At 41.7% G+C, this 108,690-nt stretch overlaps 3 protein-coding genes and 1 non-coding gene across 14 annotated transcripts; 1 reads left to right on the top strand and 3 right to left on the bottom strand.

Moving 5' to 3' along the window:
* Positions 1-1,090: 1,090 nt before the first annotated feature.
* On the bottom strand, positions 1,091-77,261 carry PUS7 (pseudouridine synthase 7). Of its 10 annotated transcripts, XM_042964653.1 has the most exons (21): positions 77,177-77,249; positions 66,692-66,952; positions 63,992-64,087; positions 61,555-61,628; positions 59,873-60,013; positions 58,152-58,519; positions 43,750-44,182; positions 41,718-41,802; positions 41,440-41,541; positions 39,117-39,261; positions 32,758-32,869; positions 31,137-31,214; positions 19,988-20,116; positions 18,979-19,104; positions 10,114-10,175; positions 8,851-9,011; positions 7,740-7,866; positions 6,389-6,490; positions 3,563-3,692; positions 2,194-2,285; positions 1,091-1,649 (listed from the first exon to the last, which is right to left on the bottom strand). In XM_042964653.1, exons 7-21 carry the CDS (start codon positions 44,148-44,150, stop codon positions 1,513-1,515), a joined length of 1,989 nt encoding a protein of 662 aa, XP_042820587.1. In that variant the 5' UTR covers positions 44,151-44,182; positions 58,152-58,519; positions 59,873-60,013; positions 61,555-61,628; positions 63,992-64,087; positions 66,692-66,952; positions 77,177-77,249; the 3' UTR covers positions 1,091-1,512. The 10 variants fall into 10 exon arrangements, with proteins under 10 accessions (XP_042820587.1, XP_042820605.1, XP_042820562.1 ...); XM_042964671.1 differs by lacking the exon at positions 66,692-66,952 and having other exon boundaries at positions 77,188-77,261; XM_042964628.1 differs by lacking the exon at positions 66,692-66,952 and having other exon boundaries at positions 61,555-61,667; positions 77,177-77,255.
* On the top strand, positions 60,422-89,668 carry RINT1 (RAD50 interactor 1). The gene is made up of 15 exons (XM_007083940.3): positions 60,422-60,608; positions 61,058-61,103; positions 65,345-65,529; positions 69,669-69,910; positions 73,111-73,284; positions 73,384-73,533; positions 74,117-74,273; positions 76,991-77,101; positions 77,201-77,426; positions 77,947-78,084; positions 79,778-79,977; positions 84,217-84,431; positions 88,155-88,335; positions 88,410-88,528; positions 89,460-89,668. The coding sequence occupies exons 1-15, from the start codon at positions 60,567-60,569 to the stop codon at positions 89,650-89,652; spliced, it is 2,379 nt and encodes a 792-aa protein (XP_007084002.1). The 5' UTR covers positions 60,422-60,566; the 3' UTR covers positions 89,653-89,668.
* An 86-nt stretch (positions 89,669-89,754) lies between these two features.
* Positions 89,755-100,172, bottom strand: EFCAB10 (EF-hand calcium binding domain 10). Of its 2 annotated transcripts, XM_007083939.3 has the most exons (4): positions 100,010-100,164; positions 91,623-91,787; positions 91,423-91,510; positions 89,755-89,834 (listed from the first exon to the last, which is right to left on the bottom strand). In XM_007083939.3, exons 1-4 carry the CDS (start codon positions 100,116-100,118, stop codon positions 89,798-89,800), a joined length of 399 nt encoding a protein of 132 aa, XP_007084001.1. In that variant the 5' UTR covers positions 100,119-100,164; the 3' UTR covers positions 89,755-89,797. The 2 variants fall into 2 exon arrangements, with proteins under 2 accessions (XP_007084001.1, XP_042820625.1); XM_042964691.1 differs by lacking the exon at positions 91,623-91,787 and having other exon boundaries at positions 100,010-100,172.
* A 4,481-nt stretch (positions 100,173-104,653) lies between these two features.
* LOC122236770 lies at positions 104,654-104,759 on the bottom strand. Its single transcript, XR_006215022.1, has one exon. It is a non-coding gene; the product is annotated as a U6 spliceosomal RNA (small nuclear RNA).
* Between the last annotated feature and the right edge of the window lie 3,931 nt (positions 104,760-108,690).

The following is a 108,690-nucleotide window of genomic DNA, read 5'->3' as shown; positions in this document are numbered from 1 at the left end:
TGTCACCCACCCAGCTATGGCGTGATGCTCCCTGGTACAGAAGGTCTTCTCCATTCTTCTCTCCAGAAAGCACACTGGAAAGCAAGTGAGGGGTGTTATTGTAAGAATAACCTTGAATCCAGTCCATTGTCCAAGAGTCGTACAGTCGGACACTCAACTGTACGATTTTCATGACATCTCACACCTGATCATGACACACACCTTTGTGTCGACACCATCTCTGAGGATCCCTCAATCACTTATTGCCTTGCCCTCAGTCTGGGCCAAGGTTCTCATCTGCACTCAGTTTTAGATAACTTATTTAACTTATTAACATGACTAATACAGGGAGCGCCTCGGTGGCTCAGTCGGTTAAGCATCCGACTTTGGCTCAGGTCATGATCTCACAGTTCATGAGTTTGAGCCCTGCGTTGGGCTCTGTGCTGACAGTGTGGAGCCTGCTCAGAATTCTTTCTCTCTCTCTGCCCCTCACCTGCTTGTGCTTTCTCTCTCTCTCTCAAAATAAATAAATAAACTTAAAAAAAAAACCACCCATAACTAGAAAGGAGTTTTAAAAAATATTTATTATATTTTGTTCTAGAAATGGTAGAAAATAAAAACTGGTGCAATTATGTCACACATCCTTGGCAAGGCATAGTCAGCCTTTCACACCAGAGAAAAGTTTTACACAATGCCAGAAACGGAAATACCCAAGCCGAAGGTGACAAAGGGTGAGGCTGCTGATCGGAGGAGCCCTTTTGTAAAGGTTTAAAGTTTTCTTCTCTGCTGTCATTTACTTGTGGACAAATACCAGTCCAGTGGAAAGCATTCTGAACATAAAAGGCACCTAGAGTAAAAATCACACCTTGACTAATAAAAATAGCGACACATGTTTACACTGAGAAAAAAGGTCCTATCACGCAACTGTCCTACAAGGCAACGATAATATAAATGCAAAAGCTACTGCAACTAAAAGATCTATCCACACTTACCTAAACCTGGCATGGGAGTTAGATGATGACAGCCACTTTTGCATCTATAACCTGGACATGTTTTATCATCATTTAAATAAGCATGAGTACTGTACTTATAGGCGGGGTGGGGGCAGTCTATTTATCCATAGTCAAGATTTGCTTTGCTGCATTTTCTCTTAAAATGCATTGCTGCATACTCCATTCATGGCTACATGAAAAATTCATGTCGTCCTTTAAGAATGAAGCGAAACTTAAAATTGCAAGTTTAAACCGAAAGTCCTTTTAAATTATCATAAAGCCAAATAAAGCTGATGTTTTACTATGATTTAAGCACCTGAAATATATTCTGATCAATTTATATTCTCTGAGCTAGAATTAGGATCCTCAGGATTTGTATTATGTGTACAAATATTGCAAATTAAGCTAATAAAAACTTGAAAAAATACAAATAATCTTTAGCTACAAAGATCTAAAATACACCTATGGTCTGTACTAAGACAAAAATGAACAAGAAGCCAGCAAACACCCGTCTGCATGTTCTCGTCTGGGGAAAAAGGACTCAGCGGAGCCAGGTGGTGTTCAGCTGGGTCTGGTTCTTGATGCTGGTATCCATTTTTAGCACTTCGCGAATGGCCATGGTAGCGTAGGTAGAAGGAGGAAGAGAAAAATCCATCTTCAGAGCTCTGTATTTGCCTTCTGCCAGGCAAGAAAGAAGAGAACGGTCAGAAAAGGAAGGCAGCTGCAGAGAGACTGGGGCGAGTCATATAATCGCTACAGAGAGGAAAGAACTGGGCTCTTCTGCAGGCACCACCTCCCGTGGGGCCTCAGAGAATAAAATGTAGAAGTGAGATCAGAAGTATATGATCCAGCCGAATCCCGACAGTAATTCTACTTGGAACCTTCAAGAAGGGCACAGGGTAGAAACAGACGAGGGAATGGCAGCCAGAAGTTGACAATGACAATGCAGATTTCATGTTTTAGACTCTGTTCCTGGATATTCCCTCACCTTTGTTCACTCAGTGGGGGAGGAAATATTCAACCACCTAATACCATAATGTTCATTCATTTTCAGTGAAATCTATTGTTCTAATCACCTGACATCAAGCTATAACCACAAAACCAAGATGACAAAACACAAAATAGCAATCACTGGGCAGGTGGAAGGTGGCGGTTTAATTTATGTTTTCGTCTGAGAAAACGTTTCAAAGTTGACACAGGGCTGACGGCTGAGTAAACTTACCAGAAGCAAACACCGGTGGTGGTTTCCCTTCTAGGTTGTCCACATCTGTGTTGAAGAGTGGAATTTTGGGATCATCATATGCAACGACTTCCCTTCAAAACACACAAATAAAGTGTGAATGCAAACTTCTATGAAAGGAACTAAACCTGCTCATCACCATTTTCTTAGAAAGGAAAAAACACACAGGCCTGTGTAAGGAATTCTAAGGGGAAGTTGTTCAATAACAGAACAGGGCCAAATTTTACATGTAAGTATTGCTTTTGTATGATCATACAACAAGATGAGAAATGATGCCAGACTACGTTAAAAAAAATATAAAATGCTTCCTTAGGATGGAAATTCTTTTTCTACGTAGGTGGAAACTTCACTTGGTGAAGATGTGAATTAATAATGGCGTTTGTATCTTCTCCACGGTGGTCATCACTTCTAACAGCACCGTGTTACTCACCAGAAACAGCTCTCTGGGGTGGGGAAGACGAAATCCAACCTGGGCAACCTCATCCCACAACCCAGAGATGGAGACAGGGAAGAGAGAGAATCTCCCGGCAATGGACAACTAATTCAGGATTTAGTGTTTAAAATTATCAAACAGAACTGAGTTTTAGAAAATTATCAAATAAATATACTGAAATATTTTAAATGAGTTAATACATGTATGTGTTTTTCTTCAGAACATATTAAAACAAACAGATCAGTGTTTGAAACTCACAGCTAATTCGGAATAAAGGTAGCTTGCTCAGGGATAGCTTTATAAGCAATTCTTAGTTTTTTCAAAGTAGGGAAAAAGTTTAAATGTTTCTTCCTTTTTTTTTTTTTTTTTAAAGCCTGACGCGGGCTCAAACTCACGAACCATGAGATCATGACCTGAGCTGAAGTCAGACACTTAATTGACTCAGCCACCCAGGTGCCCCTTCTTCCTTTTTATTAACGTTTATTTTTATTTTTGAGAGAGAGAGAGAGAGATCTCACAAGCGCGTGCATGTGTGCAAGCAGGGGAGGGGCAGAGAGAGAGGGAGACATAGAATCTGAAGCAGGCTCTAGGCTCTGAGCCTGACGCCGGGTTTAAACCCACGGAACGCGTGATCATGACCTGAGCCAAGGTCAAACACTTAACCCACTGAGCCACCCAGGCGCCCCACTCTGCATAGATCTTCAATAATTTAGCGAGGTCTATAAAATATAAACTTAACCACTTACACTCGTTTGTTTCCTGATGATCAAAAAATGCAAGTAGAAGTAATAATGATAATAGTAACAACAAGTAATGCTTCTATGCCAGGTTGTCAACACTGGACAATAAACATGTGATGCAAAAGCTTTAAATCTCACATTCTAATTCAGTTCTACTTCCTTCCAGACTATCACTCACCAACTGACATTCTGAGGACGAATAATGATCTTTCGGTAGGCTCCTGATAAGGAATAATCTCGAATTTTGTGTCTCATGTTGTCAATATCCAGATTGTCTGCTGTGAGCATTTCCCTGTAGGCTTCGCTAACTGTAAGATACAAAAAGTTAGCTGGAATGCAGCATGTGAGCAAGCCACCTTCTGCCAGACCACAAATAAATTCATAGCATCCTAACAAAATTAGTCCCTCTCATTTATAATCCAGCCTGTTCTCTAGAATCAAAATTTAGGGATTAACTACTAGGGCTAGATGTCTCCAGCTTAGATTTGAGCAACTTGTAAGTTATCTCTCATAAGCAGCCACAGTATCTGGGGTGTCAGGTTCTCAAGCTAACTATAAAAGGCCATTTCAAGAGAAGTTATTAACCTATAATTTATACATGCTCAGAGTTGGAAGAGAGCATGTACAGAGGCCTCCAATTCCTGAAGAAGGCAGTTATAAATAAATGTATAAAAATAAGAGACCTGGGAAAACAATCTGGCTCACCCTCGCCCCTGATGTGGAATCTTTTTTATAACACCTGAGAGAGACAGTCACCCGGCCTTTGCTTGCAGGTTGCCATTTACGGTAACGTCTTTGTGAGGCTCCCCAATTGTTAGAAAGTTCCTTATTCCAAGCTGAAATCTGTCTTTTTATAACTTCTGTTCACTGCTTTGCAACACAGCAGGTTAACTGCCCTTTTTCACATGTTCACACAAGTGCTGGACCTTTAAGCCGTATCTTCTTTAGGCCACACACACGTTCTTTCAACTGTCCCTCTTCTGACATTGCTGTATTCTCCACAAAACCCTTCATCTGCCTCAGGGTAGCAGAATGATGTTCAATAAGAACTCCAGATACTTTTTATATAGACTACTATCAAGCTGGACCTTTACAGAAGTAAGAATTTATATTTAACTCTATTAAATGCCTTCTGTAGTTCTTTTAAAAAATTTACTTTTTATACAATTAGTATTGACAGTTTTGGGTAACATAACTTGCAAACATGATAAGCAGATTTTTAAAAAATGTTTATTTATATTTGAGACAGAGAGAGAGAGTGCACGAGCAGGGAAGGGGCAGAGAGAGAGGGAGACACAGAACCTGAAGCAGCCTATAGGCTCTGAGCTGTCAGCACAGAGCCCGACGCGGGGCTCGAACCCATGAACTGTGAGATCATGATCTGAGTTGAAGTTGGACACTTAACCTACCGAGCCACCCAGGCGCCCTGCAGATTTCTTATTCAAGTTATTCATAAAAAATATTGGGTAGACCAGGGTCAAGGAAAGACTCCCTCACAACGTATCTATAAGACAAGAGGGATCCCTAAATTGAGCACTGCTGGATGCCAAGCGCGCATATGTAACCGATCCACATGCCCATCCAGTCTACGAGCCCCTGTCTTCGCCACAAGGATTCCAGGAACAGACTTTGTCAAAAGCTGTATTGAATTTATGGCTTAAATGGCATTACCCTGTGCCATAGGGTAGGCAGACTGTTCCCCTCCCCCTCCCCCCTCCTATTCATTCCCCCCTCCTTTTCTCTGCTTTCTCTCAGTGAAGTCAACCTCACATAAGAATTAGAAGCGCAGCAATCCGATTATATTAATATGTAAGTGGCAGATGACTAACTTTTGTCAGTATTTGCAGTATCAAAGAAGGGTGTTAATTCCTAAGCATTCTGTAACTTGTATGGTTACAAGGAATATAACATTGATAAGCAAAATAATCATTCTGACCCCTCGAGAGAAAAGATGTCTTTTTTTTGTTTTTTTAAGTTTTTACTCATTTGAAAGAGACAAAGGCAGTGTGAATAGGGAGGGGCAGAGAGAGAGAGAGGTGGGGGGGGCGGGGAGAGAGAGAATCACAAGCAGGCTGCGTGCTGCCAGCACACAGAGTCTGACACGGAGCTCTAACTCCCAAAACCTCAAGATAATAACCTGAGCAGAAGTCAGCCCCTTAGCTGAAGGAGCCACCCAGGAGCCCCTCCACCATTTTGTTTCTTAATTTATTTTTTTTTTCAACGTTTTTTATTTATTTTTGGCACAGAGAGAGACAGAGCATGAACGGGGGAGGGGCAGAGAGAGAGGGAGACACAGAATCGGAAACAGGCTCCAGGCTCCGAGCCATCAGTCCAGAGCCTGACGCGGGGCTCGAACTCACGGACCGCGAGATCGTGACCTGGCTGAAGTCGGACGCTTAGCCGACTGCGCCACCCAGGCGCCCCTGTTTCTTAATTTAAATTACCCAGGGGCGCCTGACTGACTTAGTGGAACATACAACTCTTGAACTTGGGGTACTTAAGTTCGAACCCTACGTTGGGTGTAGAGATTACCTAAAAATAAAAATTTTTTAAAAATTATCCATTTGAGGGGCGCCTGCCTGGGTGGCTCAGTTGGTTAAGCGTCCGACTTCGGGTCAGGTCATGATCTCATGGTTCGTGGGTTTGAGCCCCGCATCAGGCTTTGTGCTGACAGCTCAGAGCCTGGAGCCTGCTTTGGATTCTGTGTCTCCCTCTGTCTCTGCCCCTCCCCCACTCGTGCTCTGTCTCCCTCTGTCTCAAAAATAAACATTAAAAAAAATAAAAAAAAATTATCCACTTGAATACCTTTCAGGGAGACTTTATATATGTAAACATAGTTTATAAATGTTTGAAATCTAAACATTTTCAAGTCTGACAGAAATGAAAGTCCTAAAATTATATTTAAAGTACTGATTTTTTCCCCTCTCTCTATTCTTGGTGGCTGGTAAGTGGTTTAAACATGTCAGGCTTTGTTTTATCTACTTTCCCCTGACAGGGAACTTACTTTTATGCTTTGGGTAGATAACATCAAAACCAGGCAAAGGCATTACCACATCATGGATGGAGTAATTATTAACATCTTCTTCATCAACATAGGTGGCTGTAGCTGCAAATTGACACACAGATAAATTGAGAAAAACTACGAAAATAGGTGATATTTTCATGAGCTTGATCTTCAAAAATTATATGCAAGCTGACACAGGATGAGTGGCCTACAAAATTTAAGGAAATTAAGTTAGGTACCTTACTGTCTTTTCTGCTCTACCCAAGAAATAAAATCATGGATTCATAACAAGTGGAAAGTCAAAAAAACAAAAAACAAAAAAACAAACAACATTTATTTCTCAGCTGCACCCTTATGTTTTTAGAATGCTTTAAAAAAACAAGCTGCTTTCTCCTTTTTAAACAACCCTACAAAATACTATCTAGAAAGCTATCGCCATTGGATGCATTTTAATAAAAGAATAATTTTAAATCAGTCTGCGTTTAGAGGATGAAATGTGATGGCATATGGGACATTAAAACACACTGGATGTAATCAACATTGGAGGAGATTAAAAACTATTAATCCAGGATAATCAAAATTTCTCAATAGGACCCTTAGTGGATTTATTGGGTATACATGTAGATGAACAGGCTATGTCTTCAGACAGGAGAAGGGCGGCTGGGTGTGCCAGAAGAACATTGACTTTGGAAACAGGCCGACTTTGATTCTGAATCTCTGCCTTTTCTTTTTTTAACCAGATGTGGAATCTTGTGAATCTTGTCTGAAGAACACAGGGAACACTTCACAGAATACTGCAAGCTTTAAACCAGAAGAGGTAGGCAAAGGGCTTAACACAGGCCTGACACAAGGTGGGGGCTCAGCATCAGAGGGGATCAGCTGTGTGTTTTATGAACATTGCCGGCACAGAGTACGCACTAAGTGTCTGTTACGTCACGGCCCGCGTGTGAAGTGAGCTCTGGTCGAGCGCTGACTTACAGAAACTCTTTAAAACTGGCGGAAAACAGCTGAGGCGCCAAGGCAAGTCCAGAAGTGTAGAGGAGTATTTGCTGGACCCAGATTAAAGTTTAGAAAAAGACTTAAAGACAACATCTCATTCAAATCTTCTTCTAGCCAAGAAAATGAAGGCCCAGAGACCCAGAAGAGAGTCAGGCGCTTACTCAAATCGTATGCATATTTTGACTAGAGATACAGATGCAAAGTGTTCCGTCTGAGCTTACAATGCCTTTCCATTTAACCTTACTAGACACCTCCCACCCTCCCCAAGCAGTGGCCAGGCTGGATTTTAAGCACTAGTGTCAAATGGCTGAACCCTAGTTTGGTGGAGTCAGGAGGATATCTGCCTTTTTACCTCCTTTGAGAACGAGGTCCCCTGGGACGGGTCTCAGTCCGTACTCCTCTATCCTCTTGCTTACCATGTTATTCCACACATAGCTTTGGTAGCTATGAATATACATTAAGCGATTATTTCTTGGTATCTGGAGGGAAGGATAAAAAACAGGCAAGGAAAAAAATACATATTCTGAATATTAAAAGTACTGTACTTTCCCAGGCCTCCCACTTGCTCAGTGGTGACCCTAGAACAAGAAGCTTGTAGCTCAAATCTCATCTCTCTAAAGGCTTATAGCAACAGCGACTGATGCACGGCAACCAATTTTAGAGACAGAACTCCTCCGACTACGGGGTGCTCATGGTCAGCTTCCATGGCGGCAGCTCCCACATGTTCATGCAAATAAAGCAAGTCCTGTGGAGCTCACACCCTAAACCAAAGACACCGCCCTCGAACTCTAGAAATTCACACATTGGTTAGTTACACAGCAAACAGTGCTTCCTTCCTGCTAATGGCCGTGGAGGGAGAAAATCTGAATGACGGAACTGACAACTGACTTCATGCAGTAAAAATTCTTTCTCGTTTACCAGGGGAAGAGTAAATGAGACGTTAAGTTTAAGAGTTAACCTTTAGTCCACTAGGGATCACAGCCATCTGAACACTGGCAGAGGCCACACTTGCCAAGATGGTACCCACTCCTGAACAACCACGAAGAAACCAAACTAAAATGTAATCACTGGGCGCTTCCCGTGCAACCTCTTACTGAGGCAGGTTACAGTCCCGATGCTGGACAATGATCAAGAAGTGCACTCTAAGATGGATTCTGAATTTCTCAAGTAGCAAGATACTGGATTTAAATTAAATTTCCTTGTAGGCAGTATTTACCACTTTCATGCTTTTCTCGGCCCTCCATGTGAATAACTGTTGCCAACGCCACCCACACCCACCACCCTCCCTCGTCACCATTCAGGGTACACACAAGGATCACTCAGGTAACACACGTCTCCGAGATCACCAAAGGATCCTTATTTACCTTCCGCTCTTCTAAAATTTAGTAAAATATTTAAAGGTAAAATTTAAAAAGCATTAAGCCACCTCAAGTCATTTGCCTGACTTCACAAATAGCACTCACTATGCCAAATGCAGAGACTATATTCTTCATTCCATATTTTGAAAGTCCTCGCAGCAGCTGCCCTTCCACACACCTTTTGACAGGTAGTTTTCTGAGGGCAGCAGCTGGGTCTTTGGTCTTCGCCCACTCTTCCCTGCACTTAACCAAGTAGCCCTTTTCAGCTGGGGGGAAAAAAAAGTTGTGTTAAAACAATTTATGAAATGGACGCATTTCCGTAACTTTAACGCACTTCCTAGAGAACACAAAATTAGAAAATGCTCTTTGTAACACAGGTACCCTGAACAGATTCTGCTCATTGAGAATACCTGTCAGGAGGTGAGAAGGTGGGACGGGGAGAATGTACAGAACGAAAACAGCTTCGTTGATATTAGCCCCCCCACCACCTCCAGTATTGAAAGTCCATTACTGTCCCCTTATCACGGCTGATTTAACAGAAGACAAAACCCAGGGAGCCTTTTCTCCTTTCTCTTTTTCTACTGTGTTGGCAAATTTGATAGGAACTCTCCTTAAAAGTAGGCAACTTTATCTCTTTAATTTGGAAATGAATAATTACCCAAAGGGACTAAATATTTTGATAATTTGTAAAGTAGTATTTAAATCATTTTTTAGATGATATGAATTTAGACGTACTTTCTGGAAAGTAACTAACAAACTAAAATCTTCAACACTTTTTGCCCAGTTTTTAATTTCTACTACACTATGCTTTAACAAATTAACCACAAGTGAGATGTGTTTGGATTCCTGCATGTTCAGGGATTTAGTAGTGTATGGGGCAAAGGAAATATATTTGTTTATGAATTAATATATTAGATGAACTAAAGAGCTAAATAAACACAGGATACAAATTATAAATCTCAAATATATACATAAAATTTGTGAAAAAATAAACTATCCTTTTAATTTTACTGTAAAAACAATTTAAAAAAAATTTTTTAACGTTTATTTATTTTTGAGACAGAGAGAGACAGAGCATGAATGGGGGAGGGACAGAGAGAGAGGGAGACACAGAATCTGAAGCAGGCTCCAGGCTCTGAGCTGTCAGCACAGAGCCTGACGCGGGGCTGGAACTCACAGAGTGGGAGATCATGACCTGAGCTCAGGTCAGATGCCCAACTGACTGAGCCACCCAGGCGCCCCAAAAACAATTTTTAAAATTTCTGAAATACCTACCTAATATACACAGATATTTCTTATTCAAAGCAATTCCACAAATACCTAACAAGATATTCTATTTTTTTTCATTAACATGAATTTTATTCTTACCTCCAGAACGGGGTTTCAATATTAAATCCATGACTTCAGTCCAGGAATTCTGTAATATAGCTCTAAAATTAAACAGCATTTATTTTACTTTAATTTTTTTTTACTTAATTTTACATTATTTTAATTTTGCATTAAGATAAATTTTATATGCTGAAATTTGTGGAGTAAAAAATTGTGTTAATTCTATATATTTTATTAAACTTAAAAATAAGCTGAAAAACTAATGATATAGGTTTCAAATGTAAATGAGAAAAGAACTCGAGAGAAGAAAATTAAGAATGTTTACTTATTAACATTTAACATCACATCAACTTTTATTTTTATTTATTTATTTAAATGTTTGTTTATTTTGAGGGAGCGAGAGAGAGGGAGGGTGGGTGCAGAGAGAGGGTGAGGAGAGAATCCCAAGCAGTCTCCACACTGTCATCACACAGCCTGATGCGGGGCTCGATCCCATGAACCACAAGATCATGATTTGAGCCAAAACCAAGAGTTGGTCGCTTAACCAGTTGAGCCACCCAGATGCCCCTTATGTCACAGGTTTTAAAAGCTATAATAGTAAATACTACCAAGTCATTAAGCTGTTAAACATGGTATCTGTACAAATCTGTACTAAAACTTATTTGAAGCCTCTCAAGAAATTTCTCCCCTGTGTTAAATACCTTCTTGCCTAGACAAAGAGTAACACTTTATCCTTCCCTATTATTCTGGCCCAAATGGAAACATCTTTACTTTTGTTGATTATAAGTTATACATGCTTCTTAAAAATTAAACAGTACATAAGAAAGGTTACCTGTAATCTAATTTAACACTTTATTATTTTTTAATGTTCATTTATTTTTAGAGATAGAGTGTGAGTGGGGGAGGGGAAGAGAGAGAGGGAGATACAGGATCAGAAGCAGGCTCCAGGCTCCTAGCTGTCAGCACAGAGCCTGACGCGGGGCTTGAACTCACAGACCGCGAGATCATGATCTGAGCCGAAGTCGGACACTTAACTGACTGAGCCACTCAGGTGCCCCTAAATTAACACTTTAGAATGTATTTTTCATGACTTTTTAAAAAAAGATTTTTAAGTAATCTCTATATCCAACATGAGGACTGAACTCACAGCCCTGAAATTTAAGAGTCATGTGCTACACCGACTGAGCCAGCCAGACACCCCCATGACTTTTCTTGATCCATCTATAAGTGTACACAATTTTTTCTTTAACTTTTATTGTACTATCTTTTGCCTTGCAAAAATTCTATTTTGCCTATCATATCTGCAATTTTTTTCTGTTAAGATATTTGGTCTTGGGAGTTATGCTTAGAGAGGCCTTCCTGACCATAAGAATATAGAAATACCTATTAGTTTTAGTTAACTAGGGTTTTAATTTTTCATATTTAAGTTAACCTATACAGGATACTTTTGTATATTAAAGTGTATAAAATGCTGTTTGGTATCCAATGATGTGCTCATATGGATTATTTATCCACTAATGTGATTAATTACATAACAGATTTTCTACTACTGGCCATCCTTGCATTCCTGGAACAAGCCATGCTCTATCAGTCTTTAAAGATTCTCCTGGGTGACACATGTAGCTGGCTAGGCTATCTGCAACACCTCCCAAGAGAAGAGAGTTCTAACTCAGGACTAGGCATTGGTCTGCCAGATATCATAGAAGGAGCTGTCTTTATTCAAAAACCTTTGTTATCTGGCTGGCCACTTGATTTTGTAAATACTTTTATTGTAAAACAGCTGTGCTCAGCCATTTACACACTGTGTATGACTGGTTCACACTGTTTTAACAGTGGAGGTGAGTCGTTCTATGAACACTCCACGGCCCACAAAGCCTAAAACATTTACTATGTGGCCCTTGGCAGAACAAGTCTGCCAACAAGTGGTACAATATATGGCAAAGTTTAAGATGCCACCATATACATGCAAGTTTCATATACACTGCCATATTAAATATTCGCAGATTTGGTTACAATAGGCCATTCTATCTGGCCCACTACACATTAAGATGTTTTCTACTTTTCCTATGTTCTCTTTCTTTACCTTCTTTTTAAAAATTTTTAAATCTTTATTTATTATTTTTGAGAGAGAGAAACAGCACGAGGAGGGGAAGAACGGAGAGAGAGGGAAACACAGAATCCGAAGCAAGCTCCAGGGGCTCAAACCTATGAACCGTGAGATCATGACCTGAGCCGAAGTTGGACACTTAACCGACTGAGCTACCCAGCCGCCCTATTATTTACCTTCCTTTTTTAAAAAATTGTATAAAATACATATAACATCGAACTCGTCATTTTAGCCACTTTGAAGTGTACAGTTCTATGGCACGAAGTACGTTCATATTGCCGTGAACAGGACTACCTGCCTCCAGAACTTTTACATCTTCCTCAACTGAAACTCTGCACACATTAAACATTAATTCCCATCTCTTCCTCCTCCCAGCTCCTGGCAACCAGCACTCCATCTTGCGTATACGTCTAACCATTCTAGGTCCTCATGTAAGAGGAATTAGTTATTTGTCCTTTTGTGACTGGCTAATTTAGCATAAAGGTCTTATAATCTTGTAGCATGTGTCACAAATTCCTTCCTGTCAAGGCTGAATGATATTCCATTGTATCTATGTACCATGTTTTGTTTATGCATTCACTTGTTAATGGAAAGTTGGTTGCTTCCTTCTTCTGGCTATTGTGAACAGTGCTCAAAAACATAGGCATATAAATATCTGTTGAGTGTTTGCTTTCACTTCTTTTGGGCATATACTCATAAATGGAATTTATGGACCATACGCTAATTCTACATTTAATTTTTGAAGAGACACCGTATCATTTTCCATAGAGACTGTACCACTTATATTCCTACCAGCAGCGCACAAGGGTTCCCATTTCCCCACATGTTCAACACTTGTTTTATTGTCTTTTTTTTTAACTAATGGCATTTCTAATGGGTATATAGTATCTCATTGTGATTTTGATTTGCATTTCCTTAATGATTGGTAATACTGAGCATCTTTTCATTATTAGCTTATTAGTCATTAATGTATCTTCTTGGAAGAGGGGCACCTGGGTGGCTCGGTTGGGTGTCTCGCTTCAGCTCAGGTCATGATCTCACGGTCTGTGAGTTCAAGTCCCCCGTCAGTCTCTCTGCTGACAGCTCAGAGTCTGGAGCCTGCTTCGGATTTTCTGTCTCCCTCTCTATCTGCCTCTCCCCTGCTCACATTGTCTCTCTCAAAAATAAACGTTACAGGGGCACCTGGGTGGCTCAGTCGGTTAAGCGGCCGACTTCGGCTCAGGTCATGATCTCGCGGTCCGTGAGTTCGAGCCCCGCGTCAGGCTCTGTGCTGATAGCTCAGAGCCTGGAGCCTGTTTCAGATTCTGTGTCTCCCTCTCTCTGACCCTCTCCCGTTCATGCTCTGTCTCTCTCTGTCTCAAAAATAAATAAATGTTAAAAAAAAAAATTAAAAAAAAATAAAAATAAAAATAAACGTTACAAAAATTTAAAAAAATATATCTTCTTAGAAGAAAGGTCGAGTTCTTTGCCCATTTTAAATCAGGTTATTTTGTTGTTGTGTTGTAGGAACTCTATATATTTTGGATATTAACCCCTCTTCAGATATATAATTTGCAAACATTTTCTCCCCTTCTGTGGGGTTGCTTTTTCATTCTGTTGATAGTGTCCTTTGGACACAAAAACTCTTTATTTTCTTAAATTTAAGTTTTATTTAAGTTCTAGTTAACATACTGTGAAATACTGGTTTAAGGAGAATTCAGTGATTCATCACTTCCATACAACACCCAGTGCTCATCACAAGTGCTCTCCTTAGAACCCATCACCCATCTATCTCATCTCCCACGGAGCTCCCTCGATCAACCCTGTTTGTTCTCTATCATTAAGAGTTTCTTGTGGTTTATTTGCCTCTCTTCCCTTCCCCCCACCCCTTCCATACATTCATCTATTTTGTTTCTTAAATTTCACATATGTGTGAAATCATATAGTATTTGTCTTTCTCTGACTTATTTTGCTTAGCATGATATGTGCTAGCTTCATCCACATCATTGCAAATGGTGAGATTTCATTCTTTGTGAAGGCTGAATAATATTCCATTGTACATATATATACACCACATCTTCTTTATCCATTCATCAGTCAATGGACATTTGGGCTCTCTCCATAGTTTGGCTATTGTTGATAATGCTGCTATGAACACTGGGGTGCAGGTACCCCTTTGAATTTTATTTTTGTATTCCTTGGGGAAATACCTAATAGTGCAATTGCTGGATCATAGGGTAGTTCTTTTTTTTTTTTTTTTTAATTTTTTTTAACGTTTATTTATTTTTGAGACAGAGAGAGACACAGCATGAACGGGGGAGGGGCAGAGAGAGAGGGAGACACAGAATCAGAAGCAAGCTCCAGGCTCTGAGCCGTCAGCCCAGAGCCCGACGCGGGGCTCGAACTCGCGGACCGCAAGATCGTGACCTGAGCTTGAAGTCGGACGCTTAACCGACTGAGCCACCCAGGCGCCCCAGGGTAGTTCTATCTTTAGTTTTGAGGAACCTCCACACTGTTCTCCAGAGTGGCTGCACCAGTTTTCATTCCCACCAACAATGCAAGAGGGTTCCTGTTTTTCTTCACACCCTTGCCAATATCTGTTGCTTCTTGTGTAATTCTAGCCATTCTGGTAGGTGTGAGGTGGTATCCCATCATGTTTTTGATTTGTATTTCTGTCTGTATTTTGATTTGTATTTTGATGATGAGTGATGTTGAGCATCTTTTCATGTGTCTGTTAGCCATCTGGATATTATACACAAATATCTTAAATTTTATGGAGTCCAACCTATTTTTTTCTTTTGGTGTTATAACCAAGAAATTGGCAACCAAATGTCATGAGGTTTCCCCGTTTTCTTCTAATTTTATAGTTGTAGCTCTTATGTTTAGGTCTTTGATCTATATTAATTCTGGTAAATGGTGTACGATAAGGGTCCAACTTCATTTTTTAATGTTTATACCCAATTTCCCCGACACAACTTATTGAAAAGACAGTCCTTTACCATTGAATGGTCTTGTCATCCTTGTTATTTGACCATATATGCAAAGATTTATTACACCTTTAAAGAAAAATGTTTTACTTAGGTGTAATTCATGTATCCATATAATTCATCCATTTAAGTACACAATATAATGGCTTATGGTATACTCACAGAATTGTGCAACGTTACACAATCAATTCTGGAACATTTTTATCACCCAAAAAGAAATCCTGCACCCATGAGCAGTCACTATTACTCATCCCCCAGACCTAGGCACCACTAATCAACCTCCTTTCTCTATGGATTTGTGTAATCTGGATAACTCATATAAATGCATCCTACAGTATTTTGCCTTTTGTGACTAGCTTCTTTCACTTAGCATGTTTTCAAGGTTTATCCATGTCGTAGCAAGTATCAGTACTCCATTCTCTTATTGTCCCTTTGTTTTAAGGGGGTTCGGGGAGGGATAGAGGAGGAGAGAGAGAATCTTAAGCAGGCTCCATAGCCAGCCTGGAGCCCAGCTCAGGGCTCGATCTCATGAATCATGAGATCATGACCTGAGCCAAAATCAAGAGTCAGAGGCTTGGGGCACCTGGGTGGCTCAGTCAGCTGAACTTCTGACTCTTGGTTTTGGCTCAGGTCATGGTCTCACAGTTGGTGGATTTGAGTTCCATGTGGTGGTCACAGTATAGAGCCTGCTTGGGATTCTCTCTCCCTTTGCAAATAAATAAAACTTAAAAAAAAAAAAAAGAGCTGGAGGCTTAACCAACTGAGCCACCCAGGTGCTCATCATTTATTTTTATTGTTGAATAGTATTCCATTGTATGGATACATCACATTTTGTTTATCCATTTATCAGTTGATGGACATCTGGGTCGTTTCCCTTTTTTTGGCTGCTATAAACATTGGTGTAAACTTTTGTATGACGCACGTTTTCAAATTCTTGAGTATATACCTAGAAGTGCAATAGCTGAGTTATATGGTACTTGGTGTAGAGGACTAGCCAGGCTGTTATCCAAAATAGGTGTACTATTTTACATTTTTACCAGCAGGGCATGCAGGTTCCAATTTCTTCACATCCTCACCAACACTTTTTATTGTAAGTCTTTTTGACTTTAGCCATCATAGTGGATGTGAAGTGATAGCTCATTGGGGTTTTAAATTGCTTTTCCCTAATGATTAGTGATTCCCTAATGATGTTGAACATCTTTCCGTGTGCTTTCTGGCCATTAATCTATGTTCTTTGGAGAAATGTCTACTCAGATCACCTGTTTTTATTTTACTTATTTTTTTTTGGAGACAGAGTGTGCACGTGTATGTGAGTGGGGGAGGGGCAAAAGCAGAGAGAGAGAGAGAGAGAGAGAGAGAGAAAATATCTTAAGCAGGCTCCATGTGGGCTTGTCACAGACCCTGGGATCATGACCTGAGCCAAAATCAAGAGTCAGACACTCAAAAGACTGAGCCACCGAGGTGCCTCTCACTTGCCCGTTTTTAGACTGTCATTTGTCCTTGTATCTTTGCTTTGTAAGAGTTCTTTAAAAATCCTGGATGGAAGTCACCCTTCCAAAACTCGAAACTAAGGGTTTTGTTTTTTGTTTTTGTTTTCCTATGATGGTAACAGTGGGCTTCTTTGAAGCTAGGAAATATTCTTATGTTGTGGAAGCTGTTGATTTGGGATTCTAAATGCACTGTATACTCATACTGTATACTTAAGGCATGCAATTTTTGCTCCTTTATATTTTTGATAAATCTGACCTCATTTTCATTAATCATTTTACACTACCTTTGGAGTACAAAATTTGCAGGGTCCCACCGCTGTTCTTCTGCCAAATTCATTACAAATTCAAAAGTTGATACAGTTTTTCCTTAAATATTCTGTCCCATAATACAATTAACATCTTCACTATCTTTATCAATGTCCTTTGGCCATTTAGCAAGATTGAAAACATCATCATTTATTATCTAATAATAATGATTACCAGTTACTTTAGTTTTCTTCTTGGCAAAAATTCTTTCTGTGCTTAGGATGCTTTAGTTTTAAAATATTACTTTCTGGGGATGCTTGGATGGCTCAGTTGTTTGAGCTTTTGACTTCTGATTTTGACTCAGGTCATGATCCCAGGGTCATGGGATGGAGCCCTGCATCAGACTCCACAGTGAGCATGGAGCCTGCTCAAGATTCTCTCTCTCTCTCTCTCTCTCTCTCCCTCTCCCTCTCTCTCTCTCTCTCTCTCTCTCTCTCAAATAAAATATTATTTCTGCTTATTGAGCACTTACTGTATTTAAGGCATAGAAATAGATGCTGCATAGACACCATGTCATTTCCATTTCACCACCCTGTGGGGTTAGTATTATGACCTCCATTTTACAGATGAGTAGTCTGAGGCTCAAAACCCAAGTCTGACTTTACTGCCTGAGCTTTTAACTTTTACAACACTGCCTAAAGAGGTAGAGGAATACTACATCACAGATTTTTATCATGTTGTGTTTTTAAAAACACATGAACAGATGCAACTTCGTGTAGTCGGCTACTGCAACCATGCACTGGAAGTCCAGAAAAGTCCTCTGTTCCTAGGACTACGGAGGAAAACTGGTGAGCTCCAGCAAACCCCAAGCCTAAATTTCACCTTTGCTACAACAGGGGTTTGAAACCCAAGGAAGAATGCAAACTATGTAAGCTCTCAGATTACCACCAACTCATAACCTCTACAATCCTAACTCCCATGAGAATGATTACTTTATGTAACACAGTCTACAGGACAGCAGGGCAGCATATACAGGTTTAGGTTTATGAAACCAAGTATTTAGTTATTTTTCAGGTTAATTTACTTACTTATTAAGTAACCTCTACACCCAACATGGAGCTCGAATAACGCCGAGAGTCTAAGTGTTTATTGATGGGATCCCCACCCTACCTTACCCTAGAGGGATTCCCTATTTACTGCCTTAAAGAGAATCAGATTTCTTTTTAATTTTTAAATATTTATTTTTGAGATAAGGAGTATAACCAGGGGAGGGGCAGAGAGAGAAGGGGACAGAGGATCTGGAGCGGGCTCTGCGCTGACAGCAGTGAGCCTGATGTGGGCTCGACCTCATGAACAGTGAGATCATGACCTATGCTCAAATGACTGAGCCACCCAGGCGCCCCAAGAGAATCAGATTTCTTAAAATAAATTTTACCACGCAATTTATATCCTATGCCACTGTCTTTAAAGGTGGGAGAGTGGAGATGTAAGTTTAATAAACTGGGAAGTGCTTGTTAACAGAGATCACAAACTACACCATCTCTGTCAGGCTACTCTGGGTCGCAGTCACCCAACTGCTTATTGTACTGAGCCAAGATTTACCTATAAAAAAAGAAACTAAAAACACAATCCCCGATGGGAGAAAAACTTACTTTTTGGGTTATACCCTTCTGAACACTGATGTATTTTTATTTTTTCCATGTACATGTATTATCTTAAAACACAAAAAAATTAGAAGGATATTATGGATCAGTTGATGAGATACACTGGTTCATTTGGCCCAGACATGAATAGTTATAAATGACAGCAACAGGGCACCTGGGTGGCTCAGTTGGTGAAGTGTGACTTCAGCTCAGGTCATCATCTCATGGTTTATAAGTTTGAGTCCTGTGTCGGGCTCTGTGCTGACAGTTCAGAGCCTGGAGCCTGCTTTGGATCCTGTGTTTCCCTCTCTCTCTGCCCCTACCCTACTCACGGTCTCTCTCTCAAAAATAAATAAACATTAAAATAAATTTAAAAATCACAGCAACAAAAAATCTATCTTCTTTTTTTATGAGAGCTCTTTCAGACAAAAGTTAAGGAATGAAATACAAACCTTCCAACTTGATATGTGGGGACAGCGGTAGTTCCAAATCTTTGCATTCCATAGTAGTTAATAAATCCAATCTCCTTGAGAGAGTTCATGGCTTGCTGAACTTGTTCATCAGTTCCTGTTATATTTCTGTTAAGGGCCCAAATTTCCCAGAAAAAAATTTAGTGAAACACATTCATGGATACATAATATGGATAAATGATATGGCTTAGCTTCCATGCCTTTCCCCTTTTTTTAAAAAAGGTTTTAGGGCTGCCCTGGGTGGCTCAGTCGGTTAAGCGTCTGACTTCAGCTCAGGTCATGATCTCCCGGTTCACAGGTTCAAGCCTGGCATCAGGCTCTATGCTGACAGAACCTAGAGCCTGCTTCAGATTTTATGTCCCTCTCTCTCTCTGCCCCTCCCCCATTCAAACTGTCACTCAAAAATAAAGAAACATTAAAAATTTTTTTTTAAGTTTTATTTAAGTAATCTCTACACCCCACGTGGAGCTCGAACTCATGACTCTGATATCAGGAGTCACATGCTCTTCCTACTGAGCCAGCCAGGTGCTCCTCCCTGCCTTTCCCTTATCCCCAGTAGCCTTCTCTCTACCTCCTGAGGACTCTTTTCTTTTTTTAAATTGTAAATGGAAGCTCTGTACCCACTAAACAACAGCTCTCCTTTCCCCCTCCTATGCCAGGCCCCAGGTAACCTCTACTCTATTTCTTGTGTCTGTGAGTGCGCCCAGCCAGGTACTGCATGTAGGTGGAAGCACAGCCTCTTGATCTTTAAACCCTGTGTTGGAAGCAGACAGCTTCTCTCCAAAGGAAGGGCTGAGATCTGAGAGGTGAGGGGGCGTTGGTACAAATACTCCAGCAGTACTTGCTCTCCCGGCCCTATGGGGCTCTGCTCTGCCTTCCTTTCCTGCCACACCTGTTAGTGCCAGCTCACCTGGGTTGATCACTGGTGCAAACAGACGTGAGGTGCTCCAGCAAGACCCTCTAGTCTGCATTCCTACCTGCAGTTCTTTACCTGAGGACAACAGTGAAGTGGTTCCCTTGAAGCTCTCCCAATTTCAGAGGGTTTTTCTGATAGCTGAAATTCCCTAGCTTAAAGTTCATCAAGCACTTGTTCAAGTGGGCAAGTCTTTGAGCAGTTATTCTAAAAAATATAAAATAAAAAAAGGAGCACAAAGAGATCATGAAATACTGCCTCACTGAAAAATAGTCCAGGACGCTTGTTACTTGTTTCTACTTGAAACCAGACTGCAGCACGCTATGAAGAGTGAAAAAGGCACCCCAGCAGCTAGGGTGAGCGTTACTTTCCATTTTCCTCTGGACTGTTCCTCCAGCAAAATGATACTGGTTCATTCTTATTGTACAGATGTAACCTGGGCCATATTTATACTCATAAAGCCTCAAGTTATTTATAATGAGTAATGGGACAATTATATAGGCGCAATCTGCTACTTTTTGTGACGAGGGGAAGGGTGCGGCAAGGGGATAAGAGCAGAGAGCAATCCCATACAACTGCAGAGATTGTTATTAAACATTTTAAAGAGTCAGTCCCATTTTCAGAAAAATATTGTAATCTTGCTACAGGAAACTTGGAAAAGTACAAAGAAAGGCAATTTATAGTTTCGTTACCTGAAAACAATGTTAATATCTAACTTTGTAATTCCTCCCATTCTTTTTTTTTTCATTCTTTTCTTTTTCTTTTTTTTAAAGTTTATTTTGAGAGAGAGAGGGAGAGAGAAGGGGAGGGGCAAAGAGAGAGAGAGAGAGACTGAGAGAGAATCTGAAGCATGCTTTTTCACTGTAAGCGCTGAGCCTGATGTGGGGCTCAAACCCACAAACCATGAGATCATGACCTGAGCTGAAATCAAGAGTCAGACACTTAACCAACTGAACCACCCAGGTACCCCTCCAGTCTTTTCTTCTTAAACACATGATAGATATAGACAGACAGATAGATAGACAGACAGATAGAGATGGAATCTTACCACGAATGTGTACCTTGCTATAATTTAAAAGGTATTAGAAAGTGTTCATGAAAAATCCCTAAGTAGCAATACATGTAGAAAAACAAATAGAGGACTGAAAAACTTTTGTCCTTTCTCCAGCCCTTAACAACTCTCCCCACCAGTAGCCAATGTTAATAGCTTCTCATGTTTCCTTCCAGAAACACTTTCTGTATATAGAAGCATGTAAGTACCTACTGTCTCCTCTCTTTTAAGTATTTTTTGGGAACCTTTTAACATAAATGTCATATATATGGAAAAATACACAACTCATAAGTGTTCTGCTTGATGAATTTTCACAAAGTAAACACGACCATGTAACTAATACCCAGATCCTCCCTTTTAGAAAACAAATTTCATTACATTATAAATTGTTCAGCATCTTGCTTTTTTTCACTTAAAAATGAATATCTGATGGGGTGCCTGGATGGCTCAGTCGGTTAATCGTCTGACTTTGGCTCAGGTCATGATATCGTAGCTTGTGGGTCTGAGCCCTGTGTTGGAATCTGCACTGATAGCCTGCTTGGAATGCTCTCTCCTTTTCTCTGCCCCTCCCCCCCCTGCACTTTCTCTCTCAAAATAAACTTCAAAAAAAAAAACAATGAAAATCCGAGGTTTACTTTATTCACGCAGTACTTCTGAAGCTGCCTCGTTCTTTGGCCAGCGGCACAAGGATGGCTGCTGTCCTACATGGATATTCAATCCTTTACGTGACCAGTCTCCTTTGAAGGGCATTTAAATTGCTACCTATCTTTTGCTATCACACACAATTCTATAGCAAATAACCTTACACATACTTCTTTGTGCATCTATATAGGTACATGACTGGAATAAATCCCTAGATGTGGATTTAAAATTTTAATCCCTATTGCCCTCCAAAAATGTTTTATCAGGGCGCCTGGGTGGCTCAGTCGGTTAAACGTCCGACTTCAGCTCAGGTCATGATCTCATGGTCCGTGAGTTCGAGCCCTGTGTCGGGCTCTGTGCTGACTGCTCAGAGCCTGGAGCCTGTTTCGGATTCTGTGTCTCCCTCTCTCTCTGACCCTCCCCCATTCATGCTCTGTCTCTCTCTGTCTCAAAAATAAACGGTAAAAAAAAAAATTTTTTTAATTAAAAAAAAAATGTTTTATCAATTTATGTTCACACTATTAATATGTAAGTGCTTGCTGCCTCATCCCTGTGTCTCCTCCCATAGCATAGTATAAACCTTTTTGAGCTCTGCCAGTCTGTTAAGAATGGTATTTTATCTTGGTTTTTACCTACATACTTCCTACTGCAAGGGACATTTAAACATTTCTACATATGTTGACTGCGAACTGCCTGTTCTGTTACCTATTTTTTTAACCTATTTCTAAGATGTGTTTACTTATTTAGAGAGAGCGAGAGCTCAAGCGTGTACATGAACAAGGGGTGGGCAGAGAGGAAAGATACAGAATCTCAAGCAGGGTCTGCGCTGTTAGCGCAGAGCCTGATGCCGGGCTTGATCTCATGAACCACGAGACCGTGACCTGAGCCGAAATCAAGAGCTAGGATGCTCAACCAAGTAAGTCATCCAGGTGCCGCTGCCACCCGCCCCCCCCCCCCCCCGCCTCTGCCTTTTTTAAACCTATTTTTGATATTATTTTTCTTGCTGTTTTTATATAGTAAGGTAATCTCTTTACCACACGTTTTGCAAATAGTAACTCCCATTTTGTGAATTTAGAGTAGTTTATACTTCAGAAAATTTCCTGATTGTTAAATTATAAAAATTCAAATGACAGAAAAGTGGCAACAATGTAATGGACCTTATACTTTGCAGGGAGATTGACCAAATGTTAACTTTTCCCAAGATTTACTTTACATCTCTTTCTAGATCTATAAACACCCACAAAGTAAATGCTTGACTGACCCATGTGAGTTAGTTGCAGACATCACACCTTACTCCTAGAGAGCTGTGTGTGTGTCTCCTAGAACAGGCAGTTGCCTGCCTAACCAAGCGGGTCATGCTCAGGAAGCCTAACATGAAATTCCACACTACCAACAAGCAATCCATATCCAAACTCACTCAATTACCCAGTAACACAATTTCGATTTTTTTTAAGCTCCTAAAATTCAAGATCTAACCGAGGACCACATACTCCCATTGGGACATCCAGTTATTCGCCATTAAGGTATCTGGATCTGCCCAGCCTTTTGCATTACGTTGGTATCGGGCTTTTAGCAGAATCCAGGCCAGCTGTTTTACACCATGCCTTTACATTTGGATTTGCCTGATTGACGCCTCGTGATTAGACTTAGGTACACATATTACGTAGGTGATACTGTGGTTTTGGTGTATCACAGCAAAAGGCAATAATGTTCAGTCTGTCCATCACTGATGGTATAAACTTAATCACTGGGTTATGATGGTACTTGCTAGGTTTTTCTACTGTAATGGGACCTTTCTCTCTTTTCCCCTACCATCCATCCATCCATCCACTCATCCATCCATCCATCCACTTAAAAATGTTTATTAGTTTTGAGAGAAAGAAAGAGAACATCAGCAGGAGAGAGGCAGAGAGAGGGGGACAGAGGATTAAAGCGGGCTCTACAGTGACAGCAGAGAGCCTGATGTGGGGATCAAACTCAGGAACTGTGAGATCCTGACCTGAACTGAGATGCTTAACCGACTGAACCACCCCAGGCGCCCCTTCCTTTCTTTGTAATTAGTAAACTGAAGGGTGGTATTTTAAAAACTGGGCAACTACCCTGTTCTCCCACAGTCTTGCATCAGCTTGTTCAGGTATCTGAGAATTCATATTGCCTGAAGCAAATACTACTGGATTGATGTGTTTTTCTGTACTACCACTCCTGCTTTAGCTGGCATTCTTCCGTAAATAAGGACTATATAGTAAAACTGTAGTTATGTTCATGAATATTTTTTTAGTAGGTCTGGGATTTAAGTCATCCTTAGAAAGAGTATTCCTAGTTGGAGATTATTAAAGTACGTTAAGTAGAGTACGTTTACAGTTGTTTTCCTAGTAAGAAGGGCACTTCTGTTTTGTTTTGGCTTAGAGTAGTGATTACTTTTTATCATGGCTCATTTAGAGCAGAGTCGGCCTCCATGGGTTCACTAACCCACTAATTTTCACTACTGGGTTTTTACAAGTTTCCACTGGTTGTGGAGAAAAACAGAACTCTGGGCACTGTTGTTCCAGGGGCTGAGGGGGAGCTTCCGTTTCTCGCTCCCCAGCCCACCTCTGATGCAAAAAGTGGATGGTTTAGGAAGGAGCAGGATAGGTGATGCTCACTCAGGTTTTCCTGTTCTCGCCACCTGCTTTACACCATGCAGCTCGTCGTGCTAAGCAACAAGGAGGTCAAGGGAAGAAAAGGGCAAGTGTTTTTCACACACAGACTGGCAACCAGGTCAGCTGCAGCTCAGTGGCTTGGACTCCACATTTTAAAATAACAGCATCACATGTGCCATTTTGATTTATGTCCTTTTAAAAAGGTACATTGTGGGGGCACCTGTGTGGCTCAGTCAGCTAAGTGTCCAACTTTGGTTCAGTTAATGATCTCACAATTCACGGGTTCGGGCTCCGCATTGGGCTCTGTGCTGACAGCTCAGAGCCTGGAGCCTGCTTCGGATTCTGGGTCTCCTTCTTTCTCTGCCCCTCCCCTGCTTGCACTGTCTCTCTCCCTCTCAAAAATAAACAAACATCAAAAAACTTTTTTTTAAATAATAAAAATAAATTTTTTAAATGTTTATTTTTGAGAGAAAGAGAAAGAACGGGAGCAGGGGAGGGGCAGAGAGAGAGGGAGATACAGAATCTAGAGCAGGCTCCAGGCTCTGACCTCTGAGCACACAGCCTGATGTGGGGCTCAAACTCAAAGAACTGTGAGATCATGACCTGAGTTGAAGTCGGACACTCAACCAACTGAGCCACCAAGGTGCCCCAGGGATCTGACTCATGATCCTGGCTCAGGTCATGACCTTACCATTTGTGGGATTGAGCCCTGAGTCAGGCTCTGTGCTGACAGTGTGGAACCTGTGTGGGATTCTCTTTGCCCCTCCCGCGCTCTCTCAAGCAGAAAATAAACTTTAAAAAAAATAAGACAATGGCTTTTCATTTGAAATTGATTTTTAATGTTTATTCATTTTTGAGAGACAGAGCACGAGTGGGAGTAGGGCAGAGAGAGAGAAACACACACATGCAGAATCTGAAGCAGGCTCCAGGCTCTGAGCCATCAGCACAGAGCCCGATGCGGGGCTCAAACCCATGAACTGTGAGATCATGACCTGAGTTAAAGTTGGACAGTCAACCAACTGAGCCACCCAGGAGCCCCTCATTTGAGATTTTCAAATTTTGTCATGTTAAAATATTTTTATATTGTTATGACAACATTCATCTCTACTTTGGTAAAGAGGTTTTTTAAAATTAGAAATAATCTGGCGTGCCTAGGTGTTTTAGTTGGTTAATTGTACAACATGGGCTTAGGTCACGATCTCTTGGTTCACAAGTTCGAGCCCCACGTCAGGCCCTGTGCTGACAGCTCAGAGCGTGGAGCCTGCTTTGGATTCTGTATCCGTCTCTCTCTGCGCCTCTCCTGCTTGTGCTGTCTCTGTCTCTCAAAAATAAACATTAAAAAAGAAAATTAAAATAAATAAAATAAAATTAGGAATAATCCAATATGCTTGAAAATAATTCATCAATTGAAATTTACTTTTTTACTTAAGATTCCCCAATTTGTGCCATTTGGGTTGTTCACAAGTTCTCAAAATTATAAATAATGCTGCATAGTATATCATTGCACATAAGAAAACAGTTTTAAGTTTTTCTAAATTCAGATTTCCTCTGAAAAGATAGCTACTCTGAGAACTACTAGAATGAAGAGCGTTTGTGCTTCACTTTGTTGAATAATATACTTTACGCTCTAGACTGGTTTTCAGCACTGGTCCCTGAGCTCATTCCTGCTAGCGGGAGACATGGTCCAGCTATGGCCTGAAATACAAGAGTTGGAAGTGTGGGTGTGTGTCTGAAAGTGGATTCTGGGCCTCGGGCCTGTATAAAAGGCTGAGCTCTGCCCCAAAGTGCCTGGTCTATACACCCAAAGTAGCAGATCGTGGACGCAGCCCCACAAAGGAGTGAACCGTGCCCTGCAGTGTCTGAAGTCCCAGTGTTACGTGAAAAATTCTTGGGTAAGTTTTATCTTACTCCTTAGTTAAAAATATGCTGCTACTGAGTTAAATAAATTGCTTAAAATGCACCTATATAACCCTACCTTGCCATTTCATCTCACAGAATTCTCTTTTTCTTTGCTGAAAATTTCCCTATACTTTCTGAGGACAATCAATTCTTTGATGCATATCAATCAGCTTATTTGTTTCCTAGTTCAATATGTGCAGAAGCAGGCTGACCAAATTTGAGAAAAAAAATCTGTCATTGCCCCATTAATTAACACAAAATGTAGGAAGCTAACCAGAAGTTGGGAAACGGGCAGAGCTCATACTCCATCCCCTCCCCACCACCAACACCTTGTCCAACCTGAGAACCACATAGCACAGAGCAGGTCAGGTCCAGCCTTGGACCAGCTGCTCAGAGCAGCTCCGTGAGCAAAGGGGCACCAGGCATTGACTGCATATAGAGGGGGACACTGGCGGAACCAACAAGGCATAAATTCATTCAGGAACTATATCCCAAAGAATTCAGGAGGCAGAGGGATTATGATGCACAGAGTGAGGAAGACGAGGACAGAACTCCTCTTTGGTCAGTAACAACTACACAGAAACAAAATATTTAAGGCAACCTGGCAGCTCTGGGGAGATCCTGGAGGGTACTCTGAGAGAGCCATGGAGGTGCCTGCTCTGTTGTTTTCCTTCTTTTTAAAGCTGAGATAGAATTAACATAACCTAAAATTGGTAATTTTAACTGTTACAAAGTTCAGTGCTTTTAGTATATTCACAATGTTGTGCAACAGTTATGGCTATCTAATCCCAGAACGTTTCCATGATCCCAAAAAACCCTACACCTACTTACCCCTTTCCCGCTGGCTGCAGCCCCTGGCAAGCACTCACCTACTCTCTGTCTCTACACATTTCCCTGCTGTGGACATTGCATATAAATGTAATCAGATCATATGTGGCCTTTGGTGCCTGACTTCTTTTACTCCGCATCACATTTTAAAGATTCACCCATGCTGTAGTATGCATCAGTACTCCATTCCTTCTTATGGATGGATCACATTCTGTTGCCAATCCCTTTAAAGTTTTTTAATTCTTTATTTCTTTTTGAGAGAGAGAGAGAGAGAGAGAGAGAGAGGAAGTCACAGAATCCGAAGCAGGCTCCAGGCTCTGAGCTGTCAACACAGAGCCTGATGCAGGGCTTGAACACACGAATCATGAGATCATGACCTGAGCCGAAGTCAGACATTTAACCAACTGAGCCACCCAGGTGCCCCTCTATTGTCTATTCTTGAACATACAACAGACACGTATTTCTGAATCCCACTGGCACAGGAGAAAGCAGGAGCTATATTCATTCTGAAGGATGGGTATTCCCTGATAAGAGATGAAGTGGTATAGACAGTATCTTCATGATACTGTTCACAGTTGTAATTTTGACGACCTCAGATGGAGCTCTCTGGTTTGTAAATTCATAGTGAATTCTGTGAATAACTTGGGAATACTAAAAATCTCACTCTCAAACATAAGGAGCCAACGTAAGCAACAGGTTGCATAACAGCCCTTATTAACAAAGGCACTGAAACTGGCCCAGGTTCAAAAAGGAGACTGGCAGGAAGAGGCAAGAAAAGAAACAAATCATTCTGAATGAGGCTGTTCCTGCCTGAGATCCTGTGAAAATGACGAGGTGGCTGGAGAGTTACATGAAGCTGGAAAGCAATGCTGCTTACCCCTAGGATTGAGCGATTCAGCAATAATTAAAACGCCTGTGTGGCAGAGAGGGTTTATCCTGTCTACCAGTTCTCACGGGAAAGGCCGCCTGCCTGGCCCCGGGTATCCATTAAGCAAACGAAGGGTGTAGCCTGCATCCGCGAGATAAGTGCTATGTGCTTTCCAAAGGCCAACGCTGAGGTGTCTAATATGGTTTCTTACTAAGTCAACAGGAAGATGATAAAAGCAGCAAAGGGCTATGGAGACAGAGCGCAGTGTGATCAAGTAGGACACCTGGTGGCTGACCAAGAAGAGAGATAAATATCTTCATTCCAAATATTCAAAGATTTCATATCATATAATGCAATCTAAAATAAGGAGATGCCATGTTCTGACCTCAAATTAGCAAATGATTTATTTTATTAAAAAACAATTTTAACATTTATTTATTGTTGAGCAACAGAGTGTGAGCAGGGAAGGGGCAGAGAGAGAGGGAGACACAGAATCTGAAGCAAGTTCCAGGCTCTGGGCTGTCAGCATAGAGCCTGATGTGGGGCTCGAACCCGCAAACCGTGAGATCATGACCTGACCTGAAGTCAGACGTTTAACCGACTGAGCCACCCAAACATCCCTGTTTTTTTTCTTTTTTTAAATCACAAGTTGTGTTAGGGAGGATTCTGGGGAAGCAGAATAGAGGTGGTAAGTTGGTACTGCCTTTCCATAGGGTAATTAGGCCTTGGTATCAAAAACCCAAAACCTGAGTTTCACATTCTCTTTAAGTCAGAATTCCACTGCTAAGTTTATCTTAATGGAGTTTTCACAGATGTGCCCAAGATTTAGCTACCGATATGTCTATCATGGAATTGCTTATAATAGCAAGAAATGGGAAACAATGTCAACATCCCCAAATAGAGTAACAGTTCATAAATTAGGATTCGCCATATATCTAAATATCTTTTGCTATGTACTAAAAGGGAAAGAGGTACACCATTTACTGTTCACGAGAACACATTCTATATAAATATTTTGGTTCAAAGGAAAAGAGTCGCTCACAAAAAACACACCGAGCTGTGCATAAGGCAACTAGGAGGAAGGACAATTATGGCTAAATTTCACTTTCTACCTCGTTCTTTCTGTGATGAAAACAAAACTAACTTATTTTTTAAAAGATTTTGTTTTTAAGTCACCTCCACACCCAACATGGGGCTCGAACTCACAACCCTGAGATCAAGAGTTGCATGACTGCCAGCCAGGCGATGAATTTATTTTTTTTTTTTTTTTACTTATTTTTTAATTTATGTGAAAAAAATTCACAGAGCCAGCCAGAAAGCACAGGAATTGTCTACAATGATATTTTAGCTCCCAAAGGGAAGGCAAGAACCTTCTGTGTCCCACATCCATGGAGGATGGAAAACCTGAGCCCTCAAATCACTGCTGTTCCCCACTTCTGACTAGCCCCCACCGACCCACTCCCCCTGGAGGCGATTTCAAATCCTCACACTCTTTTCAAGTTCCCCTCCCCCCTCCTGCCCCCTCCACTCTCAGCAGAGGACTCCACATTCTATGTGTCATGGGAAGAAAAAGAACAGGCCACCAAGTAGAACTTCTTCAGGTATCTTGTGCTGCTCTCTTTCAAACACATCAGCATTTGCACACACAGTAAAGTCACAGAGAGCAGACATTCTTACTCTGCTTTCACTACTACATTCTGCCTCCATCCCAAGGTCAAGGAGGAAAAGGACTGGAAAATGCAGCAGGGTGCAACCGGACGCTTAACCCCAACACCACTGCAAGTGAATCCAAACAGTGGGAAAGCAGCGGACTACAGGGGATTGTGGGGCAGAGGAGATGCCACCTCAACTCTATGAAAAAATATGGGAATTACAAATAAATATATGTATTTACTTTAAGCGAGAACAGCAAGTATAAATGACTTTTCATGACAGCATAATTAACCTGTGGTAAGCTGTACATATTCAAAACGTACACGTTTTATCGTGTGAATAGGCCCAGGAAACCATCGCCACATTCAAGATAACGAACATACACAGAACCCTCAGAAGTTTCCTCCTGTCCCTTTATTTCTCCCTCCCACCACTCCTTACCTTGGGGGGAGGAGGGGGCATAGATGAAAGCCTAAATTTGACATCACAGAGCTACAAATACATCTTTTCCCCTTCCTTTCACTAAGCTGGCTGGGTTCAGAGCTCCGTTCTCCCACCCCCAGGACATTGCAATGGCCCTGATCTCCAGGGTTACCCACCTGCTCCAGTCACAACCCCTACTCCTGCCCCTACACACAATCCCTCTGTTTATTATATCACGGTCAAGTCCAAGATCCTCACCGAGTCCTATGGCCCCTCAGGATCTGGATCCTGCCATTCCCTTGAGCCTTATTTTTGCTAGCTCCCCAAGACTCAAATGCCTGCCAGGTACCCCACGTGCTGCGCTCCCCAACTCGTTTCCAGCGTCTTTTCACAAGCTGTTTTCTTGATTCAAACCAGCAACCCCAGACCCTCACGGCCCGAGGAAACTCCAACTTGTCCTTCTAGAATCTGGACCAGTGGTTCTCAACCAAGGCGATTTTGCCCTTTAGGGAACATTTGGCAAAATCTGGAGACATTTTTGGTTGTCACAGCTGGGGAGCAGGGGAATGGGTTGGGGGAGAATGCTGCTGGCATCTAGTGGGTAGTGACAAGGGCCACTGCTAAACGTGCACAGGACAGCCCCCAGCAAAGAATTACCCACTTCAAAAGGTGATGGCACAGGCCAAGAAGCCCTGATTAGATGAAAACTCGCACATCCCAATTTCTGTGCAAGCCTCCCTGGCCTGCCCCCCAAAGCAAGCCCCACGCTTTGTTGTCAGGTCTGTCCCAACAACCCCCCATTTTAGCTTTTATCGAACTGTGTGATAAGTTCTGATTTACTTGTCTGCCTGCTCCATTAAATTATAATTGCTTCTAATGCAGAGACCATCTTTTCATCTGTATATCCCTGGTGTGTAACAAAAGGGCTCATTCACTGTTTTGTAATTAAATTTTAAATAACTCGTATTAATAATGAATGAACAACAGAGAGGAAGGAGAGAAAGAAGCACTTATTCTCCTGGCTCTACCACAAAAATCCTTTAAAAACCACACAAATAATACCTGTTTGCTGTAAAAATGTTACAAAATACAGATAAGAAGAAAAAAAAGAAAAATGTGTTTTTCAATAGGCAGAAGCAACCGTTTCAAGGGGGGAGCGGAGGACTCTGGAAGGTGGCGCTAGGGTTTCTGCAGAACGAGTCCCAGTATGTACTCTATACTTACTTGAGAACAGCAATCTCTTGAACGGTTATGGCCCGTTTATCTTTGGTTCCCATGTAGGAGAATATGTTTGGTTTGACTCTGGTAAAACAAAAACAAACGTATGAACTTGCACACCATTAGGAAACTGTATTTCTCGTAATTTAAGATTCAAAATAAATATAAGAAAGTAAACGCCACCCAAATAACTCCTTTCTTAGCAGGGCCCGACTTAGAACATTTGTGGTGAGTGAGTAGCATGTCATTCAAAGACTGGCTAGCCAGTAACCACAAAGGAAACAATGCATTTCCTACTGATTGCAGGCTGTTCATTAGATTACACACCTGTGAAGGTAAAGAGAAACTCATTTCTGACAACATACCACTCTGAAAATTTTACATCTTCAGTTTTTAAAAAGTTAATAATAATGTGAAGTTTCCAAAAACACATGCTATTTCTTTGCATTAAGAAAGCCAAATGCTAAAATAGGGGTAGGAATAGTTTTGATGTAAAAGTGTAAGTAACTACGTTAACTAAGAAGTATTCTACAGAAACCGTTCCACGTGAGAAGGAAAACCACAGGAAAAATTTCTTGAACTCTGTGCACTCCCCAACTGCAGATCTGAGAGGAACTCCCTCCCCAGTGGTCTATTCTCCCAGGCTCAGGTACAGATAGGTACCACTGACTCTCTCCCAGACAGCTAACAACTGGAGTAAAATAAAATGTTACTTACAGAGTACTGCGTCCTACAGGCTGAATGATCTTTCCCCCCAAATCCATATGTGGAAGCCCTGACCCCCACTACCTTAGAACAGTAACTGTATTTGGAGATAGGGCCTTTCAAGAGGGGGTTAAGTTAAAATGAGGCCAGTTTAGGGTGGGCCTTCCGAGCTGACTGGTGTTCTAAAAAGAAGGGAAAATTTGACCACATAGATGCCAGGGACACATGCACACAGAGGGAAGACCATGGCAGGACATGGAGAGCCGGTGGCCATCTGTAGGCCAAGAAGAGGCCTCAGAAAAAAAACAAGTCTTGGGACTTCTAGTCTCCAGAGCTGTGAGAAAATTTGTTTGTTACTTAAGCCACCAGTCTGTGATATTTTGTTATGGCAGCCACAGCAAAGTATCACACTGTGTACCATGTTTAAACTGGGTTTACTATATATCAGAAAGTAAATTTCCATTGCACACAGATTTGCTGCAGTGTCTGTATCCATGATGGAAGAAAAATTCTTCGGCACCGGGCCCATCCTCAGAGACTCCATCTCTGCTATATTTGCACTCCTATGAGAAAATCTGACTGGTCTCAGGTTTTCAATCTAGTCAATCTCCAAGAATTAAGAGTTTACAGTCTAGTAAAGCAAATCCCAGCAAACACATTGAAGCATGGGCTTCCGGGGGAGCAGGTTAATTTTTACTTTCAGCTGGACAGACTGGTAACTCTCAGCTCTACGTGAACTACTTACTTAAAGAATTTCCACCTCGGATCATTGGCAATAAGCAAGGAAGTTAGAACAATTCACCTACTATCTAAGGAAACTATAATTGGGAGACACATTTGCTATCCACTTGCCTGTTTTCCCACTCCTTTTTCATTAGCGTGCAAAGAGGATTTTGTATGGGCACAAGAACAAGATACTAACCGTAAATATTTAGACAGTACGTTAATAGCATCCATGGTGTCTTTGTTTTCCTTGTAGAGTACAAAGTGGCAGTAACTTCCCCTAGATTTTGGCCAAGAATGTTTTCTTGGATCTTAAAAACAAAAAAATTAAATGTTATATATACCATAATAAAAGAATCTAAGTTTTTTCTTATGAAACCTACAAGCTCATTTTTCACCAGAGAACCTCTGAGTGAGAAATCAGATCTAGTCTGACAAGAAATACGGGTTAAATGGTTACAGTTGTGCAGACTATAGGAATTATACTTCCTGTGATTGGGTACGCAACATTGTCCATATTTACACTCAAAAGCTGAAATGCAGGTTGTGTGATAAATGAGTGAGACTAAACAGCGGTCCTCACACAGAGAAACAGAGAGGTCCACTGTTCCCCCGATGGCTTCTGAGTGGGTACTGGCCTTCTAGAACACACACAGTCCAGAGGGAAACAGCACTCCAGTTGGCATCTATACACCTTGCTTTGTATCCTCGGCCAGGTGTTCACACACCCCGGTTGGATGCCTCCACAGGGACGGGGATAAAGTCTGTGAAAGTTGCCACAGTGACGGGTTTGAATTTTCCAAAGGCTACTTCGGTCACAAAAGTTTAGTTAATACTAGTTGGTTTACAAATGTTTACCTGACAGAGCAAGCAGCTGCCATTCAAAACAAAATGGGTCATTATTCTTGGAGAAAAGGAAACTAAAAATTAAGCCAAGTTAAACGTTAACTTCTGAACTACAGTTAGTTTGATTGTTCAACTTTCTGAACACTGGCAAATCTGTCCAGACTTCGGAGAACTTTTAAAAGCATTCTTTTAAACGAACATTTTAACTATACTGTAATGTAGAGACAGATTTTTAAAAAAATATTAGGATTTAAACTTTGATTTTGAAAAATCAACACATTTGGGAGAAAATATGTAAGCCACAATCACACTTTCAGACGCTGTACAATAAGACTCATGGGTCTGGAGCAACACACAGCTGCCACTGTTACTTGAACACATCTAATTCACTTGATTTCTGTAGCTCCATGAAAGAACAACTGTGGAAAAATACTTCATACAATCCTTAAGAGTCGTCTTCTCTTAAAAATGTTCCCTTGTCTTTGTCCCTAAAATAATCCTTTAGCATGAACTCATGAATCCTTCCTCTTCACAGAGATAAGAAACTCCTGGCACTGAAGTTGCTAAGACACCTGGCTTTGTCAAGGCAAAAAGCATTCTCGATAGGCCAGTGATTTATGCTACAATGTAAAGAACAAATGAACCAATAAATCATCTCGGAAAACTGCCACAGCACGTATGCTTGGCAATTGGCTTTTCCTTTCTGATAAATATGAACGTGAGTCTTTTCTGTCTTGGAGAAAAAAAGGATTTCTTTGGCTCTTGGTGTGAATTCCTCACAACTCATCCTCAGAAGATTGTGAATAAGAGTATTATTTTTGGCTTTCCTTCCAGCTCACTACAGTGAAATAAAACTGTCTATACTTAGCACTTGGGAGAAAAATCATTGGCATTTCATTTTATCTACATGAAACACCAACCGCTCTTACCTGCTGCAGTTCTGACCTCTGTCCAAATGCACAGCATAAAGAGCACAAGAGAGCAATGTTTAATTCAGAATAACGTTAAAGTGCTTAAGAGGTGAACATGCAAATGATCGCATGGACAGGTTACCGAGGACTGCTACGGCACCTGCTAGTCATGTGGTGGGTTAACAGCCATTCAGACACGAACAATGGAATGTCTCAGAGGCACATGGTGAACGAGGAGAAAACTCACCTACAGGGACAAGCCTCCCTGTCTCAACCTCCTCACAATGACATGTCAGTGCGTCCTCAAAGTTGCATGGGTACACTGTCTGTACCCGCGGGATGTAGCAAAAGGTTTAATACTGAATACAATACACCATACACCTGAAACTAGTATTACACTCTTATGTCAACACACTGCAATTTAAATAAGAACTTAAAAAAAGACTGAATACAAAATGCTTCCACATTTAGAGACTTGTTTTCACAGAGTACTACCTAAGATTATTTTTAAGATTACCTACGTAATTACTGCTTTGTGTTTTTCTGGGTTTTATGAGTTTCCTGCAGTCAGGTACAACAACTTTACTTGAAAAAAATCATTACAGTTCTCCAGAACTGATAAATTAAAAGGGATTTGAGATGACTTAAGAGACTTATCTATTGAATGAAATGTTCGGAACTTGTTTCTATCATTATTTGACAAGTAACCTGTATGTAAAAGACATTTTTGAGACAGGGAAAAACTGTGCCCTGAGTATTAGATATTAAGAAATTATTGTTCCTTATGTTGGATGTGATACTGGTATGGGGTTTTAGGCCTTAGCTGCTAAATACATACTGAAATACTGATAAGTGAAATGAAGTGCTATGTAGAATTTTCTTTAAAACATTCCACAAGAAAAAATAAGCGGGAGGAGAAGATCACAGAAAAACAACAGAATGTCAATCCTGAAGATGGGTGATGGGAGTACAGTGGTTCAATACTACTTTGTGCACCCGTCTGAAAATGTCCGTAATAAAAAGTTAGTAAAAACTTGTGATAAAAATTGATGAAGTGCAAGCTATACTTTCCTTTAATAACCCCTTCAGAGCATTCACAACCAACTATAATGGTGAGAAATAAATGAAGCCACAAGGTGAAAAAGCTAAACGCTATTACACCTTGAGGGAGACCATGACAACTGAGTATGAGTTTTGGCTCACACACATGCATCTTTTATTAGCGAAACCAAGCACTGAGCATGCATACAATTATCTCCTCTGTCTAAAGCAGATACAAAGGTTCTTTTTCTAAGTGTACTCAGGATACAAAATAGCAAGCATATGTATTAATTAACTGGGAATATTTTGAATAACAGAAAAATCAACGAGTCTCAACTTATTTTGAGCAATTTGACTTTCTCAACTCTGAATCCTTAGAACTCTAAGTAGGATATGAGTAGCTTTGTAATTGAAGAGAATTTAAAATAACTTTGAGACTTTTTTTCAAGACATTCTGATTTAAAATGTGAATGCAAAAAATTCTCAGGCTGAGATCACTGGAAGCAACCTTCTGATGGTCTGATACAGCAGCATCAGTACAGCAGAAATAGAAACCAACAGCAGAAGAAACCATATTCAGGAAGATTCATGTACTGAGCCGAGATCCTCATGAATAAGGAAGGAAAAAATGTAGTTTGAGAAAGATGACCGTATGGGGTAGCCTGCAGAACATTCTTTCCTCCTTATTCGAGGCCATTTCCACGACTGCACCCCTGCTCACTGACCTTGCCAGCACCCTCAGGACCCTGCTCCACCCACTACTACTCTCCTAACATGATTTCTGCCTGCCCACTCCCCCCTGGCTCTATCCCTTCAGGATACCGATATGCCCACAGCTCTTCCATTTTAAAAGTCAAACCTGGGTGCTTGGGTGGCTCAGTCGGTAAGCATCTGACTTCGGCTCAGGTAATGATCTCACTCACAGTTCATGAGTTCAAGTCCTGCATCAGGTGAGCACAAGTCCTGCCTGCCTCTTGATCCAGTATCCCTGCTGGGAACCATTCATTTCCCTAAGTATGGAGAACCTCTATATATCATGTGGCGGATTTTTCCTTTTTCTTTTACTTAAGCCTTTGAAAAGAAGTTCTTAGAGGCATCTGGAATATATACTATGCTTCTCAAAATATAAATTAATTTCCCTGATTAATGATTTATAATAATTATACTTTCAGAAAAATACCATAAGTATGCTTTGGTAGGTGAATCAAACTATACTTAGATAGGGCCCTATCTATCTGACTGGATTAACAAACAAAATAACATCTGAGTTAAAACAGCTGGTAATTTGTAGTGTTTGCGCACCATGATTTAGAATCCACCATGCCCATGTTTTAGGATGCATGGCTCTAGATGAGAAGAGTTTAGGTAAGAATATTGCAAATCTGCTAGATAATGCATGTAACAATTTATATCAGGGTGTGGTAGGAAAGGAGTGCTAAAAACACTATAAACTTATCTTTGCAATGAAGCTTTAAAAGCTAATTCATTCAGGGGCACCTGGGTGGCTCAGTCGGTTAAGCATCCAACCCCCGATTTTGGTTCAGGTCATGACCTCATGAACCTCAAACCCCACACTGGGATTCTCTCTCTCCTTCTCTCTCTGCCCCTCCTCTGTTAGCGTTCTCTTTCTCAAAATAAAAAAATAAATTTATAAAAATAAGTAAAAGGTAATCGTTCAAATGCTAGGCAAGGCAGCCCAAGAAGACAAGCTGTCATTGGCACTGGATTCTGTCTACAGAAGCAAGAACAGTCTCTGGATCCTAGCTCTCTCTACTTTTCCAATGGTATTTAACTAACAAGGTACTCTCGCTGGGAGGGAGCTGGAGCTAGAGCTGCAAGAGGTGAACGCAGGCTCTCCAGTGCCTGGGTCTAGGAGGGGGTGGGAGACAACAGTTCAGACATCTAGTCTATCTTTGACCAAATGCCACATCTCAAGCCCAAAAGGTTTAGATCTCTTTGCAAGTGACGATCCAATGTGACCTGGTTTTGTGATTCTTTTTAAACTGGGAAATTCATATTTTACTGAAGATGTGTAAAGGCAATGGAGAAGGGTGGTTTGCGTCATACATGCTCAGCAGCTCACCTGAAAAATCTGAAGGAAATTTTTTTCTTTGGGAAAGAAAAAAGAAGGTGGGTGTGGCATAAGCTTAGAAAATGTGGATACAGACAAAACGTGAGAGGTCTGGCACCAGTCACTTGAGGGGAAAGGGTGGGAAAACTGAAAGGCCACCGTGACCTGCAAATGCCCTAACATCCCTCCCTGCCGATCACAAAGCCTAGCATCTTCTAAGAAACAAAGATCATTTCCAAGAAGCAGGAGTCTGCAGAGCAAGATTTTGCCTTTTCTTCTCGCCTTTGAAAGAGGGTGGCTGACCGATGGGGACTGCCTTTCTACAAGGGGCATTTCCCTAGCAGCCGTTCTCAGCCTGGGCTCCTTGAGACAATTAAGACTGAATGCTGCAGTAGTTAAGTCACCCACTCTCCTCCAGATCTAGAATAGTTACTAGCTATCTGCCAAGCTTGGGAGAATGCAAAAAGAGGCACTCGAATCATTCTCCATGGGGTTTAATTCTGCTGAAGAACCCTGGCTGGAAGAAAGCATGCTAAGGTACTATCTTATACTGTGACTCAGACATCAGAGAAACACACAGTAGCCAAGCCATTTGTCTGTGGTTTGAGAGGTGATTAGCAACCTGTGCCCTCAGTTGTTCCAGAACACATCATCTCATTTTCTTTTTGGTATCTCCGGGGAAGTGACCTCCAATGTCCGCCTTCTCTTCCCCAGCTGCTCAAGATTTCTGATTCCTGTGTCACTATCCAGACTGACCGAATTGACTACATAGTTTTTGCAGGCACAGCTAACTAAACTTATCTCTGTTCCCATTTTTTATACCCTCCCCCATTTCACTAAAATCATACTTATAAACAATTAAGGCTTCATCCATTCACAGCATTAGCCTGAGAGAATACTCACAAAGCACTAACCACACGAAGTCTTTTGTTATGTAGTCTTGGAATTCCTCTAACAAATTTATCTAGAAACGACTCTTTACTAATAGAAGCCATCATTGGTAGGAAATGAGGGTGAGGAACTATCTTTTTCCCATTCTAATTTTCATTAGAATTATGTCTGCTGATTTGGCAGAAAAATTCTTCTTAAGATTATATGCAAGCATATATGGCTGTAGAAATTCTTTTAGAGCATAAATATCAAAGAAATTCACTGACAACACACCCATTTCAAATGAATTATATACAATGAAAGATGAGCTTGGGTGGAGGGCCGCTTTGCCATGTATTCCATGTTTTTTATGTGTGAGTGAAGAAGAGACTCAGGGTTGTAAAGCAACAGCTCTTGCAATGTGCCACAGGGACTTTTTGTTCATCTGAAAGCTTTCTCTCCTCCATTAAGAATACAGAATGAGCAACGTCCTTCCATTTTCTTCTTGAATTGCCGCTGAGCCCACTCTGCTCTTCAGGGAACATATCAAATTGCTACGACTATCGCTCAGGCACCACTGTAAATGTAGCAAATCTTCACTCACATAAGAGACCTAATGCCCCTAACCAGACAGTCTGCAGGATGGTGCTGGCATCTGAAGTGATATTATTCACCTTCTTTGAAGGAATGACATGATTGATATCCTTTTCTGCATAACAGCAAAGTAGCCCTTGAACACGAACAGGCAAGGAACACGAGAAGCAGGATGCCACCCGTGACCAACAGACAGATGAAATGCCAGGTCATGCACACACTTACTTGCCAGAGCCTTTTTTCCAGCTGCATGGTAGGCTACAATATATTTCTTCCCCTCTCTATCCTCTGTTTTTGTCTCTAATCCTGGAAACAGAGATTTAATCGCTTGATGGATGATGGTTCTTTTCTCTTTGGTGTCCTCAATAACCTATTAAAAACAAATCATGCTACTACTGATTGAAGAAACATTAAATGGGGAAATAACACTAATGAAGTAGTAAAATCACTAGTCAGGTTATCAGCTGTGCAAAGTAACAGAGGTACATGGGTATGATTTCAACAATCCTTTTTTTTTTAAATTATTTTTTAACATTTATTTATTTTTGAGAGATACACATAGAGTGCAAGGTGGGGAGGGCTGAGAAAGAAAGGGAGACACAGAATCCGAAGTAGGCTCCAGGCTCCTAGCAGTCAGCACAGAGCCGGATGCTGGGCTCGAACTCACGAACCAAGAGATCATGACCTGAGCCGAAGTCGGATGCTTAACCGACTGAGCCACCCAGGCGCCCCTTCAACAATCTTTTAGAGCTTCATCATACCGCACATCTTAAGAGCCTGTTTATGGGGCATGACTCTCTGCCAGGCACTATACCAGGAACTTCAGAGTCACTGTCTTAGTTAATCCTTATCATCTCCCTACCATGCTACCAGTATACCCACTTGGAGATCAGGAAAACGAGGTTAAGAGAAGGACCTAAGGTCGTACAGCTGGAGGGCAGCAGAGCCACGTGTACAGTCCAGGCTGTGACTCCAGAGCCACCCATCACACATACCCCTGCTCAGGGACTCTGCTGGGCGAACACCTCAGGGCTCACAGATGGAAATGGAGGCAAGTTGTGCCTTTCAGGATATCAGAAACTCAACTCCCTTGAATAGTCCAATCTACACTGCCTCACAATGAATCTTATTCCATACTGGATTATTTTATAATGGTGTTCTCATATATTTGTTCGTAATAAAAAAAAATCAACATCAAAAAATGTAAACTTATTATGTAAGGAACTGTTGCTCAATTTTTGAATGTGTCTCACACTAAGAAATACATTTCACATCTGGAGTCAACAGTCAGAAATATATACATGCACCTGCCTTACTAAAAATCTAGAGGGGTACCGGGGTGGCTCAGTCATTAAGCATCTGACTCTTCATTCTGGCTCAGGTCATGATCTCACGGTTCATGAGTTTGAGCCCTGCATCAGGCTACATGCTGACAGCACAGAGCCTGCTTCAGATCCTCTCTTTGCCCCTCCCCTGCTCATGCTCTCGATCTCAAAATAATACATTTTTTAAAAATCTAAAAAATCTTACAAAATAATATTTATCCTTAATGCGTATAATACACAGTTATTTTCTATTTAATTTATTGCACTTAAACAAATGTCGGGGGACACCTGGATGGCTCAGTTAGTTAAGCATCTGACTCTCGATGTCGCCTCAGGTCATGATCTCACAGTTGGTGGGACTGAACCACCCTTAGTCGCTTCTAATTTCACCTGTTTCTGCACCTGTTTAAGTTTCTACAAGATTTAAAATTACAAACATGGCTCACATAATTCTACTGGACATCACTCAGAAGAATAAAATTTTCCTAACAAAAGCTTTTGAAAAAACATCTACTAGCCCATTTAGTAGCTGAGTTCTCCTTTTCTTCAATAGCAGAAGCTGAGTCAAGTTGAGCAAAGAAATGTTCCCTTACTTCTTTCCCAACTCCTCTCCCTCCAAGACCCACTTGACAGCCAGAGGCTGCTAGAGGGAGAGCCAGGGCCAGGGCCTCCCTATTAGGCCACACATCCGTTAGATGGTGGCAGTCCTTTGGCTACAGACACTGTGACAGAATAGTCACTTTGTGGTCTGAACAACACATTTCTTTCTTTCTTTCTTTTTTTTTTTTTTTTAATATTTATTTTTGAGAGAGAAAAAGACAGACAGACAGACAGTCAAAGAATCTGAAGCAGGCTCCAGGCTCTGAGCTGTTGGCACAGAGCCCAACACGGGGCTTGAACTCATGGACCGCAAGATCATGACCTGAGCTGAAGTTGCACACTTAACTGACTGAGCCACCCAGGTGCCCTGTGGAACAACGCATTTCTTTGTTGACTTGTGGTCATATAAAATTTTCTTACGACATAACATTTTTTTGCTATAGTATGTCTGGATACTGGTTATTTGCCACTGATCAAAACATTTTTAGGGTAATGCTCTTTTACATCAAATAGGGCAAAGTCTTCATTTCGTCAACTACTGTAATTTTTCTAATAGATGCTTATAGACTTTACTCAAAAAGAAGCAATGAAAATCCTGAAATGTATGTTTTTGTGCTATTTACCTCGATGGCAACACTAGTTTCCTTATTTTTAAAAAGCTGGAGCTCTTCTAAACGATGCTTTTCTTCAGCTGTCAAAACCGTAAATACGTCTTCCGATGGATCCTTGAAAATAACAATGAAACTCCCAGTGAGTCACACACAGAACTCAAAGCTGTTACAGCTCTATAGTTCTGGATCTCTCGGAAATGCTAAGTCAATGCTGTTAGAGTTCTATAGTTCTGGATCTTTCGGAAGTGCTATTTTATAGGCAAAGTGGCTTGTCAGAGAACTGCTCTTACCTCCTCATCCACGGGGACAGACAAGTCATCCAAATGGCTGATGCGTCCGTCTTTTCCTATTTCATGAACAACAAAGTCGGAGTATCTGATGAAAAGAAAACACAAACTTTCAAAGCATTAACATTTTGCTTCTGATTAATTTTAGGAGGAAGTTTATCAACATTAAGCTTCATGGTTACATGAAAATTTTTTTTTTAATTTTGGGGTTTTTTTTTGAGACAGCATACTTGCGAGCAGGGGAGGGGGCAGATGGGGGTGGGGGGGAGAGGTAGAGGGAAGGGGGGGGGGAGAGAGAGAGAGAGAGAGAGAGAGAATTGCTACGTGGAGCTTGACCCCACAACCCTGGGATCATGACCTGAACTGAAACCAAGGGTCAGATGCTTAAGTGACTAAGCCATCCAGGAGCCCCAAAACAGGAATTTTTTTTTTTTTTTTAATTCTTCATTACTAAGTTCATGTGCAGTTTTTTTTTTTCTGGTTTCTTAAAGAATGCTACGCCACAGCTTGCATTCTTCACACAGAACGTAAAGACCCTCTGAGCTTTAGAATGTTCTTTCAGAGAATTGCATAAATCAAAGCTTATTACCCTATTGATTATATAAACAGTCCATACTAAGGTGAATCATAAACTACGGCATGGTTAATTGAATCAGAACCCCGTTGGGGCGCTTGGGTGACTCAGTCAAGTCAGTTGAGAAGCAGACTTTGGCTCAGGTTTGTGAGTTCAAGCCTGGTGCTTTGCACTGACAGTACAGGGTTGCTTCGGATTATCTGCCCACCCTCTCCCTGCCCCTCCCCCCCAATATAAACATTAAAAAATATATATCACAACCCAGTATATCTACTATGAACCAACCTGAAGCTTGCCTTTATGCTAAATATTCTACACACATTATTTAAAACCTTCTCAAAAACCACAAGGTAGTATTAGGAACCATTTTTTGAATAAGGATACTATGTAACTAGTCTAGATTCATACCCAGATCCTTCTGGCTCCAAAGACTACCTTCTTTCTACTGTAGATGTGGCACATTCAGGTGGAAGAGTTAAGGATTTAAGATTTTAAGACCAATTCAAGAGAAAACTTAAAACCATTTAAAATAATTTATTTTAAAGAAGTGAACAGCACTCATTTACATATTAGCAAGGCTTGACACAAAAATTATTTTTTATTTACTCATTTGATCTTGAAATGGCTTCATCTGCTCATTTAGACAGCTCTCCTCCATCCTATTCCTTTGTGATCGTCAATAAACCATTCTTGGGGACAGAAAGTTAAATAGAACATATTGGTGATGGAGACGCGGGGGGCAGGAGAGGGGGGGTAGAGACACAGAATCCGAAGTAGGTTCTAGGCTCCGAGCTGTCAGCACAGAGCCCGATGCGGGGCTCAAACCCACAAACTGTGAGATCATGACCTGAGCCAAAGTCAGACACTTAACCAAGTGAGCCACCCAGTCGCCCCCCTTGCTAATTTCTTTCTAAAGAACAAATAGAATGCCAAATTATGGAGAGAGCCCAATGTCCATTGACTGAAGAACATTTACAGAAGATGTGGTAGATATACACAAGAGAATATTACTTAGCCATCAAAAAGAATGAAATCTTGCCATTTCCAATGACAATACACTGTGGATGGAGCTACAATGTATTACACTAAGCAAAATAAATCAACCAGAGAAAGGCAAATACCATATGATTTCACTCCTATGTGGAATTTAAGACACAAAACAAAAGAACAAAAGAGTGGGGGGAGAGAAGAGAGGGAAACAAACCACAAGAGACTCTTCATGATAGAGAACTGAGGACTGATGGAGGGAGGTGGGTGGAGGGGTGGGCTAGATGGGTGAAGGGTATAAGGAGGGCACTTGTTACAATGAGCACTGGGTGTTGTATGTAAGTGATGAATCACTGAATTCTACTCCTGAAACCAATACCATACTGTATGTTAACTATAATTTAAGTAAATAAAAAACAAAAAACCAGAAAAACAAATAGAACAAAAATAACTTTACATGTAAGTGAAACATACCTTTCTTTCAAGATGCCTGAGAATCCCTGATGAGAACTTACAAACTTGGTGATGCCAACGTCAAGTTCAGTGAGGCCGTGCTTCATCATGTCTGCAAAACTCTCAGCTTCCTCCTCCTCCTCACCCTCCTCAGAGAGGCCATCTTCCTCCTCCTCTTCCTCTTCTTCCAACTGCACATCAGAATTCTTTGTACCCTCTCTGGCACTCACAGCCTCAGGTGGCTCAGGCACGTTGACCCCACTGGGTGGAGAGACATGCTCCAGCTCACTCTGACTTTTGGTCAGACAATGGTCCAAGATCTTCTGTCTTTTTGCCTCCTCAGCTGGGGCCACCCTGTCATTGTCTTCAACAGCAACAGACCCACGTTTCAGCGACACACCAGTCACTTCTGTCATCTCCATGTTTAAGGCTCCAAGAAAACATTTAAGAGAACCTTTTAGGAAGGAAGAGAGCGTAGGAAGTAACAATCAGTTCCTTAAAGTGGGTTTCAGCAAACAGAGGCACAGTTAACTTTGTTCCTAGGGTTCTAAAACTCATCTATTAAAATAATTTTTCCTGATGCTGGTGTATATATTTGGTGGCATAGAAAAATGGCACAACACTTCTGCATAGAATTTGAGAGTATGCCTCAAAAAAAAACTTTAAAAAATGTATGCCCTTTGACCCAGAAATACTACTTTCAGGGTGTATCTTTTATTTATTTATTTATTTATTTATTTATTTATTTTTTAACGTTTTATTTATTCTTGAGACAGAGAGAGACAGAGCATGAATGGGGTGGGGGGGGGGCAGAGAGAGAGGGAGACACAGAATCGGAAGCAGGCTCCAGGCTCTGAGCCATCAGCCCAGAGCCCGACGCGGGGCTCGAACTCATGGACCGCGAGATCGTGACCTGAGCTGAAGTCGGACGCCCAACCGACTGAGCCACCCAGGCGCCCCCAGGGTGTATCTTAAAATAACTGAAGTGCTTACAATTTTAGGTTTAAGGATACTCATTTCAGTACTTTTACATTAACAAAAAACAGAAAAATGATGCCTGCGTCTGTAAATTAAACAATACAATGAAACAATACGAACAGAAGCTGGGAAGGATGGTTTCTTCTAGCACAGAATATGGGTGGCTGGGCACAGCAGGGAGACGTGCTGGTTTTAGTGAATACCGTAGTTGATCACTTGAACTTTGTTTCATGTAGATTATTCTTTAAAAAAAAAAACAAAACCTGATTAAATAAAAATAGTGCAGGGGCGCCTGGGTGGCTCAGTCGGTTGAGCAGCCGACTTCGGCTCAGGTCACGATCTCACAGTCCGTGAGTTCGGGCCCCGCGTCGGGCTCTGTGCTGACCGCTCAGAGCCTGGAGCCTGTTTCAGATTCTGTGTCTCCCTCTCTCTCTGACCCTCCCCCGTTCATGCTCTGTCTCTGTCTCAAAAATAAACGTTTAAAAAAAAAAAAATAGTGCATAAATACACTTATTGACAGGAACGCATACTAGTATCATATTAAAAAAAAAAAAGCAAGGGGGATGTGAAGTTGCTTAATGGGTTATAAAGTTTCAGTTTTGCAAGATTAGAAAGAGTTCTGCATATTGGTTCCACTACAGTATGAATGTACTTAACGCTACTGAACTGTATGCTTAAAAGTGGAGATGATGCCACATGTTATGTGCATTTTGCCACAATTTAAACAATACAGACTATCATGTAAGCAACCCACACACAATGTAATGAGGGAAAGTCTAAGAAGCCATACACACCTCCCAGGACTGGGCGGCTTGCCAGAGGGGTAACATGTGGCAGTCAAAATAAATACATCTATCTAATTTGACCTTACTTGGTGCTCTTGGTAAATTAAGGATAAAAGTTTTCCTACATTAATTATATACGGAGGTGTTATAATTAAAATGCTAATGAACTTACTAAGCATACTCATAAAGAACATAAATGAGCAGAAAACTAACATTCTAAGGTTCTCCGAAGCCTAGTTAACAAGAAACCCAACTACAGAAGCATCTACAACAGAATAATAACAACAATGAGCTAAAGTTTAAGAATCCACATTTGAAGGGTGCCTGGCTGGCTCAGTCAGTGGAGCACGTGACTCTCTTGATCTTGGGGTCATCAGTTTCAGGCCCATCTAGAGATGACTTAAAAAAAAAATCCACATTTGATCTTGGCTCACTGTCAACAATCTAGAATGGAAAGAAAAAGTAAAGAAGAATGCAAATACATGCACAAAACGAAAGAAACAGGAATGATGACTACAAAAAAAATGGGAGAAAAGGTACAGAAAGATGCCAGTAAAACCAATTTCCTTTGAAAGACAAAAAAATTAAATAAAGAAAATGGAAGAAACCAAGAATCTGGAACAGAAGTAGACCACAACTATACAAAAATTACCTCTAATTCAATTAGGAAAGCATTTATTCTCTATTTGTTCTAAGCAAGGTCAAGTAAGAAAAAGAATGGTTTATGAAATGCTGGTGCTATTCATGCTCACTTTCTATCAACAAGGCTGCCCTCACAGAGCCTGCGCGCCAATGTGGGAGACACAAAGGGCACAGGTCACTCAGGGACTACAGGAACAAAGACCTCAGAGGGCACTGCCGGTGAGGGTGTCAGAGAAGACACCTTTCCTTATGGCAGACCAGAAACGAACACCTGAGCCCGGCTGTGAGAAGCGGGTGAGGTCGCGGAACGCGGGGAGGAGGCTGTTTGGGGGGATGGTCGGGCATGTGCAGAGGCGTGGGAGCCCAAATAGGGTAAAACACACAACGAGCGAGTCTGGAGGTAAAGCTAGCGAGTGGGCAGATGCTAGACCTGCAGAATGGAGGGGATTCCATCCTGAAAACCAAACCACCTCTAGACTCATGAGTTAGAAAGGTGTCGCAGTGCCTCTTTGAAGAGAAACAGGGGTTAGATAGAAGATTCGCTGAGAGGGTATAGCTGAGGGTCACTTGGCTGTCTCAGTTGGAAGAGTGCACGACTCTTGATCTCGGGGCTGTGAATTTGAACCCCACATTGGGTGTAGAGATCACTAAAAAAAATAAAACTTAAAAAAGAGGGTATGACCGAAATTGAGTCAAGAAATTAGTATAACATGATCTAAGACTGAGACAAGGATGACAGAAACAAAGTTTGGATTCAGGGACATTTAGGAGGTGGTGGGAACAGGACTGTATGACAAATGTGGGCAAAAAGAGGAAATACCCTAGGATGACTCAGGTGTTCTGCCTTAGGGATCTCAGAGGACAGGGGAGCTCTTCCTGACACGGAACCCCAGAAGAGAAGCAGGGAGTAGGAAGACAAGCCCACTTATGGTCCTGAGGTGTCACAGATACCTGGGAACATCCGGAAGCCAGTCACTACATTGTGTTACACATACTCTCAACCCCAAACGTGCAATGGCGTCCCAGCTGGCATGCCAGGGTCCACTAGGAGATCCTGATACCTTTCCACGCCTGAACTCTCAGCAGGGAGGAAAGCAGAGCCAATGACAACCACATCAGTATCGTGGCTCAGGGACTTTGCTGTCAGCACATGTCTACCTCCTTCCCAGAATGCAGAGAATTCATCAAGCTCCTTTTTAACAACTGATGGTCATAAGCCACATCAATTACTTCCTCTGAAGAAATGTCTGCTCCATCCTGCTTTGACACTGCCCATCATCCAGCAACCTGTACCATTATCTTCCACACACCTGCAACAACTCAGGCCCAGGGTCCCAATGAGTTCCTGCTTCCAGTCTGACTGCTCATGAGCTCTCTCCAATGGGAAGTCCTCCACACCTGTCTAAGATCACCCCTGGCCTCATCAGTCCTTCAAGGCTCATCTGAAGGCCATGAGTCCTGACTGCTGTGCCTTCCTCTCTACTAACTCCGTCTTCCCATTTTACCTCCCTTCATCTGCACTACAATGTGGGCACCTGGGTACCATACTTTTCTCCTGCCATTTTCTAGCTGTCCGTCGAAGTAAATTAATTTCTCCAAGCCCCTGTTCTTCATCTGTAGAATGGGAATGACATGTGTATCACAAGACTGCCGCGAATTTTAAATGAAATGATAAACACTACATCCTGGTTAGATATAGTAGGAACAAAATAAGCTAGTCCCCTTCCCCCCTCAAGAAGTCTGCAGATTTTTTGAGGACATTATTTCTTTTATACATGCCGCAGAATTCAGAGTGGTATAACAGCCTTCTATAGACATTTTGTAGATTTCTTGGAACAGGTGCTGAAACTGTTCCCCACCTGTAGAGATCAAAGTCACACTAAGTAGCAAATGCCTAATGAAATAGTGGACCTGGACAAGCACCACGAATGGCCCACTAACATACATGACAGGCAGACACTGCACGTCCCTGAAAGCACATGCTGTGAAGTATTCTGACTGAAACTCTATGTCTAATTGGTAGTTTCAACAGCACACAGACAGAAGATGTTAACCACCACCATGGGGAAGCAATCAGCAACATTCTGAATGTGGGAAACTCTACCAGGACAAAGACAGTTCCCTCAACTAATAAAAAGCAAGGGGAAAAAGAGGGAGGGGAACTTACATATAAACCTACAAAGAAATGCAACGAGTGGATCCTTCTTCAAACAAGTCAACTATTTAAAAAAAGCATTTAGAGGGGCTCCTGGGTGGCTCAGTCGGTTGAGCATCCGACTTCGGCTCAGGTCACGATCTCATGGTCCGTGAGTTCGAGCCCCGCGTCAGGCTCTGGGCTGATGGCTCAGAGCCTGGAGCCTGCTTCCGATTCTGTCTCCCTCTCTCTCTGCCCCTCCCCCGTTCATGCTCTGTCTCTCTCTGTCTTAAAAATAAATAAATGTTAAAAAAAAAAATTTAAAAAAAAAAAAGAAAGAAAAACAAAAATAAAAAAAGCATTTAGAAAAGTATTTGATGGCTGTAGCAACTTCTTACTCCACATGTCTCCGGAGGCAAGGGAAACAAAAGCAAAAATGAACTATTGGGACCTCATCAAAATAAAAAGCTTTTGCACAATGAAGGAAATAATCAGTAAAACTAAAAGGCAACCGACGGAATGGGAGAAGATATTTGCAAATGACATATCACAAAAAGGATTAGCATCCAAAATCTATAAAGAACTTATCAAACTCAATACCTAAAAAACAAGTAATCCAGTGAAGAAATGGGCAAAAGACATGAATAGACACTTCTCCAAAGACATCCAGATGGCCAACTGACACATGAAAAAATGCTCAACATCACTCATCATCAGGGAAATACAAATCAAAACCACAATGAGAGGGGTGCCTGGGTGACTCAGTGGGTTAAGCGTCTGACTTCAGCTCAGGTCATGATCTCATGGTTTGTGAGTTCAAGCCCCGCTTTGGGCTCTGTGCTGTCAATTCAGAGCCTGGAGCTTGCTTCAGATTCTGTCTCCCTCTCTCTCTGCTCCTCCCCCACTCACACTCTGTTTCTCAAAAAATGAATAAACGTTAAAAAAAATTAAAAATAAATTTAAAAAACCACAATGAGATACCACTTCATACCTGTCAGAATGGCTAATATTAACAACTCAGGCAACAACAGATGTTTGTGAGGATGCACAGAAAGAGGATCTCTTGTATACTGTTGGTGGGAATGCAAACTGGTGCAGCCACTCTAGAAAACAGTGTGGAGGTTCCTCAAAAAATTGAAAATGGAACTACCCTACGACCCAGCAATTGCACTACTAGGTATTTATCCAAGGGATACAGGTGTGCTGTTTCTAAGGGGCACATGCACCCCAATGCTTATAGCAGCACTATTGACAATAGCCCAAGTATGGAAAGAGCCCAAATGTCCCTCGATGGATGAATGGACAAAGAAGATGTGGTATATATATACAATGGAGTATTACTCAGCAATCAAAAAGAATGAAATCTTGCCATTTGCAACTACGTGGATGGAACCAGAGGGTATTATGCTAAGTGAAATTTGTTAGTCAGTGAAAGACAAATATATGACTTCACTCATATGAGGACTTTAAGATACAAAACAGATGAACATAAGGGAAGGGAAGCAAAAATAATATAAAAAACAGGGAGCGGGACAAAACGTAAGAGACTTCTAAATATGGAGTACACAAAGGGTTGCTGGAAGTGTTGTAGGAGGGGGGATGGGCTACATGGTCAGGGGCATTAAGGAATCTACGCCTGAAATCATTGTTGCACTCACTACACGCTAACTTGGATGTAAATTTTAAAAAACAAGTAAGCAAGCATTTGAGATGATGAGGGATGCAAAATACTGGGAATATTTGATGACATCAAGGTAGTACTGTTAACTTTTAAAGGTGCAATTATGTTACTGTGGTTACATTTAAAAACAGAATCCTTATGTTTTAGACACACTAACAAATATTTATGGTTGAAAAGTTACGAAGTCTGGAATTTGGCTTCAAAATAATTTACCAGTGGTGAATGGAAGTGGAGGGGGTACAGATTTGAAACCAGGTTCATAATTATTGAAACTGAGTGATGGGAACATGGGGAGGTTATCACATCTTCTACGGTAAGCTTTTTATTACAAAAAATTTCAAACATATGAAGTATAAAAAGATACACAAACTATTGTGTTCTGATCAACCACTATTTTACCCTTTTTTCTGTTCTGCTCTCTCTCATCACGTGTTCTTCAAACAGGTCCCAAGATACCGTCTCTCCACTGTCACTTTTTTTTAATAATTAAAAAAAAATCTGATGTGCAGGCCTGATGCGGGGCTCAAACTCACAAACCATGAAATCATGACCTGAGCCAGTCATTTAACTGACTGAGCCACCCAGGTGCCCCTCTCCACCTTCACTTCTTCAAGTGCCCCAAACCTCCACATCTGTTAGCCACCACTCAACACTCTTGCTCACTGTTGCTGCTTCGTGATCCGTGCTAAACCCCAACCAAGTATCAAACCTACTGTCTAGGTCTGTGCTCCTGGATGCTGCTGGAGAAAACCACAGCAGGTGAGGGGGTTTCCCCTCTTAAACAGCCATCCCTACTCTCATGGCCATGCCTGGTCAGTACAGTCTTCTTCAAGTCCTGCTTGCGGGCCTCCTCTGACAGATGTCTACCCCTCTTTCCAGCATATGCACTAGACCACTTATTATAACCATTCCCTTAAATAAGACAACCCTCCTAAAAGTCCAGTCATTCTAACACTCAATCCTAAGCACTGCACTTCATCCCCTCAACAAATACCTACTGTGCACCCTGCGCTAGGCGGTATTCCAGGTACTGCGAAAAGACACTGCAGCAAATCAAATCAACGCCCCGCCAGTGTGCAGCTGACGTTTAGTGAAAGATTTGGCTTCTGCCTCCCACACACCAATGAAGTGTTTTTTTGTTTTGTTTTGTTTTGTTTTTTAAAGTTCATCGATGGCTTCCTTGTGCCAAAACCACAGTCATTCAAGCCTGGCTCTAATTGACATCTTTTCCCAACTGGACACGGTTTGCCACTTTCCTTCCTTGAAACTCTTTCTACCCCTTTTTTCCTGCCTCTTGAGGTACTCTTTTCCCCTCCTTCTCTGCTGCTGCTTAAATTTGGGCATCTCTAGGTTCCTACCCCAGTCTTGTTCCCTTCTCACTCTCACATTTTTCTAGCCAAGACCCATCTCTGACTTCCCAGTTGCTTGGGAAGTCCAAAGCAATAGCTGTCAAGCTGAGCAATTGCAGAGTGCACCCAGTGAGCTCATTCAAGCCTCTCCTCCACCCTATGGCTCCGGGTTCATTAGCATTGCCAGATATCCATGTCTTACTCCAGCTGACCCAGCTAGGAAGAGCTGAATCAAATGCTCAAATTCAACATGCCCTAAATTGATCTCATCATCTCCCACCACCAACACACATTACACCTCCCAGCTCAGGGAACGTTGCCACCAACTACCAGTCACCTAAGTCAGGACATGGTCATCACCCAACTCCTTGCTCTCCGCTGCGCCCACATCAGTGATTTCGTGAATAAAATCCTGGAAAGTTTCAAACAGCACTGTTATGCGTAACATCCTGGGCATGAGAATATTAGCAGATCACACATATGAATATCACACACTGGTTTCAACCCGATCTAGGTTCTGCCGTTTACTGAGTGGGCCACTTACCCTCTCTAAGCTGAGGTTTCTTTCTCTGCAAAGCTGAAAAATGATGAGTTGCTCAAAGGTCTGTAATAGCTGTTCCTATTCAACTACTGGTCATTAATATTTATTATGGATGGTCTGTACAGCAGAACTGTATTGCTGAGTCTGGGGAAAAAACAAAGCTTCTTAGGCTTCTTTTGTTCTCTGGGCTAATGATTAAACATGGGTTTCCTCCTTCAAATACCATTTAATTTTAAGAGTCCCTCAAAGCACTGCCAACAGCACCAAATAAACAGGCCTTTAATATTTTTGGGCAGTCTTTTTCTCGATACTTGTGGACACTTGCCTAATCTCTTTTCCTTGTTATATTTAACTTACAAGACAAGCTCATTAACTAATCTCACTTTTGTGTTTCAAATGAAATTACAAATACTTTTCATTTGTTTGAACTAATAACCCTATCATACACATTAATTATTAAAATATACATGGTACCAATGATTATAAGTCACTTAATATGTATTTTGCTAAGTTCTCTCAGTGGGCCTAGAAGCTGAGAACATATTTACTAGAACAGCTGTTCAAACTTCTGGACTAGGAGACAGAGCTCAAATTAGTATTGTTTTCATGAGCAAGAATTATATAAAAGGGAAGACTAAAATGCAGCATGATTTTTTTAAGGTTTATTTATTAGAGAAAGACAGAGACAGAGCAAGTGGGGAAGGGGCACAGACAGAGGGAAAGAGAATCCCAAGCAGGCTCTGCACTGCCAGCGCAGAGCCTGATGTGGGGCTTGAACTCACGAAACCAGGAGATCGTGACCTGAGCCGAAACCATGAGTCAGACATTTAACTGACTGAGCCACCCAGGTGCTCCTGCAATATAATTTTTAAATGAGGGGAGGGAGCGAGCAGATCCTGTGAACATTGAAGTTGTTGGGAAGAATTCAATCAGAAAAATAAACCACTCAGGCTGCCCGGGAGTGATTTCCCTAAGAAAAAGTTTTGCATTCAGGAAAATCCAAATATACATACTCAAGCATGCTACCTCAAAGCTGAAATGACTGGCTTTTTAAAAAGGGGAGGAAGGGTAGAGAGTACAACTTTATGAGTTTTTTTAAATGTTATTTTAAAAAAAAGTTTTTAAAGAGATGCTATGCTGCACAAATACACTATTCAAAATAGTAATCAGTCAAGTAATATAGACCACACCACCACCAAGAAGAGAATCTACTAATACTTACCTGTGAACTTCAAAGTCCTATGCAATTTTTTGAAAGGAATACTAAAAAAGTGGGTTTTGTTTCTTTTATACTCCAAGTGACCCAACTGACATTAGGAATATTACAATTTTATCAATATTTTAAAATCTTTTTCATTAAGATACTAAATTCACCAATAAGCTCTCTTTACATCCACAACAACAAAAGTTTAACATTTTCAAAACTGTAATACAACACCGATAATCCCTTAACATTATTTCTGTAAAATGAACATCTAAAGCCATATTAGTCTTAGTCTTATCTATATTTCAAAATACAACTTCCACTTTTTTTTTAATTTTTTTTAATGTTTTATTTATTTTTGAGACAGAGAGAGACAGAGCATGAACAGGGGAGGGGCAGAGAGAGAGAGGGAGACACAGAATCCGAAACAGGCTCCAGGCTGAGCTGTCAGCACAGAGCCTGATGCGGGGCTTGAACTCACAGACCGCGAGATCATGACCTGAGCCGAAGTCAGACGCTCAACCGACTGAGCCACCCAGGCGCCCCTTTAAATACTTCTATCCTCCAGCCTCTGCAAACTGTCAACAACCCCTCTAGCTCACTACAAAGAGCACTTTCTGGGGCGCCTGGGTGGCTCAGTTGGTTGAGCGTCTGACTTCGTTAGGCTCAGGTCATGATCTCACAGTCTGTGAGTTTGAGCCCGGCATCCAGCTGTGTGCTGACAGGTCAGATCCTGGAGCCTGCTTCAGATTCTGTGTCTCCCCCTCTCTCTGCCCCTCTCCTGCTTGTGCTCTGTCTCTCAAAAAATAAAATAAACGTTAAAAAAAAAAATACACACACACACACATATAATAAAGAGCACTTTCTTCAGGGCAGAGCACACTCTACATTCTAATATGCAAAATCATTAAGTCCATTAGATTCGTTCATCCCACAAATATGTGAGTACCCCTTATGAGTCTGGCACTATCTTAGGCACTGGGGAAAAGGGGCAATTTCTTGTCCTCTTTGAGTTTATATTTATTTAAGGATATATCAAGGAAAACAATAATAATCTCAGAAACATACACCCGTAAGAGCTACAAATAAAGCAGAGTAAAGGGAAGGGGAGAAAGAACTATAGACATGAAAAGATGTGTATGGGGAGAGTTCCAGGCAGCAGGACCAGCACAGGTAAAGGACCTGAAACAGGAGAAAACTTAAGTCAACGGACCAGCTGGACTGCAGTATCTCTCTCCTACTTGAGGTCAATATACCTTTTATTAATACTTGCATCGCCTCAGCCTCTACCAAAAGATGTTCAAAAGGAGCTGTTAAATGATTAAACAAAATTATCGCCTATTCATCCTCTTTTCACCATGACTGTACCGGCCTATTTTTGACAGATCCCTCAATTGCCAAGGTATCCCCAAGGGAACGGAATATGACTGCACAGACGACTGGAGACTTGAAACAAAAGCCCTTGGTAATCCAAGATTTTTGAAATGAAAAAAAAAAAAAAAAAAAAAAGTGGCCTGACAACGGGATTAAATTTCTGGCAAACGAAACTCTCTCCAAACCCTACTTCTTGGCAGGCACTAATAACCCAGGCAATTAGGATGTACTTCTAAACCTCAGTGCAGGGCTGGCTAGGTAAGGACTCGGCGTAGATGAGTTTCAACATGCACAGCAGCACCTCCAAACATCCACTCATTAAACACGGACCCGGTGGAGAGCTGGAGAAAACACTCCTGGTGCCCAACCTGTTGGCTCCTACTCTGGGAAACGTGTACAAAAATAAGCATTCAGCTGGGTGCTTGCCTGGCTTGCAGTAGCCTCGCAGTTAAGTAGTGATGGGTGAAAACGAGGACGAGAGAAAGCACGTGGGCTTTACCCTGCAGAAGACCGGCCCCGCGATATACCGAGGCTGTAAGGGTCCCGGGATAGAGGCCGGTTTTCTCTTTGGCGAGGAGAGGAGTTTAGGGAGCTCCGGGGCAAAGAAAGGGAGGAGAGGGGCTGGGAACGGAGGGCGGCCAGCGCCACAGGGAGGCGGGAGGGCACGGCGCCCCCTGCCGATCGGCCCCGGAAGGGGGGGCGGGGCTGGTACCGCGGGAGGAGGACCGCCAGGCTCCAGCCGCGCTTCCGCGGGCACGGCCAGCAATGGAGGCGCCGTGGGCAAGCCGTGCGCTCACGCCGCGGCCGGGACGCCTTCCCAGGCCGCACTGCCCCTCCGGGCGGGGCCCTGAGGCCGGGCCGTGGAGCCCGGGTGGCTGCGGCGAGGCCGCGCACTTACCCGGGGCCTGGGAGCGCGGGCGCGGCCCGTGCCGGGCGGCGAGGGGGCGGGCGCGCTGCTCTGGGCGCAGGAGGGCGGCGGCGACGAGGGCCACTCGGAAGAACCAGCTGCGAGGGCGCCCCGGCATAGGCAACGCCGTCAGCGCCTTCAGCCCCTGGGGCCCGGAGCGCGCGGGTGCACTCGCCGGCCGCGGAGCTCTCACACGTGCTGCGCAGCGACGCGCCGCCGCTAATCTGCCCCACCCTCGGGGCGGGGCCCGCCCTCCGCCGCCGGCCCCGCCTCCGCGCGGGCCCGGAGCAACGAGGCCCCGCCCCTCTCCGCCGCCCAGTGACCCAGTGGCCTCTGCCTGGAGGAAGCTCGTTGGTTCACTGCGGCTTTGCCAGCTCACGGCGGCGGGAGCCTGTCCAGGCCCTGGGCAAACAGTGATTTCTCCAGGGCCCGGGCAAACAGGGATTTCATCGTGCACCAAAGAGTCCTTCAGACAGTCTTTAGGACTTCTAAAGTGGCCGTGGCCATGGCCTTAACGAATGCTTTACGTATTTTAATAAAGGTTTCTTCCACATGGTTATGGCCGTTTTGTGTTGCCCCCCTCATGCGGCTAGTTTAAGGAAAAGAATAACTTTAGGGAATATATTGTTCTATATATTATTCCTTCAAGTGCAGGGGATCCGAGAGAAGCATTTTCCCACTTCTTCGATTTACCCCTCCTGCTTGACGGCTCCTCAATAGGATAGGCTCCAGAAAAAAACTAATCATAGCAAGTTTGTGCTTCTGTGTGAAGAAAAATAAAATCCATACTCCTTCCATGCTCTTCAAGTAGCACACGTTTCGCGACCAAATTCTGGCCTCTAATAGTTTTTGCACTATTTTGCCAAATTTCAATCCTCAGTGAAACACCTATATATTATTTCAAGTCCTTTAATTTCTATTAGACTTGGTTTTTTAAATTGTGGTAAAGTACATGCAACATAAAATTTATCACTTTAATCATTTTGAAGTGTACATTCAGTGGCATTAAGTACATTCACAACGTTGTACAACCATCACCAACATCCATCTCCAGAAGGCTTTTCACCTTGCAAAGCTGAAATTCTATCCAGGAAATAGCAAATTTCCAGTCTCCCCACCTCCTAGCCCTGGGAACCACTATTCTACTCTTCTCTCTATGAATTTTACAGTTGTAGGTAACTCCTTTAAGTGGAATCATATAGCCATATGTCCCTTTGTGACTGCCTTATTTCCTTAATGTTCATCCATTAAGGATACAACACGTGTTGCAGCATGTGGCAGAATTTCCTTCCTATCTAAGGCTGAATAATATTCCATTACATATATATAGCACGTTTTGTTCCCCTATTATCAGTTGAGTTGCTTCGGCCTTTGGGCTATTGTGAATAATGCTGCTATGAACATGGGTGCTCCAATATCTATTTGAGACCTTGCTTTCAATTTCTTGGGGTATATACCCAGAAGTGGTATTGTTGTATATTAATTCTATTTTCAATTTTTTGAACAACCCCACTTTGTTTCCTATAGTAGTGGTAGACTTGTTTTTAAAATCTGGGTTTACATTATCCATACTCAGTATGGATAATTCACTCAGACTGCTAGGATTCTATACTGTGAGATTCTATACTCTGAGATCAGTCACCTCAGTTGAGGACAGTTTTCTGTCCCTAATCCATGTATAATCACATGTCCTGGGCTATGGCTAATTCATAGGTTAATGTCCCAATGACAGCAACTGCACATATGTTTACCACAGACACAGTAAAAATTCAATCCTAAACTTTAAATTTTTGTATACTTTAAAAATTATCTTCTCTGAGGCTGAACGCCTCGTAAATGCATATGGAAGGAAAGAACATTCACATTCCTTTGGCTGTTAGCTAGCTAGATCCATGATCAAAACTTACTGCATTTTATCCTGAACCGCCTCAGACAAGGTCCAAGTGAAACATGCATTTTTAGTTTTCTGTTTTTCAAAATGACAGCCCTTTATTGGCTTTTATAGTTAAAATAATACAGAAGTGTTCAAAGCCTGTCCCAAATTCTAACTCCCTCTAATAATCATTTAACAATTTAATGTTCTCCTTGACTTTCAAATTACATCCTAACATGTACATTATGTATAATATTCGGGATCCTGCTTTTAATCCACACCAGCACTATGGACTGCTAAGGGCCCAAAACATACAATGTATCTCTTGTTTCATCCTTATTATTGCCTACTATTCTGTCCATCTAAGATTGCCTCTTTACACTCCCCAGATAGTAGTCAATTGTTTTCTGTGCTCCCTCAGTCATTGCAAACATTTCCGTTGTTGAGCCTACTGCATTCAATCTTAATTTATTTTCATTTCTGTTTCCCTTACCAGAAGTGAATTCCCCAGAAGCAAAAATCTGGGTTTAGAGCAATCTTTTTTTCCCTTTAATGTTATTTTTAATTTTTATCAGAGTATGCATGTCTGTGATTTAGAGCCAAATAATTCTGTAGAAATCTTATAAATTGCAATGAAAGAGCAGAGACTGTACCCCCCCTTACCAATTTCCCCCTCCTTAAAGGCAGTCACTTTTGTCTTTTAACTGGTTATTTTGATATTCACTTTCAGTTCTCTATATAAAATGTTTGCATTGCTATTTCTCGATTTCTCACTTCTAGGCATTATCTGTTGATTTCACTTAGTGGGAAATGAGGATTTAGTTCTTCTTTCTTTCCCTATCCTTTTCCCCACCGCCACCACACTTTTCATCCTTTGATCTGCTCAATCTAGTTATATTGTCCTTTTTTAATAGGTTTTTGTTTACTTCATTATGATTAGGTAAACATTACTTACATCTTGGGCCAAGCAGTATATACTATGATCACTTTTCTTCTCCTGCTCAGCTTTTTGTTTTTCCTGCAGTTATTATCTTATTTTGGTTTACTATCCATCACCAAGCCAAGCCCAAACTTTTTAACGATTGTTTCAATCTCTGCTTCCCAAGACTTAGATAGATGAGGTGTTCTATCAGTTTCATCTGAAAATGGAGTCTCTTCTGGGCCTTCTGGACCTGTACCAATCCATGTCTAGTGAAGAATTGTTGTCAGGGCCTCTCAAATCATTTTTCTCCTGCATTATATCTTCTGTTTCCTATATCCTATATCTTCTTTTTTTCTTTGTTTAGTTCCTCATTTTAGTAGAGCACAACCTCCAGGAGCATCCTGAGGAAGGAAAAGTAAATGAAAGGGAAATTTTTTGAGATCTTTGAATGTTTGGACATACCTTTATTGTTTACCCACACTTGATTGGTATTTGACTCATCAGGTGTAGAATACTAGTTTGAAATAAATCTCCTTTTGAAATTTGATAGAATTTGCTCCTATGGGGTACCTGGGTGGCTCAGTTGGTTGGCTCAGTCAGTTAAGTGTCAGACTTTGGCTCAGGTCATGATCTCACGGTTTATTGAGTTCAAGCCCTGAATCAGGCTGGCTGCTGTCAGCGCAGAGCCTGCTTTGGATCCTCTGCCCCCTCTCTCTCTGCTCCTCCCTCGCTCACGCTCTCTCTCAAAAATGAATAAACATTAAAAAAAAAAGGAATTTGCTCCTATGTCTTCTAGCTTTCTTCGTGACTGTTGAGAAATTTAAAGTTATGTTCACTCTTGACTCTTTAAGTGATCTGTTTTTCTCTCTAGAAGCTTAGGATTGTCTGTTCCCCCCCTCACCCCCCCCCACCCCCATGTCCTACAATTTCACAATGATGATTTGGGATGAGTCATCTTTTATCCATTGTGCTGGGCACTCAGCGGGCCCTTTTAATCTGGAAACTCGTGACTTTTAGTTTGGAGACATTGTCTTGAATTTTTTGGTGATGATCATTCCTTCCCTAAGGAGTGATTGGTTTTTCTTTTGGAACTCTTATTTTTCAGATTTTGGATCTCCTGCAGTGGTCCTCTAATTTCTTTTTTTTTTTTCTTTCTTTCTTATTTTTCATTTCTTTGTCCTTTTGCTCCCTCCCCCTCAGATATTTCCCAACATTTATCTTCCAACTCTTTTATTGAACTTTCCATTTCTGCAATCATATTTGTCTCTGAATACTCTTTTTATTTATTTATTTTAATGTTTATTTCTTTTGAGAGAGAGAGAGAACGAGAGCAAGTGAGCAGGTGAGGGGCAGAGAGAGAAGGGGATAATCCCAAGCAGACTCTGTGCTGAGCCCCACCCGGGGCTCAAACTCATGAATGGTGAGCTCATGACCTGTGCCGAGATCAAGTCCAACACTCAACCAGCTAAGCCACCCAGGCGCCCCTCTAAATACTCTTTTAAAAATAGTATCCTGTTATTTATTGTTTTATGGTTGCAGTGGTACCTCACATCTCAAGATATTGATTATATATATTCTATGTACAATGTATATAGACAATGTATACAGAATACATATTTTTTAAAATTTTCTTCTCACTAAATGGTTTCTGTTTCCTCTATGGGTTGTTCCCTCCCACCCTCCTTTGTTTTAGTCTTTTTGGTACCACCTCCCATGTTTGTTTTTGAAGTCGAATCCCTGCGTCCTCTACCTACTTCTTGCTTCCAGATCCCTCATGTTCCTCCTTCTTGTCAAAGGCCACGTTTTTTGGGCCTCTGCACAGGGTAAAGTGCATATTTGATGCTGAGTCCTCTTCTGCCATTCAGCTCCCAGTCGTTTACAACCAGATCTGCACCCTACAGGCAGGAAAGTGGAGGGTCATCTCTAGCTGGGTCTGATCAGCCTTAAAAGAAAGATCCCAAGATAATGACATTGGAATTTCCCCCAACTAAACAGGCCGACCAAATTACATTAAAGTTAGCCAACAAGCCCCCTCACACTCCGAGAACAGCTGGGGTCTCATCTAAAGGATAAGCTGAACACAAGGAATTTACACAAGTTCACAAGGAATTTATGGTGTAGAGGGTGGGGTACCTTCAAGCTCCATCCGCAAGGACCCCCGCGAGGTGGAGGTGTGGCAGAGGTTGAGAAGGCCCGCCCCCCTTTCTCCCGAGAGCCTGGGGGGCTGGCCCCCTGCCAGCAGAGGGCGCCACCGCGCATGGCTGGCGGCTGCACGGGCAGGGCCTCTCTGGGAGGAGAGGAAGAAATCAGAGAGACGGCGAGGGGAAGTAGAGGTGGCGCCCGGCCCCACGGTCTCCCAGGGAGAACCGGTGTCTGGTCGCTGGCCTCAGCGGAACTCTACAAGCCACGCTGGCTGCTCATGGAGCCGAGGACTCGCGCGGAGACGGGATGCTCCCGGCCGCCGAGATCGGCAAGGCGCCGGCAGCCCCGGTGAGGCGGCCCTGGTGGCCCGGGGAGGGGACGCTGGTAGCCCGGGGAGGTGGCACAGATCTCCCAAAGGAGATTGCGTCGGTGAGGTGGCCCTGGCGGCCTGGGGACGTGGTTTCCGTGGCCCGGGGAGACAGGCCTTCCAATCTGGCGAGGTGGCACGGACCTCCCAGAGAAGGTGGTCCCAGTGCGGTGGCTCTGGCGACCCTGATGAGATGACACAGATAGTTGTCTCTAGGGACGTAGAGACATGCCCTGAAGGCTGGGCAAGGTAACTCCAGCGGTTCTGGGGAGGTGGCAGTGGTGATCCTCAGGGCCACCTGCGTCAGATGGCCCTGATCCCTCAGGAATACCCCAGGGGAGGGAGTCTGGGACCTCGCGCCCTCTGGGAATCCTGAGGAGTTCCACCTATCACTCCAGTCTTAATGTGTTTGTTACACCTATTCTTCTAGTGCTGCCCTGAAAGTGGTAACGAAAGGAAGGACGTCGAGGAGAAAAGTAAGCAGACTCGAAATACCTTACCATTCTTTACCCAGCCATCTCTCCTAAACTCAGCCCTCCAGGGTCTGCGGAGCAGAAGAGTCGTAGCCTGTTGTCTTTAAGATGAATCTCTCCTTTTTTTTTTTTTTTTTTTTTTTTTTTTTTTGGTACAATATACTTGCATTGTATTAAGTGCTGGTTATCATCATGCACCTATCTTTCTTTCTAAAATTGTAAAATGTGGGATAATTTGAAGATAAGCACTCCCTGACCCGGACTTAGTGCAGGGACTGGTGTAGTTTCACTGGAGTCTGCCCCTCACACCAATTCAGAATAATTGGGGCCTGCCTGTTATTTTAATGAAGCAACAACTTATCAAACATTAGGAATTTGGAGGGGCTAATGATCTAGGAGAGATGACCACCGCCTTAATTGGAGTCAAAATGGTACTTGTTTAGTGGTACTTTACCTTCAGTGAATTTGCCAGTAAAAGTTGATCTGGGAAGAAAAATACAAGGGATAACTTGTTTCCTGAATCTTGGTCTGGACAAGGAAGAGGGAAAAGATCAGCATCTCCACTTCCTATCGAGGACAGGAGCACATGTCAGGGATGTGGACATTTGTCATTTTACTGTAATGAGCTAAGCATGGCAGGCTTCTGGAAATCAGGGAATCTTCAGTGGCTTTTGAAGTGAAGTTTATTGGGGGAGGAAGGGGAAAGGCATGTAACAGCTTTTCCATCAGAGGGTTTTTGGTTCTTCTGACCATGGCAAATAGTCTAGGAATGAGTAGTGGTAGGAGGAAGGGTGCCCACATTACCATAATGCCTTCAGGAATTAGGCTTGCCCTTACCATGCCTGCGGATACATTCTGCCTCGGAAGGAAAGCTCTAAGTAGCCCATAGCACTTGACGGTCATAGCTCAGCTCCTTTTTTAAAAGATTGGAGAGTACCCTCTATCTTTTAGTTAAACCCTTCCCTTTCCCACCTTTGCCCATTCAGATGCCTGAGAAGTTGATGCCTACTGAGATGTCATTTAGTAGAATGATAGACACAGACTATAGACTTTGTCCTTATCCCTCCTTTGGTGGCTTGGTCAACTTGTTTGCATTTAGGGGTGCTTACTACAAGAAACAGAAAAGGAGAGTCATAAAAACCTCCCAAATCACCAGTGTGTCATCTTAAAGAACGTCATTTGACCAAGAATGTACTTACTGCATTTAAATGGTGATGTCAAAAGAATAGAATTTAAAACTAGGTGCAAAAAAAAAAAAAAAATTTTTTTTTTAATGTTTATGTATTTATTTTGAGAGAGAAAGAGAGAAAGTATTTCAAGCAGGCTCCACAAGACAGCCGATGTGGGGCTCGATCCCACAAACCATGAAATCAGGACCCGAGGTGAAATCAAGAGTCCAAGGCTCAACCGACTGAGCCACGCAGGTGCCCCCCGCAAAAAAATTTTTTAAATAAAAAAAAACAGTAAGTAAAAGTAAATGAAGATAGAATTTGCTCCCTAACCTACAGGAAAACATTCCCTCCACAAAGCCCTGCCTCTAGGTGTCTGCAGATGCAATGTTCAATGTACTTGTTTTATTCAAGATTAAACTAGAAAAAGAGGACACCGTGACTCTTGTCCATAACTGTAGATGGATTCTGCATTAATGAAGTTTGATGCAAACCAGCCTATTCTCATATTTGAAGGAGAAAAAAAGTAAGAAACTTGGGTTGAGGGTCAGGAAACATGGATTTTAATGCCATGTATAACCTTTAGGTGTCAGCTGGGCAAATGGTACAATTTATAGTTGGGATGTCAAGGCATAGATTTATGCTAGTTTTGCTCCTAGTTACTGGTGGGCTACTGCTTCTCATAGCACATGACGCACTGTGAATACTCATAAGTTGAATAGAACAAAGGAAAATTAGGGTTTGGGGGCTGGGGGAGGAACATAACCTAGTACTAAACACATTGGTATATATTCTCTTAATCCTAAACGAGCAAAATCTGACAGTTACATTTTGCATTTAGGCATCTCTCTCTCTCTCTTTTCATATTTTCATTTGATCAGAAGTAACAGTTGTTTCGTAATGAGGCTGATCATAATCTCTTGTCTAACCTCTTGCCTTCTCTCATTGCTGCTTTCTTAAAACTTCATTTTTGGTGAAGAGCCAACTTCTACAAGGGCAGCTCCAGGAAGAACAGAGGCAAAGTTCAACCAGTATTGCTCCCCAGGAGGCTCCGTATTGTTTCCCCAGCTTTCTCTCTCACACACACACTTTTTTTTGTTTTTGTTTTTTCTTTTTTCTTTTTTTTTTTTAGAAATTGCTGTAGTCTTTGTAACTAAACATACACTAGTACAATCAAGCTTTTCATTTGTTTACAAACAAACACCGTGAATGGTTTGTTTAGGGAGGACCACATCCTTTAGTTAAACCTGAGGTAGAGAAATGCACTGCATGTTCAGGTTTATTCTAAGGTTTGGTTTCCAGGAAGTCTGCTTTTTCTCTGGGGCCTTATTTTATAGCACTTACTTTCATCTGGAAATCAATTGCTGTTCCTCTTACACTTCTACATTATCTTTTTTTTTTTTTTTTTTTTTTTTTTTTTTGTAATCTGTAGGTGCTACTCAAATCTAGGGAGATTAAGCCCTGTCTGCGGAATAATTCACACTGTGGACTGAGTGGAGTCAAGCATGTTGGGCAGCAGGGAGCCTAGGGACCCCACAGTGGCACGCTCGCAGCTACCATCATACCGAGTTTCCTAACCTTCTGCTGGAAGGATTCCATGAGTTACCAAAAGGGAATAGCCTGCACATGGAAACAGATACTACAGAGGAAACAGTGTATCTCAGCACACCAGGGTGGTGTGGAAAGAGACGCGGCAGCCATTGCGAATCTTGTCACTCTTACCTTCTTTGTCAAGAAGCTGCTGTGGCCTTCCGCTTTCTCTGGCGCTTAGCGCTTAGGGCACATCTGCCCTGGAACAGATATAGAGCTGGAGATACTCTGGAAGAGAGGAGCAGTGCTGTCGGTCCAGAAATTTAGGACAGTGGAAGATCACTTAATTGCCTTTGAAGTGAATCAAGCATTTACTAGAAGTTTGTTTCTTTAAATAAAAATTGAACATTTTTTATTTATGTATCTGAATCTTGCCTCTTTCCACAAAGAATTAGAGGCAGCTTAAATTGCTTAATTTTGCCTTAAACATTGTGGATACTGGAAGAAGGTATAGACGCTTGCAGAGTGAAAAACTGACGTGGAAACGATAGGCAATGCTAGGTTTCAGGCAGAGAGTAAGGAACGGGCTCTTAGGGAAATCTGCCCACATGCTAAATGGGATGGGAGCAAAGCTACCCAGGAGCTCCTGGTTACACTGCACATTGTTTGCTCAGCCACCGTCCATGTTTCCTCTGCTCCCACTCTTCCCGAGAAATGGCTCAGGGCTCCAAATCACCTGTTTTTGTCACATTTAATAAGTACACTGTGGATTGGTGTGAGTCTAGTTTATTTGCCACAGAAGGATCCTCACGTCGGACTGTGCAATTTAGTGGTTGCATCAGTCATTTTGAATTTTCCTTAGTAATTTGTGTTTTCTCTCAAGCTCCCTTTTTTCCTTTTTCTGACAAGGAAAGTTTTGTATAATGGCATTTGAAGCTTTTAAAACTTTTTTACTCGGGGCTCCTGGGTGGCTCAGTCAGTTAGGCGTCTGACTTTGATGTCAGCTGAGGTCATGATTCACGGTTTGTGAAATCCACATCGGGCTCTGCATTGATAGCATGAGCCTGCTTGGGATTCTCTCTCCCTCTCTCTCTCTACTCCTCCTCCATGCATGCTCTCTCTCGCTCTCTCTCTCAAATAAATAAACATTTTTTAAAACCCAACTTTTTTACTCTTATGTAAGGAAGAGTTTTTACTTGGTCACCTTTTCAATTTTTTTCATACACTCAAAATCTTTCAATACTATTTTTTCTTTTTTTAAGGCATTTTTTAAAAGAATTCCTTTTTTAAAAAAATGTTTATTTTTGAGAGAAAGAGAGCATGCAAGCAGAGAGAGAGAGGGACAGAGGATCTGAAGCAGGCTTTATGCTGACAGCAGAGAACCTGATGTGGGTCTCGAACTCACACTCTGAGATCATGACCTGAGCTGAAGTCGGACACTTAACTGACTGAGCCACTCAGGTGCCCCCCTTTGTATATCTTTTGTATTTCCTTTAATCCTGTGGTGCTTGGTAATGTTAAATAATTGTTATTCTTTCATTTTAGATGACATAAATATTGCAGCTCTTTTTGGAAATGAACAAGTCAGTGAAGATACAGATAATGGTGATCTCACTTCCTACGTGTCTGCATTTATAGAAAAAGAAGTTGGAAATGACCTTAAATCTTTAAAGAAACTTGATAAACTCATAGAACAGATGACAGAAAATAAAATGCAGTTAGAAGAACAGGCAAGTATTAAAACTCATTGAAATAATACCAGAATTGTTCAATGACATAATATAGACATCACCATTATTATATATCACTGTTGTTCTAGGGAATTTTGAAGATACAGATTATGACAAATAGTCTAGTCATTTAAAACTGTTTAATAGGTTTTAAGGACCTACAATGTGCTAGGTACTTTACAAATTATGTAAAAGACAAAGTTCCTGCTGATCTGATTTAGGTCTTAAAAACATAATGACAGCTAACATGAAAAAAATGGGTTTTTAATGTTTATTTAAGAGAGAGAGAGAGAGAGAGAGGGAGGGAGAGAGAGAGGGAGAGAGAGGGAGGGAGTGGGGGAGGGGCAGAGAGATAGAGACAGAATTCAAAGCAGGCTCCAGGCTCTGAGCTGTCAGCACAGAGCCCGACTTGGGGCTTGAACTCACAAACCGTGAGATCATGACCTGAGCTGAAGTTGGCCACTTAACCAACTGAGCCACCCAGGCACCCCTGACAGCTAACATTTTAAGGAGTTTTTCATACAGTGACTTTTAAAGTCAAGGAAGTAATTCATGGTGTACAAAAATGTCATAACACCATCATTCCAAACTTTTTATATGTGTGCTCATGAGGAGAAAACCTGAAAATAAGTATGACATAATAATGGTTATTTCTGAGTGGTTGGTTAACAGGTGATTCATATTCTTTACATCTTTCTGTATTTTCAGGTGTTTTCTTTTTACAGTGAAATTATTACTTAAAATGGTGTTTAAAAAACCTAATGAATGTAATCTTAAAAAAATAAGTGGATCCAAGTACTTGCAACAGTGTGTCAAGGATAAAAGATTTATATCATGTAACTGCTACATTGGGTTAAGTGTGTGGGTATGTTCTGTGTTAGCCCTGGGTTGATAGCCATCCTGTGTTCCCCCATCCCCACCCCCTCAGCCCTCACCTTTCCGGTTTTTCCACCATGTCTGCCCTATTCTCCTAAGCATGGCCCAGCCCCACCCCATCCGTCCACGCCTGTGGCCAAGTTGTAGTGGGCTCTCTGAGGAAGTCACAGGCTGAGCGGATGGATGCCAGCCCTGATATGTGGTCTCCAGGGCTCCTTCCTTGGGAAGGTCGGCTCCTCTGCCACTCCCCTCATTTGTTCTTACAAATTCTCCCCAGGATACCTACCCCATCTGGCCATTCTGTCTTCCCAAATAGAAAAGATGAAGGCCGCTTAGCATGACTCTATTGAACAGTCTACCCGACATTCCACAAACTTCTTTGCAGCCATGTCTACTTCTTCATTCAGCCGAAGATCAGTCTACGGCTGTCCTCGTGCCTCAGATTCTACTGCCACCGGAGTGATGTTGCTTCGTGGTTTTATAGTTTCCTCCTCTGCTCCTCAGCCAGTCCTGTCCCCTCAGCGTAGGGACACGCCCACGGCTCTTCCTGAAAACAGAACACTCCCCCCTCATCTCTTAGCCAGTGCTAGTCCCTCCCTTTTGTTGTTAGGCTTCCTCAAGAAGTCCCCTTTCTTTGTGTCTGTCTCCACTTCCCAACCAGGCTTGTTTCTCCGATGACCCCAGAAGCTGCTGCCAAAGCCCCTAACTGAACCTTAAATTCAGCATGTCCCAAACTGTACTGCTCTGTGTCTTCACATGCTTCCCTTTCTTGGAAAATGGCGCCACTATCTGCCTGTCACCCGGGCCTGAAGCCTGGGAACCTTACTAAGATCGCCGGTCATCCTGCCTCCTCTATCCCATCTCCAGAACATCTGACCTTTGCCCCCTTCCTGTCTCTGCCGCCACCCAGTTCACCCAGTTTAGGGCTGCAGCCTCTCACACACTGGATGGCAGTTTGCCCGCCTTCTGCTTCCTTCCCATCCCGCAGTAACCATCGCTCATTTTTATCCATTACAGAAATGATATCATGTGTGAATAAGCAAATATATATAAAATATAGTTACAGTCTTTTCTGTATTGTGTAAGCGCGTGTATACTTAAAATATTCATGGCTTAACTTTTTATAATTAATGTACTACATGACTTGCTTTCCTATCAATGTATATAGATCTCTCTTTTTGGATGGTTTTATGGTATTCAACTATGGTTGTACGTAATTTAACTAGGCCCTTACTAGTGGACATTTTTGCTGTTTCCACTTTTTAGTACTACAAATAATATGAGAATAAACATAATTGTTTATCACATTACCTTTTTTTTTTTAGATTTTTTATTTTAAGTAATCTCTATACCCAACACAGGGCTCAAACTTACAACCCCTACATCAGGAGTTTCGTGCTCCCCCAACTATGCCAGCCAGCCGTCCCTGACTTTCCAAATCATAAATCTAACTGAATGATTCCCTTATTAGAAACTCTTAATGGTGGGGCGCCTGGGTGGCTCAGTCGGTTGAGCGTCCGACTTCAGCTCAGTTCATGATCCTACGGCCTTGTGAGTGAGTTCGAGCCCTGTGTCAGGCTCTGTGCTGACAGCTCAGAGCTTGGAGCCTGCTTCAGATTCTGTGACTCCCTCTCTCTCTCTGCCTCTCCCTTGCTCATGCTCAGTCTCTCAAAAAATGAATAAACGTTAACAAAAATTTTTTTTAAACTCTTAATGGATTCCCATTGCCTGTTGGAAAAAGCCCACATCCTTCTAAGGCACAAGATGCTTCTCTGATCTCGCCTCTCCCTACCAATCTAGGTTTGTCTCTTCTTTTTTTTTTTCTTTTAACATTATTTATTTATTTTTGAGAGACAGAGAGAGACAGAGGATGAGCAGGGGAGGGGCATAGAGACAAGGAGACACAGAATCCAAAGCAGGCTCCAGGCTCTGAGCTGACATCACAGATGTGGGGCTCGAACCCATGAACCTCAAGATATGACCTGAGCTGCAGTCCGACCCGACTGAGCCACCCAGGTGCCCCTAGGGTCGTCTCTTCTTTCTATGTGTTCTTGAACTGTATTCTGTGCCTTACTCAGCTTTGCTGGTCTCTCATTATGACTGAGCCGTTCCTTTTGTCTGGAATGTCCTTTCCTTCCAAAGTTCCCCAGAAAATTCCCACCGGCCCTGTAGAGGTCTTTGCAGGAGCCATGTAAGCCCAGTTGCCTTGCATCTCAACACCTCATTATCCAAAGCGTGGGAGCTTGTTCGAAACGCAGAATGTCAGTCCCTACTTCAGACTTAACAACTCGCATTTGCATTACACCAGCTGTCTAGGCAATTCCTGTGTACATTCAGGTTTGGGAGGCACTACCTTCGGACACCATTGTACCTAGCATCTATCTTTTATTGCATCAGTCCCATAATACAGTAGTTATTTGCTTCCATTTCTCTCCCATATGAACTGAGCTTAAGGGCAGACACCATGTCTTATTTATCTGTTCCTAGCACAGTGCCTCGCACAAAGTGTCTAATCAGTCTAGATTCAATTGCAATTCCTCTAGAATAGTCTTTATGTTGTATTGATACCTAATACTTGTATATGTTTTTCCATGTGCTAGAAGAAGAATTAGTAAATACCACATCTAAAGGCGTTACCTGTATATTATCTTCCCAAGTCAATGGTTCTTGCCGTAGACGTGAATCAGAATCACCAGGGTCACTTTTGCAACAAACATGTACTCAGACTTTTAGAATAGAACTTCATTTTTTTTTGAAGGAAAGTGTTTGGTAGATAAAGCATAAGAAAATTCTCTGTCTGGACCCTCTGAAAGTGCTGAGCTTCATGAAAGATGCAGAGGTGCTTACAGGGGCATCTGCTGCTGCCCACATATCCCCACGTACGGCATTTTGTGTTTAGGTTTGGTTGGTGCAGGAGGCAGAAATCGCACCTTTCTTTTGAAGCTTATAATTGACAATTTTCAATTCTTTTAGAACAAACATGTATTTTGAAGATGATAATCTAATTAAAACATTACAAGGGGGCTCCTGGGTGGCTCAGTCAGTTAAGCGTCTGACTTCTGCTCAGGTCATGATCTCGTGGGTCTTGAGTTTGAGCCCTGCATCGGGCTCTGTGCTCAGAACCCACTTTCTGATCCTCTGTCTCCCTTTCTCTCTATCCCTCCCCCAGTGGTGCTTTTTCTCTCTCAAAAATAAACATTAAAAAAAAAAAAGTGTGAAAATTTTATCTGATTGCTGCTGTTTTTTGTTTTTGTTACAATCAGGTACTTACAATTTCATCAGAAATCCCTAAAAGAATTCAGAGTGCCTTAAAAAATGCAGAAGAATCAAAGCAATTTCTTAATCAGTTTCTGGAGCAAGAAACTCATCTCTTCAGTTCCATTAACAGCCATTTGCTGACCGCACAGCCCTGGATGGAAGATCTGGGGGCCATGATTAACCAAATTGAAGAGATTGAGCGCCATCTTGCTTACCTTAAATGGATTTCACAAATTGAAGAACTAAGGTAAAAAGGGCTTCTTTGTTCTCATAATTATTATTTTCCTTTGAGGCTCTGTCTTAGCAGTGCATGCATGCCATTAAATAATTGAGTTAATTAAAGATTATAATAATGTAATTTTCCTGGTTGTTATGAAAATAGTATTATAATGATTCTTTTCCTTTTTTGTGAATGAACATAAACTTTTCAGGGAGCTTAATTTGCATTTGAAAGAAAGTGATCTAAGTAAAAATTTTAAGTCCTGTAGTTGTATTGTGAACACAAAATAAAAACTATTATTTGTAATACCAAACTAATAAACAACTCTTCAATGTGGTAATATTACTTTTTAGACACGATCACTTAATAAAATGGATTGCTTTCTCTAAAATTTGAATTTCTTTCAATGGGAATCCTCTAATAAGAGATGTACAGTATTCTTAAGTAACAGTTTTGCTACCTGTGGGTAGAGGGAAAAAAAGTACACACTTCTTTCTGAATTTAATTCTGAATTGAATCACTAGTGTTAACTGAGAGTGTCTGGTATTGTCTTTCAAACAAGCTAAATTAACATTTCTGTCTAGATTGGCAAAATTATTTGGTTTTTGATATAGTCCCCCAGCCCCTCCATACTGCATGGTTCCATTGTGCTTTGTTTTAGCTACTCTTGCTCAAAGCTGTCAGCAACCATTAATATTGTCTGGAAGACTTGAAGAAGAAAAGTCATCCAAGAGTCTTAGTGTCCCATTGTGTATCGGAGTTAATATATTTTATGTTACGTCTTCCAAAGAGTAATGCAGTATCACTTTGTCCTGTGTATTTCCCGAGATTTTAAAGAATTTTACCTCTCAGCATGGTGTGAAGTCTTTGTTTTGCATATATAAGTTTAACATTTACAGAAAAAATGATACACCTAAGATTGTAGTGTTACCAGTGATTCCAGAAATCAATTTAAACTTTTTAGATCATCTCCTTGTTGGGATAAATTATTTGGGGTGAACAGATTTTAAATCTTGCTACTTTTTACTTCATTTTTCTTTGCCCCTCTGGAGGAAAACACCAATAAGGAGCAATGTTAATAACCTTATTATTAAGTAGAGTAAGTTGTTTAAAAGCCTCACTCTTGTAGTAGCCAAAGCAATAGGTTAATTAACATAGGACTATGGTTATGGATAGCCTTTTTCTGGTGTTGGGATTGTTTAAGACAAGTTTGCCCTGGGCATCATATTAGAAATAGGAATCAAGTTCATAATCAAATAGAGCATAGCTACTTCTCCTTAACAACATGTTCTTTGCTCTCGAGGTGATAAATCTCTATTTCTGTCTTCCTTTGGGTTTTTAAGGTTTTCCTCATCTAATTTCTCTCTAACATTAACCTGCTTTTTATTCTGTAGCACTTTCTCTTTTTTAAAAAATTAGTTTTTTCCTTAGAACTAGCATCTTTTATTAGCTCTGCTTCTTGAATACCACAGTATCGCAGTGTCATTATGCACAAACCCTGTTTCCCTAGCTTTTTCTGTGCTCTGAATGCCATTCATGATGCTGTGTTGTGTGGAAAGCTACTTCACTGTGTCCTGGAAAGGAGTCCTCCCTTACTCTGTGCTTTTGTGTACATTTTACATTGTTTTGTAACATTTGTACATTTCTTAAACACAGCAGTCTTCCTTTTAACATAATGCAACATTTACTTTGGATTTATGTTTCTTTGAAGTGGGAAATCAGCAAGAAGGTTTTAATTTGCCATGATGCACAGGGAAGAACCTTGCAGGGGAGCAGGCTCCGTGCATGCTGACCATCAGAACAAGCCCATAAACGGGGATCCTGGTGGCTCAGTCACTGGAGCGTCCGACTCTTGATTTCAGCTCAGGTCATGAGCTCACAGTTCGTGGGTTCCAATCCTGTGTCGGGCTCTGAGCTGACAGCGTGGAGCCTGCTTAGGATTCTCTCTCTCCCTCACTCTCTGCCCTTCCACCTCCCTCACACACATGCACTCTCTCAAAATAAATAAATAAACTTTAAAAACAACAAGAAAAGAACAAGTCCATAAAAAAAAAAAAAAAAAAAAAAAAACTACTGGTGCTTTAAATGCAGAAATGATGGGTTTCTTGACACCCAATGGGACAAAAGAGTGCTTTCAATTCTGGTAGTAGCTATAAAAGACAAAACTGGTTGGAAATCTTAATAAAAATGATTAGAGAAAGAGAAGAAAGAAAAATGAGAGAATGGGAGTAAGGGATGGCCACAAGAGCTGACAGGAATAAATAGAATAATACAAAAACACGAGCTAAGTATTCTTGCTGAGGCCTGAAGCAGTGACCGTGAAAAACACAAGCAGCTCTCAGAGGAGAGGAAAAAATGCTAGCGCATAGTGGAGCTCGGCAGGAAATACACATTCCTGTTCCTAAGGAGGATGCCGTGTGTGCCCCAGGAACATACACCAAACGGGGGACTGGAGTCCCAGCACTTTGGCGGCCGGCAGAGGATGCCTGGAGGTACACTCCTGCCTCAGGTTTCTTACAGGGGGCGGCTCCTGAACCAAGGTCAGTTATTGACAAGGTCACATTTTGTTCCTTATTCTTAGCTGTTTAAGCTATGAGATGTTGTTTTTATCCAAAGAAACATCTCATTTTCATTTTTCCTCATTTTAATTTTTTAAATTATTTTTTTCAACATTTATTTATTTTTTGAGAGACAGAGAGAGAGCATGAGCAGGGGAGGTGCAGAGAGAGGGAGACACAGAATCAGAAGCAGAGTCCAGGCTCTGAGCTGTCAGCACAGAGCCCGATGCAGGGCTCAAACTCATGAACCGTGAGATCGTGACCTGGGCCAAAGCCAGTCACCTAACCGACTGAGCCCCCCAGGCTCCCCTTTAATTTTTTACTCAAGTATAGTTGACACACAACATCTCATTTTTAAATAAAATGTTTTGCTCTATGAAGTCAAATAAGCCAAAATGGTGGCTCACGGGATAAATTTGTCCTGAAGACATCTTTTATTTGGCTTGTTTCAAAGGATTTGATTAATTGATTTTGCATGAAAGTCTTGATTTCTGGCTTTCCTAGAAAAAAATGTTAAGCTTTGGCCACATTGGTAAAAAGAAAGCCACTTCTGGCTGCCTCCTTCTTCCTTGCATGGAACCTTATATACCACAGGAGGGAGATGTCATTTTTGCTGCACTTGGAATTTTGACAGACTATCTTTGAAGTTTGCTTTGCCTCATTTTGCAGTGATAACATTCAGCAATATCTGATGACCAATAACGTCCCAGAGGCAGCCTCTACTCTGGTGTCTATGGTGGAACTTGACATCAAGCTTCAGGAATCATCTTGTGCTCATCTTCTTGCTTTCACGAGAGCCACTGTTAAATTCTGGCATAAGATCCTCAAGGACAAACTTACAAGGTAAGGAATTCACCTGTTATTTCATGCTAGTGCTTTCACATGGATATTCGGTGACCATTGTATTTTACTGAAATACGTGTGTTGCTTTTTCTGTTACAGTGATTTTGAGGAAGTTTTAGCCCAGCTTCACTGGCCATTCATCACACCCCCCCAGTCTCAGACTGTTGGCTTGAGTCGCCCAGCAGGTGCCCCTGAGATATACAGTAACCTGGAGACACTGTTTTGCCAGCTTCTGAAACTGCAAACCTCGTATCTTTGTTGGAGATAAAACTTACTAAAATTGCTTTTTTTTTCGAGAGTGGATTTGTGGCTAGAGAGTAAAACTTTTTGAAAGGGACCAAGAAGCCAAACAGTAGTACTAGGTTTGGACTTGATCTGTATATACCCGCAGAGTGGTGGATTGTGCCCTTCAGAGTGAATAGCGTTGGGGGGAGCGGGGTCAGTCTGAAATATATGACTGACCCAGGTTTATATCACACGTAAGTCTCTTGGGACGACAGAAAAAAAAATGGGCAATAGGGAGGAAAGTTTAGTAATCTAGTGTTAATAAAGGAATTCTTGATTGTGTTTCCTTCCTCACTACTGTTTTTTATGTTAGGAAAGACAGGGTAATTCTAATAACATATTTCATGCACTTTTTACGAAATCATATGCAATGTAAAATTATGTCTTATAATTAATTTTACTTAGTATCTTATATATTTGTTAGAAAAGTATATTGTGTATCTGTACATACATACACGTGTGTGTGTATATATGTGTATATATCCATATATCCATGCATATATATTTTTTTGTATCCTTGTCTTTTTCCTTGACTTGACTATGTCAGAGATGAATTACTTACTGAGCCAAAACAACTTCCAGAAAAATACTGTCTTCCTGCATCCCCGTCTGTCATCCTGCCCATCCAGATTATGCTGACTCCCCTTCAGAAAAGGTTCAGGTATCACTTCCGAGGGAACCGACAGACTAATGTTATAAGCAAGGTGTGCTTTGCCAACTCTTGTCCTTCGTTGTTATTAATAGCAGTTGTTAAGCGTCCCGATCCTCTTTCTGGTTTAAGTTAAAATCCGATCCCATTCACATTTCTGTTTTTTCTCTGAAGAGCTAAATTCCTGTTTTGTCCTTGCCTTAATAGATCTATTTTGGGACTTGTGTTGATATGTCACTTGTGAGTGATACGCTCACTCATTAGCACGTCATCTCACCAGTGTCTCAAGTTGCCCCTTGGGTGTGCTGTGACATTTGTTGGGGGCACTTGTGACAACTGGCTCCACGTGTTTCACTGTGCGAATTGCTCCTTCAGGCTTATATATATATATATCAGAGAGAGATGTGAAAGTCCACAGATAGTCGAGTATTCGCTTTTGAACAGAGTGCTGATGCTACCATGATTTATGGCTGAGGTGCCTGGGTGGCTCAGTTGGTTGGGCATCTGACACTTGGTTGGGGCTCAGATCACGATCTCACAGTTCAAGCCCTGCATCAGGCTCTGTGCTAATGGTGTGGAGCCTGCTTGGGATTCTCTGTCTCCCTCTCTGCCCCTTCCCCACTCGCTCTCTCTCTCTCTCTCTGTCTCTCCTCCCTCCCTCCCTCTCTCTCTCTCAAAAATGGATAACCATTTAAAAAATAAGTGAAAAGCTTAAAAAAATTTTAAAACATTAAATGATTTGTGTGTGTACAAGAAAGTAAGGAATGATGGGGATGGCTTTGAGGAAATTCTCACCATCTCACCAGCATTTTAGCTGAGGGATTACAGCCATGTATATTGGAGATACTCTGTTTTTGTTTGTTTCTTTGTTTTTTTTTTTTTTAGAGAAAGAGGTGAGTGAGTGAGGAGGAACAGAGGGACAGGGGGGCAGGGGAGAGAGAGAGAGAGAGAGAGAGAGAGGAAGGAAAGAAGGAAGGAAGGAAGGAAGGAAGGAAGGAAGGAAGGAAGGAAGGAAGAAGAAAGGAAGAAGGAAGGAAGGAAGAAGGAAGGAGGAAGGAAGGAAGAAGGAAGGAAGAAGGAAGGAAGGAAGGAGGGAGGAAGGAAGGAGGGAGGAAGAAAGGAAGGAAGGAAGGAGGGAGGAAGGAAGGAAGAAGGAGGAAGGAAGGAAGAAGGAGGAAGGAAGGAAGGGAAGAAGGGAGGGAGGGAGGGAGGGAGGAAGGAAGGAAGGAAGAAAGAATCTTAAGCAGCTCCATGCTCAGTGCGGAGCCCAATGCGGGGCTCGATCCCAGGACTCTGGATGACCTGACCCAAAATCAAGAGTCGGACGCTCAAATGACTGAGCCACCAGGTGCCCCTACATTGGAGATATTCTTGAGATTTTTCTTTAACTTGACCGGAAAAACAATCAGGCATTTGTTTTTAATGAAATTTGATTGAATTTATTGAGAATTAGAACTCTGTTGCCAGGGGGTGGAGACTACCTTATTTATCCTTAAGTTTTGCTACATTTAATGCAGTGCAAGTAGCAGAGTGGTTCATTTCAGTGTTTTGAATTATATGTTATTGCACCAGGCTTACCCCAGGCATTGTATGTGGCATTTATAAATGAGTTTATAGGCTTTATAGAATTTTAAAGGGGTCAAGGGATAGGGAGTTATGTTTGCACGGAAAGGAGTTGAGTGGCAATTGGATTTCTGGGTCTTAAATTCAGTTTATTCTGTTGTACTTTATGGATCTCCTCCTTTTTTGGATGAGGTGTTGGTAGAAAGAAGAATAGAACCAATTAGTAAGTAGCGAGACAAGGCAATAAACCTACAGATGTAGAGAGGCAGTAAGAATTTGAGGTTAGAAAATTGTGAGTTATGTTGATTCCTTTCTTTTTTTTAAATTATTTTAATTTTTTTTTAAATATTTATATTTGAGAAAGAGAGAGAGGGAAGGAGAGGCAGAGTATGAGCGAGGGAGGGGCAGAGAGAGAGGGAGACACAGAATCTGAAGCAGGCTCCAGGCTCCGAGCTGTCAGCACAGAGCCTGACATGGGGCTCGAACCTACGAACCCCAAGATCATGACCTGAGGCAAAGTTGGACACTTAACTGAGCCACCCAGGCGCCCCATGTTGATTCCTTTCTAAAGTACATTTCCACTCTGTCATCAAGCCTAAACTACACAGCCCCTGAGATTAGGGATGCCCCTTACTCACTTTTGTATTTCCAGCATCTAGCACATAACAGGGATTTACCACTCAGTAAATGTTTTTGAATGCCTGTCCAACAAAACTTGGAAGGTTTGTAGAATCATCTCTAGGGACAATTTAAAAAGCTGCCTATTTACATTTACTTTTCTATGATTTTACCTGTTTTAAGGCATATTTTTTTCTTACTTTACCTTTTGAAAAGACAAACCAGAAGAAAATCAGGTTTAAAAGTTATTTTGGAACGTAATTTACAAAAAAAACCGAACACAAAACAAAATTAAAGGCCATCGGTTCTTTGTAATGCTCATCATTTTACATATCTCCAAAGTGCTATGTTTTCAACACATACAGTATTGTAAATTTATGAGTTTACTGACTTATGCCACCTTTGGGAATTTGTTGGGAGTACATTGGGAAACATCTGATTAAAGTTCAGAGCAGAAATTGTGTTCTTTTATAAGAATCTTCACCTAATTTGTGTAAGTGCTATGTGTATACAATTAACTAGAACCATTTAATTGTAACTTTCTGGTCAGAATGACTTAAGAATTCAGACTATTTTAACTTCCTTCCTTAGCCTGAATGGTACTTGGCTCAGGTACTTATGTGGATTGGGAATCACACTCAGTTTCTGGATGAGAAGATTCAGCCAATATTAGACAAAGTAGGCCCTTCGGTAAATGCAAGGGTAAGAAACTGTGTTCTTAAATTGTTCCAGTTTTAGAGTTGTGTGTGTCCGCGAATAATCTGTCATTTACCTTACCTCCTGCTTACATGTTTCTTTCAGCTTGAATTTTCCCGGGGCCTCATGATGCTCGTTCTTGAGAAGTTAGCTGCAGACATCCCATGTCTGCTCTATGATGACAATCTCTTCTGTCATCTGGTGGATGAGGTGCTTTTGTTCGAAAGGGAGCTGCACAGTCTTTATGGCTATCCCAGCACTTTTGCCAACTGTATGCATATTCTGTCAGAGGACACCTGTTTTCAGAGGTGGTTGACTGTGGAGAGAAAATGTAAGTGTTCAGTAGCCATCAAGTGGACAGCATATTATCTCCTTTTGTGTGTATTAACTTTTGGTGTTTTTCTCCACCAGCTCTGGGTAGAAACTAGAGGCATCTGAATTTTTCTTGGTTAAGGTTTACCAAGTTGCCTTTTCTTCCCATCAAACCAGTTTTTCTTGTACTTGCACCATCCACATTTCTAGAGTGGAAGAGTCAAGCCAGTATAGGATACAGCTGTTTTATAGATTGTACCATAGTACTTCCTGTTCTTTGTAGTGTCTGTTGGATGTAGCTTGTCTAATCAGTTTAACTATTTTGAAGATTTTGGGTAGGGGTGGCGGAGAGAAGTAGGCAATCTTGTTCAACCCTAACACAGAGCGTATTAAATATAGTGCAACCGGTGGGAGGTTGTAGATTTGGTTTTTTGTTTGTTTGTTTTTTACAGAAAAACCATTACTCCTAAAAACCTGTGCTGAAAATTAAGAATGACTGTAACTACTTAATTGACCTGTTCCCTTTTTCTGCATATCAGTTGCTCTTCAAAAAATGGACTCAATGCTTTCATCAGAAGCTGCTTGGATATCCCAATATAAGGATATCACTGATGTGGACGAGATGAAAGTTCCAGACTGTGCAGAAACTTTTATGACGCTACTCTTGGTTATAACTGGTAAGTATAAGTCTTTCAAGATACAGCTTTCTTTTAGGTAAGCTTTTTTTTTTTTTTCTTTTGAGAGAGAGAATGAAAGAGAGAGCGAGCGCATGCGTGCACACAAGTGGGGGAGGAGCAGAGACAGATAGGGACAGAGGATCCAAAGTCCGGGGCTCGAACTCACAAACTGTGAGATCATGACCTGAGCTGAGGTCAGACGTTCAACTGAATGTGCCACTCAGGCGCCCTGAAGAACTCGTGCTTTTTAAAACACGAGTCATCTGACGAGACGTGTCAAAACGACACGAGACGTTTCGTTTTAAAACACGTGTCATCTGACACGAGACTTCTATGACAGTCTTCTAACCTGTCATAGTTTCTCCTTCCTTTAAAAAAGAAGTCATTTTTTTGTTGAAGAAATGGGGTGATTTTTAAAAAAGTTTTATTTTTATTTATTTGGGGGGGGGAGGGGCAGAGAGAGAGAGAGAGAGAGAGAAAGAGAGAGAAATCCCAAGCAGGCTTCGCACCGTCAGCACAGAGACTGACACAGGGCTCCATCTTACGAGCCGTGATATCATGACCTGAGCTGAAATCAAGAGTCAGGTGGACACAACCAACTGAGCCACCCAGGTGCCCTGAAATGGGGTGGTTATTATATATACATGATAAGGTTTTGGGGTGATGGTGGGGTTCGGAGCTGACGGCCAAGAAAGAATTCTTGAAGACGTCTTTGGTGCAAAAAGGTGATTTTATTAAAGCATGGGGGCAGGACCCACCTCCAAACCCCACCATTACCCCAAAACCTTATCATACAGATCTGTGACTTACAGTGGGGCTACATCCTGATGAAGGTATCCTAAGTTAAACATTTTAAGTCAAAAATGCATTTCGTACACCTAACCTACTTTATAATAAAATGTTGAATATCTCATGTAATTTATTAAATACTGTACTGACAGTGAAAAAAAGAATGGTTGTGTGAGGACAAAATGGCTGTAAGTGCATTGGTTGTTGACCCTCATGATCCCATGGCTGATGGAGATATGCCGCTCTCCCGCTGCCCAGGATCATGAGAGGGTTCTATCCCATATTGCCAGCCTGGGAAGAGATCCAAATAAAATATTCAAAGTAATTTCTATAAATGTGTATAGCTTTTGTACCATTGTAAACTTGAAAAATCTTAAGTTGAACCATAATAAATCAGGGCCCATCAATAATTTCCTCATGCCTTTAAAAAATTAAACTGTGAGGCGCCTGGGCAGCTCTGTTGGTTAAGCATCTGACTTTGGCTCAGGTCACAGTTCGTGGATTTAAGCCCCACATCTGGCTCTGTACTGACAGCTTGGAGCCTGGAGCCTGCTTCAGATTCTGTGTCTCCCTCTCTCTCTGCCCCTTCCCTGCTTGAGCTGTCTCTCTCTCTCTCTCTCTCTCTCTGTCTCTCTCTCCCCCCCTCAAAAATAAACATTTAAAAAAATTGAGCTGTAATTTATATACAATGGAGAACATAAATCTGAAGTATACAGTTCAGTGAGTTTTGACAAGTACATATACTTGTGAAACCTGCAACCTTGTAAAGTTTAGAAATAGATCCGTACTTGGATGGTTGATTGATTATTTGACAAAGGTACCAAAGCATGTCAATAGGGAAAACCTATAACTGTGTCCTGGGCAGAACCAAAACTTTCACATGTCTTGTTAACTTTCTCCACAGACAGATATAAAAATCTTCCCACAGCTTCCAGAAAACTACAGTTCCTTGAGTTACAGAAGGACTTAGTAGATGATTTCAGGATACGGTTAACTCAGGTGATGAAAGAAGAGACTAGAGCTTCCCTTGGCTTTCGATACTGCGCAATTCTCAATGCTGTGAACTATATCTCAACAGTACTGGCAGACTGGGCTGACAATGTTGTAAGTTAATGTGCATTTCTTTATTTATTTATTTATTTTAACATATATATTTTTTAGTTTATTTACTATTTTTTAAAATTAATCTCTACACACAATGTGAGGCTTGAACTCACGACTGGAGATCAAGAGTCGCATGCTCTTCCGACTGAGCCGGCCAGGTGCCCCGCTAGTGTGCTTTTTATATTAAATCGTAGATTTTTCACAGTTTTAGTTAAACAGTTTTTTGTTAGTAGTATTAACAGTTTTACCTTTTGAAATTTTGAATTTACAGCAAGCAGAAATTACACATTAGTAGAATAACAATTAGGCCAAACCTAGGGGGTGTAATTAAATTACATGTTTTTCTCAATTCGCAAATAGTTACATAATCCCAATAGTTTAATCATTGGAAAAGAAAGCCAACGTCTCATAAAATAGTGGTCTATAGAATGAACCTTTTTCCTCTTAATTAGACTTTATACTTGGGAAATATTCATGTATGGTAATTGCCATCTCAGAAAAAGCTAGGATTGAGAAATGGTGTCAAAATCCATAAAATCCAGGACTTTAAGGAAGATAAAATAACACCATCTGAGGGGCACCTGGCTCGCTCAGTCGGTAGAGCCTGCGCCTGTTGGTCTCAGGATCGTGAGTTCAAGCCCACATTGGGGTAAAGATTACATAACAAAGTAAAATAAAAGTAATAAAAATAACATTTGATACCCTTTGAATGCCTTTAAAACATGAGTAAGTAGAATAATAAAATAAACTCCTATGTTCCTGTCATCCAGCTTCTTGTACCAATTTTGTTTTATTTAAGCCTCTTCTCCACCTCCCACACTTGATTATTTTGAAGATCTTAAGGTATATTTCATGATAAATATTTCAAAATGTATCTCTAAAATAATTCCTTAAAAAAAAACCAAAAATACCCATAACCACAATACCATTATCACATCATCCAAGAAAGTTAATTTCTTATAGTGGGAGGTGTCTTAAATAAATCTAAAAATCAAAACCTTGGGTCCGGTTAGCAAGTACTGTAAGGCCTTTTGCCTCCAAGAATTTTATTTATCCTTCCTTTCTCCACACACATTCATTTGGTCTGCCTAAATACAATTATTAAATAATTTCTGTTTCTGTTTACTCTTTTTATTAATCCAAGGACTATACTGGTTTTCAAGGCTTTTGCTAACCAGATTTTCCAATATGTATTTCTAGCCAAAAATGAAGAAACTTAATTAGCCTTTAAAACTTTAACATAGATTAATTCCTTTAATGATGTTTAGATATTAGAATGACCTCAGAGGAGCTCCAGGAACTTCTTGGACAGGGTGCTCTTGGGTTTGGAATCACTATTCCCTGATCATGTGTACAGATACAGAAATCAGCTTGGGTTTTCACCACTGTGTCCCATGAAGTAGGTTTCATGACAGAAAGTATTAACAGAGAATTTGCATGACCATAAAACAGTGAAGTATACATTAAATGGAAAAAAAAACCAAACTGTACTAAGGTACATTGTAAATGTAAAGTATTATATGATTGTGTCATGAAATGAAAATAGGAAAGTAAAACAACAAAACAACTATAATGTCAACTAAAGACTTAATAATACCACTTTTTAAATGTGGTAGATAAAGTGGGAATTGAAAAATTCCAGGGTAGAATAATTCGAAAGCTTGATTAACTGAGGATTGGTGATAAGTTCATAGTATACTAGAAAACATAATTTTTGAGTGTGTTCACATGAGTCACAGAGGTGGACAAGGTAAATTAAAATGTCTGTATATTGTCAAGTCTTAATGTAATAAAAAAAAGCAGAAATGAAATACAATCAAACATAGGCATTTAAAAATACTCAATGTCCAGGTTAAGGACAGAGTCTTGAAAACATAATAAGAATAGATATATGTTTGTTTTTTTAAGTTTTTATTAAAAATAATATATTTTACATTATGAATTTCTAACAAAAAGCATATACTGCTAACGCATTATATAGAAAATGTATTCCTTTACTGTGAAAGAATGAACAAAACAGAAAAGTCTTTATCTTAACTACATACAGGGTAATTAATTAAAAAAATAGGAAACAAAAATAAATGTAATAACAGACATAAATAAGATAAAAACCTGATAAACATAGTTTATATTCTGGACTCTGGCTGGGACTTAAAAGCCTTTTTCAACAAAAATGTTAACTGAGATCCACATTCATAGTATCATTCTGCTAAGCAAGGAAGATAAGACACAAAATAATTATTTCATAAAATGAATATAGAGTGTACTGACTAATGGCATTTGTTTATAAAGTCACCTAATTAGAACACATGGGCTGTATTCTATTGCGTATGCTACACAATTCTCATTGTGTACTTTTATGTGTTGTTTTCCTCATTTTAGTAAGTACTTTTTTCACTCAGCCCCCACACTGCTCCATTTTCTGCTAAGCTTTGTCATAAAACAAATTGTCATTTCTGATTCTCGTGCCAGATGATCTAATAAGAGACTCATTCGAAGCCAGATTTTTAGCTTCAACGAATTATTTGTGGAACATCATTAACTACTTTTACTTGGTGCCATAGTCTGTTAACGAAGATGAATTGGCCATCATCCCTGTCCTTAGGAAATTTGTAATGCGCTGCTGAATTAACTGGGTCCTTCTGTCAACAGAAGAATAACCAAATTTAGAGTAGCTCCTCAAATCATGAATGAATTTTTTGTCCTTGTATGTTATGATTTTACAAATTCTGTTTAATATAAGAAGTTATTTACCCATTTTCATGGTCTTTCAGCCTGTGAACGCTTAAAATAAAAATCACTAATGCTCTTGTATTGCCTAGATAGAAAAAAGGAAGAGTGGACAGAGCTCACCTTCCATTAATTTCGATTCTGTACTAATAGCTGTCTGTCCATTGCCAGATTGCGCCAAGCCAGACATACCCAGCCATTCAGAGTCAGGAATTTTTCAGTTGTAGGTGACAGAAGCTGGATTGGTGCTGGCCTGAGTGGGGAGGGGGAGTGGGGTGAGTCGGTGAGGAATCTGTTTGTGTAACTGAAAGCAGTAGGCATGGCTGCCCTGGACTTGTTCCCTTCTGGCTTCATTGTCAGGCAGGCTCTGGGAGTGTGGCCACAGGTGGCTCCAGGCTCCCACTGTCCAGGCACTGAGAGGACCAGTGCCTCTTCTCTGATAGGTTCAGCAGAAAATACCAGTGTGGCCTCTCTCATGTCCATCCCTGAACAATCACTTATTGTGGCCATATCCTGTCCTCTACTAATGGGCATTTAGGTTGCCTTTAATCTTTTGCTAAATATCCACAGCGTTATTTTTCTGTAGGGCAGAAAAAAATAATACATATTCTACCTAAAATGCCACTGTAAAAGTGACATTTTAATTCTCTTAACTCTCATAAATCTGCTTACTACAACTCTCAGTCTGTGTTCGGAGAAAATGAGTACTTAAAGAAATCAGCCATCAGGGAAACGCAAATTAAAATCATAGTGAGACATCACTAAATATAAACTAAGATGGCTATAATAAAAAAGACATAATAACAATTACTAGTGCAGAGGTAGAGAAGTTGGAACCCTCACACACAGCTGGTAGGAACGTAAGATAGTACAGCCACTGTGGAAGATAGTCTGCAGGTCCTCAAATAGCTAAACACAGAATTGCCATATGACCCAGCAGCTCTACTCCCAGTATACCCAAGAGAATTGAAGACATTTGTCCACACAAAACCATACACACAAATGTTCACTGCAGTATTGTTCATAATAGACGAGAAAGAACCCAGCTGTCTGTCATCTGATGAATAGCTAAATACAATGTGGTACGGCCGTATAATGGAATATTAAGCAATTAAAAGAAATTAAGTACTGATACATCTTACAACATAGATGAACCTTGAAAACATACTAAGTGAAAGAAGCCAGTCAGAAAGAGCCAGAAATTATAGGATTCCATTTATATGAAACATCCAGAAGAGGCAAATCGATAGAGACAGAAAGATGAGTGGTTGCCTAGGGTGGGAGGGTGCACGGAGGGGACTGGGAGATGATGGTTAAGTGTGGGGTATCTTTTTGGAGTAAAGAAAACATTCTAAAATTGACACTGGCGTTAGATGCACAATTCTGAATATACACTAAAAGCCAATATATTGTACACTTTAAACAAGTGAGTTGTAGTACATGAATTATATTTCATGCTGTTAAAAAGGAAGCATCTTAATGACCATGTTAATACATTTTTGCTTTCAGTTCTTCCTGCAACTTCAGCAGGCAGCACTGGAGGTCTTTGCAGAGAATAACACCCTCAGTAAATTGCAGCTGGGACAGCTGGCCTCTATGGAGAGTTCTGTCTTTGATGATATGATTAACCTACTGGAGCGTTTAAAGCATGACATGTTGACCCGCCAAGTAGACCATGTTTTTAGAGAAGTTAAAGATGCTGCAAAATTGTATAAAAAAGAAAGGTAAGTCCTTCATATTTTCTTATTACTCAACTCTCAAATCCAGTTTGCTAAAAGTTGAAAGATGATAAATACCTATATTTCTCAGACTATTCCAAAACATAGAAGAGGAAGGAAAACTTCCAAATTCATTCTGAGGCCAGCATGACCCTGATTTCAAAACTAGACCAAGACTCCACAACAAAAGAGAACTGCAGGCCAATATCCCTGATGAACATGGGTACAGAAATCCTCAACAAGATACTAGCAAACCAAATCCAACAATACATTAAAAGAACCATTCACCATGATCAAGTGAGATTTATTCCTGGATTGCAAAGGTGGTTCAGTATCACAAATCAATCAGTATGATACATCACATCAACATAAGAGAAAGGAGAAGGATAATGTGATTATTTCAATAGATGGCAGAAAAAGCATTTGACAAAGTACAACATTCTTCATGACAGCAAATCCTCGACAAAGTAGGTTTAAAGGGAACATATCTCAACATAATAAAGGCCATGTGTGAAAAACACACAGCTGATATCATCCTCAGTGGGAAAAGCTGAGTGCCTGTCCCTTAAGGTCAGGAACAGGACAAGGTTGTCCACTCTCACCATCACATTCAACACAGTACTGAAGTCCTAGCTACAGCAATCAGGTAACAAAAAGAAAGAAAAGGCATCCAGATTGGTAAGGAGGAAGTCAAACTTTCACTGTTTGCAGATGACATGATACCATATATAGAAAATCCAAAAGACTCCACCAAAAAACTGCTAGAACTGATGAATGAATTCAGCAAAGTCACAGTGTACACAATGTACAGAAACCTGTTACATCTCAGCCGAAAGAGAAATTAAGAAAACAGTCCCATTTACAACTGCACCAAAAACAGTAAGATACCCAGGAATAAAACTAACCAAAGAAGTGAAAGAACTATACTCAGAAAACTACAAAACACTGATGAAAGAAACTGAAGACGACACAGAGAAATGGGAAGACATTCCATGCTCATGGACTGGGAGAAAAAATATTGTTAATATGCCTACACTACCCAAAGCAACCTACACATTTAATGCAATCCCTATCAAAATACCAGCAACATGTTTTACAGAAGTAGGACAAACATTTCTCGAATGTGGATGAAACTACAAAAGATCCCAAATAGCCAAAGCGATCTTGAAAAAGAAAAGCAAGCTGAGGCATCACAATTCTGGACTTCCAAGTTCTATTACAAGTCTGTAGGATCAAAACAGTATGGTACTGGCACAAAAATAGACACATAGATCAAAAGAACAGAATAGAAAACCCAGAATAAACCTACAACTATTTGGTCAATTAATCTCTGACAAAGCAGGAAAGAGTATCTAAAGGGAAAAGGACTGTCTCTTCAACAAATGGTGCTGGGAAAACCGGACAGCTGCATGCAAAAGAATGAAACTGGACCACTTTCTTACACCATACACAAAAATAAATTCATAATAGATTAAGGACCTAAATGTGAGACCCGAAACCATAAAAATCTTAGAAAAGAATATAGGCAGTAATTTCTCTAACAGTGATCATAGCAACTTTTTTCTAGATAGGTTCCCTGAGGCAAGGGAAACAAAAGCAAACAACAACAAAAAACAAAAACTATTGGGACTACATAAAATAAAAAGCTTCTGCACAGCAAAGAAAACAATCAACAAAACTAAAAGGCAACTACTGAATGGGAGAAGATGTTTGCAAATGACATATTTGATGAAGGGTTAGTATCCAAAATAGATCAAGAACTGGTACAACACCCCCAAAACAAATAATCCAATCAAAAATGAGAAGACACGAACAGACATTTCTGCAAAGAAGATATCCAGATGGCCAACAGACACATGAAAAGATGCTGATCGTCACTTAACACCAGGAAAATGCAAATCAGAACCACAGTCAGCTATCACCTCATAGTTGTCCGAATGGCTAAAAATCAAAACCACGAGAAACATGTGGCACCTGGTGGCTCAGTCGGTTAAGCGTCTGACTCTTGGTTTCAGCTCAGGTCCTGGTATCACGGTTTCATGAGTTCAGGCCCCGTGTCAGGCTCTGCACTGACGGTGCGGGGCCTGCTTGGGATTCCCTCTCTCCCTCTCTTTCTGCCCCTCCTGCTCACTCGCTCAAAATAAATAAATAAACTTAAAACACACACAAGAAACAACAGGTGTTGGTGGGCGTGTGGAGTAAAAGGAACCCTTGTGCACTGTTGGTGGGAATGCAAACTGGTGCAGCCGCTCTAGAAAGCAGTATGGAGTTTCCTCAAAAAGTTACCCCATGATTCAGGAATCACACTACTGTGTATTTACCCAAAGAATATGAAAACACTAATTCAAAGGAATACATGCATTCCTGTTTATGGCAGCATTATTTACAAGAGCCAAGATATGGAAGCAGCCCAAGTGTCCACTGATAGATGAATGAATTAAAAAAAAAAAAAATGTGGTGTATATCTACAATGGAATATTATTCGGCCATAAAAAAATTTTGAAACCTTGCTATTTGCAACAACTGGGATGGAGCTAGAGAGTATTATGCTAAGCAAAATAAGTCAATCAGAGAAAGACAAATACCATATGATGTCACTCATATGTGGAATTTAAGAGACATAACAAATGAACAAAGGAAAAAAAGAGGGAGGCAAACCAAGAAACAGACTCTTAACTACAGAGAACCAAATGATGGTTACCAGAGGGGAGGTGGGTGGAGGGACGGGTAAAATAGGTGCTGGGGATTAAGGCGCGCACTTGGTGATGAATATCAGTGATTAAAATAAAAACTTTAAAAAAGATTGAAAGATGATATATGCAAATTTCCAAGGTGTCTAGATAGCAGAGTTTGGCCTTTTGCTCTACAAACTTTTAACCATTTTTGATAGAAAGCTTTCTAAAATATATTCAGACATTTATTCAGTTTATTTATTCATCCTGAGAGAGAGAGAGAGAGAGAGAATCCCAAGCAGGCTCTGCACTGTCAGCACAGAGCCTGACATGGGGCTCAAAGCCATGAACCGGGAGATCACGACCTGAGCTGAAATCAAGAGTCAGAGACACTCAACCAACTGAGCCACGCAGGGGGCCCTGTTCAGACATTCTTAATCAGAATAAACTGATCCTAATTTAACCCTCAGATGTAGTTGTGACTACAGAGATAGTCACAACTGGTCTGGGATGTGGGGCTGAGTGGCCTGGTGCCCCAACAGTACTCTGCATGCATGCCTGCAGGGTACTCTGTATCCACTGTCGTGATTCTGTGGTCTCTGTCCCTTTCCCCACACTGCGTACTCTGTGAGAACAGGCAGGGTCTGTCTTCTCCAGCACAGTCCCTGTCACACCGAGCATTTGTAATCCGTTTGCAAGTGTGCTTAGTCCCTGTTATTCTGCCGAAAACCAGAGCATAAAATTACCTGATGTCTTTAATGCTAATACATGTTACATTTATTATTTCAGTAAGTCACATTAAGGAAATGATGTGTCATCCTCATTAAATAAGGGAGTATTTAATGGAGAACCAGTGTATCGATATAGTTATATTTATTTTCTGAGACGGCTTTTAATGTTGGGCTGTACATTTTGCTCTTATCCAACCATGATGCCCCAGGACAGTGCACTTCCCCACATGTAAAATGATTGGTCACATCTCTAAAAGTACAAGGTTTTGAAGATTCCGTAGTAAAATGTAACGCGCTGCAGGCGGTGCGGTCTTGGTCCCTCGCAGGTGGCTGTCGCTGCCGTCGCAGTCGGAGCAGGCGGTGATGTCCCTGTCCAGCTCGGCCTGCCCGCTGCTGCTCACCGTGAGAGACCGCTTACTCCAGCTGGAGGAGCAGCTTTGCTTCTCCTTGTTCACAGTCTTCTGGCAGGTGCTTGTGGAGAAGCTGGATGTGTACATCTACCAAGAAGTAAGCAAGAGCGGGCGGCGTTCCGGGGCCCTGATGGCAAAGGCACGTGTGACGCGAACTGCTCTTTGTTTCAGATCGTTCTTGCCAATCATTTCAACGAGGGAGGGGCAGCTCAGCTCCAGTTTGATATGACTCGGAACCTGTTCCCCCTGTTCTCCCGCTATTGCAAGAGGCCAGAAAATTACTTCAAACAGTAAGCTCAGAACTTAACAATGACTGTTGATGGCATCAAGCTTTACAGGATGTTGATTCCTCTTTTCACAGCCCTAGGGGCCCCGTGATGTGTGGTGGGATAAATACAGCATCAGCTAAAAATTGAAAACATTCATCATGTACCCAGCTACTCTAAGGTGTGACCCATGACCCCCATCCCCCCCAAATTTATCAGAACTGGATCTGAGTTATGGGCTGGGCTTTGTTCCCACCATTGGTTTCATGCTTCTATTTGCCCGTTACTGGAGAGACAAGTAGAAAATAAAGGCAAGTGCAGTTGTACCATAGTCAATAAATAGAAGAAATTAAAAATATGCCTGGTACCTAATAGTAGGCCAGGCATGAAGAAAGTGGTTTTCTTACATATTTATGTTGATTTTGGTTCTAAGCGTAACTATAAATGAATGTCAGAAAAATTCTTCAAACCATTTTTAGAATTATTGGTTTGAAATTTAAATTATTGGGGAGAGGGAGTTTGAGATTATAAAGTAGTCCCTTTAAAGTTATTATAAAATGAAAAAATGATTTTTATTTTAGTAAGAGATCTGAATTTTTTTTTCTTTTTTATTAGTTTCTCTTCCCATATTGTAATCTACCTAAAGTCTTAGCCACATTTAATAGGCTATTATGTTAGTGTCAGTATTACCTTTTGGAGAGTAATACACACATATGGAAAACAATGATCCTATCACATTATAGTAATCTAATGAAATAGAAACACTGTACACATACATTGTCCTTACATGTTAAAAGAGCCAAATAATAAATCCATAAATACTTTCTAGAGAGGGATGTGGATTTGCAGTGCAGGGAAGCTGTTTAGTTTCTGAAAATGAAAATATTATGGAATAACGTGATGATACAGATAATGGATATCTCATTTCCCTCCTGCTTTTTTTTTTCTTAAACAGTGTCAAAGAAGCGTGTATTGTTTTGAATCTGAACATTGGCTCTGCCCTCCTTCTGAAAGACGTCCTGCAGTCAGCCTCAGGGCAGCCTCCTGCCACCGAGGCCTTAAATGAAGTTGGAATTTACAAACTGGCTCAACAAGATGTTGAGATTCTACTTAATTTGAGGACAAACTGGCCTAACACGGGAAAATAAAGCATCTTTTCTTGTTTTGGAGTTTTGGTTTTTAACAAAGAGGAGGCCAACTGGATGTCAAGTTATGTGATGAAGTTCTGAGTTAATGAAACTGGACAGTTGAAAACTTTATGGAATCATTTATTATCTTGGACTGATGGCATTATTAAAACGCTGCCCATATTTCCTCCATCCTCTTGTTCCTAAGAAAACAAAACCAGAAAACTCAGAAGTCATGAAAACTCCGAGTAATTCCATTTACAAATGTAAATGCTAAGTATGTCTGTTGAACAAGATACAAGAGCAGAGATAATAAATTACAAGCAATTTTCAATTTCCTGTGCTAATTAAGGGAGACTGTTGTAGATAATCAAACACAGCAAATACATTAAAAAAAAAATCACTTTAGAATGTATGTTCATAATTGAAGTTCCCGTATCTGGTTTGGAAATTCACTGTCTTTCCTCTAAGAAAACATTATGAGGTGGTGACCAAAATAGAATTGCTCTCATATTCCACAAATGTCCTTACATTTAAAATCCTTCCTAATTCCATTCCAGGACAGTGGGCAGGCAGCCTTTTCTTTTGGATGAAACATTTCAGGCCAGGGCACTGTGTTTCAGTCTCTCCCTGGGGCAAGGATGGGAATTAAACAGTTTTTGTTTCATATTTATGTAACTGATAATGAGACGGGAATCTTAAACTTTCTTTTTTCTTTGACTTTTCCTTGGCTTTTTGGACTATGTTACATACCAATTTCTTGATTAATAAATCCTTAGAGAACAAAACATTTAAACAAATTGAATTACATTGGTTAGAGGCCTTCTACAACTATCAAATGTTATTCCAATTTTTTTGTTTTCTGATTCAGCATTTAGTTAGTACTTTTAAAGCTGTAATATAACTTGCATCTAAAATTGTCCTAGGGCCCCTAGATGGCTCAGGTGGTAGAGCATGCAACTCTTGATCTCAGGGTGGTGGGTTTGAGCCCCATACTGGGCATGGGGCCTGCTTAAGTAAGTAAATAAATAAAACTGTCAGGCTGACATGCAACCTATCCTATTTCTTTATTATTATTTTTTTACTTATGTGGGGAGGAATGGCAGAGAGGGAGGGAGGGAGAGAATCCCAAGCAGACTCCACTCTTTTGGCATGGAGCGGATGTGGGGCTCGATCCTATGAACCGCAAGATCCGTGACATGAGCTGAAATCAAGAGTCGGACGCTCAACTGACTGAGCCACGTAGTCTCCCATACTGTTTTTTGTTTGTTTGTTTGTTTGTTTGTTTGTTTTTAAATAAGCTCTACACCCAACGGGGGCTTGGACTCCTGATCCCAAGATCAAGAGTCACATGCTCTACTGACTGAGTCAGCCAGGGGCCTCACAACATATACTGACGGTAAATACTTACCTGGTGATAAATAATTTTGAGGAAATGCTTTGAGAGAAATTCTATTACTCCCTATTTTATAGGGATTTGGGCTCAGAACTTTTCTGTTAGTTCCAGAACACTGGGGCTTCTCCACCTCATTTTCTGAGAACTGCTGGGCTTTCTCACTGAGAAAAGAATGGAAGTGCCCCAGAAACTTCCTAATTCCAGCACCTTCTCCCTCTGCCGCCTGCCCCCAGGCTTGACATTTTGCTGTCACTCTTCGCTTTCTAGACAGCTGAAAGTTTCAAGGGACTGAAATGTTTCTGTCAAAAGGTAGGAACTTACGTTTTAAATTGTTTTCATTGTACTTTAAGTCATGCCGTATTATTTAAATACCAGTCACATAAAAATAAACTTACACTTCACGTCTGAATTTATCCAGAGTTACTGCATGTCCATCATCTTTTAAAACTTCATCTGCAGTCAACAGACCTAGGGTTTTTAAGGCTGTAAAATCAGAATGAGAAGAAAGGAAAATTTACGAAGCGAGAATTCTTTTCAGCTAGGGAAAGTTATGGAATGGCCACAAACTATTGCTTTAATTGAGATGATAACTGACCTTCTCTGTACTGCACGAACGATATGGTGCCTTTATTTGAAGTGTCCATCATCTCAAACATAGACACAATGTTAGAATGATCCATAAAGAAAGGAAAAGCCAAGCCTGTCATTTTGGCAATTCTCAGTCGTTCCAATACAGATATTAAATACTCTCTTGGTTTTTCTGCAAAAGAATAGTTCCAATTCTTTCCAATATAAAATTAAGATATATCACAAGTAGAAACAGTCATTTAACAATTATTAAATAACTATGTTCAAGGTATTGTAATAGGCACTGGGGACACAGGCCTTGCTTACAAGAAAAGCAAGACATCGAACAATTAATTATGTATATAAGTGTTCTGCAGAGATGGGACCTGGGCTTTTTTTTTTCCAACTCCTCAGGTGATTCTAATTTGCAGAGAAGAGTGGAAAAGCAACACAAAGGAAGAGCATGATGCAGGGAAGAAGGCAGCCAGCTAAAAGAAGGGATAAAATATAAATAAAAACAGGGACTCTTGGATTAATTAATACCCTCTTCCAATTAGGAAGCATGAATGTTCTTTTTTTTTTTATTTTAAACTTTTTTTTAAATGTTTATTTATTTTTAAGAGAGAGAGAGAAGGAGATAGAGCATGAGCAGGGGAGGGGCAGAGAGAGAGGGAGACACAGTCTCCGAAGCAGGCTCTAGGATCTGAGCTGTCAGCACAGAGCCTGATGCGGGGCTCGAACTCATGAGCTGTGAGATCATGACCTGAGCTGAAGTCGGACGCTTAACCGACTGAGCCACCCAGGTGCCCCATCTTTTTTTTTTTTTTTTTTTTTTTTGAGAGAGAGAGAGGGTGCGAGAGAGAGAGAGAGAGAGAGAGAGAGAGAGACGCGCACAGAAGTGGCTCACCCAAAACAGGACTTGAACTCACGAACCGTGAGATCATGACCCAAGGTGAAGTCAGATGCTTAACCGGCTGAGCCAGCCAGGCGCCCATGAATGTTCATTTCTAACATAAAAGCAGTATTTTGGATAAGCAGGCCATCTTTCATTTAAGCAATATGAAAGATAAAAAATGAAGATCCACTTTACAGAAATAATGCAGGTCAGTTATGATGAAAAGAAGCCAAAAGAAGGTGTAGCAGCTTAGGTGAGTGCCACTCACTACACACACTATGCGCACACACCACACACACAGTAGTGTGTGTATATATGTATGTTTGTATATATATAAACATGTGTACATGTTTGTATATATATAAACATGTATATATACAAAATTCTTTAAATTTGTTTTTCTCATTGAGAATTTCATAAATATACAAAAGCAGGAAAGTAAAATGAACCTGTCACCAACTTTTAACTGTTAAAATTTGTGGCCAGTCTAGGGGCACCTGGGTGGCTCAGTCGGTTGAGTGTCAGACTCTTGATTTCAGCTCAGGTCATGATCTCACGGTTCAGGAGTTCGAGCCCTGCATTCGGCTCTGCATGGACAGTGCAGAGCCTGCTTGGGATTCTCTCTCTCCCTCTCTCTCTGACCCTTCTTGTCTCTCTCTCTCTCTCACAAAATAAATAAACTTAAAATAAATTTTAAAAAATTGTGGCCAGTCTTATTTCACCATCATCTCATCCAGGTCCCCTTTTCCTGTATTATTCTGCAGTAAATCACAGTGATCATATTTCATTAATAAATATTTGAGCGTACATCTCTGAAAGAGAAGGACTTCTTTTGAGATACAACTGACATGTAACATTGTGTAAGTTTATATAACATGTTGATTTGATACATTTATATTTCGAAATATGATTGCCATTGCAGCGTTAGCTAACACCTTCATCACATCACATAACTATTATTTCTTTTTAGGGGTGGGAATAATCAAGATAGAGTCTCTTGGCAAGTTTGATATTTATGATACAGTAATATTGTCTGTCAGCACTATGCTGTGCATTAGGTTTCCAAGACTTCTTTACAGCTGCAAGTCTGTACCCTTCCACAACATCTCTCCTACTCCCACCCCCACTCATTGTTCTACTCTGTTTTTACAACTTTGGCTTTTTCAGATTCCACATACAAGTGATAGCATGCAGTGTTTGTCTGACTTAGCTCACTTAGCATATCCTCAAGGGCCGTCCATGTTGCACATGGCAGGATTTCTTTTTCTCACGGCTGAATAATATTCCATTGTATAAACATAGCACATCTTCATCATCCATCCATCTGTAGACAGACACTTAGGCTGTTTCCATATCTTGGCTCCTGTGAATAATGCTACATAAACATGAGAGTGCAGGTATCTCTTTGAGATCCTGTTTTCATTGTCTTTGGATATATACCCAGAAGTGGCATTGCTGGAGCATATGGTAGTTCTGTTTTCCTTTTTTTTGAGGAACCCCCATGTTTTCCACAGTAGCTATACCAATTTACATTCCTACCAACAGTGCACAAGAGTTCCTTTTTCTCCACATTCTCACCTGTTATCTTTGCCTCTTGGATAATAGCCATTCTAACAGGTGTGAGGTGATATTTATTTGCATTTCCCTGATGATTAGTGACGTTAAGCATCATTTTATGTACCTGCTGGCCTTTTGTGTGTCTTCCTTGGGAAAATGTCTAGTTCCTCTGCCCATTTTTAAAAATGTTTATTTATTTTAGTAATGGCTACACCCAATGTGGGGCTCAAACTCATAACCCTGAGATCAGGAGCAGGATGCTCTTCTGACTGAGCCAGCCAGGCAGCTCCCACTGCCCATTTTTTAATAAGATTTGTTTTCTTTGTTATTGAGTTGTAGGAGTTCTTTCTATATTTCAGATATTATCTGACACATAGTTTGCAAATACTTTCTCCCATTCTGTAGGCTGCGTTTTCATTTTGTTGATTCTTTCTTTGTGGTGCAGAAGCTTGTAAGTTTGATGTGGTCCCAGTTGTTGATTTTTCATCTTGCTGTTTGTGCTTTTGCTGTCATATCCAAAAAATAATTGCCAAGACTTGTGTCAAGGAGCTTCTCCCTAGGTTTTCTTCTAGGAGTTTTATGGTATCAGGTTTTATGTTTAAGTCTTTGATCCATTTTGAGTTTATTTTTGTGGGTGGTATAAGATAGGGATCCAATTTTATTTTTCTGCATGTGGTTACCCAGTTTTCCCAATATCCTTTGTTGAAGAGGGAACTTTTTTCTTTTTCTATTACCGTAATGCCATTACCACAATACCATTCATTCATACATTAAAAAAAATTTTTTAATACCTCCATATAGCCAGGCAGTAATATTTCCAGTTGTCTCACAAATTTTATGAATTGTGAACACTTCTTAAAAATAAAAAAAAAAAAAAGCAGTGGCTCATTTGGTTAAGCCTCCAACTCTTGATCTCAGTTCAGGTCATGATCTCATGGTTCCGGGATCAAGCCCTGCATCAGGCTCTGCACTAACAGTGCAGAGCCTGCTTGGGATTCTCTCTCTCCCTCTCTCTGCCCCTCCCCTGCACACGCTCTCTCTCTCTCTCTCTCTCCCCCAAAATAAATAAATAAATAAATAAATAAATAAATAAATCTTTTAAAACATTTTAAAAAGTAAAAACACTTTTATTCAAATAGTATTCACATATTGTGATTATGTTTTTAAATCTCTCTTGTGCCTTTTCATACAAATTTTAGGAGACTACAGAAACAAATGGGTCACTAAAGGCAATCACATCATGTATGTAGTCTTCGGTTGCTTCTCCCTGAGCCGTCTATCAAATTCAGAGAAAAAAGGCCAATTTCAAATTTCAATTCACTGCATTTCTTTCTAAGGATAGAGTAAGTAAATAATTCTAAGGGAACTAGGTGTGTTATTACCGTATATCCCTTAGACTCCACGAGATGCTATAATGTTTAGGTCTGGAGTCTATAATTTATACTCTGCCTGCTTCTACAAATGTTTTGGGGTCGCCTGGGTGGCTCAGTCAGTTAAGCGTCCAACTTTGGCTCAGGTCATGATCTCATGGTTTGTGGGTTCGAGCCCCGTGTCGGGCTCTGTGCTGACAGCTCAGAGCCCGGAGCCTGCTTCGGATTCTGTGTCTCCCTCCCTCTCTGTTCCTCCCCTGCTCGCACTGTGTCTTTCTCTCTCTCTCTCTCAAAAATAAATATTTTCTAAAAATTAAAAAAAAATGTTTTGAAAGTGCTTACAACAGAAATAATAGATTTTCTCTCTCTCTCTCAAAAATAAATATTTTCTAAAAATTAAAAAAAAATGTTTTGAAAGTGCTTACAACAGAAATAATAGATATAACTTTTTAAAAGATTTTTATTATTTTTATTTTTTAAATGGTTTATTTATTTATTTTGAGAGAGAGCGAGCTCATGCACAATTAGGGGAGGGGCAAGGGGTGGGGCGGGCAGAAAGAATCCCAAGCAGGCTCTGCACTGTCGGTACAGAGCCTGACAAGGGGTTTTGATCCCACGAACCATAAAATCATGACCTGAGCCAAAATCAAGACTCGGATGCTTAACCAACTGAGCCACCCAAAGCACCCCTAAAGATTTTATTTTTAAGTAATCTCTCCACCCAACATGGGGCTTGAACTCACACCCCCAAGATCAAGCGTCGCAGGCTCCACCAACTCAGCCAGGCAGGTGGCCCTAAAGAAATAACTTTAAAACATGAAGGGAAGATCCAAAGGTTACTAACCCCCTAAGTTACATCAATGTCAGCTGATAACAATCAGTTCTTCAAGGGGGACAAACCTCAAGTTCCACATCTTAATAATCGCAGCTAACGTTTATCGAGCCCTCTCTACGTGCCTAGTATTCCTCATAACAGTCCCTTGCCAAGGCCCAGAGCTAGGATGAATCCAGGCAATGTGCCTCCCAAAGCTGTGGGCTTTACTGCGCTCCACTGACTTAAATATACGAACCATCTGGAACGCCCAAACCTAGTTCACCATGACGGTTTCTACTGAACTTTTCTTCTCCATCACTCTCAGATATATCTTATCCTCACTTACGATTCCACAGCAGCATCTCTCATCTGGGTTACTACAACTGCCTCCTGTTTAAAAATGAAATTCTAATTTTATTAAAGGCACCCCCTAAGCATGTATACTCGCTCCTTCCATAGCACAGAATGGTCACTGCAAAGTGGCTGTGCAGCCAGGGGCTCTGTTTCCCAATACAGTCTAGGCGATGCCACGTTTTCCTACCACATGACTTCAGGTTATGCTAGGATTTGGCGTTAAATGAGTTATGAAAATCTGCAGGTTTGCAGGGCTTTTAGAATTTTGGAGTTGAGGATGTGGGATTGTGGACCTGCTCCCTCGATATAACAACCCAATCAAACTGTCTAGTCTTATTTTCCATAAATCCCTTACAATCCAGGGTTTTGACACTGGGATGCCAGAGGCTTCATAAGGACCCAAGACAAATACAGTATTTCTTCCTGAGAATCAATCCTACTCTGATAATATGAAATATTTACATTAAGAAACAGATATGTCTTGGGGCACCTGGGTGGCTCAGTCGGTTGGGTGTCTGACTTCGGCTCCGGTCATGATCTCACCGCTTGTGAGTTCAAGCCCCACAGTAGGGCTCTGTGCTGACAGCTCAGAGCCTGGGGCCTTTTCAGATTCTGTCTGTCTGTCTCTCTCTCTCTCTCTCTCTGCCCCTCCCCTACTCACAGTCTCTCCCTGTCTCTCAAAAATAAACATTTAAAAAAATAAAATAATAATAATAAAAAGAAACAAATATATCTGTAGAAAAATGAAACTTGGGCATTTTTAGGGTAAAACAAGTGACTCCAAAGAAATGTGTTATTCAGCATCAGGCTAAGGTCTCAGACACCAAAGGTACAAGTCCCCTCTCCTCTGCCATTAGGGGGCCTTGTGCAGGGAACTTTGAAGGGCACTGATATGCATTCTGAACGCCAGCCAAACTCTCCTTAGCTTTTCCTCAGTGTTTCTTCACCTGTCCTTTTCTCCGCCCTACCTCACCCCCTTTGGCATTTGTAGAGATGTTTCAAGAAGTTCATATTGTTACAGTGGATAACAGCATCTCAGTTTCTTAACACTGATCATTATTTAAATTATGATTATATGGGGCGCCTGGGTGGCTCAGTCAGTTTAAGCGTCTGACTTCGACTCAGGTCATGATCTCTCAGTCCGTGGGTTCCAGTCCCACATCGGGCTGTGCTGACAGCTCAGAGCCTGGAGCCTGCTTCGGATTCTGTGTCCCCCTCTTCCTCTCCGCTCCCCAGCTCACACTCTTTCCCTGTCTCTAATAAATAAATAAACGTTAAAAAAATTTAAATTGTGATTGTAATGGGGATTATGGTATTAATGTATAACTACTCCCAGACTCCCTCTTCCTTATCCTCTGCTGCTAAGAGAATTTGTCTATATCTGAGATTCTCTTCCCCCCACCCTGCCTTCCACAGAATTCTGTTTTTGCCAGATGGGTTCAAAGCCTTTTAAATTAAAGGAGAAAAATCAATCCTTGAGATACTCTACTGGTTGACACAATAAAGAGCTAGAGAGAAAAAGGGCAGGAAAGAAGGAGGAGACAGAAAAAAAATCTACAAATTAAAAAAGACCACAAAGCACCTAGTACAGTGAATTAGAAACAAACAAAACAACCCCCCTTTAAGGCATATAAACATTTAGAACACCAGGGATAAAGTAAAAAGACAAACCTAAAGACTTCCAGATGAAGAAAACATGCCTTATATTAAACAGAACAAGAATCTGACGACATCATGATATCAGACTCTTCAGAGCAACAGTGGCAATTAGAAGACAATGGACAACGCCCTCCAAGTTCTGAGGGCAGTATTTTCTAACCAAGAATTGTATCCACCCTGGTTATCATCATGTTTGAGAATAGGATGAGACATTTTCATATATGCTCCAACAAAGCACAGCCTCTTAGAGAGCCGCTCACTAGAGGATGTTCCCCTAGAGAAAGGGGAAAAAAGCAAAAAAAAAAAAAAAAAAAAAAAAAAAAAAAAAAAAAAAAAGGAGGAGCCCCAAGCACCACAAAACAGCCTTTAGGGGCACCTGGGTGGCTCAGTCGACTAAGCATCAGACTTCGGCTCACGTCATGATCTCACAGTTCATGGGTTAGAGCCCCATGTGGGCTCTGTTCTGACAGCTCAGAGCCTGACGCCTGCTTTGGATTCTGTGTCTCCTTCTCTCTCTCTGCCCCTCCCCTGCTGGCGCTCTCTCTCTCTCAAAAATAAATTTTTTTTTTTTAATTAAAAAAAAAAAAAAAAGAAAGCAGGCTTTAAGTGCAGGAGACAGGTGAAGTGGATTAGGATCAAAGTGAGGGAAAACCCTGAATCACAGCTGAACAGCAGGGCAGTGGAGCGATCATCCAGACTGGAGCAGGCAGAGGGCTGGGGGAGGCCCTGGGGGTGTGGACTGCTGGATGAACGTTAAATGTACTGGGAGGACATCCATGCTTGTGACAGCAAGGGGATATCGATGAATTGGCGACAATTGCAAAGACAATTTAAGTAAACATTTAAAATGTAGTATTATTAATTTCAGGGACAACAAAGGAAATACAATCATAGCATACTACGTGGATTAGCTGTGGATATTTGCCTAATAATAATAATGTGATACTGGTCACACCAAAATTGAATTCTAACTTTCTTGGGAAATTGGAGATGAGTGGGAACAGGTGTGAGTGCGTGTGTGTGCGCGAGCGTGCACACGTGGGTGCAGGTGTGTAAGAGTTAAAGTTTCATCTTCCATAGTATAAAGCTAAACCTAAACCTAGGGTGCGGGGGCACACTAGTAAGTAGCAGTGCAAGTCTGTTAGAAATATCAAGGTAAATAGCTAAACGAATGGGAAATCATTTCGTCTGTAGAATGGGAATCTGGGACATGGAGGGAAATGCCGTTATTCATGATAAGCCTTGGAGTGGCTTTTGATTTTTAAACCCCATACGTATACTTTTATAAAAACCAAAATGAAACATGTTGGTTGCCAGGCATAGGGCTAATTTGTATACTACTCATTTAATCTCTCCCACGTGTCCATAAAATGGGTACTATTATCCCCATTTTCCAGAAGAGGAGACTCAAGGGCAGGCTTGCGCCCACACGCACGTAGTACTAAGTAGGCCCCTCCTCGAAGCCTCTCTCCCACCGGCCACGAGCCTCCACCTGTGTGAGCCCCGCGCACCTGGCTAGTGGTGGGCACACAGAAGCCGTTCAGGAAGTACTTGTTTGAGGACCACAGCGTTAGTTGGCAGAACGGCTCAAGTCGCCGAGATATAGGGGAGAGTGTGCGCGTGGAGGTGGGGGTACTGGAGAGGGGAGCCGGCCGGTGGCCGCGCGGGCGCGGAGGGATGGCTGTACTGGGAATTTCTGGCAACCGCTCCGCGCCGGGAGGCGGAGGCGGTGGGACAGAAAGCCGAGCGGTGGGAAAGACTCTTACCTGGCCGGAAAAAGAGCAGGGTGCTGGTGAGATAGTTCAGCAACTCCATAATCCGATGTTTTTCCAAATAATCCCTGGCCTCCTGCTCTCTGCTGCCGCGGGCCTGCATGGCTCTGCGTGGCGCCGTTGCTAGGCGACCCGGCAGCGCCTGGCCGTTCGGCCCCGCCCCCTGCGCCCGACGCAGTCACGTGACGCGCCTCTCTTGAAGACGACCTGGACAGGGAGTTCTACACTTCACCACCAGGAGGAAGCTGGGGGCACCGATGGGGTGGGGCCTATGCGGAGGCTGAGGGTGACCCGTGCACAGCCCCTTGCGGGCCTATGGTCCGCTTCTCCCACCCCCCCCCCTCCCCCGGGGCTGAGGGCGGGCCTGATTGTCTTTTCCTGTTTTTGTCTGGTGCTCAGTACTTGTTGATCCAATGAATGAGACCTCACGTGGTAATTAACAGAGGATGAACTAATAACAGAAGGAACTTGTGCCATTCTGGAGGCTACGGTGGAGTTTGTTTGTTTTTTTTAAGTTTATTATTTTGAGACAGTGCATGCAAGCGGGGGAGGGGCAGAGAGAGAATGATCGAGAATCCCAAGCAGGCTCCGCACCACCACACCACCAGCGTAGAGCTCCTCCAGCGGCCAGAACTCACAAACAGGGAGATCTCGATGAGCCCAAGTCTGACAGTCCGAGGCTTAACCCACTGAGCCCCACCAAGCGCACCCGCCCCCCACCCGTGGAGAGTTCTAAGTACCATCTTTGGTGTGAGCAGCTTGTAGCACAGCGTTGGCAATGGGGCAGGAAGGTAGCCCGTTTTCTCCACTGGATCGTCGGTCAGGACACATGCTGGGATCCTGAGCTCCAACATCTTTGCTGCTTAACTAGGCTGCGTGGAGTTGGTCTTATCTGAGACCATCTGACAGTAGTTTTGAGGGAGGGTCACTGAGTAAGATGGGATGCAGGTACCTAGGAGGTCCTCTACTCAATCATCACTGTACCTTCGAAACTGAACTCTAGGCTGGGACGTTGGTCCTCGAGGGCCGGGCTCTGAAGCCTGTGCCCTTACCCTTCAACAGAGAGCCCATTGCAGGTACTTCAAGGAGAGAAAAGACAAATGGCCAATAAACATATGAAAATACTCTTAGCCTCTTCAGCAATCCTGTAAACAAATTAAAACTACAAGAAAATGCCATTTACATCTACCAGACTAGTAAAAATTAGGAAGTTGGACCATATCGAGGGCTGGCAAGGATACAGTACCACAAAACAGTGATGATGGGAGCGTAAATTGGAACATCCATGTTGAAAAAATGATTTGCAATTACCTTGGTAATAGAGACATGTTTCTGCACTATGACCTAGAAATTCCACTCCAAGAGCAACTCTTGTCCAGGTATATCAGGATATATGTACAAGAATGTTCATAGTACTGTTCATAATAGCAAGCACTGACAGCAGCCCCAAAGTTCACCAACAATACAACTGATTTGGTTGCCTGGCTGGCTCAGTCGGTTGAGCAGGTAACTTCTGCTCAGGTCATGATCCCATGGTTCGAGAGTTCAAGACCTGCATTAGGCTCTCTGCTGTCAGAGCAGAGCCTGCTTCAGATCCTCTATCCCCTTCTCTGCACCTTCCTCGCTCATGATCTCTCTCTTTCTCTTTCTACAAAATAAATGAACATTAAAAAAAGAGAATACAATGGGATTTTAAAAAGCTGTGGTATATTACACAATGGAATGCTATAAAGCATTGCAACAATGCATTGTAGCTACTTGCAAACATATGGGTGGATCTCAAAAGTGTCTTATTGTCTATTGTCTCAGAATATGTAGTATAAAAATCAATTTATATAAAGTTAAAAAAGCATACAGAACAATACATTGTTTACAGATTATAACATATGTAGGAAATCTATTAAGAAATGCAAGGGAATTGTACACAAAATTCAGCAGTGTTTGCCTTGGAGGGGAGAGGAAAGGGAATGGGTTTTTGGAGGAATATCCTGGGGATTTCAGGGGTAATAGTAATGTGATTTTTCTTTGCCTGAATGAACTAAGCTTCTTTATACTTAATGTGTATTTTATAGGTTTTAAAATCTACTCAGCATTTAGAGGCTCCTGGGTGGCTCAGTCGGTTAAGCGTCTGACTTCAGCTCAGGTCATGATCTCATGGTTTGTGGGTTTGAGCCCTGCATCAGCCTCTGTGCTGACAGCTCAGAGCCTGGAACCTGCTTTGGATTCTGTCTCCCTTCTTCTCTGCCCCTCCCCTGCTTTCACTCTGCCTCTCTCTCTCAAAAATAATAAACATCAACAAAAAATTTTTAAATCAGCATTTAATAACAATAATTTTTAAGCAGTTGAAAAACAGAGAGTAGAACAAGGAACCAGAAAGTCAATGCCAGGAGACTGAACCAAGTCTGAAACAGAAGGTAGCCAAGGTGCTGGGGATGTGGGAGATTGAATCTTCAGAGGTCGGGCCTACCTTGAGAATTCTGTGCCCTGAGCATCTGGGAGGACTAGGGAAAGAGACTTTATAGCTAGTGGTTGGGAGATTGGCACAACCTTGAGCAAAGTGGAAGGACAATGCTCTTTGTCTTCAAGGTCTGGAGGAGGAGTTCCAAGAAGGAGGAGGAGTCATTTCTCTGAAATGGCTTGAAAACTGTGTGCCCTAATCTGCAACACAGCTTTGGTCTCTAAGAAGGAGAATATTTCAGGATGATGTAGGCGAGTGCTTTTCTAACTCTTTAGCAGCAGAATCCTTTGAAGACATCGTGCGTGGAATCCCCACATGTAGAACAGATTCAGGTGAGCACCACATTGGGATTCACACACATGACAGGGCTCCATTATCTAAGCTCCCTTAGTTGTATTTTTCTCACAGAGACATGGCTGGCAGCCTGAGTGATCCCGGTGGCGGAATGCACTGGAGCCTGGAGAGCCCTTACAGAACTAAGCTGACAGAGCAGATGCATTACTCTGGAGCCTGTGGACCCAAGGGCTGCCTGGGACCCCTGGTTCTTGATGGATTCTGGGGAGAATTTGAAACTACTGATGTGGTCTCTCTTATTCTTCAGTACATTTTGATCCTTCCTTTGGGGACTTGATTTATGTTCCTTGTTGGAGGTGACAGTGAGGCACAAATGGCAAAGCCCAATTTATGCACCCCCCCCTCCAAAATAATGACCACCTAAGTGCTTGACCCTTCAGGGTTGACCAAAAGATGTGTGGTCACTTAAGAGAGTGACTCTGGCTCAGAACAACAGAGGCCAGACAATGGCTGGGGACTAAAACAGAGAGGGTCCCCTGTGGGAGGGGATAAGGGTTATGGAAAGCAGAAGACAGAGGGGGCTGGTCATGGTATCTTTTGACTGACTGGCCAAAGGCCCCATTGCGGGGAGGGGCCTCCATTAACGTTCCTTAATGGAGGGAGAGAAGATTGTGTGGTGGTCCACTGGAGACGGTGATTTCGGCTTATTGCTCTAAGCTCCAGACATTTGGTCTTCTCCTTAGGAACTTCATTTACTTTCCACAAGTTACTCAGTCCCTGAATAACTAGCTCTGCTCTTTGAATCTCAGATGATACCAGCACCTTGACATTGAAATGCAGCGATCTGATTCCCAGTTGCCTATGGCGTCAGGCTGGGAGCTCATGGGACCGCGCTGACGTCTTCAGGCCTCACTGATTGTTTTCTGTGCCAACAAGCCCGACTACCTTTGTGGGCGCCATGCTCCCTCTCACAACACACCTCGGGCAGCCGAGGCCTGGGATCTACAATTCCCGCGGAAGTCATGCTAAAGAGAAGTGTCCAGATGCCCCCTAGTGGAGTCAGCTATTCTCTGCTGATGCCATCTCTCAGGCCATTTTGGGCTTAATTAATCACCATCATCAATATTTCATTCCTTGCTAGGTAATGAAATGCTGAGCAAGATTCCGGGGATGTATGTACCTCAATTTGTTTATCCATTCACCCGCGGAAAGACATTTGGGTTGTTTTCAGGTTGGAGCTATTGCAAATAGACCTGCTGTGAACACTGGGGTATGGATCTCTGGGTGGACATGTGATTTCATTTCTCTTAGGTAAATAGCGAGGGCCGTGGAATTGTCTGGATCATACGGTAAGTGCAATTTTTGGAGAAACTGCCAAACTCTTTTCCAAAGTGGCTGTACCATTTTACATTCCTGAATTGGTAGCTGTTAAAGGCCTCCCAGGTGATCCTGGTGGACAGCCAGGACTGAGACCCCGCCTTAGGGCAGCCTGTGAGGCTGGAGCTGAAGGTCTGAGAAACGTTGTTCAGGAGGCCCGAGAGTCTTGGAGCTCCCAGCTCGTGTTTGGTATGGTCCCACAACACTCACCCCAGGGCACACACTGGAATCTCCTGGAGAGCCTTTTACAAACACAGTGTCTGTCCTTTTACCCACAGGAAGTCTGATATAATTGCTCTGGGGATGGGGCGGGGTGGAGGGAGGTCAAGGGCAGCACAACTTTTTAACAGCTTCCTGGGTGGTGGTTCTAGAGCTCAGAGTGACCAACTTTCCTTGTTTGCCCAGGACTGCTAGGGGTCCAGTTCTGGGAAGCTTTCTCCTTCTTCTCCTTTTCCCCCTCCTCCTCCCCCTCCTCTCCCTCCCCTTCTTCCTCCTCCTCCCCCTCCCCCTCCAATATGGGAAGCTTCATGAATTTGTATGTCATCCTTGCGCAGGGGCCATCCTAACCTTTCTGTATCCTTCCAATTTAAGTAGATGTGCTGCCGAAGGGAGCACAATTCTGGGAAACTTTCAGTGCTAAAACTAGGAAAGTCCCAGGTCAGCTTAACACTTGGTCACCCTATTTGTGGACCGCTAGCATAAGGAGCCCTGCTTTGGCGTCAGACTCCCCAGTCCTCCTGTCAACCCGGGATTCATAGCTCAGGGTCGTGTGCATGTTTGGGAAGCATGTATAAAAGGGAAGTGGAGGGGACAGGAGTGGCCAGAAGAGACTGTGGGGTGATACCCTCTCTGTTTTCTGTTTCAGACAGGGATAAGTCAGAGATGCCTCAGCTGGGAGTTTTGCTTGCTGTTAAAAAGAGGGGGAAATATATAAAGCGTAATTGTTCTGAGAAAATATAGGTGAGGCAGTGTACTGTAATGGCCTCTGCAGCCAGACCGCCTCTCTTTAAAATCCATTGTTACCACTGACCATTAATAACTACGTGATCTTGGGCAAAACACCTAAATTCTCTGCCTCAGCTTCTTTCATGGATATAATGGGGATAATTTATCTACCTTACAGGGGAAGTCTTGAGGACCAAATGAGTCACTTATGTAAAGCTATTTTAAAAAGTGGTGCCTGGGGGGGCCTGGGTGGCTCAGTCAGTTGAGCGTACGACTTCGACTCAGGTCATGATCTCATGGTCTGTGGGTTCGAGCCCCACGTCGGGCTCTGTGCTGACGGCTCACAGCCTGGAGCCTGCTTCTGATCCTGTGTCTCCCTCTCTCTCTGCCTCTCCCCCATTCTCACTTTGTTTCACTCTGTCTCTCAAAAATAAATAAATGTAAAAAAAAAATTTTTTTTTTAAATAAAATAAAATAAAAAGTGGTGCCTAGGGGTGCCTGGGTGGCTCAGTCAGTTGAGCGACTTCGGCTCAGGTCATGATCCCAGGGTCATGAGATTGAGCCTGGGTTCAGGCTCTCGGCTGACTGTGGAGCCTGCTTGGGATTCTCTCTCTCTCTCTCTCTCTCTCTCTCTCTCTCTCTCTCCCCCTCTCCCCTGCTCATGCTTTCTTTCTCTCTCTAAAAAAAATTTATTGACTTTTATTCAGTACTGAGAGACAGAGTGTGAGCAGGGGAGGGGCAGAGAGATTAGGGGACACAGAATCCAAAGCAGGCTCCAGGCTCTGAGCTGTCAGCACAGTCTGACGCGGGGCTGGAACTCACAAACTGTGAGATCATGACCTGAGCCGAAGTCAGTCGCTTAAACCGACTGAGCCACCCAGGTGCCCCTCTTTCTCTCTAAAATTAAAAAAATAAAATAAAAACGTGGTGCCTGTACTCAACATGGTATGTACTAAGTGTTACATAAGTATTTACTATTATTATCTTAACAGCCTTTTTAAAACGAGAAAGGGAAATTATGGGGCGCCTGGGTGGCTTAGTCAGTTGAGTGTATGACTTCGGCTCAGCTCATGATCTTATGGTTTGTGGGTTCGAACTGCACATAGTGCTCTCTGCTGTTAGTGAGGAGCCTGCTTCAGATCCTCTCTCTCTCTCTCTCAGCCCCTCCCCCTCTCATGCTCTCTCTCTCTCTCTCTCTCTCAAAAATAAATATTTAAAAATTAAGAAAAAAAAGAAGAAGGGGGAAATCTTGACCAAGCACAGTAGTCCCATAACGTATGTCCCCCGGCTGTCCTCCTAGTTTCCTATTGGAGGATTTTTTGGGGTAACATTTCAGATTTTGTATCGCAGCTTTAAGAAACTATAGCCTCTTGGTTCTGTGTGGCAATGTAGGAGGAGCTAAAAGTGTATTTGCTATACACTTAAAGTTCTTGTGCAAATCCTAAGACAGATGTAAGTTTTGGAACCTGATGAGTTTATTTTCACCAGGTTGTTTCACTGGTGAGATGATGCATCTTAAGAGGGTTTTTTTGTTTTTTGTTTTTTGTTTTTTTAAGTTTATTTGGAGTGAGAGAGAGAGAGAGAGAGAGTATGAGCAGGTGAGGGGAAGAGAGAGAGGGAGAGAGAGAGACTCCAAAAGCAGGCTCCTCACTGTCAGCACAGAGACTGATGCAGGCTTTGAACTCGCTAACCATGAGATCATGACCTGAGCCGAAATCAAAATGTGGGTGCTTAACTGACTGAGCCACCCAGATGTCCTTCTAAATTTAAAAAAAAAAACAAAACAAAACAGAACACAGTCTAAAAGTGACACCGTATTAGTCTTTGTGTTAGGGAGGGCTAGCCCGGGAGCCCGTTTTAACTGTGCACCTGTCATTTAGCAGGGACACGGGGTGCTGTGGAGCTCAGGTCTCAGAAGTTACATGTCAGTCTTTGTCAAATGGTGACATTCAGTCATCTGAGACAGTGCTCCATCTACTCAGAGGCCATATCCAGCCCTTCCTCACTCTTCATTGACCTAAAAAAGCTAAAATGCTAAGGAATGTTTGAAAACATTTTTCCAGCACATATTTAAATCGATTTTACAAAACATGCAAGTGTAGACACTCTCAAAGGCTGCCTGCTCACTGGCTGTGCGATCTTCGCCAAATTTCTTGACCTCCATAAAGTTTGGTTTCCTCATCTGTAAAATGGGGGGAATAATCTCACCTATCTGATAGGATTATCACAAAGATGAAATGAGAAAAGATGGGAAACAGATAATCATGTTATAGTTTACGCCTATTACTACCACCATCACCACCAGGGTCATTGCTACCACCACCAGGGGGAATCCCTGTTCTTTTATATTAAAAAAATTTTTTAAGTTAATTTATTTTTTTGAGGCAGAGAGAGGGAGAGAGAGAATCCCAAGCAGACCCCATGCTGCCAGCACAGAGCCTGATGTGGGGCTCAAACCCGTGAAACCGTGAGATTGTGACCTGAGCCAAAACCAAGGGTCAGATGCTTAACCAACTGAGCCAAAACCAAGGGTCAGATGCTTAACCAACTGAGCTACCCAGGCACCCTGGGCATCCCTGTTCTTTTAGCCATTTTCTTTTTGCTAGAGTAACAGAGGTATGGCCTAGAGCTGGGAGTCTGCTCGGGTGCAGGCTGGAAGTCTTTACTCTCCTGGCAGCTGGTAGCTAGTAGGGTCGAACAAAGGGTGTGGTCTCTCATGACTGCGACAGGCTCAGGTGGCCTACAGTCCTGTCTTCCCTGGCTGAAACTGAGAAAGCATTTCCCCAAATAATCCTACCGCACTGATGGCAGGCTTCAAGTACATCTGTGGATCTATGGGCTTTTGTAGGTTGTCCTGCAACCTAATCACTCTTGATATTACATTTAAATGGAAGAATTTTTTAGGTTCCAAATGAAGCATTTGGAGCACAGCCCATAGACTGGGGCTGGCTTTTACAACAAAGATAGAGAATTGCTTTGTATGTCATTTTTGAAATTGAGATACCCATTTTACGCCATGCAGTTTTTTTTAAATTTATTTTTTTATTAAAATTAAAAACAAATGTTTTCATTTATTTTCGGGAGGGGGAGGGGCAGAGAGAGGGAGACACAGAACCTGAAGCAGGCTCCACGATCTGAGCTGTCAGCACAGAGTCCGACTTGGGGCTTGAACTCGTGAACTGTGGGATCATGACCTGAGCAGATGTTGGATACTTAACCGACTGAGCCGCCCAGGCGCCCTTTGCTTAATTTTTTAATACAACATCTATTGTATGCCTGTCATTATTTTAGGAACCATGTGGCATTGAACAAGACAGCTCCTTGGGACTGTAAGGGGATCCCTTAAGGTAAACTTGAAGTCCAAGCAAACATGAAACCTACATGGTTTGAAAGAAGCAGCCCCGGAGTGCCGGTGCACCCCACATGCATTACCAACACAAAATCTCCATGGGGAAGTCCCCTGTGAGGGAGGATTGCCTTTAAAACCACCCCAAGCATTCCATTTTTAACCACCTCCAGAAAGTGGAGTCGTAATTAATTATATATGCTCACTTTTAGTTTCTCGCTGGTCCTATTTCCAGACTTTTTAAGTTTCCAAGCC

This window comes from Panthera tigris, chromosome A2, assembly GCF_018350195.1.
Source record: "Panthera tigris isolate Pti1 chromosome A2, P.tigris_Pti1_mat1.1, whole genome shotgun sequence".
Taxonomy (NCBI): Eukaryota; Metazoa; Chordata; class Mammalia; order Carnivora; family Felidae; genus Panthera; species Panthera tigris.
Note: the sequence above shows the minus strand (reverse complement) of the source record. Positions and strands in the feature narration are given on the sequence as shown.

Coding starts and splice junctions, on each gene's coding strand:
- PUS7 (XM_042964618.1), bottom strand. CDS start 55,441: ATGCCGGGGCGCCCTCGCAGCTGGTTCTTCCGAGTGGCCCTCGTCGCC. Junction 19,105..19,987: donor CACTTCACTGTTGTCCTCAG/GTAAAGAACTGC, acceptor GGCCCTTAACAG/AAATATAACAGGAACTGATG. Junction 7,867..8,850: donor TAGTCTCTGCATTTGGCATA/GTGAGTGCTATT, acceptor CCTTCCCTCCAG/ATACCAAGAAATAATCGCTT.
- RINT1 (XM_007083940.3), top strand. CDS start 60,567: ATGCTCCCGGCCGCCGAGATCGGCAAGGCGCCGGCAGCCCCG. Junction 65,530..69,668: donor AAATGCAGTTAGAAGAACAG/GCAAGTATTAAA, acceptor TGTTACAATCAG/GTACTTACAATTTCATCAGA. Junction 79,978..84,216: donor CAGACTGGGCTGACAATGTT/GTAAGTTAATGT, acceptor TTTTGCTTTCAG/TTCTTCCTGCAACTTCAGCA.
- EFCAB10 (XM_007083939.3), bottom strand. CDS start 100,118: ATGCAGGCCCGCGGCAGCAGAGAGCAGGAGGCCAGGGATTATTTGGAA. Junction 91,511..91,622: donor GTTCGTGCAGTACAGAGAAG/GTCAGTTATCAT, acceptor CTGATTTTACAG/CCTTAAAAACCCTAGGTCTG. Junction 89,835..91,422: donor GATAAATTCAGACGTGAAGT/GTAAGTTTATTT, acceptor TTGTTTTCTTAG/GAACAAGAGGATGGAGGAAA.